A 121896-nucleotide genomic window follows, 5' to 3' on the forward strand; every position below is an offset into this window, starting at 1 on the left:
ATGATCTCACTTTCTCTGGTGGTACCTCAGGTGAAAGACAGGGCACATAACTTGGCTGTCAGATAAAGTGCCAAGAACAGCTTGAAGACCTTCACAGCACACTCACACACTATGAGAAATTATGCGAAGGTAATAGGTGTTGTACCACTTGGCAGAATAGCCACTAAAATTTATTATTGCCTTTTAAGTTCTCACTCTCCAGGAAAGGAGGCAGCTTCATGGTCCCAGAGTTAGCAATAAGACTAACATCTGGGCAGGCTGCAAATTAAAAGGTTTATCTCTCAGGTAAATGGCAGTAAACAAAACAGAAAAATTTCCATATGATTAGGTCTGGGGACTTACTTAAATTTATTTGGTGCAGAGTGAACAATGAAAGGGGATGATATTTCTGTGGCTCAAGCTAAAAAAGTTCAAATATTAATCTAATGAAAGAGATATGGCCCTATAGGTTGTAATGAGCTGCTTTAGTTAGCTGCTGGAGTCCACGTGATTATGGAACTCACACAGTATTGTTAAGTAGGGTTCTCCAGTGGTTTAACTCAGTAATAATGAAGGAATGATAATGTATTCCTTAGTTTAGGTAGTCTGTAACTCAAAGGTGGAATTGTAGATGGTAGTATTCCCATATCTCTTGTCCTATTAGATGATAGATGGTTTTGGAGATGTTGTTGAAGGAGCCTTTGCAAGCAGCTGCAGTGTATCATGTTGGTGGCAGACACTAAATTGTAGTTGGCAGTGTAAAAATTGGAAGTTTCATGTTGAGTGCCAATAATGTGATCTGATTTGTTTTGGAATGTGACAAGCTTCTTGTATGTTGTTGACACTGTACTCATCTGGACAAGGGTAAGTACTGGATCACACACTTGTGACTCGTGCTTTGCAGAGTCAGGAGGTGAATGACTCACCATAGAATTCCCAGTCTGTGACCTGCTCTTATAGCTCAGTAATTATACAGCTGGTACAATTAAAGTTTAATTATGACCCCTCAGAATGTTAATGATGAGGTTTCAGTGCCGGTAATGATACTGAGTATCAAGGGAAAATGTTGAAGATGGTCATGGCCTAGTATTTGCATGAATGATACATGCCACTAATTAAACCAAGCCTGAAAATAGTCCTGATCATGCTGCCTGCCAGGGCACACTACTTCATTATCAGACCACTTTGAAATGGAAATGGCACAAATAATCAACAGCAAACATTCCCACTTCTCACTCTATCTTGGAGGGAAGATCATGCATAGAACAGAGGCCACTATGCTAAGGTTCTCTTGCATCAATGTTCTGTGCTGAGATAATTGGCCTCCAGCAACTACAGGCATCTTCCTTTATGCTAAATGTGCTTCGCACCAGCAAAAAGATTTCTCCCTGATTCTCACAGGCTTCAATTTTCCCCTCAGTCTCCTTGATGTTTCAGTCAAATGATAACTTGATGCAAGGGTAAGTAATTTTCACATCAGCTCTAGAATTCACCTCTTGTATCCATGTTTGGACTAAAGCTGTGATGAAGTCTAGAGGCAGTGAACGTGGAGAAATCCAGATGGAGCACTGGTAACAAGGCATTGGTGAGTAACTGTGGTTTGATAATGCTGCCAATTACACCATCCTTCACTGTGGACAAATGACAGTAACTTACGGCTGTCAGTTCTCTGGTTTTATTCCAAATATAATTGCTTTTTTGGAAAATCTTCACTACTCTGCGTATCCAATGTGATGCAAATCAATGTGGCACATTGCAAAAGATCTCAAGAATTCAAGTGGCAGAGTCCCAAAACAACTACTATATTCTTTCAAATCAATACAAGACCATTGGGAAAAAGGGTTGACGATCTTAATTGGGTGTAGAGTTGGATGAACACAGCAGGCCAAGCAGCATCATAGGAGCTGGAAAACTGACGTTTCAGGCCTAGACTCTTCTTCAGAAATTTCTCCCTGAATGCAGAAATGGCAATTTCTGAAGAAGGATCTAGGCCTGAAACGTCAGCTTTCCTGCTCCTATGATGCTGCTTGGCCTGCTGTGTTCATCCAGCTCGACACCTTGTTATCTCAGATTCTCCAGCATCTGCAGTTCCTACTATCTCTGACAATCTTAATCACTGTATTCAAACAAAAGCAAAATACTGCAGATGCTGGTGATATAAAATAACAACAGAAAATACTTGAGAAACGCAACAGATCTGGCAGCATCTGTGGAGAGACAACCAGAAATATGTTTCATGTCTAAATGACTTGGTTCTGTAGAAAGTTCACAGGACTTGAAGTGTTAACTCCACAGATGCTGCCAGACCTGCTGAGTTTCTCCAATGTTTTTGGTTTTTATTTTAATCAATGTAGTGCATCAACGGATACTCAAGCAACATGAATCAATAAACAGTGCTGTTCACACACTGCCAAGCAGGTGTTCTGCCCAAAACAACTGATGAACATGACAGATTTAAAAGCTGATTTGATTTACACAAGTTAAAATTAATTTATTATTGCTTAGAAATGGTCAAAACTCCACATTAAAAAGAAATGTTGGTGAAAGGTGCAGAGCGCAACCTCTCTTGACGTACACTTTTTCATTGACTCTTATCTAAATTCACCTTTGGATCTACTTGAATCAATTAGTGCTATGGTTCTAGTTCCACAGACTCCACAGCTGCAAATTCAGATATATTCTCCATCTACAGCTATACCGAAGCAAAGTGCATTTTATGAATTAACTTACAGTACCACAATGTGAGCTTCCAGTAGAAACTTACACTCCTCCAACAACAAAACAAATACAAGTTCAGAACCAGGAGGCTGTGAACACTGATTGAAATTCCTGCACCCTTTGTGTACTGAACCCTAATATATATTAGGTATATATGTACGATATGCCAAACTAGCCTACTTTGGGCACCTGTTCCTTTGAAATTAAAATAGGAAGTTATTGTCCACTGTAACCAATACTTCACATATCCAGCAAAAGATGTCAGGAAAAGGGAGCTGGGAATAAGTCCAGAGACTGATTTTCCATCCAATTTTTGTTTTCTAGCAATGATGTCTGTTTTCCACGGTAACAGATTATGGTAATGCATTCCACCTTCCTCACAATCTGTTGGAAGAGTATAAGCTTACTTTATTGTGGTGAACATGCACCAACGTATCTGAGATGTTGGGAGGAAGTTCAAATGGAGATTATGGATTTAACCTCCACATATCTGAGCCCCTGGTATTGTGGACTTGGATTCCCAGTGGTCTATTAGTGATTTGTACACCTGTCTTTTAAAGTTGGTTTATTAATTTTCAAGAACCGTTTTCAATTTTGATTACTATTGCTAATAGATAATGGATTTTTTTATTACTTCTGAATGTGAACAGCGTGTAGTGTTTGTAAGAAAATAGTTGCATTCTCCCCCATTTATTGTCATTCAAATTAAAAAATGATGTTTTGTTGCTTTTGGTCAAACCTTGAAAAGCACCACATTAGATCTCCGTCTGAGATGGGAACCTGGTAGGATGTCTGCTTTGTTGGATGTCTGGTTTGGAATAATGTAGTGCATTCAGTAGCAGATTCAGTGGAGATTATCTGGTTCCCCACCGATCCTAATCCCAAAGTGTAAATGGGATATGTTAAATTGATTTGTGTTCTTGCCAAGTAAAGCAGGCAGTGAATTCAAAGTTGCCATGAAACTGCGCCAATTACTTTGCATTTCATGACAGACCTCGTACAAATCAAAAACTCTCCCAAAAGTTCTGTAACAAGCGTCAGCAATAATTAAAAAGTCTAAAAGGTGCTTATCATATTTTGGGAGAAAAAGGGCAAAAATAAAGGAGGTTCAACTGATGTAAATTTATATTCTAATGTAAATTTTAAGTTCAGTGTTAAAGAATAGAAAGTCAGTCCAAAGTCCCCTAGACCCGACAGTCTTTGTTTTAAACATCCTCTCCATTTTCTGCATCGCCACCTCCTTTGATAATCCGCTTCATCCCACGCTTTCCAGCCGGTCCCTTTGGCTTTGCAAAAGCTTGTTTAAAAGCGTGTTGTTTCGGGTGGACTTCCTCATAAAGGAAGTCTGGTGTTAGCTCTTCACCATTGTCTATTTCGATCTGAAAAAATACAATTTCAAAACAGCTATCTTATTCACAGATTTCTAAACCAGTTGAATTTTAAACATAGCAAAAAGTGTTCACAATAACATACACATCAAATCTGAAAATACTTTATGTTGACTATTCAGAGTGGTTTCCAAATAGTAGCCTGATCTTGATGTTGGATTCCATCACCCTTCCTGATACTTCACCATCATAAGAACTACTGACTTCCAGTTTTGTAACATAACTTTCTCGTCCATGGTCTAAGCCCATCTACCTGTGAACTCTGAAGTCTTTGTTATCTTTTGACTCTGATGTACCAGTGGTCTCCTGGCAGGCACATAATTTACTCTGCATAGACTTCAGCTCATCCAAAACTCTGCTTAGTGTATTCATCTCTGCAGCTGAACATTCTTGGCCTGTTGATCTTCAGTGACACCAGTTCCTCAGCACCTTAAAATTTTTATCTCTGTGTTTAAGTCATTCTACATCTTTGAGAGCTTTCTCGCTTCCATTAATTATACGGGCAGCCTGTCTCAATGACAATTAAGGAGGTAAGAATCCAGGTCAATGACTGCCTCCCCAAAGGTGGGTTCAGCACCCGGAAACAGTCCCAACTCCTTGCTTATTCTGGTAATCCAATAACTTGGCGAATGGTGTCTGCAGTTACACACGTCTGTGACTACCTTTTTGACGACTTTCAGCTGTAGCTGTTGTTCTGCCACATCCAATAGAGGTCCCTTACAACTGGAGTACAGCATACGATCTTTAATACCGCATTTGTACCCTGGCATGGAGTAGATAAACACTGTGGGAAGAGAAATAACAACAATTAGAAATAACAAACAAGTTGCAGATCTGCGAGAACTTGGAATTTTGTTCCGTCTTCTACTGTAATTTACTCACTGAACATGAGCAGTTCTATACAATCCTTTATATTCATTTGTGAGAGCTGTCAGGACAAAGCATAGTTGAAGCTATTTGTAACAGTGGGTGCGCAGGAGTAAAATGGATGAGGAAGATGAACAATTAAAGAAAGTTACATGTTCCAATTAAAGGATACAGCATCAAGAGGTACATTTACAGCCGTTTGACACGGAGTAATAGGTGGTAATTTGGTTGCATGTTTCAGCTAACTACACATTACTGAGCAGTGGATCTGGTAATTTATGGTCATCATTTGAACATTCTGATTATAGTAATTCATTGCAAGTCACTTTTTATTCAAATACATATAGTCCATACACATTGCTACCTATAATATTAAAGTTATGCCATTGTGTTAAAGACAGGCCTGGAATATTAACGCACTTGAATATATACAGGGTGAATTTGAATATAAGGGAAATCAGGAAAACAGCAATTAATATTTTTGTTTAAAAAAAACAGCAAGATTCCCTTCTGGTTAAATAGGTGACTTTAGTTTTTGGTGTTGTCCTGAGTCATCTAGACCAGGAAAGTCTGTGCTGAGATTGCAGATTACACATGGGTAAGACCTAGGATGGCCTCAGCATCTAGTAAGAGGAAAGGGGAAACTGGATTGGCTAACCACTGGAAGACCTGCTCAATAGCAATTACAAATAGTACAAGGCACAGACAGGCTGGTAGTGATGCCTCCCCATCCACCATGTTGAGTTGTTTGCCAACACAGATTACCTCAGTTTTTAGATGGCGAGCAGGCAGGCATTTTGGTTGAGCTGCTAAGATGAGAGGTTGGAAGTGAAGCAATAAAACATTTTTCAACTTACCAATTGATTCTAAGTAGTCCCCCTCATGTGAGTGCTTATAGAGAAAAAAATGATAGCGAGCAGCATTACTTGGAATTCTCTTTGGCAAGTCAAGGATGTCAGTGACATCTGTATGCACCAAGTTGATGGTTTCCTTCTCGGTATCTAGTTTCTGAAGGATGGAGAAGAAATAAATATTTTTGAAAAGTAAGCAGTTGCTTTAGCTAAACATATTATTTATAGCAGAATAGTTGCTTGCTCTTTTCTCAATATATTTTAAGCATTTGGAATGTAGTATCAGAAAAAGACAGGGCTAAGAAGAAGCCATTTAGTCCACTGGTGCCTCTTTGTAAGAACTATTCAGTTTGTCCTGCTCCACTTCTCTTTTTCTCCCCTTTTATATCAATCTGAGCAGTGAATACAGATAGTGAATTGAAAGAAGAGCAAGTCAATCAATATCAACCACAAAACTTTGATGAAGAGTCATCTAGACTCAAACTTTAAACTGCTCTCTCTCCACGGATGCTGCCCAACTCACTGTGATCTCTAGCATTTGTTGTTCTCATGTTATTACTCTTTTCCTTAATACTGGTTAGCTGTCTATCAGCTAGCAAGATGCAGCCTTCCAATGCTGAAATTAATTCAATTTATATTGAATGAAAAGGGAGTTACATACCAGTTGTATGTAATTTATCTTCTTCTCCTTGAGTAAGAGGAGAGCCGTAATGGCACTTTCCTGGATTGGAAATGCAATACCTTGCATTGTCTGGTGCTTACTTTGAACACTGATCTCAGTCTTTACCTGGAATGACAAAATATGAAATTAGTACATGACTATACTGGAAAAGAAGGGCATCTTCTTCGAGCACTGTATAACAAATAGTGTAACTGACCAAAGCATAACTATTTTACTAATAACATTGCTTTCACCAGGAACTTCTGATCACATTCTTTAAAGGAGGAAAATATGCTAAAGGAAATTACATGACTGAATTTTTACTGTAGAAACTGTATTTTAAATACAACTCTTGAACACTTTTTCCAGATTAAAGTGGTGCTAAAGTCTGTTCATAAAAAGAGGCTGCAGCAGGAAAAATCAACAGATTGTATTTGAGGGTTCTCAGTTCTGGAGAAGAGTCATATTGGACTCAGAAAGTTAATTCTTTCTTCAGAAATGCTGCCAGACTTGTTTAGTTTATTTTAGCACTTTATGTTTTTATTTAATATTAGAGGGACATTTAATGTAATTTATCTTCTTCTTTAATTAACAAAAGAGCCATAATGACATTTTTCTGGATCAGAAATGCAGTGCCTTACGTTGTTTGGTGCTAACTTTGGACACCTGCAATGACAAAAACCTCAAGGTTCACATATACAAGTCTTTGAAGGTCGCTGATCAAGTTGATAAGACTGGTAAAGAACCGTACAGGATTCTAAGTAAAGGCACAAGGTTTAAAAACAAAGAAATTATCAAAACCTTTATAAACTATTGGTTTGTCTCGGCTGGAGTATCGTGTCCAATTTTGGATACCTAAAGCTTTGGAATGGTGGCAATGCCTTTGAAGGGTTGCAGAAAGAGACTCACTAGATTAAACAAGGGATGAGGACTTCAATTATGTGGAGAAATTAAAAAAAGTGGGATTGTTCTCCTTAAAACTGGGTTTCTTCTCTTTAGAACAAAGAATGTTAAGAGAAAATTTGATAGATCTATTCATAATTGAGAAGCTTTGATATGGTAAATAAGAACAAACAGTTTTCACTGGCAATAGAATTGGTAAACAGATTTACATTCATCGCTAAGAAACCATAGACAAGATGGAAAAATATATTTTATGTGACAAATCACGATCTGGAATGCAGTGCCTGAAAAGGTGATGGCAAGAGACTCAATAGTAGCATTCAGAAAAAAGTTGGATATGTACTTGAAAGAGAAAATTTCAGGCAATAGCAAAAGAGCAGTGGAGTAAAGCAAACTGAATAGTTTTTACACAGATCTGGCATTGGCAGGATTCAGATGAATAGCCTTCTGTACCTTAAGATTCTATGAACTGTCTGTCTAAGGGCTCAACAAATCATTGTATTTCTGACAGCAACAGCCTAGTAATTTAGTAAGTTATTTATGCAGATTCCAGTTATGTTTGTGTTTGCTCGCAAATGCTCCAGCACTCTTGAGGATAAAGCAGCCAAAACACAAAATTACAAAGGATAATTTTTAGCATTTTGAGTTATGGAATTGCAGGTTGCTGAAATCCCAATTCAGACGATGATGTGGCTAGTAAACATAGTCTTTCATAGAAAAAAAATCCTATTTGTTAGGGAGGATAAAACGGAAGAAGAGGTGTAAAGAAAGTTATCAAATATTTCTACAAAGGGAAACAAACACCCAACAAAATGTAAGTATAGTCGGGTTATTATATGGATGCCTTCGATCAAGCCTACTGCATTCTTCTGCTGCAAGTACAGTAGATAATTATGAGAAATCAGAACAATGAACAACAACAAAAAATCACAAAAAATTATAAGTATTTATGTTCTATATTTTATGTGAAATACTAAATAGAAGCCAGAGGCAGCGACTGGGCAGGTTACATTTTAAGTAAGCAGGTAAGAAATTCCAAACACTAGTGATGAACTGAGCCCAGACCAACAGGGAGATAATTGGATAATCCCACTTCTCCACAGTACAGAGATTTTCCCATCATTTTAACTTTTCTTTTATTGAAGAGGATGGATTTGTGGAGATTTGTGCCTGTCCAAACCGGTCCGTAAATGACAGAGATAAATAAGCTCACCGTATCCAGTGAGACATTAGTAGAATATTTTTCTGCATTGTGGATGATTATATTTCTCTGCACAATTTTGACTGGATTTAAAACTCTACCTACTGCTAATGACAGTAATGACAGACAGGAGGAAATGTCTTAAGTTCAGAGCTATTCATGATGAATAAAATAAATAAAGTGATTAGAGAATATTTAAACTTAAAAATTAATCTTCAAAATATTTCTTCTGAATTTGAGGTGTAGTTACTTAGATATTTTCTTGCCAATCAACTGCAATTGATTTCTCAATGAACCGTATCTAATCATGATCCTTAATTGTTTAATATGAATGCCATTGTTCACAGGGTTCTTGTGGTGCATTGGGAGTGTCCCAACCTCCTCTGTGAATGGCTGAGATTTAAATTAAAGTATAGGATCAAAGTTACAAATGGTAGGAGGAAAGAGAAGCAAAATCAAGTTAATGCAGATGGGCAAAATCAGCCATGATTGATTTGTGAGACAGCTGTGGCTCAGTGGCTAGCTCTTGATTGCCTCTGAGTCACACACGTTCCCGACTCAAGTACAGCTCTAGGCTTGAGCACAGAAATCACAGCCTACACTCCAACATTGTGCTGAGGAAAGGTTGTCTTTCAGATTAGGCGCCATCTGCTTGTTTGGGCTATTGTAAAGGATTCCTTGGTGCTATTCTGACCCAGGTATCTTGGCCAATAATTTTCCCTCAAACAATATGCAAAAAGATTTATTTCACCCTTATCATTGTTTGTGAGAGTTGCTCATTGCAAATTGGGTTGCTGTGTTTCTCACACATCAAAGTAATCGCTTGGCTGTAAAACTTTTCAAGATAAAAAGTAATGTATAAAAATGCAAACTTCCTTTCTTTTGCTAGCAACAGATCACAATAGAAAATGAGAACTAGAATTTGGGAATTGGGAATATACAAGCTTGAGGTGAAGCATTTTGTGTCCAAGATGCTGCTTTTTGTGAATTTCCAGGAATTACCTTTGTTGCTTGAAGGTGCTGATGGGGAAACACTAATCTGACCCATTGAGAGTTTCAGATCCCAGAAAAGATGCTCTCTTTATCTCATTTTCTGAGCATGATAGTCTTCAAATGTACATTTAATGAAAGAATTGGTTGCAGTTCAAAGCAGCTTTCACAACCTCAAGATGTTCCAAAACATTTTAGAGTTATTGAGGTAGTTCTGAGGCTTAAAAGCTGTTATAGTGTATAAAATACTGATTAAATGTTGGTAATTAAGAAATTGTAACAATTGATGGAAATTATTTGAGGAATTTAATTGGTTGGATCTGTACAATGCTGGACACACTCCTTGCCCTCTCTAAATAGTATTCCATCCATTAAAGTCAAAATTCACACCCTTGTATGGATTTTGGAAGCAGTTATTTGACTCTATTTGCTAGTGCTGCAAACAGATATTTTACAATAAAATTTATTAGACTGGAAGAATTTGTTTGAGACCCTCTTGGTCTTGCAATGTTTAATATATCTTTGATCTCCATTTTTTTCTCCTTTTGTTCTTAACTGTTTCAGTTGGGACTCCAGTGTCGTGTGTGAAGTGTGGAGATCATTGGGCCTGTGGTGGTGGTGAAGAAGTAGTGTGTTTGTGTAGAGCCTTGACAAGATTTGACCCTCTGTGGTCAGATAGGTTGACATTAACTGGATGAACAGCAAATAACATACATGAGTGAAAACCGAGCTGTGGAGTCATAGAGTTCTACAGTATGGAAACAGACCCTTCAGTCCAACTTGTCCATGCTAGCTAGCTATCCTAAACTGATCCAGTCGCATTACCAGCATTTGGCTCATTTTGTCCTATTCATGTACCCATCCGGATGCCTTTTAAAATGTTGTAATTGTACCAGCTTCCACTGGCTCCTCCAGCAGCTTGATCCAAACATACACCACCCTTTGACTGAAAAGGTTGCCCCTCAGGTGCGTTTTATAAATCTTTCCCCTCTTACCTTAAACCTATGCCTGCTAATTTTTGACCCCCTTCCCTGGAGAAAACACCTAGGCTATTTACCCTATAATTTAATACACCTCTATAAGGTTACCCCTCATCGTCGGATGCTCCAGGAATAAAGCACCAGCCTCTCCCTACAGCTCAAGCCCTCAACATGAGTAAATACTTTAAGGGCAGGATGAAAATTCTACAGTTTATGGAAATTCTATCAATCATTCATGGCCAATCAATCCTTCAACTATCATTGCTGGATCAAAGTCCTGGAACTTCCTACCTAATACTACCGTGTCTGTACCATCACGAATAAAACTGTTGTGGTACAAGGTGATAGCTCTACTCCACTTTCTCAAGGGTAATTAGACATGAGCAACCACTATTGGCCTTGCCAACGGCATTTACATCCTGTAAAAGGCAACCTAAGGAAAAGCAGAACAGGGCAGATGCTGAAAACCTGAAATGAAAAACAGAAAATATTGGAAATGCTCAGCAGATCTGGCAGCATCTATGGAAAAAGAAATGAGAGTTTCAGGTTGTTAGATTTTCATCAGAACTCTGAAATATTAACCATTTCTTTCTCTCCACTGATGCTTGATCTGCTAAGTATTTCCAGCATTTTCTGTTTTTATGAGAAAAGGAAGCTACACTTGTTTGTAGAAAGACAACTGAAAACTAAAACTAAAAACGTTCTTCCTCTTCCAGTTTCTATTCTTCACAGCTAAGAGTACAGTGTGAACTGTTTACCAAACTTATTTGATTTCTTTTGATATATTTGTGGAAAGCTTAATAACAACTAAATTACTTAAAGTAGGTTTCTCAAAAAAGAATCCAAGGTGGCATTTCTTTTTAATGTAAGTTCGACTTGTAGACAACTCTGCATCTGTTGTGCAGAGAAAGAACAAAACTGATCTTAAAGGAAATAAGGGCAAATTTAAAAACAGTAAAAAATGGAGTTCCTGTTAAAAATATATAACTCAGTGGTGCCTTCCTGGTTGACTGCAACATTAGACTTGCTGTGCATCAATAGTTCTGAACATTTATGCCTCTACGGGTTCCCTCTCTGGTGCTACAAAAATTCCACGTAACACAGGTATTGTTTCTGTACAAACATTACATGCACAATTAAAACATTTAACTTGTGGTTATTTTTGTTTTGTTTACTTTGCATGACAAGAGGAGTGATCACTTAATGACCAGAGTATTAATGAGGGAATACCTTTGCTAACTCTCAACTTTTCCAATGTATTTCTATACTTCCAATATATTGCAGACCAATAATTGGGTTCCAGTGATGGAACACCTTGAATTTAAATTTATTCACAGTCTCACCCTTCCCTTTCTTAGTAAGCTCCTCCAGTCCCACAGCCCACTGAGATATCTGAACACATCTAAATTCTGACCTCTAGATAATCTTTGATTCTAATTCCTCCACTACTAGTGGCCACGCCTTTGGCTGTTTAGACCCTAAGCTCTGGAATTCCTTTAACGAATATCTCAAATTCTTATTCCTCTTCTTGTTATCTTTTTGAGCAAGCTTTTTGGCTATTGCCCCAATGTTGCCTTATATGGCTTGGTGTTAAATTTTACTTAATAATAACTTAACAAGCGTATTATCATGTTAAAGGTATTAAAGTGCAAGTTTTTGCTGAAGGAGATCTTTAAGAAAAATCATCTTTCTTAACACACATTGTTGAATACAATGGTATAGAATTAAGAGATGTTCCACTTTACTGATACATAGTTTAATAGATTTCAGTCCAATGTTGTAATTAGGGGTAAGCAAAGAATTCTGGTGAGGAGGGCAGCAGGATGAGACAAAGGACAAAATGAGAATTTCCACTAATTCCTTCTTATGGATTCCCTGAAATATTCTTGCGGGTCCCTACAGAGATGCAGATTTCTAGTTGACAAAATCTGACTGACACAGATTCAAGTGCTACTGAATTTACTTTGCCATTCTGAATTTGGCACTAATTATTCTAATCATAAGGGTAAGAAATACATTTTACTTTAAATTGCACATGCCATCTTGAACTGAGCTATTATATTCAACATCAAGCACCAAAATCTATCTGATCATATTGCTTTACTGCAGACTGTGTGGAATCGGTCATGTCATTACCATGTGATGTTACAGTTGAGTCCAAGCGTCACCTGTGATTTAATGAGTGTATCCTCCTCCATCTGAGTCAGTGGTCACTGGTTCAAATTCCACAAGCCAGTTGAGTACAAAACTCTTGGGCAACACTTCAGTGCAGTATTGAAGGAATGCTGCACTGTAGAAAGTTTCACCTTTTAGATGAGATGTTAAACCAAGTCCAGGTCCACCATAAGTGGCCATGACAGGCCCTATGGAACCACTTTGAAGAAGAGCATGGCAGTCATTCCTCAGTGTTCTGTTCAATATTTGTTCCTCAACTAAAGTCATTAAAACTGATACCTGGCCCTGATCACAACACTGCTTATGGGAGCTTGCTGTGCACCATTTGGCTGTCATATTCTCTACACTAAAACAGTGACTACACTTCAAAAATACTTTACTGGCTATATAGCTCTTTAGGATGTCCTTGACAATGTGAAGCGTTCTATATAAAATAAATTCTTATTTTTTGATCAGAGCATAGTATTTGCAGTGGCCTTGTAGTCTATTGCCTTAGTCTGGTATGGGTTTGTAAACTTCTGTGGATTACTGGTGAGGAAGAACAAATGAAGAGGCAGAAATTATGCAGAGGTACGCAGGCCATTTGACTGAGATGCAGGCAGAAAGTTATAAAGCGCTATTTAAGATTAAAGATATTTAATTTATAAGATGATATTCTCAACAATTACTGCCTGAAAGGCATTCACACAAGACATTCTTTCTTTCAAAAGGGAGATGCATAATGACCAGGAAATGATGGTTAAAGGGATAAATCAAACACAAACATCTTGCGGATTAGAGAGGGCTTTTGCGCTGCTGGAACTGTTGGTCGTGCTGTGAAGGGCAGGAAAATGTTATTTAAATGAGGGTAAGAAGACAGGGCTCTAACAAGGTGAAAAAAGACCTTGGTTATACCAGGAAGATTTTAAACAGGTGGATACCCTGAAATATTCTGCTTTCAAAAATCTGTTGAAATGCCATCTAGTTGGTGCTCAGTTCAGCTACTACACAGATTTTAGAGGTAGAGAAAAGTTAGACTATTCTGAGCGGGATAGGAAAGAATGCCCACCTATAAGTGGGTACACCGAATAGTTTAAGTTTTTCCATTTTACTGTATATGAAAAGTTAGCACTTACTGTTTTTGTAATTACATTTCTCTAAAAGATCAACTAAGTATGCATCATAATGGAATATATTCACATTATCCACTTAAATATACTATATTAAATTTCACAGTCAGCAAAGATGATGTCAAGAATGTATGACAGGAGATTTGGTCTGATAGCTTCAGATTACTTTTGAAGTAAAACACTAAAAAGAGTACATCTTTATTTTGGTCCCAAGCTAGTACATAGCATTTACTAGCTACGAGGCAACTCAGTTCTCTTTAATCACCAGCAGTGTTGTAGGTATTGAACAGATAAAGTAACAGAAACAAGTGTGAAGAACTTAAGCCCTACCATTGAGCTGGAAGAATCCTGAAGGCATGTGGAAAGGTAGAAAAATGCAGAAAAAAGTAAAAACATGATAGCAAAGTTTACAATAACAAGGCACTGGAAATGCAATGACTCTCATTGTTTGATCTACAGTAATTATTAGCAATCATTCATAGATTAAGCAACAATGGGTGCCTTATCGAGAGATTTGCCTATTGGTAATGACGTGGATCTGAATTGAGAAACTTCTCACAAGACATAAAGTCAAGGTGAACAAGATAATACATGACCACTTATGAAGATGGTACACATTTTGTTCGTCACAGATGCAATTTCTTCTCTTAGTACTATGATTCATCTGTTGACCTTTCCACAGGAGAATGACCAAACGTATATGACTGGATTTTACAATCTCAAATCAGATGTACTGCACCCAATCCCTAATTGTGTTTTGTCATAAAATAACGCGGTGATGATATTGTGTCTGCAGTATGATGACATCACGTCAGTCTCCCAAATTACAGAAGGCAAGTGGGTTCAGAAAGTTGGCAGTCCACTTGGTATTGTGAAGTCACTAATTAACATGCTATTAAGTTTGTTAACAACACAATTGTTTTCAATTTTTGTTGCCCACTTCATCTTATTGGGTGTTGGAATGTGAAAAAAAATTCGGAGTGTTTTACAGCAGTGATAAGAAGTTGTCAAAAGAGTGGAAAGAAAGACTTGCCACTGGGTCCATGATCAAATGTACTGGCAAATTCCACTGAGGGAACTGCCAACATCTGCTTTTTAAAAAAAGTAACACTTTTGTCTTTTTTGTACGTTCTATAAAAATAAGCTTGTTTCTGAGAGTTGGGGTCCTTATAATTTCAGTTCTGACAAAGTTCCAATTTGCAGCACTATCCCTTTGACGCATGCTGCCTTGACCTACAGTCCCCTTTGGGCTCAGAGCCACTTCTGCTTCTCTAATTGGCAGCCTTCCCACCAAAGTGTTGCCATTGGCATCCATGGCTGAGATAATGGGGCAGGGAGAGACTGGAGTCCTCCTTTTTTTTTCTGCCTCTATCACCATGCTGAAAAAAATAAAATCCAGTCCATACTGTCTACTGTCAAGAGAAACATACTTGACCAAATGTCAACTTTGTCTATGTTCTTTAAAGTGACTTTGCTTCAATGGGATCAGCTAAACTAGCATTTTCTATAAACGTCTCAATCAATTGAATTTGTTTATTTGAATCACTATAAGGGAATGCTGAGTAATGAAAATTAATTTCTGAAAATTCTGTTCCGACAGTCCCTAGTTGTTTTCACAGAAATCTTTTCATGCACAGTGATAAGGATACCTGAAAGTTGAGCATGGAAAGTAAGAATTGGCTCGTGTTATTTAAATGCTGAATAATCAGGATGCCTGGCAATAAAATGATGTTGCCTGCAGACATCTGAACCTTGCTGTCAGGTTGAAATGTGAGTTAGAAATCTGTATGATATAGGAAACTGTTACTCCTGTAATGTCTTTTATAGTGACCAATTACTGGTAGATAGTAGGCTTGCTGTCCACTGAAGAATGCTGGATAGGCTCTTGAAATTGGAAGAGTAAAGACAGGCTTTCCAACTTGAATAGATCAGTTATAAGAAAACAAAGGAAAAGAGAGGGCACTTAAAAATACAGGTGCACCACCTACAGCCTTTTCAATATTTTGTTAGGAATTGGAATGGCAGCTCGACAGCAGGACTATTGCTGCACCCAAGCATGCTGGGATGGGCTTCCATACTTAACTGCTTTGCTATCACCCACTTCCCCTAAATAACATACAATGGCGACATGCTGTGCGTAAACCCATAGCCCTTCCCTCTCCCCCACACTCGTCCTACATTTCTAGATTGCTGTGAAATTGGTCAGGGCTGGACAGAGAAGGAGTGGGGAAATAAGCATGCTGACTGAAGGGCTACTTTCAGCTTCTGCTCACCTCCTTTTCCAATCTTGCACAAACTCCTAATCTAGACAATGATGTGCAATTCTTTATACAGGCTAAGTAATGGGTCAGCAATGCTTCGCCATTAGATCTACACTTCTAGAATTTTAATTACATTCAACGTAACATTATTCAGTAAAAGAGAAGACAATGTTTGTTATGAAGAAGGGTCACCGGAGCTGAAATGTTAACTTTGATTTCTCTCCACAAATGCTGCCAAACCTGCTGGGATTTTTCAGCAATTTGTTTTTATTATTGAAGACAATGTTTGTAAAAAGAACAAAGAACAAAGAAAATTACAGCACAGGAACAGGCCCTTTGGCCTTCCAAGCCTGCACCGATCGAGATCCTCTGTCTAAACCTGTCATCTATTTTCTAAGGGTCTGTATCTCTTGTATTATGATAACTTCCTGTTCCTATATGTCTTCAGCAGAATTTACAAATTGGAAGTAAGAAAATAATTCTGAAACTCATGATAGTGACATCTGGTGGTAGAATGAGCACTGAAAGCATTTATATTTTATGTAACTTGTGCCTAACCCAAACAATTTGGATTCTTTCCGTGACAAATTGTGGTGTTAGCTTTTACCCAGATATTTGGATATTCAGCTCTAAAACTGTATCCCTCTCATTTTTTAGGGAACAAGAGCTCAATCTCAACCAATTTTATGTCTGGCCAAAAGAACGGCAGAAAAATTAGTTTACTTTTAATGTTGTTTATTCTCTGTATACAATTGTAGGCATGGCCAGGTCGAAAATGATTACAAGCTATATCCAAAGATACACGTTAAAATACATACAAACTTACACAGGTAACATTCCACATACATGTAACGAGGTTGAAGAGCGACAACATATTGCATGGATCAACACAACAGCTTGTACCATTCTGATGAATATTCCACAGAGAATTATTGCACACGTTAAAACATTCCTTTCAGGCATGATAAAATACGTATGAACTGATTGATAACCAGAAGGCCAATTTTCAAAATTCCATCTTCTTTGAAAACGTGCATGAAACAGTGTGACAATTTAAGTGGAATGGAATCAGTCAATGAATCTGAAAATCTAAAAAGGTGACAAGGAAGCATAAAATAGGTACAAGTCACAGACGTTTGCAGCTGTTTCAAAAGAAAATTACAAAATTGTTTTGCAATGTGACACTTCAAATTGCCACATGGTGCAAAGGAGGCCAATAAAAGCACTGTTGATAACAGAAATGAACATTTTGTTATTTGTGCAGTTATTTCTCGTTTACTTCCAGAAAAGCACAAAGCTGGGCTTTCAGAAATTATTTTTGAAGATGGAGCACTTGTTTGCCCATTACATTTTTTGGGGGAAAAGTTGCATTGTTTTTGTACTGAAAATTCAATCCAATCAAAAACATGTGCGAAGGTCACATTACAATAATTTTGTACGTTATACGTAGTCTTGTGACCATGCAATAGGACCGAAAATTGGCCTCATGATACATATTCGTTCAGCAACTACCTAGTCAATTTACAATGATTACTTATTCTTAATTGCACACAGACAATCACAGCAAAGGTGTGATAATTAAATCCAATTCAAACCAATCCAGGGGTGGGGCATAAAGTGAAAATGAAAAGGAATAAGTTAACACGATAGAACACTGTGATTTAAATATGTGAAGTTGTTAAATAAATACCGTCCAATTGTGCATCTGTGTTACAAATTACTGAGACAAACCGACTAGGTTCCATTCAGAGTCAGTGTTAGGTTCCCTAATCATAACTAGGGCTGCAATAAGGATACCCAGAAATTGCATTAGGATGAGGGCAGGCATAAGAGCCTGTCAGTTTCCTTTATTGATCACTACCCAATGGTCTACAAGTGTGGATGTTGGGTAAAGATAGGTCAGATGAGCCATATGTATTAAACGGCGTTTGAGTTTAATGGCATCAAATTAGAGCCATCTTTCGACAGCATCTTATTTACATAATATTTATTCTATTTATATTGGCTGCATTTTGTGCTGAACGTTCACGGGAAAGACTGGTTGTCTGCTCCCAGGTCTTAGCCATTGTACTTTTATGATGGGGATCCAAGGATATTCAAACCTTTCTAAAGAATTGCATTGATTGAGTTTTGTTACCAATTAAATTTTAAATACATGAAAATACAATTGCGTTAAAAACAATCTTTGCAACATATAAAGTAGCAGCCGAAACGCAACGACTGACAAACATGCAGGATTTACCAATACTGCAGTCAGGACAACCGTACAAAGCAAAATAAATTATAACACGAAAACCAAATCGATATATACAAACACACACCACAAACAAGACTTATTGCATTTTTGTCAAATAAATATGCACTCAATTGTTCGTTCTGGAACACTCAGATCCCTCTGCATCTCACAGCTCCGCAATGTACTATCATTTCAATAACATGATCAATTTTTTATTCTTCCTGCCAGATGGACATTTGCACGATTTCCCACATTATACTCAATTTGTATGATCTTTGCATACTCATTTAAGCTATCTACATCACTTTGTAGTCACCTCATGTCCTTTTCACAACTGACTTTGCAACTATCTCTGAATCGTCAGCAAATTTAACAACAATATTTTCCACCCTTTCTGTGCCATTTACATAAATTGTAAAAGTTTTGGTAACAGCAGTAATCCTTGTGGCATGCCTTTTGTTACACCTGACCAATCAAGAGACCCATTTGGGTCAGTTCCATTTCATGTTAGTTATCCAATCTTCTACACCATGAGCTTTAATTTTCCACGATAACCTTGATATGGCGTTTTATCGAGTGCCTTCTGGAAAGCTAAGTACAGTCCATTCACTGTCTCCCCTTTATCCAGAGTATGTTACTTCTTCAAAGAACTCCAATAAATTGGTTAAACATGATTTCCCTTTCACAAATCGTGTTGACTCTACCTGATTACCTTGTATTTTTTTTAAGTGCCCTACTATAAAAACTTCAATAACAGCTTCTAACATCTTCCCTATGACAGATGCTAAGTGTCATTCAGCTTATGGCTTTCAGTCTCCCCCTTACATTCATTATTTTCTAATCTGATGGAACCTTGCTCAAATGTAGGGAGCTTTCTAAAATTAGATCAACTATCTCAACAGCCATATCTTTTAAGGTCCTAGAATGAAGTCCATCAGAACCTAGGGATTTGTCAGCATTCAGTTCCAACAACTTTCTCAGTACCACTTTCCTGGTGATTATATATTTTGATTTTCTCTCTTGATTCCATTTCCTGGAATGTTACTTGTATCCTTTGTAATAAAGAGTGATGCAAAATACCAGCTCAATTCATCTGCCATATTTTCACTTTCCATTATTTATTTGGTAGACTCTCATTCTAGGAGCAACATCTACTTTTATTCAAAAATATCTAAAGCAGCTCCTATCTGTTCTTATTTTTCTAGCGAGCTTTCTCTCAAACTCTGATTTCCTCTGACTTTAGTCTTTTAGTCGTTATTTTCTGCTTTTATATTCTGTCCAGCTGTCTGATCTTTCACCAATCTTAGCACATTTTTATACCTTTTCTATTAGTTTGAAACTATTTTCGAATATTACAGGTAACCTATTATAGTGGGCAGTGGTCCCCCTAATTTTCTTACTGGCTTCATGGGCTTCTGAGGTCTTACACAGTAGGTTTCATGTCTGACTTCCAGTATCGTAGGTCAATGCTATGATTGGCAGTCGCTGTATGTGGAGCATTAGACAGCAGCACTCACAGATACATAGTTTAGAGGGAACAATGATGATGAGTCTTCCTCTTAGAATTTTCTTTCTCTCTGGAATGTATCTATTTTATGTATTAATATACACTTATTTGTCTGCACTGCACCTCCACCGAACTATCCCTTAATTTAATTTGACAGTTCTCACTACCTAGCTCTGCTTTTATGCCTTCATAATTTGGATCAACTCTTGTATAGCTTGCTGCTTGACTGGCTCCAGTATTCTCAGAAATTATCCCAAAAACATTCTATGAACTCCTCATCCAGGCTCTTTTGCTAATCTGATTTTCTAGCTTATGTTTAGATTGAAACTCCTCATAACTTCAGACAAGCTCCTATTATTGCTTATATTCCATCCTATTGTGTATTTACTTTTTAACAGCCTTTATATCACTCCTACAAGTATCTTTGTGCCTGTATCATTTCTCATCTCTATCCAAATCTCTTCTGCCCCCTAGTTTCTTGAATTTACTACATCCCACCCTATCCTGCAAATAGCATGATTAATTAATATAGCCACTCTACACCTTGTTTTATTTATTCATGGGATGCGGGCTGTTCCTTAATATCAGTACTTTCCTTTTTGTTTCTAGTGTTTGAATGAATTCCTGTGTCACAGTGCCACAGTTGTTCATTCACTCTACAGCCTTCACTCTCATCCAAAACAAAGAACATCAAATCTGTTGGATAACTGTAAAGGCTAAGGTTCCTGAATCCTTGCTCTCTAGGTTTCTTTACCTGGCTCAGCTACAGTCACACTTCACTTTCCCTGCCACTGATCAAATCAGAAGACCCCACCTTGAGGGGTGTGACAGCCTCCTGGCACAAAACATCCTGGTAACTCTCCCCCATCCTGAAGTGTCACAGCAAATGCAGTTACACTCCTAAGAGCTCCCAAACACAGCAGCGATACATCACCAGTCCTGCTGTCTTTAAGGTGCTTTAAATAACTGCTAATTTATTTCTTAATATTAAAAACATATATTACTCATCTTACCACTAGTACCTATTCTATTTTAGGAGTAGAAAATACCTTAACTATATATCAGACACACTAAACAGCCAGTTTGTTCCCTGTAGGAGAGTGAGAAACTTCAGGATGAAAAAGTTTTTTTTTATTCATTCATGGGATGAGGGCGTCACTGGCTTGGCAGCATTTATTGCCCATCCCTAATTGCCCAGAGAGTGGTTACGAGTCAACCACGTTGCTGTGGGTCTGGAGTCACACGTAGGCCAGGCCAGGTAAGGATGGCAGTTTCCTTCCCGAAAGGACATTAGAAAAAGCAAAGAAGCATCTTGTTTCCTTTTTCCCATAACTCCCGTGCTCACCCAACTCCCAGTATGTTTTTCTCAGTCGCACTGAGATGTCTGTATTTTTATATGTTCTGACGTAGCTTGGCCCAAGGTCCGGAAAAAGCTTGTTTAAACTAGTTTCCTTAATTAACTAACTTCAGTGATTCTCCAGAGCTTTAGACCATAAAAGCATAAGATATCAGAGCAGAAATAGGCCATTCAACCCATCAAGTCTGCTCCTCCATTCAATGAGATTGTGGCTGATCTGATGATGCTCAACTTCACCTTTCTGTCTCTTTCCTGTAACCCTTGATTATCTTACTGATTAAAAATCTACCTCAGCCTTGGAATTTAAAATTTGGCTTCAAATAGATTTTGACAAGTTGATAGAGTGGGCAAATCAGTGTGAAATGAAGTACAATGCAGAAAACTGTGAGGTGGTGCACTTTGGAAGGAAGAATACGGGCAGATAATATAACACAAAGGGTACAATTCTAAAACATGTGCAGTAGTATGCTACACCAGGAAGATCTGTTCAACTTCAAAGAATGCGCCTACCAAATTTAGACGAGACTGGGGCCTCAAAATAACAAGCGACTCTTTGCTATTGGAAGAGTGGGCCAGAACTTAAAATTGTCCCCTGTGGACAAACAGATTCCTGTAATATAGTCAATGATTGTGAATCTCAATACAGAGTACCATTCTTGGTGGATAGAGGTGTTGGGTTGAACAGATTCCAATGAGTTGTATATCTTCAATAAAACACAGGATAGAGGAGTGTTCTGAGACACTGGTGAGGATGACACGGTGTTGCAGAACACTATTCATACTTAAATCTACATGCATGCATTTCCTTATGTGACTAATCTGTGATCTCCATAGCATTATTAGGGTAAGTGCAGATTGGAGGTTACACAAGAGTATTGAACAAGTAATTCGAGTGCTCCCAATTATATAGAATTCTCACATTTCATTGACTCTTGGTGGAATGTTTATATTCCTGAACATTATAAAAATTGTGAAAATGTCTGTTTTAAAATTGTCGGCACCAATGTTCTTATTAATTCTCCTTTGCTGTGCACAGCTTGTTTCTCACACTGTGCAGCCTTCTTAAGATTGCTGCACAGTGAAGCCGCATGTGTATCTTAAAACGATTATTTGTATGAGGCTGTTTGGCCTGTGAACGACATATTTCCAAATGCTGCATGGTGTGCACCCTTGCAGCTTAAAGGCAAAGTTGATCGTGTCAATATCCATTGCAAAATCTAAAAACTCAACAGTTGTAATCGTGTGCTGCACCTGCTTAGATCATGTGAGCTCCAAGCTTTCACCTGAATTCATTAGGGAAGGATGATAATGACAGGGGTTTTTCTGGATATACAGCAAGCTCAATCCACAACTGGCACAAACGGCTTTGACATGCATGAAATTTTCAGTTCAAATACACTGCATGTTTCCTCACACAACCCAGCAGCAAGCTTACACAATGATTGCTGTATCAATGCGAGTGACTGCTGTAGCAATAACATTTACAAATCCACTTTTTTGTCTTATCATAATTGTTTTTGTGACGATTTAAATGTGTAATCTGCAATTGGAAATTAGGTATTATCATGTTGCACACTGCTTCAGCCTGTACTGAAATACAGATATGGCAAAGCATCTTCAAAGGCAATTTACTATGGTAACGCTGCCCCTTTAATTCTTCTGTTTCTCATGTCATCACATATGAAAGAAAGGTTGCATTGTACAGTACTCTGGTATAACCAATTCCATTCTTTATATAAAGTTCAAAGCTTAGTCAAGTCCACTTCAATAAGGCACAAATAAAGCAAATGAGGGAAAATGCTTCGGTACTTACCTGGATCACCTTATCCTGCAAAAGACAGCAAAGTCACCCACAGCTACAGAAATAGTTTTGTCACAATCAGGTTAACGTGTTTTTTAAAAGATAACCTTTTGTCTAGGAAGAGAGGTCTCCATTGTTCAAACCTCTTTGTAATAAATGTGAATCCAATTATCAATAAAAATTTCTTATATTGGCACCTGTAAATAGATGTTGTATGGATCCGAGCAACTGGTTGGTAATCAAATATCCAGAATCACAAGTAGTCATTTGGCCCATTGTGCATGACTGGGTGTACTATCTACTGTCTGGCTCCTGATCTTTTCCTCTGTCCCTACACACCATTTCTATCCAAATAATCATCTAATGAATCGGTCTCCGCCACATTTCCAGTTAGTGTATTTCATATCCTTACACACTTTTTTTTTCTTACATTAGCTTTGCTTTGTTTGCATCTCACTTTAAATGTCTCCCCTCTTGATCTTTTTTCTTTTACCAGTGGGAACAGCTTCTCTCTACTCTATCCAGCCTGCCCATGCTCCTGAAAAGCCCTTATCAAATCCCTGCTCAACCTTTCTCTCTCCAAGAAAATTCCCAATTCTTAAATCTATCCTCATGACTAAAGTTGCTCATCCTGGAACCATTCTTGTAAAACGCTTATGTTCTCTTCAATGCATTGACATCTTTCCTATAATGCGGCACCAACAACTGTACACAATGCTCCATGCTTGAATTTTGCTCAACCTAACAAAGCAAATAGTGCATGTGGGGTTTCCTTCTGCCTTGCTCTCAGCTTCAATTACCTAGTAATGATATGACTATTCCTGAACTCTAACCACAATACTTAGCTGAGTCTTCTGACTCCAGGGACTCTTCTGAATGTCTCCATCCCACTGACTAAATTGACTGTTCAGTAATCCTTGAACTGTTCTGAGTGACTGATTGAAAACCCCACAACAAGCCCTGCACTTGTTCCTAGGTGGTACTTAATGTTACAAGCATTTTAGAAAAATAAATTGTGGCAACCTTTTCAACTGTCTGTACCCTGAATGATACAGTAAGATGATATCCATCACAGATCAAGCAGAAACATGTGTTTTTACCTAGACTTGAATTATATGCAAGATCCTGTAACTAGTTCTTGATCCATGCAGAAATAAACAAAGAGCCATGTTCTTTCATACTACAAAAAACTGTTGAATAAAGCAACGGCAGGAAAATGCATGGCAATATGTACCTCATTAATCTTAATCTGCTTCAGCTCCTCCTCAGCTGCTGTAAGTGGCGCTGGTCCCAAACGAGACAGTACATGCTTCTGGTAGCCACTAAAACAGACATCTTCCTGTTGGAAGAAATGTATTGTGATTATCCATGTCAGAATATTAACAAACATAAAATCAAATTGTTACTATAACTTGACATTACCAGCAAGGTAAGTTCAGGCTAATTGCATTAATTTATTTTTGGAGCAAGACGTATGGTCATTAAGATAATGTGCATGGGCTAACATACAAATTAGCAGCAGAAAGCTCTCATTCATCCCCTTACGCCTGCTCCATTATTCAATAGTATCATGGATGATCTGTTTGTTTCAAATTCCACATTCCCATCTACCTCTATAACTTTTGATTCCCTTGCCCTACGAGAACCTACTTGCTCTGCCTTGAAAATATTCAATGACCCTACCTCCACCACCTACTCAGGCAGAAAGTTCCAAAGTTACACAACACTCCGGGAAAAAGATTTCCTAGTCTGTTGTAAAAGGGCAGCCCATAACAATTCAACTGTGCCAGCTGTGATCTGCATTTTGACTGGACAGATGTGTTAAGGTTGGACAAGGGTAACATAGAAGATGGATTTGTAGATTACATTGGGGCTGTTTCTTAGAGCAGCTTATTGACCAATATACCTGGGTGCAGACTATTTTAGGTTGGGTAATATTTAATAAGGCGTTATTAATAAGAGATCTTGTAGTCAAGGCTCACTGGCAATGGGTAGCTGGGGTGTAAGTGATCACAACGTGGCCGAAATTTAACATCTGTTTGAGGGAGAGCAACTCGCTTCTCAAGCCAATGCAATAAAACAAAGAACTGCAGATGCTAAACAACAACAACAGAAATTGCTGGAGAAACTCAGCTGGTCTAGCAGCATCTGTGGAGCTAAAGCAGAATTAACAAAAGATCACTAGACTTAAAATATTAACTCTGCTTTGCTCAGATGCTGTCAGACCTGCTGAGTTTCTCTGGCAATTTCTGTTTTTGTCACAAACCAGTGTGCTCAACATAAATAAACACAATTACAAAGATATGAAGAAAGAGCTGTCTGAAGTAAGCTGGGCAAACAGATTAAAGGCAGTGGATGAGCAGTGGCAGATATTTAAGCAGATATTTTACAGCGTTCAGCAAAATATATTCCAGTCAAAAGGAAGGACTCAATGCGAAGGATGAACTACTCATGGTTACAAAAAGCTTGTAATGTAGAGTTTTCAATCAAAAACTAAGATGCAGAAAATAGCAGAAACTAGATGTAGGCCTGAGGATTAGGATTTTTTTTAGGAACCTATAGTGGGTGACACAAATGCTAATAAAGAATGAGAAAATTGATTATGAATGTCCTTGGAGATAGCAAGAACTGCAGACGCTGGAGTAAGAGACATCACAAGTGTGGAGCTGAAGGAACACAGCAAGCCAGGCAGCATCAGATGAGCAGTAAAGTTGACGTTTTGGGTCAGGACCCTTCTTCTGAAATGGGTCTGAAGAAGGGTCTTGACCCGAAACGTCAACTTTCCTACCCCTCTGATGCTGCATGGCCTGCTGTGTTCCTCCAGCTCCATACTGTGTTGTCTATGAATGTCTTTTATTCTGCTTCTCCATTCAATAAAATTATGGCAGAAGTGTCAAAATACTTTTTTCCCTTTAGTTGCACAGTTGAAAAGGTTATAATACTACTAGCAGAGAAAAGACTATACATTAAAGGGGAAGAGTTTTACAAGGACTGAAGAATTGAGGAATGTAATGGGTAAAACAATAGGAATGAGGCCAAAATAACAGGATGGAGATTAAATTGCTGGGGTCAGATAGTTTCTATTTGAGTGTATAAAAGAAGTGCATAAAAAAAGTTGATGTTTTGGGTCAGGACCCTTCTTCAAAAATGGGTCTGAAGAAGGGTCCCGACCCAAAACATCAACGTTCCTATTCATCTGATGCTGCCTGGCCTGCTGTGTTAGTCCAACTACACACTGTGTTATCACTGACTCCAGAATTGACAGATCATACTGTCTTATCCATGGGGAGAAGAGAAGCTAACATTTCAAATCGAGATGGCTCTTCATCAGAGCTGACATGAAGTGTAGAAGAGGTAGCATCTATGCAATAGTTTTGGTGGAGTTGGGGTGGGGGGGAGTTGGAGAATGCTGGGGGAGAAAGGATGTTAATAGTTCAGATTAAGTGATCAGAATGTGAGAATGACAGAACAACAGTGTGACTAACTGCCAGACTGGAAGGAACAGACAGTCCCACTAGGGTGAGGTGGGGAGAAAGGACATGGCGACAGAGAATGTAACAAGTAAAGCTAAAAGAAAGGGAAGGAATGGATAATAAAATGTGAGGCTGGATGAACACAGCAGGCCAAGCAGCATCTCAGGAGCACAAAAGCTGACGTTTCGGGCCTAGACCCTTCATCAGAGAGGGGGATGGGGGGAGGGAACTGGAATAAATAGGGAGAGAGGGGGAGGCGGACCGAAGATGGAGAGTAAAGAAGATAGGTGGAGAAGGTGTGGGTGGGGAGGTAGGGAGGGGATAGGTCAGTCCAGGGAAGACGGACAGGTCAAGGAGGTGGGATGAGGTTAGTAGGTAGCTGGGGGTGCGGCTTGGGGTGGGAGGAAGGGATGGGTGAGAGGAAGAACCGGTTAGGTAGGCAGAGACAGGTTGGACTGGTTTTGGGATGCAGTGGGTGGGGGGGAAGAGCTGGGCTGGTTGTGTGGTGCAGTGGGGGGAGGGGATGAACTGGGCTGGTTTAGGGATGCAGTGGGGGAAGGGGAGATTTTGAAACTGGTGAAGTCCACATTGATGCCATATGGCTGCAGGGTTCCCAGGCGGAATATGAGTTGCTGTTCCTGCAACCTTCGGGTGGCATCATTGTGGCAGTGCAGGAGGCCCATGATGGACATGTCATCAAGAGAATGGGAGGGGGAGTGGAAATGGTTTGCGACTGGGAGGTGCAGTTGTTTGTTGCGAACTGAGCGGAGGTGTTCTGCAAAGCGGTCCCCAAGCCTCCGCTTGGTTTCCCCAATGTAGAGGAAGCCACACCGGGTACAGCGGATGCAGTATACCACATTGGCAGATGTGCAGGTGAACCTCTGCTTAATGTGGAATGTCATCTTGGGGCCTGGGATGGGGGTGAGGGAGGAGGTGTGGGGACAAGTGTAGCATTTCCTGCGGTTGCAGGGGAAGGTGCCGGGTGTGGTGGGGTTGGAGGGCAGTGTGGAGCGAACAAGGGAGTCACGGAGAGAGTGGTCTCTCCGGAAAGCAGACAGGGGTGGGGATGGAAAAATGTCTTGGGTGGTGGGGTCGGATTGTAAATGGCGGAAGTGTCGGAGGATAATGCGTTGTATCCGGAGGTTGGTAGGGTGGTGTGTGAGAACGAGGGGGATCCTCTTGGGGCGGTTGTGGCGGGGGCGGGGTGTGAGGGATGTGTCGCGGGAAATGCGGGAGACGCGGTCAAGGGCGTTCTCAATCACCGTGGGGGGGAAGTTGCGGTCCTTGAAGAACTTGGACATCTGGGATGTGCGGGAGTGGAATGTCTTATCCTGGGAGCAGATGCGGCGGAGGCGGAGGAATTGGGAATAGGGGATGGAATTTTTGCAGGAGGGTGGGTGGGAGGAGGTGTATTCTAGGTAGCTGTGGGAGTCGGTGGGCTTGAAATGGACATCAGTTACAAGCTGGTTGCCTGAGATGGAGACTGAGAGGTCCAGGAAGGTGAGGGATGTGCTGGAGATGGCCCAGGTGAACTGAAGGTTGGGGTGGAAGGTGTTGGTGAAGTGGATGAACTGTTCGAGCTCCTCTGGGGAGCAAGAGGCGGCGCCGATACAGTCATCAATGTACCGGAGGAAGAGGTGGGGTTTGGGGCCTGTGTAGGTGCGGAAGATGGACTGTTCATAATGCATTCATAATGGTAAAGCTCAACAAAACAGAATTTGTTTGCTAACCAATCAGCACATTTCTTCATGCAGTAAAAATGGTCATTCCTTCTGAAAGGAAGGAATGGAAGTAGGTTCACAATTTGAAGATGTTGAACTTAATATTGTGTCCATAAGGTTATAAAGTTTGAGATAAGACAAATTGGTTAAAGAGCAACAAACAGCAAAAGGCAATTTAAGGAGGCAGCATGAGGCAGTTAATTGGGCATGAGAATGGTAGGTGAGAGTGTGAACTAAATAGAGATGTAGGAAATGAGTAAATTAGTAAAAGCATTTAGGAATTCAGATCAATATGTACATAGCTCATTAATACTAAAAGTGATCAGAAAAATAAATGAAATGCCGTGTTTGATCAGAAAACATTTGATAAATTCATAGTCTATTTAAAATGTGAACGTTGGATTCTTTTGGATTTGTCAATGCATTGTGCCTTTTGCAACTTAGCAAAAGCTCCAGAACAACTATTTCCTTCTGCAGTCCCCGTGACAATGCCTTGGCCAATCAGAATTAACTTGCCTGTTTGGAATTTAAACAAAGGTTAGGGGTTAACTGTTCCCTGATGCATTCATAATGGTAAAGCTCAACAAAACAGAATTTGTTTGCTAACCAATCAGCACATTTCTTCATGCAGTAAAAATGGTCATTCCTTCTGAAATTTGGTATTCTTACAAATCTGTCCTCTGAAAGATGAAAAGCTTCAACATGTCCCTTTTTACTTAGCAATACTCTTTTGGAATATTGATTTTAGTCTTAAAGTGCTAAGCTGTCCTGGAAAATATAGAATTCACAGTCTAAATCCTGGATAAAGGGTTGAGTAAATGCAGATCTTATTTCATAGACTTGAGAAATTTAAAAAGAATGAAACATTAACTCTCCTTCTCTCTTCACACAAGTGTGGTCTGACCTTTTGAAATATTTCCAGTATTTTCTGTTTTGTTTAAGAGTAAAAGTTTAAAATAACTGATGGAAATTGACAGATTGTTAGCGAACGACACTTGTTTCTATAAATAAGATACAGAATAAGGGAATATAACTTTAGAATAAGATAATTAAAAGCAAATCCCAGGAAAGAAAACAGAGTCATAGAGATATACAGCATGGCAACAGACCTTGTGGTCCAACTCATCCAAGGTGACCAGATATCCTAAACTAATCTAGTTCCATTTGCCAGCATTTGGCCCGTATCTCTCTAAACCCTTCCAATTCAAATACCCATCCTGATGGCTTATAAATGTTGTAATCATACCAGCCTCTACCAGTTCCTCTGGCAGCTCATTCCATACATACACCACCCTCTGCATGAAAAATTTGCCCCTTAGGTCTCTTTTATATCTTTTTCATCTCATCTTAAATATATGCTCTCTGGTTTTGGGCTCCACCAAATTATCCACGCCCCTCATGCTTTTATAACCTTCTATAAGATCACCCTTCAGCCTCCAACACTCCAGGGAAAATAACCCCAGCCTATTCAGCCTCTCTCTATTGTTCAAACCCTCCAATGCTGGCAACATCCTCGTAAATCTTTTCTGAACCCTTTCTGGTTTCACAACATATATCCTGTAGGAGGGAGACCAGAATTGCATGCAATGTCCTGTACAGCTGCAACATGACCTCCCAACTCCTATACTCGATGCACTGACCAATAAAGGCAAGCATACCAAATGCCTTCTTAACTATCCTACCTACTTGCCACTCCACATTTAAAGAACTATGAACCATTTTTGTTTATTTAAATAGACTTATGGAGATCAGTTAGACTTGTATTTTTTAAAAAATTGACATGTAAAGTGCAAAATTATTAGATCATATCTTGCTGTTCTGATGCAAAATTCACCACTAAAGATTAAGTATCATGGTACCTTCATTGTTCCAAACAACTCATCTTTAATGTGTCCTCCACCAAACTCCTTTTTCACAGTGGCTCGTGTTGCTGCATATAGCATCTTCTGTCTGACCTGTGTAAAACAAAAAGGGTTAGAGTATATATACAACATGAAAAAGGAATCAGGGAATGCAGATTTTCTTAGTGGAAGTTAATTATTTTAAGTGAAAAGTTGAAACTCTCCTCCTTACAAAAACAAATTAGCAAGCTGAACAATTGACAATCATGAAGACTTTTATGCATTGCTGCCATCATAGGATCCCTACAGTGTGGAGGCTGATCATTTAGCCCATCAAGTCCACACTGAGCCTGCAAAGGGTATCCAACACAAACACGACCACCTACATTATCCCTGTAATCCTGCATTCCCCACGGCTATTCCACTCAGCCAACACATGCCCGGATGCTATGGGGCAATGTACCACGGCCATTCCATCTATCCTGCATATCTTTGGAGCACCTGGAGGAAAGCCATGCAGGCAGGCGGGAATACGCAAACTCTGTACAGACAGTTGCCAAGGGTGGAATCAAACCTGGGTCCCTGGTGCTGGGAGGCCTTATTTCTTATGGTATGACCTTCATTAGGAATTCTTATCATTAGATAAGAATTCCGAATATATCAAACTAAAACTTACTATCTTTATTGGTTTTGTTTATTTTTTGCCAAACAAGTCTTTTGGAGAGAAGTTACAAATTGGACAGGTCTTACTGGACTTAACATACATCAAATTAAATTACACAGTTCAAACATAAATAGTCATAATCTCTGTATAAATAAACTGATGATCAAGGAACCTCAACAGAAAACTGAGTTCTGTAGCTTCCACTTGGCTAACTACATGTCATTAGCGATCTAACTTTGAGTACATCCACAGACAAACATATTTTTTACTGTAGAAAGAGAGGACATTACATGGAAGAATGTTAATAATACCTCTATTTTATCTCAACAATTAAATAATACAAGGCACACTCTGTCTACATCACTGACCAAATGAGTACAAATCTTGTTCTGCCCAGTGGGATCATGGCTGATCTGCGACCTGAATTTTGACACAGATGAACTTTGACTTATATTCATTTCTTAACAAAAATCTATCAACTTTAGACTTAAAGTCAATAATTGATTATCAAGTGCTGTTTGCAGAAGATAGTTTCAAACCCCTAACATCTGTGTGTACAGATACTTCTTAATTTCACTCCTTAAATGCATAACTCTAATTATTAGATGACTAAAAACAAAAGTCAGGAAAAAATCTTCAGTTATTACAAATTTTAAATAGCCAAAGGGAGATTGATTGTGAAGAACGAATTTGTATGCAACGCACTGCACTAAAAGTTTCACAAAAAACGTACAAACGCAAAGGATGACATCTTGCTGTTTTTGGTGTGATACTGATTTATTAAAAACAAAATATCAAGGTACACCCATGTCCTAATCCTAGGTTCCCCAAATAGCAGAAATAGTTTATCTCCATCGACCTTGTGTTTTCCACTTCCCAATATTTTTGCATCGTGCCTTTATATGAATTTTAGAATGACCTAAAATCCATATTTTAAAAAGTTGTGTTAGTACAAAACCAAACACAGATGTTTCTGAATCTAAAACAGTCCACTCTTGGACCATTTGTAGTTTATGATATCATTCACTTGGATGCATGTTATAAACCATGCTTCTAGGATCCACTATCCATTTCCTTTTCAATTGTCTCCCTGGACTTGTCCTTCTCAAGGCTGTTGTATCTGTGATACTATGAAATAGACATTGATTCTTTGGCAATGTGATTGTATTAAGTGTATTGAGTAAAGGACCTTGGGGCCTTTACAATGATCCCAATGCTATCTCAGGCAATCACACAAGCCAGCTTGCAATGTAAGTCACTGAACAGCAATCAGATCAACAGATCTTTTCCACTCAGCCCTTTTCTGGATTGTATAAGTCAGCGTCATATCCGAAGTACAGTTAACTATTGTGCTACTGGACTGCATAGTAGAAACAATTTTATATCACAATTTAGTGTAGGTAAGGAAACCTTTACTTTCCAGTTAGAATCAACTACTTATGTCACATGATGCCACAACAGCACTGCTAAACAAAATATAAAACGCAACCACATATACTAATATTAGTTAATCAAAGAGATAAAATTTTGATGTCTTAAAGGAGATAGAGATACAGGAACAGAAAGGTTTAGTGAGGAAATTCCAGGGCTTAGAGCCAAGGTAGCTGAAAGTACAATCACGAATAACAAAAATAAATTAACAAAATACAAAATTCCCCATAGTGAGTTAAAATTTTTGCTATAATTTAAAGGCACAAAGTTGATTTCAAAAAACAATGCTCTTTTCAAGGGTAAATAACACCATATATTATTACGGCATGCAATTTTTATCTGCACATATTGTATTTATGGGCATACAAAGCTACAAGGCAATGGACCAACTATTGGAAAGTGGGATATCCAAGTTACATGGCTTTTTTTGACATAATGGGCTAAAAGGCCTTTTTCAATGTTGTAGAATTAGAATTAGCTTTACTGTCGCACATTACTGATATGAGTACAATGAAAAGTTTACATTGACACTTACAGCGCCGTCTTGGGTACAAAAGTAGAAAATCATAGGAATAAATAAGAAAAGTAAAGAAACATAAAGTTCAGAATAAGAGTCCTTTCAATCCAATCTGCACCACGTAGCCTCCAGACCACAGTGAGTCTTGTCTCCAGGCGGTGTTGGACTTCACCTTGAGGCTCTCAAGGCCAGGAGTCTGCTCTGACTTAACTTGAGGCTGGGAATCTGTGCTGAGGCCAGAAGTCCATGATGACTTCACTTGAGACTCAAGAACAGGAGGTAAGAAGACAGAAGAGTAAAAAACAACTTGAAAAGAGGAATAATAGAAAAGAAATGGATGGAGCAGATGAGCTCTGGCTGCGGAATTCTACTCGGGCAATTTGTGACTGTTGCACTGCATTTTAATCATGTAGCATGGGTTTGCAGTGCTAAAAGAAACATGACACACCAAACGGAAATGCTAATACCCTTTCCAACAATATTCTGTACGAGTGCCAGACCTACATCAGAGGGACAATTTAACTGCAATTGTCTTTTACTCCAAACTTTGGTTGTTGCGACCTGTTGACAAGCCTTGTCTGCAGGTGGCAGCAGTTAGTCATTAAAAGGCGGACAATACTTGTTCCTTTCCAGGATTACTGCCAGTGCTTTGTGTTTCAGCTCTGGCCATATTGGCCCAGTGCAAGAATGCAGAATTATAGCCATGATTTTCTTATATGGTGATTTCTGATTTCAGCCATGGAGTGAGTAAATGTTAATATCAGGAGGCCCAGGGATTTAGAATATTAACCCTGGTAACTGGTAACGGTGAAAAATATATTTCAAAAATATTTCAGCATTGCTTTTTTCAAGCCCTCGTTCATAAAGTGAATGCCTTAAACAGTTTTAAAGAAAAGTGCTATTTGACCTTGGTTAAACCAAAAAGAAAAATTGTTATCAGATAATCAATGAACTCAATCTATAATATAACAACTGTGTACACCTCTCATGTCACAAGGTTTCTTGCAAGACAATTTTCCACGATGACTATATTTCTTCAAAGTCCTTATTTGAAACAATTAACATTGTTGGGGCGAGGTCTCATTAAGAGGAAACAGATTGAGAATCACTGTGCATTAGAGCTGAAAGTTATGCTTTCATTGATGCTTTTAAAAGCTTAGAATCAGCAGAATTCACTTTCCAATCCAACAGGCTTTAAAACAAAACTCAGCAGATTTTATTGTCAGAGATAACAAAGTGTAGAGCTGGATGAACACGGCAGGCCAAGCAGCAACTTAGGAGCACAAACTTGTTGACCATCTGAAGAGCATTCCACCCAGATCCACTCCCACCCCCCAACTTATCCTTCTGCCCTGCATTTCCCATGGCTAATCTGCCTACACTATGGGAAATTTAGCATGACCAATCCATCTAACCTGCACATCTTTGGACTGTGGGAGGAAAATGGAGAACCCGGAGGAAACCCACACAGACACTGGGAGGATGTGCAAACTTCACTCAGACAGTCACCTGAGGGTGGAATCGAATCTGGGTTCCTGGCACTCTGAGGCTGCGTGCTAACCACTGAGCCAGTATATCTACCTCTTTCCACCATGTCGTAACAGAAGCATTTGACAACTTTGGGTCTGTACTCAATTGGGTCAGAATGTTAAGGGGGGATGTCGCTGAAGCTTATGCAAAACTGAGAGGCCTGGATAGAGTGGAATTGGAGAAGATGTTTCCACTAGTATGAGAAGTTAGGGCACAAGGACAAAGCCTCAGAGTGAAGGCCTTCAGGAACTGAGATGAGGAGGAATTTCATCAGCCAGAGCATGGTGAATCTGTGGAGCTCGTGGCCGCAGAAGGCTATGAAGGCCAATTCATTGAGTATCTTTAAGACAGAGACAGATAGGTCCTTGATTAGTAAGGAGATCAAGGGTTATGGTGAGAAAGCAGAAGAATGGGGTTGAGAAGCATATCAGCTATGATCGAATAGCAAAGCAGACTCCTTAGGCCAAATGGTCTAACTGTGCTCCCATATCTATGGTCTTATAATCTGTAACTGCTCATGTGATGATAACAAAAACTCCATGTCCCAGCAACCAAAAAAGAATCGTTGTTTATTGCTATGCTGCTCTTGGACTGCTGTTACTGTGAATGTATTCTTAATATGCCCAAACTTCTCCCTGTTTTTCAATGCATCCTCTCTTTTGTCTCCTGCAGATACTAGTGCCATTTGCTCAGTCTCTATGGCTAAGACAGCAATCCTGCAAGACATCAGCTCTTCCACCTCTGAGGAAGGAGCCATAGAACCCTCAGTGGATGCACTAGCAAGGCTAACTCCTGCACTCTCTGCCAGCTCAGATACTAACACCCTGCTGGGTATTTTTGCCTATGGCAGTTGGGATCATATACTTGCAGCTGGCTGAGGAAGAAACACCTCAGGTTTCTGGCACTCGGAGGACTGCTGGAGACCAGGCACCTGCTCAGTTCCCTGGTGCTGGCAATTCAGAACTTCACTGAAATGCACAAGCAGGCACAGGAGCTGCAGGGAGGTTTGTTGGAAGCAATGGGCAATCTGACTCAGGTTGGAGAACTCCTACCCGCTGTTTACAACCTGCTCCCTTGTTGCAAACAATTGGCTGCTTTCATGGACAGACTGGCAACTTAAGATTCCACCGTGTACTTTAATTTACTGGAGACTTGTGGCCAGTTGGATATACATGTTCATAATATTTCTGGTGCAAATTTTTAAAGAGAAAAAAGATCACATTTGTAACTTAGAAGTTTAATTCACCATGAAAATGTCTATTATTTAAACATGTCCAAGAGTACAGGAACAAAGGATTGATCAAACATTATGTAAAGTGTGCGAATCTCAGTTTCACTGCTACAGAGGGATTATTGAGAGCAGGCCAAGTGATTCCCACTGAGCAAAGGAAAATATGAATCAGTCTGCTCCTTGCACAGTATCAACTCCTCGTGTAGTATCAGGAGAGTCATGGGAGCAGCCTGCCTTCTGTCCTCTCCATCTCACAAAATTCAAACTGGGATAAAAGGAGGAGAACATAAGGATTACATTCTGTGGCTCAGGGTAATGTCCAAAACAAAGCATTTTTCTTAACCGCATTTATTGATATCGAGGATTTGAATGAAAACAAACCCCTTGTTGGGAAATATGTTTCCTCTACTACTTCATTTTCTACTGTCTTTAGACACTTGTCTTTTGTTAAATTGCAATATGTTAAATATAGATCATCTGAGAGCTTACATTTATTTTCTCAGCAGAAAAGAGGCATTGGTTAGTCTCGAGCAACTTCCTGCTCCATCCATCAAGCATAACTGGAAGTTAACAGATAAGGGCCTACAATGTTGCTGATATTTATTTGATATGCAGTGTTTCTCCTGTGGACTTCACACTGTAGTTCAAACAACTTCTTTTGAGGAACAGGCGCGGCCATTACTTTCAGAGAACAACTGATTATACGGTTCAAGAAAAGCAATTAAAAATAAATGCACAGTCATTCCTGAAATTTAAGGCAAATTGCCCGGAACATGTGAAGCAGAAAACAAAAACTGAAATCTGTAGTCAGCAAGTATAAGGAAGCATGGCTTGATATTTTTACATTTAACTTTTTAAAAAAAAGTTATGACCCTGTATATCTGTACATATATACCATTGAGAGTTTAAATTGAAGATTTGCTTTGTGAGGTATTATTGCAAATGTTCTCCATGCCAAAAGACAGCAAGCCAGTCAACCTTCTGACAGTGACACAAGCAATTTACATTATAATCTGGGAAGTTGTGCTATAAAGCAAGTCATGTTGCCCTTCTGGCTGAGTGCGATTGACAGAGTCGCTTCTCTGGTCTGTACATTCTAAGCCATCTCAAAGTGGTAATGAACAAACAGTCGACTTGCGGCGTTGATTTGGGTTTGGAAATTGTGTGTTTTGCTTAATACGGACAGATTGTAGTGAAGACAGCACTGTACACATTCCAGCAGGCCAATCACCAGCATGGTCCAGTCCCACTCCTGTGTTCCTTCTTGGGTTCTCTGCATAAACAGGGCAAAAAGGCTGACTTAACTGTTATAACACAGTGTGAAGCTGGATGAACACAACAGGCCAAGCAGCATCAGAGGTGCAGGAAAGCTTGACGTTTTGGGTCAGGACCCTTGCTCAGAAATTCTGAGCAAGGGTCCCAAGCCGAAACATCAAGCTTTCCTGCTCATCTGATGCTGCTTGGCCTGTTGTGTTCATCCAGCTTCACACCGTGTTATCTCAGATTCTCCAGCATCGGCAGTTCCTACTATCACTTAACTGTCACCCCACTTTCAACATTTACTCGCTTCACCAGGGATTGGTAGCAGTAGTGTGCACTATTTACAGGGCTATTTGGGCACCATCTTACGAATCCTTGACCTCCGTAACAGGGCAGCAGTTAGGGAATACCACTGTCCCCTCCAAGCCACACATCATCCTGACTTGAAACTTTCTCGCTGTTCCTTCATTGTTGCTAGATCATAAATCCTGGGACTCTTTTCCTTATAGGACTGTGAGTGTTCCTACACCACACAGGCTGCAGCAGTTCAAGAAGGCGGTTCAACATCACCTCTTACGGTCACTTAGGAAAGGGCAATAAATTCTGTATTAACCAGCCGTCTCAAATCCCATGAATGAGTTATAGAAAGGACACCCAACCTGAATTAAAATCTAACATGCTGTTTCTTTTGGGATGGTTGGTGGGTGAGTGTGTACTTTACACATAGCATATAAATTTACTTGTTTCAGATGTCGAGGTGGCATCTTTTAGTTGGTGATAAAAAATGAACTTTAATAATTGAGGTGTGCAGTATCTTTTACTATGTAACTGCACTCACTTCCAATAAGGGCCAAGTGTATTCATGGATCAAAAATACTCCCTGAGCCACAGCTTAGCTGCACAAGACATGATTTAGATTTCTTGTGTCGTTGAGGTAGTCAAAAATTATTGAGAAAATGCAGGCCTATACCCTGCTTGGCATATATTTTCAACTTTCATGATCAATTTCAGAAAGCAGAAATAAAAACAAACTATTCAAAGCACAAGATAACAAAATGTGAGGCTGGATGAACACAGCAGGCCAAGCAGCATCTCAGGAGCACAAAAGCTGACGTTTTGGGCCTAGACCCTTCATCAGAGAGGGGGATGCGGAGACAGTTCTGAAATAAACAGGGAGAGAGGGGGAGGCAGACCAAAGATGGATAGAGGAGAAGATAGGTGGAGAGGAGAGTATAGGATTACAAGAGAGTTGCAGTGGGAGAGAGATTCCCTGAGGTCGGTCCGGAGGGAGGAGGGTAACTTCTTCAGGCTAGGCATCCCTGGTGCACAGGTTTCTTGTAAATTTTCAAACTGGCTCATATTCTAAAATAGCAAATGGTCTGCTTCAAAAACTTTGAAGTAGAATCCCTCTGTTGGTTAGTTGACACCAGAAAGGTGCTTCATTGGTTGCTGTGTAATTCCTTTCAATGTAGTTTTTAATACTAAAAACAAACAGATACAAATAAAGGGTCAATGATCATAGGTGGACTGCTGATGTGTCTTCATTGCTTTTTATAATGAACTTGTTAGTATTCTTAACATTATTTGTGTTAAATAAAAATCGTGCACAACTTACTGGGGAATGATCAGGTGACCAGGAAATGAAGAGCCATTCATAGCCCTGTGCGTTCTGGCTATCGAGGCGATAAAGGATATAGCATGGCTGCATGTCCTCCAGCAGGGGAAGGATGAAATTGTCGTAGTCTCTCTCCCATGCCTGTGATGGCTCCTTGTACATCCCCAACACTAACTGCTCTAGAAGAGAATTAAACACATAGTTAATTTCACATTTCAAAATGTAATTTTTTTTAGTTTGCACCAGTATTAATAGCAGGGTGGGGAGAACTATGACCCAACAATTCCTAGTTTACATTTTCTTTTAATATAAATTGCAGGCACAGGTGAGTAGCATAGAAGTGCTCAGGATGCTGTTACTGTGACATGATACAGATATCTTTAACAACTTAAATATAGATGTTTTCTTTAACAGTGAGAGCTACCAAAGTGTTAAATGATAAAATAAGAAAGGCATCTGTAATATCGCAGTCACAAATCAAGTAGTGAGCAGGAAGGAGCACTTCTTGACAGGGTAGGTGTAAATCTAGAGCCATTTGCCTCACTGTCACTGGTGATAGAAGTCTGGCAGATGATGCACAGCTGGGTTATCAAGCAACCTCTGATGTAAAATAAAGTGCATAAACAAGGGACACAACCTTTAAGCAGAGCTATCAAATAGTGGACCTGCGAATACTTTACACTGACTTCATTAGCCCTAAATGGAAACTGTTTGAAGGCCTAGATTTTCTTGTCCTGATTACAAAAATCAGCAACAAAAGATATGTTCTTGCATGCAAGGAACTGTAATCCTATGTTCAGGTAAGAAGGTAGTGGGTCCTAAAACAAAATACTCACTTTAAGAATGGTGGACTACACTATAATTAACTCGTCTTTCAGACCAAACACGTTTAAAATTTAGTCTTACAAAGTTTCAGTCATGACAATTAATTAATTGGTCAGCTTTAGTTTCAAAGGGAGTGAAGTATAAAAACTGAGATGTCTCACTAAAAAGTATAAAAGTGTAAAAGGCACTAGTCAGTCTACGTCTGGAATACGTAGAATACGTGGAATACTGGCTATGATCCCCTGGCATTGCAGACAGTCTAAAGGAAGTTCACTAGATTGATCCTGGGTAAAGAGGGATTTTCTTATGAGAAAGTTGAGTAGGTTGGATCTGTAATCTTTGGAAGTTAGAAGAATGAGGGGAGACCTTATTGAAACAAACATGATTCTTTTGTTGGGGGTGGGAGGATGCTTGACAGTGTAGATGCTGAGAGCTTGTTTCACCTAAGACCAGAGGGCATAGTCTCAGAATAAGGGGTCATCCATGTAAGATAGAGATAAGGAGAAATTTCTTTCAGAGGACAGTCAATCTGTGAAATTCTTTACATCAGAGAATGATTGGACCATTAAGGGTAAAGGGAAAAGGTTGGAAAGAGGAACTGAGGATTATCTGCCATGATCTCATTGAATATTGGAGTAGACTTCTGAATGGTCTACCTCTGCTCTTATGTCTTTTTGGTTTTGATTAATGAAATTATAAAAGGGACACCACGGAGGATTTCTTCCTAAAGAAAACTTCACATCCGCACTCCAGATAATCATGGGTTATTTAAATTCAAACATCAGGCTAGTTTTCAGGAAGAGTTAATGTCTTTTTATACAGGCCACATCAAGTCATGGCTGTGTCAACTAAATCTTAAATTTATGAATCATCTGTGATGTAGTAAGACATTAAATCCACTTCACAAGAGCATAATCAGATAAAAATTAACAAAGCCATGTAATGAGCTATCAGAAGAGTGGGAGGTGGGAATGGGGGTGAGGATGAAGACATCAAAAACTCGGTCAAAGGGCAGTCAGAAAGGAGGAAGGGAAGACAGAAGGTTTAAGGAAGAAATTCTAGACTGCAGAGGTGAAGTAGCTGCATGTATGTCTGTCAATACTGAGCAATCAGGGATGTATGAAAAAGTCTGAATTAGAGGAGTGCAGACATCTTAAGAGGGTTCTGGGAGGTTACACAGATATTGAGGCTTGAGGTCTTGGAGTTTAAAGGATGACAGTTTTAAATTGATATGTTGCCAGTTTCAGTCAACAAGTCCGTTTCACAATGAGCTCGGATAGTAATTGTATTTTTTTTAGTATTAATCTAATTCTATTTTAGAGCAAGGGCAACCTTATGTCTAGATGAGGCTTTGAAGATGCTGAAAAACATAGTGGTACCTAGATTACATTGTCCCATCTAACCAGTTGTTATGTTGCAACTGTCTATAATGTGATGTCCATAATGTCAAGTGACAAGTAATTTGCATTCAATTAAATTGATGATAGCATGTATCAGTGACCATACAAACAAGATTCTATTCAGGAATTCTAAACACTGTATAATAGATTACACATAAATACTTCTGCATCAACTAGTTTCATTTGTTGGAATATTTATGCAGAGAACTGTATTGGTTGTACTCAAACTTGGTGCATTGTTTGAACACCAATTTAAAATAGGATTGAATAACAACAAAAAAAAATGGCGTTTGGTCTTGGTCTTCTTTGCCTCAAAACAGGTAAGGTAAAGTTCTGGTTCTATTTCAGTAACTAAAATTTCTTACTTTAAATCAAGCTGTTCTAAGAATGGAATGGACAATAGCAGAGCGGCAGTGCATGCATTTGCCTGTAATGACCAGAAAAATGAATTCTGAAAGCAGAAGTCAGGACAGGGAGAAGAAAGTTCCAGGAGTTACAAATAATTTTGTCAATTGGGCAGATATCTGCAGGTCAGTGAGTCACCAATAGGCAGACCCTTGTTGCTACAGGGAAGTGACCAAATGTCAAAATTTACCATGCCGTTAATTAATTTGTCTTGATCTTTTGATCTGAAATATTCATTGCATGGGCAAATTGGAAAATATTAGTCTTTATCAAACTTGGTAATGCCACAGCAGAGATTTTCAGAAAGTCTCAAGAGGAAGAGAGTCAGCCCAGTGGTGAAAGTTGGTTGATTGGGTCCAGTGCAGATGGTGGCAAGGCAGTGGAGGAGGAATGGCGGCACAGGCATTCTTGATGATGAACTGGCTCAGGACGGATGCACTCTCTTCAAGGTATATTTTTTTCTTATTCTTCAAACTATTCAAAATGGTGTTAGATCATGGCTTCAGTGGGAAAGTATTTTACTGTTTTACTCACTGTAAAATACATGTGACAAATAATCATTCATTCATACTGATTTTTATCTTCATTCATGGGACGTGGGCATCATTGGCTTACTCAGCATTTTTTTGGCCTATCCTTCACTGTCTTTGAACTGAGTGGCTTACTTGGCCATTTCATTGGGCGTTAAAAATCAACCATATTGTTGTGGATCTGGAGACCCATATTGTCCATAGCAAGCAAGGAAAATATATTTGTTACCCTAAAGGACATTAGTGAAACAAATGGGTTTTTATGCCAATTGACAATGGTCAAATGGACATCATTGGTCTAGCTTTTGATGCCATATTTTAAAATAAATTCAAATTTTACTATCTGTCATAGTGGGATTTGAACCAATGTCACCAAAACATTAGCCTAGGTCCCTGGAATACTAATCCATGAGATTCCACTACACCACCATCTCCCTGCTAAATTATTGTTTCACTAATATTTGCAAATATATGCAGTTTACAATACTTTTCATACATTGGCAAAGATCTTTATTGTTTGGCATGTCAGTTCTACGAAAGAGAAGCAAATTGGATGGCTAAAACTTAATCGATTAGAAAAGAGATTTATCCATATTGTACAGTTAAGCCCCAGCTCCACATCAGAAATTACAGGAGATTTGAAACAGATTATCAGAGATATACTGTAATCATTCCATTTGTGCAATGCTGCATGAAAACACTATCTTGACAGCCTCTAAATTAAAGCTACGGCATGAATCTTTCATCCTCATATTTACCTAAAGTGTGAAGGAAAAAAACAGCATCACCTTCAGCTTACATTTCATCCTCAAGGGATTTTGTTTTAAAAACAGTGTTGGCAATGTCAACAAACAAATTCATTCACATGACACCACTCCACGTTACTATCTTCCATGTGGTAGAGGTGATGTATTTTAGATGCTATTGAAGGAGGCTTGATGAGTTGCTGCAATGCATTTTGCTGCCCCGATTGATGGTCTTAGAGGGAGTGTATGTGTAAGATGGTGGACAGGTTGCTAATCATGCAGGATATTATGCCCAGGATAAGCCTCTTGAGTGTTTTTGGACCTTATCCAGATATATTAAGTTACGCCTTATAATTGGTGCACAGGCTCTGAATACCAGCAGGTGAACTACTTGCATTAAAATTTCCAGTTGCTGACATATTCTTGTGGCCACACATTTACAGATATTTTCTCATTAACCTAATCAATAACATTACCACACACCTCTGAAGCAGCTAGGATTTGAACCCAGGCCTGCTGGTTTAGAGATAGAAAAACTAACATTGCACCACAAGAACCTTATCACAATATAGTTGACCCAGTTAAAATTTCTGGTCAGTGGTAACATTCAGGATATTGATGGTGGGGAATTTAGCAATGGTAATGCTGTTGAACGATGAGGAGAGATGGTTAGATTTACTTTTGTTGGAGATGTTCTTTAATACCATGTAAGTGCCAGACAACATTAATCGTCATGAACATTTGCAAAAAAAATTCCAATTTTTGAACAAATTTCTTTTTCATTTATGATCCACCTATTTTTCTGGCTAAGAGCTGTCCCAAGCTAAGGGGAGACGGTGGAACAGTCGTAATGTCACTGGGCAATAAATCTAGAAACCCTGTTGTAGCAAAATGGGTTCAAATCCAACCATGGCACGTGGTGAAATTTGAGTTCAATATAAATAAGAACTGGCCTAACTATGACTATGAAATTACTGTCAATGGTGATAAAATCCCATCCAGTTTACAAATACCCTTTAGGGAAGATCAGTCTTCCTTATTGGGTCTGGCCTTCATGTGATCCTAGTCTCTTAAATTGCCCTCTGCCCAACTAGGAACTGATAATAAATGCTGGTCTAGTCTGTGATGGAGGCATCACTTGAACTAATGAAAAATGCTGTTAGTACAACTGTATACCTAGTTGTTAGATGGTTTGCTGGAGCCTATCAGGCTAATCTGTTTCCACATTTTGTTCCTCTTTCTGTTTTGGAATAAGTCGAAGCCTTCAGTCAATAACATACCTCACCAGGACAGGATAGACATAAGAACACAAGAACTAGGAGCAACAATAGGCAGTTCAGCCCCTTGAGCCTGTTCTGCTGTTTGATCGTGGTTGATCTCATCTTGGCTTCAACTCTACTTTCCTCCCTGCTTTCCATAACCCTTAAACCCATTATTAATTAAAAATGGTCTATCTTCTCCATTTACTCAATGTCCCTGCATCCAGTGCACTCTAGGGTAATGAATTCCACAGATTCACGACCCTTTGAGACAAGTAATTTCTTTTCATTTCTGTTTTAATTCTGCTACCCCTTATCATAAAACTATGACCTCTCATTTTAGATTGCCCTACATGAGGGAACGTCCTTTCTATGTCTACTTTGTCAATCCTCTTTAGCATCTTATATACCTAATTACGCATCTTCTCACTCTAAATTCCAAAGACTATAGGCTTAACCCGCTCAATCTCTCCACTCAAGATGTATCTCTGGACTTAGCCCTTATCTCTGGAATCAATCTACTGAACCTTGTCTGAACCACCTCCAATATAACTACACCCCTCCTCAAGCAAGGGGTCTAAAATTTTCCACAATACTCCATGTGCTGTCTCACTAATGCCTTGCACATTTGAAGCAATACCTTCCCACCTTTATACTTTGTATGTAGAACTCCATTTATTAAAGTGGCACTTGGAAGTGTTAATGTGCCATAGTGTTGCTCCAAAGCTAACATACAACTTGACATGTCCCCTGACATGATTCAGAAGGAATTTGGTTGCAAACCCACGTCAAACTGATTTCCTGAGGGTAGTATGACTCCTTATATTTAGCCTTCTTAATCACCTTGTTTCATTTAACTATACATGTTACATTGTAGGGGACAATTTTCCTGATTTTATTTCAGTTGCACAATTCTAATAATATTTATTTTACCCACACACTGAAAATTGTAAAGAATTCAATGACTAAAATGTTGAACATTTCACATTATATTCCTATTTCCCCTATGTAGAAGCTCATGAATTTTTGTCACTGTTGCCTCAGTTTTATTTCCTCAGGACATTGCTAATATTACTGTGTTCAGTCAAGGCTGATATTACAGCACCGTGTTTTGTCAAGGATGAAGGATGATTATGCTACATGGTGGCACATTTTTCCAGTTTCCAAAGACTACATACTTTTCCTCAAAGTCAAGTATTGTAGAAACACAGGTTTGTTTTCTTTTGAAGATTCATTGTACTAACAGGAGAATATTTACAACACAATCTAATTCAGAACATTACAGGCAAGGAATTGGACTGTAACAAAATAAACTATCACTGACTACATTTAATACATATTTAACTTTTTTCAACATAAAAGATAGAAGCTTTGACTGGTACGATGCAACTTTGACTATGGTTAAACTGAAAAACTGCTGTTGCAGAAATTATCAAAGAAGAGCTTAACACGTTTGTATGAAATTCCTCTGTTTGCTACTCTACTACAAGAAAACCTACTCAAACTAATGCCAGCTAATGCTGTATTATATAATTTTGGTGTAAGAAATGGCTCTACAATTTCAATTGTCTTTGAATAGTTATTGGATTTTGTTTTATTATTCTGAACTATCACTTTTATGGTGGTGGCACTTATAGAAGCATAGAATGATTGTAGAAGAGGAGGCGGCCATATGACCCAGTAAATCCATGGCTTTTGTGCTGTCCATGCAGTGGTATATTGCAAGAGAATGGCGATATTATCTTTATATATTTTAAGGCAATTTATATCACTCACTAGGACATCCAAGAGGAGTATGCGCTCTTTCTCTTATAAACCTAATGCATGTATTTTGCCCTCAGTTAAACAGATTGTAACTCTACATACCAAAGTTTAGAAGGAAGAGAAGTGATCACATTGAGACACATAGAGGCTTCACAGGGAAAATGCTGAGAAAATGTTTTCCTGTATGGGAGAGTCTAGGACCAGAGGGCATTGCATCAGAATATAGATTTAGATTGAGATGAGAAGGAATTTCTTCTGTCAGGGTTTTGAGAGCCTTTGAAACTCCTTGCCACAGGGTGGAATGCTTGTGAATATTTAAGGCTGAGATAGATTCTTGATTAGTTCGAGAGTCAAGGCTTACGGGGAAAGGTGGGAAAGAGTATTATGAGGAATAGCGGGTCAGCCATGATTCGACTGAATGGCAGAGTAGGCTGAATATATATATATATATCCTCCTGTTCCTATTTCTTATGGTCTTATGGACAACACCATCGATATCCTGGGTGTGTTCTGTTTCCCTGTGGTTGAACAGTGGTCTACAGTTGAGAAGGATGTGCTCCCGGGAATCCTCAACAATGGGTCTGGAGTCCATGAAGTTCTATGGTATCAGATCAAACACAGGCCAGGACACCTCCTGCTGATTACCACCTACTGCCACCTCTTGGCTGATGAATTGGTACTCTTCAATGTTGAAAACGACTTCAAGAATGCATTGAGGATGGTAAGGGCACAGAATATATTCTGGGTGGAGGATTTCAAGATCCACAACTAAGCGTGGCTAGGTAGCACCACTACTGACAAAATCGATTGTATCCTAAAGGGCATAGCTGCTAGACTGGGTCTGTTGCAGATGATGAGGAAACAAGAAGAGGTAAAAACATTATTGATCTTATCCTCATCAATCTGCCCGGCACATATGCATCAGTATCAGTAAGAGTGACCAATACACAATCCTTATGAAATCAAAGTCCCACCTTCACACTGAGAATACCCTCAACTGTATTGTGTGACATTATCACCATGCTAAATGGGATAGACTTCAAATGGATCTAGCAATTCAAGACTGAGAATCTAACGAGGCACAAGCAGCAGCAGAATTGTATCCATTGCAAATGACAACCTCATAGCCTGGGATATCCCCTACTTTACCATTATCATCAAGCTACGGGATCAATCCTGGTTCAACAACGATTGCAGGAGACCGTGTAAGGAGCTGCACCCAGCATACCTAAAAATGAGATGTCAACTTGGTGAAGCTACAGGACTAAATAGGGGAGGCGATGGCTATTAAATAAAAACCAAAAGAACTGGGGATGCTGTAAATCAGGAACAAAAACAAAGTTGCTGGAAAAGCTCAGCATGTCTGGCAGAATCTGTGAAGGAGAAAAAAGAATTAACGTTTCTGGTCTGGTGACCCTTCCTCCGTTCTGAGGAGCTTTGTTTTTGAGGCGATGCCCATTAGTATTTTTGCTATACTATTAATCCAGAGACCTAGGTATACCCCAGGTTCAAATCCTGCCACAGCAGATGGTGGAATTTGAATTCAATAAAAAAGTCTGGAATTAAGAGTCTAATGGTGACCATTGCCTATTGTCAGAAAAACCCATCTGGTTCACTAATGTTCTTTTGAGAGGGAAACTCATCCTTACTTGCTCTGGCCTACATGTGAATCCTGACCCAGAGCTGACTCTTAAACTGCCCTCTGGGTAATTTAGAATGGGCAATAAATGCTGGCCATGTAATAATAAAATAATTTCAAAACCAATGGATTTGATTTAAGGTCTGCAATCCTGCCATTTTCAGCCATGAATGATGGTGGCCAATTAAACAACCTCCTGAAAAGGATGTTACACAACATCATCAATGATGTCATCAATGTTAAGATTGATCAAAAACTGATATAGAACAGCCATATAAAGCCAAATAACCAAAATCTAGGAATCCCGCAAAAAGCCTGACACCATCCAGGACACACATAATCACTCCCTTCACCAATGACGCTCAGTAGCTGCAATGTGTATAATCTGCAAGGTACACTGCAGAAATTCACCACAGCTCCTTAGGGAGCACATTCTGAACACACTGCCAATACCATCTACAAGGATAAGTGAGCAGACTCACTGGAGCACCCTGCAAGACACTCAACATGCTGTCTTGGAAGTATATGCTGGTGTAGATCAGTGAAAATCCTGGGCATCTGTTCCTAATGGATTTGTACATTGACCTACTCAAAATAAACTGCAGTGGTTCAAAAAGGCAACTCACCACCATCTTCTCAAGCACAGCAAAGGAAGGGCATTAATGTTGGTGCAACAGAGTTGCTCACATCCACTTATAACGATTTTAAAAATCTATCTCTGGAACCATTCTCCTAAATCTCTTCTGCACCGTCTCAAAGAACATCACACATCCGTCCTAAAGTGTAGTGACCAAAGCAAGATGCAATAGTCCAGTTAGGAATTAACAGGATCTTTGAACAGATTTGGTTCAACTTCTCTGATTCATACTCATGCTTATGAAGCCCTAGATTTCAACTTCTACACCCATCCTGCTTTGGAATCAGGAATGTTTTTATTCACTTCCTTCAGAAATTTGGATGGAAACCTATGCTTTTAGATGTTCCTGGCACACTGCAGACCTCTGACGTCTGTGCACAGCAGCAACTTTCAGGACCAGAACTCAATGCATTTACATGCTGATTGGCATGCACAGACCCCGTGAGCAGCTTTGCAGCCAAGCAGCTTAGAAGGAACATTGACAGAAACCTTTTGGCCCTGGGGATTTGTCACTCTTTAGTGTTGTTATTTTTTTCATTTCTCTTCTTTTTGGATATGTTAATGTTAGTGAATTATTGTCCTTGACTCAGTATTTCCTGGAAGTCGGCTGACACTTCTCTCAGTTGTGAATAATTAAGCAAAATAATTATTCAACATATAGGTGATGTACTTACTGCCACTGAAACCTGATACTGTGAACACTATCTCCACATTGTTCCTCACCATCTATTGCTTTCCTAATATAATTATGAAAGTTGTGTCACTTTTGTTACCTTTAGGTTGCATGGGATGCTCCCTTTTTGTAGCTTTTACTATCTGATTGCCGACTTTATTGTTCTTTATATGTTTCCCATTCATTGGGATCTGTGCCATTGGCATTTATGTATACTTTTGCTTTAAGTTGTAAATTGTCTGTTACCTCTTCTGTCAGTCACCAGTTTTAATTGCCAAGTAAAACTGATGCCCTGGTATATACCAGTTTTGTATCACATTATATAAATTCTTTTTTGAACACCTCTCACTGATCCTCCGTCATTTTATCTGTTAAAGATTTGCTGAGTCAACAAAAACTAGGCTTACAACTTTCCACTGTGAGCTCTATTTTAAAACAGCTCTCAGAGAGGACAGAAATGTAATGCACAACAAAGTTTAATGTGTTGTGCAATCTCACAAATAAACTCGATATGAACAGTAACTCAGGCTACACTCCCAACATTCTAACAAGATTCGCACAACTAACACAGCAGCAATGATGTCTTGCTCCACTTACACAGGGTCTATTTCTGGTCTTCTCATCTGAGGAAGGATATCCTTGTTATCGAGGAGGCAGCGAAGGTTTACCAGACTGATTCCTTGGATGGTGAGACTGACATATGAGGAAAGGTTGAATTGGTTAGAAATATATTCACTGGAATTCAGAAGAATGGCAGTGTATCTCATAGAAACCTATAAATTTCTAAGAGGACCAGACAGGGTAAATGCAAGAAGGTGCATGGTGGCTGAGTTCAGAACGAGGGGTCAGAGTCCAAGTTACAGAGTAAACTATTTAGGACTGAGATGAGGAGACATGTCGTCATTCAGACAGTTGTGAGCCTATGAGTTCACAACCACAGAAAACAGTCACAGCCAAAACATTGCATAATTTTAATAAGAATTAGGATATAGCACTTGTAGCTAAAGGAATCAAAGGATATGGGGAGAAAACAGTACCAGCTATTGAGTTGGATGAGTGGCTGTGATCATGATGATTGTTGAGCAGGCTTGAAGGGCCAAATGGCCTATTTCTGCTCCTATTTTCTCCAGCTGTAATCAAAAAGATGGTTTACCTAGAATTGTGATCTAAACTTCAGGACTGTCTTAATACTTTCAGGAAGTATGCATGCATGTCCATGTGTTTTCTGCATCAGTGTCTTCAGTAAATGATTGTAAATTAATAAAGAAAAATATTAAAGAGAAACAATTGAAGCAAAACAAAATCATAACAAAGATTTATGATTTTATTCTGCTGGTTGAAAGCCAACAGTCTTGTCGATAAACAACTTCTGACTTGGATGGTTGGAAGTGGGATCTATGAAGTCATGCTTTGAGGTCCTGTTTTGGCAGTGAAGTTAGAACCCAGTGTCCTCAAAATTACTTCAAGGAAATTTTATTTACTGAAGCGAGTGGTGGTAGAAGGAAAATATTCTGCCTGGAAGTCAGTGGTGAGTGGAGTTCCACAGGGCTCTGTCCTTGGGCCTCTACTGTTTGTAATTTTTATTAATGACTTGGACGAGGGAATTGAAGGATGGGACAGCAAGTTTGCAGACGACACAAAGGTCGGAGGTGTCGTTGACAGTGTAGAGGGCTGTTGTAGGCTGCAGCGGGACATTGACAGGATGCAGAGATGGGCTGAGAGGTGGCAGATGGAGTTCAACCTGGATAAATGCGAGGTGATGCATTTTGGAAGGTCGAATTTGAAAGCTGAGTACAGGATTAAGGATAGGATTCTTGGCAGCGTGGAGGAACAGAGGGATCTTGGTGTGCAGATACATAGATCCCTTAAAATGGCCACCCAAGTGGACAGGGTTGTTAAGAAAGCATATGGTGTTTTGGCTTTCATTAACAGGGGGATTGAGTTTAAGAGTCGTGAGATCTTGTTGCAGCTCTATAAAACTTTGGTTAGACCGCACTTGGAATACTGCGTCCAGTTCTGGGCGCCCTATTATAGGAAAGATGTGGATGCTTTGGAGAGGGTTCAGAGGAGGTTTACCAGGATGCTGCCTGGACTGGAGGGCTTATCTTATGAAGAGAGGTTGACTGAGCTCGGTCTCTTTTCATTGGAGAAAAGGAGGAGGAGAGGGGACCTAATTGAGGTATACAAGATAATGAGAGGCATAGATAGAGTTGATAGCCAGAGACTATTTCCCAGGGCAGAAATGGCTAGCACGAGGGGTCATAGTTTTAAGCTGGTTGGTGGAAAGTATAGAGGGGATGTCAGAGGCAGGTTCTTTACGCAGAGAGTTGTGAGAGCATGGAATGCGTTGCCAGCAGCAGTTGTGGAAGCAAGGTCATTGGGGTCATTTAAGAGACTGCTGGACATGTATATGGTCACAGAAATTTGAGGGTGCATACATGAGGATCAATGGTCGGCACAACAGTGTGGGCTGAAGGGCCTGTTCTGCGCTGTACTGTTCTATGTTCTATGAAATCAATTTGTTAAGTAGTTTTCTGGGTTATTTGAAAACAACAAACAAGAGTTTTGAATCAAACCTAACTAGTGCATCTTTTGAAGGTAAAATTGATTAAATACAGCAATGGGAAGATAATGGGACAGTTATGTTAGTTTCGTATTACTCAAACAGTTGAGGCAGATTTCATGATACCAACACTTTTCTTCTGTGTTGTAAACTTCCATGGTTCAGTCACTGAGTTTTAAAGAGCTTTTTGGAAGTTACTATCAGTGATTTGAAGCTAAGTTAAAGCATACACGTTATTTCAAAAGATCATTTAGATTGATTTCAACATAATGATGCAATCACTGCTATAACCTGACATGTGGCTGAAAATGATTTCCTCAATACAGGGATTAGTACAGAACCACAGTGACGGACAATCTCTGACATATGGGCTGGAACATTACTCATATTAGTGCTTGAGTTATCAGATGCTGCAGCAAATCTCTTCTTCACTGCTTCTTCACTGTTGATCAAGGACAGTATTACAGTTGCAGAAAGGATGTTTGGGGACTCGTCAACTGAGGTAGTATGGGCTGAGGTTAGAAAAAGGAAAGGAGAGGTCACCCTGTTGGGAGTTTCCTATAGGCCTCTGAATAGTTCCAGAGATGTAGAGGAAAGGATAGCAAAGATGATTCTCGATAGGAGTGAGAGAGACAGGGTAGTTGTCTTGGGGACCTTCAACTTTCCAAATATTGACTGGGAACACTATAGTTCGAGTACTATAGATGGGTCAGTTTTTGTCCAGTGTGTGCAGGAGGGCTTCCTGACACAGTATGTAGATAGGCCAACAAGGGGCGAAGTCACATTAGATTTGGTACTGGGTAATGAACCTGGCCAGGTGTTAGATTTGGAAGCAGGTGAGCACTTTGGTGATTGCGATCACAATTCTGTTATGTTTACTTCAGTGATGGAAAGGGATAAGTGTACACCACTGGGCAAGAGTTATAGCTGGGGGAAAGGCAATTACGTTGAGATTAGGCAAGATTTAGGGAGCATAGGATGGGGAAGGAAACTGCAGGGGATTTGCACATTAGAAATGTGGAGCTTATTGAAGGAAAAGCTCCTGTGTGTCCGAGATAAGTATGTACCTGTCAGGCAGGGAGGAAGCTGTAGAGCGCGGGAGCTGTGGTTTACGAAGGAAGTGGAATCTCTGGTCAAGAGGAAGAAGAAGGCTTATATTAGGATGAGATGTGAAGGCTCAGTTAGGGCCCTTGAGGGCTATGACGTAGCCAGGAAAGACCTAAAGAGAGAGCTCAGAAGAGCCAGGGGGAGACATGAGAAGTTGTTGGTGGATAGGATCAGGGTAAACCCTACGGCTTTCTATAGGTATTTAACAAATAAAAGGATGATGAAAGTAAGATTAGGGCCAATCAAGGATAGTAGTGGGAAGTTGTGTTTGGAGTCAGATGAGATAGGGGAAGCACTAAATGAATTTTTTCAACAGTATTCACTCTAGAAAACGCCAATGTTGTCGAGGAGAATACTGAGATACAGGCTACTAGACTAGGTGGGATTGAGGTTCACAAGGAAGAGGTATTAGAAATCCTACAGAGGGTGAAGATAGACAAGTCCCCTGGGCTGGATGGGATTTATCCTAGGATCCTCTGGGAAGCCAGGGAGGAGATTGCCGAGCCTTTGGCATTGATCTTTAACTTGTCATTGTCTACAGGAATAGTGCCAGATGACTGGAGGACAGCAAATGTGGTTCCCCTGTACAAGAAGGGGAGTAGAAACAATCCTGGTAATTATAGACCAGTGAGCCTTACCTCAGTTGTTGGTAGTGTTGGAAAAGGTGAGAAGTGATGGGATTTATAATCATCTAGAAAAGAATAAATTGATTAGGGATAGTCAACACGGTTTTGTGAAGGGAAGGTTGTGCCTCACAAATCTTATTGAGTTCTTTGAGAAGATGATCAAACAGGTACATGAGAGTAAACCGGTTGATGTGGTGTATATGGATTTCAGCAAGGCGTTCGATAAGGTTCCCCACAGTAGACTATTGTACAAAATGCAGAGGGATGGGATTGTGGGAGATATAGCAGTTTGGATCGGAAACTGGCTTGCTGAAAGAAGACAGAGGGTGGTAGTTGATGGGAAATGTTCATCCTGGAGACAAGTTACTAGTGGTGTACCGCAAGGGTCGGTGTTGGGTTCACTGCTGTTTGTCATTTTTATAAATGACCTGGATGAGGGCGTAGAAGGATGGGTTAGTAAATTTACAGACGACACTAAGGTCGGTGGAGTTGTGGATAATGACGAAGGATGCTGTAGGTTGCAGAGGGACATAGATAAGCTACAGAGCTGGGCTGAGAAGTGGCAAATGGAGTTTAATGCAGACAAGTGTGAGGTGATGCACTTTGGTAGGAGTAACTGGAAGGCAAAGTACTGGGCTAATGGTATGATTTTTAGTAGTGTAGATGAGCAGAGAGATCTCGGTGTCAATGTACACAGATCCTTGAAAGTTGCCACCCAGGTTGACAGGCCTGTTAAGAAGGCACACAGTGTTTCAGCTTTTATTAATAGAGGGATCGAGTTCCGGAACCAAGAGGTTATGGTGAAGCTGTACAAAACTCTGGTGCGGCCGCACTTGGAGTATTGTGTATAGTTCTGGTCACCACATTATAAGAAGGATGTGGAAGCTTTGGAAAGGGTGCAGAGGAGATTTACCAGGATGTTGCCTGGTATGGAGGGAAGATCTTACGAGGAAAGGCTGAGGGACTTGAGGCTGTTTTCACTAGAGAGAAGAAGGTTGAGAGGTGACTTAATTGAAACATATAAAATAATCAGAGGGTTAGATAGGGTGGATAGGGAGAGCCTTTTTCCTAGGATGGTGACGGCGAGCACGAGGGGGCATAGCTTTAAATTGAGGGGTGAAAGATATAGGGCAGATGTCAGAGATAGTTTCTTTACTCAGACAGTAGTAAGGGAATGGAACGCTTTGCCTGCAACGGTAGTAGATTCGCCAACTTTAGGTACATTTAAGTCATCATTGGATAAGCATATGGATGTACATGGAATAGTGTAGGTTAGATGGGCTTGAGCTCGGTATGACAGGTCGGCACAACATTGAGGGCCAAAGGGCCAGTACTGTGCTGTAATGTTCTATGTTAAACAAGACACTGCTGCGTACACCCAAGCATTAAGACAACAAATAAATAATTCCATAGGTTAAGCAACACAGGGCTGACTGATACAAACTCAATTGTCAACTCAAACAATTTTCACTTTAAGTTGTAGTCCCAGAAATCAACTTCTTTCTACAGGTGACAGGATTTTGTATTCGAGTCCTGGCCCGGATGTCAGGAACAAATAGATGTTCCAACTCCACAGTGGAAACGAAGTAGTCATGTGACAGTGATTTTCCGTGAACTGGCCACAGTGACCAGAAAGCAAGCTAGCTTTTCAATTAAGGATAGCAAGATAGCAGTGGTCTCTCAAAGCTCGGGGACCAAGAGGAGAGCCTTGTGTATGCAATGTGGTTGATTCTTAACTGCCCTCTGGGCAATTTGGGATGGGCAGTAAAGGCTAACTAGCCAGTGATGCCCTCATCCTGTGAATAATAAGAAAAGGAATGCTGGAGTTTCAGCCTGCTATTGCAAGTAAGGTGGACATCATTAGGTCAGCCCTCATGAAATTTTGAGAAATCCAAATAAAAAAATGACCACTGCTGCTGGACTTTGCCTGTGATCACGTAGTTGGGTAAAGCATGCCTGAAGCACTGCCATTTATTGTTTCCCTCTCAGCAGCTTGCTTTTTCCCAAGTCCATTTGGGACCTAGGGTAAGTGGGAAATTCCAGTCTGCTGCTTATAATTGGCCTTAGAGTTACTTTAATTGGCTGGTCAGACAGGTAGCCCTTCCATGTCTCTGTGGAAGAGTTTGTGTGGCAGGATGCAGGTATCACAAATTCAGTGACATGAAATTATGCATATGGCTGCCTTCACTCTCCTTCCTCCTCTCACCCACTTGTATCAGGTTGGAACCATAGCCATAGAACTGGATCAAGGTGTGAGTATGCCTCATATCGCAGCATAAATTTCAGGGGGCGCGCCTGCCTCTACTCGATCAACTCAACCAGCATTAATTTTTCTGGTGCCTTTACTTTGATTAGTATCAGGTGAGAATCTGTCCATCTACAAGAGGTGGCGCCATTTCATGGAGCGCTGACTCAGCACCACACCTGGAGCAGTGGCCATTGCTGGTTATGGAAGGAGAACCATAAATGCTCACCCAGGATCTCACTGGAGGCAGGTTGGCAGGCCCTAATGAGGGGGATAGAGGTCATTTTGGACAGAGCAAGAGGAGTGTAGTGTGGAGATGGAGAATCAAAACTTTGGAGTGGGAGGCATTTGACTGTTCAGGAGCCTGGGAAAGGAGCACCTCACCCTTTCTGTGACCAGCAGCCTGCAGGGACACTTATTGGTTACAGGCCTCTTCTACTGCTAAACTGTAGTGGTACTGGGGATGAGGCTCTTACCTGGGCACTTTTTAAATAAAAAACATCATTCAAGGGAAGTGAAAGCGTGTTTTACTGGCCAAGTCTGTATTAATTGCCCATTCCTAATTGCCCAGATGGCAACTAAATATCAAACACATTGCTGTTGGTGGATTCACACATAGATCAGACCAGGTAATGTCCTTCTGTAGAGGACATCAGTGAACTGTTTTAGATTTTTATTACAATTGCTAGTGATAAAATGCATACAAATAGGATAGTTTTCCCTTAATACCAGATTTTTACTGAATTCAAATTTCACCATCTGCCATAGTGGGATTTGTACAGTCATAGAGTAAATTAAACCCATGTCCTCAGAACATTAGTCTAGTGTCATTATCACTATGCTGCTGCCTTCTGCATTTAAGGGTTTTAACTGGCCAATGGACAGGTGGCCATGGTGCACAACCCCTGCTGTTCATTAAATTTTGACATTTGTCTACGGCATACAATTGTTACAAATGAAAGTTCATTTGCAATATTCTAACATGCACGTGTTCTTGCTGAGAAATTCCATGTGCTGTGGATATTTTGATGCATTTTTTAAATGGGTAGAAATGTGGCTTTTATAGAGTCAGAGAGCTTACAACATGGAAAGAGACCCTTTGATCCAACTTGTCTATGCCAACCAGATACCCTAAATTAAACTAGTCCCATTTGCCAGTATTTGGCCCATATCCGTCTAAACCCTTTCTGTTCATGCAGCCTCCACCACTTCCTCTGGCAGCTCATTCCATACACACACCATCCTCTGCATGAAAAAGTTGTCCTTTAGGTCCATCTTAAATCTTTCCCCTCTCACCTTAAATGTATGCCCTCTAAATTGGGATTCCCTTGCCCTGAGAAAGAGACTTTGGCTATTCACCCTATGCTAAACTGAGTTACTCTTGAAAGTTACCCGCTACATAGATAGGTAAAGGATCCTTGGTGGAATGCTGATATCTAGGGTGGAAGAGTTTCTGGATCTTGTACAAATCTTGATTTTCAGAAATAGTTTTGATCCCTCAACAACTGTCCAATAAACAGCCACTAAAGCTATGAATTAGTCTTTTTTTGAAGAGATCATTATATAAATGATGCAACTGATGAATTTTGTTAAAAGGAGAAAGGAAGGTGGGGGGCCTGGCTGGGGGTAGTCTCAAGTATTTTGCTCGTAAAGTGCACCTGTCTTTAAGGAAAGGACACAGTGTTGAGAAATAATAGAAATTAAACCAAGTGATTCAAGGAGACTGTGCAAAACTCCAAATCTCTCATATCTCTGTCTCTTCAAGCAGCATCTGCCCCACTGATCTGAAGATCATGTATTGGACTTATCAGTTATCTTAAAATTTATCAATCTCCAAATTTGAGGGACTGCCTGAGACAAACATTACTTAGCAGAGCTTTAAGGAAGCTGGCAAAAGAACCACACAGCAGATTAAGTGATTTTCTTAATGCAGCAAGTTTTATGATCTGGAATTCTGTGCCTGAACTGTGGTGAAAACAGATCCAATGAAAACATGCAAAAAAAAACTAGATAAGTACTTGAAATTAAAATTGCATAGTTAAAGGGAAAGAATAGGGGAGTGGGAATAATTTCAAAAAGTTGGCAAAGATATGACGGCCGAATGACCACTTACTTTGGTTAAGATTCTGTCAGTGTCTAGCCAATTTGAGGCATCTTATAAAGTTTGTGAAAACCCATGGATTTTTATTATGTCTGCTCTGTTATGAATCCCCTCTGATGATATGATGGCATCTGTGTATATCCAGAGGGAGATGCCCGCATCCTACGAGTGAATTAAAACAAAAGTCACAACTCATATCTTGGTCTGACATTATAGAAAACCCAGCAACAAAATGTATGTTATTTGAACTCATGATTGGTAAATATCAGGTCAAAGGTGAGACCTGATGAAAGGAGAATAATTTGTAATTCATTAAATCTTTACATCACAATTTTAAGTTTTCATATTGTTGGGTTATCTTCAACTGGATATACATCAAGCTATCTCTCCATGTGCATTCAACGAGAGAATCATTCAAACATCTCCATTTGGGCTGGGAATGGTGATGTTGCTAAATGCATCCATTGGTTTACATGTCAAAGCATGACAAATTGCATAACCGCAGTACTGGATTGAAATCAAAGCAGATTCACAATGATACTTGCCTAGAAAAGTCAAGGATATTTCAATTATTAGATATGCAACTATGATCTGGATTAGTAACAAATTTATATCTTTTCCTTCAGGAATGAAAAGCCTCACAACTACCTAGTCAAATCTCACATGTGGTTCAAGAGATGAATATATAGCAAAATTAGATACTTGAAACAGCAATATGATAGTAGGGAAGATGTTATGGTCCATTATAAAAGATTTATTAGCATTGTACTTGGAAAACAGTGACAGGACTGGCCAGAATTATCATGGATTTACTAAAGGGAAATCACACTTGACAAATCTATTGGTACCTTTTGAGGCTGTAACTAGTGGAGTTGATAACAGGAAACAAGTGAATGTGGTTTATTTGGGAATTCAGAAGGCTTTGATAAAGTCACACCTGAGATTAGCATGTAAAATTGAAGTGCATGGCATTTGGGATAGCGTACCGATATTGATAGAGACTGGTTGGCAGACACAAGACAAAGGTTAGGAATAAACATTTTCTATGTGGCAGTCAGAGACTAGTACAAGGGTCAATGCTTGAACCCGAGGTATTCACAAAACATATTAATGATTTAGATGAGGGAACTAAATGTAATGTCACCAAGTTTGCAGACAACAAAAAGTTTTATGGAAGGGTGAACGTTTGAGGAGAAGGCTGACATGCTTTACCTTCACTGTGTCCTTTCCTTGAAGGCAGGCATGCTGATTTAGACAAGGTGAATGAGTGAGCAGATGAATTATAATGTGGATAAGGTTATCCATTTGGTAGCACAAACAGGAAGGCAGATTATTATACGGACAGGTTGGAAAAGGGGGAGGTGCAACAAGACTGGAGTGTCCTTGTATGCCCATCATTGAAAGTAAGCAGCAGATGCAGCAGGCTGTGAAGAAAGCAAATGATATGCTGGCCCTCATTGCAAGAGGATTCAAGGACAGAAGAATGAGGAAGGAATCTCATAGAAATCTATAAAATTCTAATAGGGCTGTACACTGTAAATGCAGGAAAGATGTTGCTGATGACTTGGGAATCCAGGACGAGGGGTCACAGTCTCAGGATACTGGGTAGGCAATTTAAGATTGAGATAAGGAAAAATTTCTTCATCCAGAGAATGGTGAGCCTGTGGAACTTCCTGCCACTGAAAGTGGTTGAGGCCAAAACATTGAATGCTTTCAAGAAGGAGTTGGATATAGATCTTAGGGGCAAAGGGATCAAAGGTGTGGGGAGAAAGCAGGAACAGGCCATTGAATTGGATAATTAGCCATGGTCATATTGAATGGCAGAGGAGGTTTGAAGGGCTGAATGATTTACTCCTGCTATTACTTCCTCTGTTTCTAAGCAACCTGTTACTGTGAGGCAGATTAAAAATTACAATAACACATCACTACATTTGACAAACAGAAAATAATTTTAAATAGGGACTATTTAAAAATGTACATAAACTGGCTGAATAAACAGCAGAGTAAAAGTCCTTCCCCATTCAGATTTACAACACTGTCATTTTGCAAGAAGCCATTTAATCAGCAACAGATTATTGGGTACACCACAAGCTGCATGTTCACCTCCATGCCACTCTCCATCGTGACTTGGAAATATATTGCCATTTCTTCATTGTTGCTGGATCAAAATCCTGGAGTACCCTAAGGGTACTGTGAGTCTTCCTACAGCAAATGGACTGTAGATGTAGTTAAATGTAGTTCAAGAAGGCAACTCAGAACCATCTTCTCAAGGGCAACTAAAGATAGGCAAAAAATGTTGGCTTAGCCAGCAATGCTCATATCCTACGAACGAATTAAGTAAAAAGTAATTTATTGCTAGCGGTCCCAATATAATTTAAATGATTTAAAATGAGCTGTTCTGACTGTGGAACCATTCAATAATGAAACAAAAAAAAATGTAATTTCTATTTGCAAATGTTTTGTGAAATAAAATTGACTTTTTTTTGTTATGGATTTGAAAGTGTGTCAAATAAATTTGTTTTAAAGTTCAAATGTATGACTGCCCAGGTCTCTAAAGAGTGATTATAAAACCTTGACTTTTAAGGACAGTGATAGTTCTTGCTCAAGATAAAAAAAACCTTGTGAATACACCATGACATGAATTCAAATACATGGAGCAGTCCCAAGAGAACATTTCGTAAAATGTTAAGTTCTTATCCCAAAGGCTTTCAAGAAAATAGCAGTATCAATGTTCAGTCAAAGCCCAGGCAATCTCGTAACTATTTGATTCTAGCCTCTTACCTAGCAGTAGCTACAGGTTAGCAGAGGTGTAGATGAGAACAGATGAATGATCATATGGGGTAAGAAGATCCAAAGTGATTTTAATGCATACTGCCAAGCCCCACATCCTCTCTTTTGCTGGATCAGCAAGTTGGTTAAGAATTAGTTTACACAAGGTCAAGATTACTACGGTTACATTTTTGTACTAGCATCTGAAAATGTTTATGTAGTTGCTATCATATCCTTGAGTGCACAGAAGCTAACTGCATTCCACAATTCTTGAGTTTTTTAAACTTTATTAGCCAAGTTATTTTTAGTCTCTGATTGCTTTGATGTAAAGCTATTAAGATTCAGGGACTAATTCTGTTCTGCCTACGCACCACTTACATTTCAACAAAATGACGACCAGAGAAATAATTTAGATTAACTCATGCACAGCATAAGGTTTTCATGTTCCAAATGCACATGCATGATCTAACAAACTCTGCATTTCAAGTCCAAGAGTCCTTGAAACTCTGGCCTTCTCAGCACATAATAAAGATTTCAATGCACTGATATCATCTCACCACATCAATGCGCTAGACATATATCTTAAATTAATTCTATCGAACAACTCCATGTCATTATTTGTATAACTCTGGAATCCCCTGAGCTTTAATATGAAACTGTAATAATGTTGTTCTATTGTACTATAAGAGCAGGTCAGTGGCTGAAAATTCTACGGCCAGTAATTCACTTTACTTTTTATTCCTCTAAGCCTGGCTTTATCCCACAATTCACAAGTCAGGAACATTTTCATTACTCTCTACTGCCTGAAAGGCAGCAGTCTCCAACAAGCTAAAGTCTATCAGTGATAATGGGAACTGCAGATGCTGGAGAATCCAAGATAACAAAGTGAGAAGCTGGATGAACACAGCAGGCCAAGCAGCATCTCAGGAGCACAAAAGCTGATGTTTCGGGCCTAGACCCTTTGTTATCTTAAGCTAAAGTCTAAATATCCTCCGATGACATTCAATGCCAATACCATTGCTGAATCCTCCACTATCAACATTTTTGGTGTTACCATTGACCAGAAACTGAACTGGATGGTTAATCTAAATGCTGTGGCTACAAGGCAACAAATACATGGGAACACCACCACCTCCAGGTTTCTCTCCTAGCCATTCACCAAGCTGACTTCTGGTCAGATACTACCATTCCTTCAGTGTTGTTAGGTCAAAATCCTGAAACTCTTTCCTTTATAGTATTTTGGGTGTACTTACTCCAAATGGACTGCAGCATCTCAAAAAAGCAATATGCCACTAATTTCTCAAGGTCAATATGGGATAGGCATTAAATGCTGGTTTAGCCAAAGGCCACATCCCACGAATGAATAAACAATGCAAGTTGCTTGACACTATTTAAGACAAAGCAACCTGTTTGACTGGCAACCACTACTTTGAATATTCATTCCCATCACCACTGGTGCATAGCACATATCATCTATAAGATACATTACAGCAAGTGCCAAATTCTGTTCAAGTGCATTTCTAAACTCATGACCTCTATCATTTACACAGGAACATTACCACCTGCAAATTTCACTCCAATTCAAACATCATCCTGATTCGGAAGAATATTGCTGTTCCTTCAATTGTTCAATTCCATTTTCAAAACAGCCAATAAATAGGCTCCTATCACCTTTTCAGGCACAGATCTCCAGATGACAACAAGTTTCTGGAAAAGAAAATTCATCAAGTTACTTCTGGTTCTTTCTACCAATTACCTTAAATCTATATCAACCAACCTTTTTCCAATGGGATAAATTTCATCTTATTTACTCTATCAGTACTGTTATAATTCCAACACATGGTGACACTGGACAACACAAATCCATGGCTTGATATACCACAAAGTTTGATATTATAAATTTGGTTATTGTGTTGGTCAGTCACTGGACACTATCACACAAAGCCACCAATGTACCTTTAACATAAGAATGCAAGTTATTACACAGCTGAAAAAAGCAATAGACAATTTAGAAATCTCTTAACATAAACAGCAAACAGGAAGATTCAATCCTTCTCCATTCAACATCCGTTACAGACATGCCAGTGAAGTATCACTTTTATCTTTATAGTAAAGTTTTTTACTCAACTGGCTTCAAGCACATTCTCCAGGTGCAACTCTCACCGTGTCTCCTGCAGGCCTATAAATGCAGACGAACTTACAATTTCCAGGTCTCCTTGGGCTGCTGAAACAGATTAAGACTTCATTTCAGCTTTGAAAGGCTGGAGACTTCTTTCTAGCTCTGATGGCGAGGAGGTTTCTTTCTGTAACTGCCTGGGGACTTCTATTAACTAAGCTTTCTCAGCCTGGTGATTTATACAAACTAAAAACTGCCCTTTTGCTGATGACGTGTCTTCTTCTGAATTCAACCTTCTAGTGGTCACTAACCACCTATTCTCTTGGTCATAAAAGTTCAACTTTGTAAATGCTTCATCAAGTAACTAGGCAGATAGCTTGCTAGTCTGAGCTCTGTCAAAATTATGACTTTCGGACCTCAAAGAAAACATTTCACCTTTGCAGAACTACAAATAAAAACCCACTTATCTCTGCTATGAATCCAAATTCCTAAATTATATTAGAGATAATGGGAACTGCAGATGCTGGAGAATTCCAAGATAATAAAATGTGAGGCTGGATGAACACAGCAGGCCAAGCAGCATCTCAGGAGCACAAAAGCTGACGTTTCGGGCCTAGACCCTTCATCAGAGAGGGGGATGGGGAGAGGGAACTGGAATAAATAGGGAGAGAGGGGGAGGCGGACCGAAGATGGAGAGTAAAGAAGATAGGTGGAGAGAGTATAGGTGGGGAGGTAGGGAGGGGATAGGTCAGTCCAGGGAAGGCGGACAGGTCAAGGAGGTGGGATGAGGTTAGTAGGTAGCTGGAGGTGCGGCTTGGGGTGGGAGGAAGGGATGGGTGAGAGGAAGAACCGGTTAGGGAGGCAGAGACAGGTTGGACTGGTTTTGGGATGCAGTGGGGGGAGGGGACGAATTGGGCTGGTTTAGGGATGCAGTAGGGGAAGGGGAGATTTTGAAACTGGTGAAGTCCACATTGATACCATTGGGCTGCAGGGTTCCCAGGCGGAATATGAGTTGCTGTTCCTGCAAACTTCGGGTGGCATCATTGTGGCAGTGCAGGAGGCCCATGATGGACATGTCATCTAGAGAATGGGAGGGGGAGTGGAAATGGTTTGCGACTGGGAGGTGCAGTTGTTTGTTGCGAACTGAGCGGAGGTGTTCTGCAAAGCGGTCCCCAAGCCTCCGCTTGGTTTCCCCAATGTAGAGGAAGCCGCACCGGGTACAGTGGATGCAGTATACCACATTGGCAGATGTGCAGGTGAACCTCTGCTTAATGTGGAATGTCATCTTGGGGCCTGGGATAGGGGTGAGGGAGGAGGTGTGGGGACAAGTGTAGCATTTCCTGCGGTTGCAGGGGAAGGTGCCGGGTGTGGTGGGGTTGGAGGGCAGAGTGGAGCAAACAAGGGAGTCACGGAGAGAGTGGTCTCTCCGGAAAGCAGACCTCTCATCCACTCCAACCTCTCCCCCGCAGAACGGGCAGCCCTCCGCTCCCTCCGCTCCAACCCCAACCTCACCATCAAACCCGCAGACAAGGGTGGCGCAGTGGTAGTATGGCGCACTGACCTCTACGTCGCCAAGGCCAGACGCCAACTCTCCGACACCACCTCCTACCGCCTCCTCGATCATGACCCCACACCCGAGCACCAAACCATCATCTCCAACACCATTCACGACCTCATCACCTCAGGGGACCTCCCACCCACAGCCTCCAACCTCATTGTTCCCCAACCCCGCACGGCCCATTTCTATCTCCTTCCCAAAATCCACAAACCTGCCTGCCCTGGTCGACCCATCGTCTCAGCCTGCTCCTGCCCCACCGAACTCATCTCCACCTATCTGGACTCCATTTTCTCCCCTTTGGTCCAGGAACTCCCCACCTACGTCCGTGACACCACCCACGCCCTCCACCTCCTCCAGGACTTCCAATTCCCTGGCCCCCAACACCTCATATTCACCATGGACGTCCAGTCCCTATACACCTGCATTCCGCATGGAGATGGCCTCAAGGCCCTCCGCTTCTTCCTGTCCCGCAGGCCCGACCAGTCCCCCTCCACCGACACTCTCATCCGCCTAGCTGAACTCGTCCTCACACTCAACAACTTCTCTTTTGACTCCTCCCACTTCCTACAGACTAAGGGGGTGGCCATGGGCACCCGCATGGGCCCCAGCTATGCCTGCCTCTTTGTAGGTTACATGGAAAAGTCCCTCTTCCGCACCTACTCAGGCCCCAAACCCCACCTCTTCCTCCGGTACATTGATGACTGTATCGGCGCCGCCTCTTGCTCCCCAGAGGAGCTCGAACAGTTCATCCACTTCACCAACACCTTCCACCCCAACCTTCAGTTCACCTGGGCCATCTCCAGCACATCCCTCACCTTCCTGGACCTCTCAGTCTCCATCTCAGGCAACCAGCTTGTAACTGATGTCCATTTCAAGCCCACCGACTCCCACAGCTACCTAGAATACACCTCCTCCGACCCACCCTCCTGCAAAAATTCCATCCCCTATTCCCAATTCCTCCGCCTCCGCCGCATCTGCTCCCACGATAAGACATTCCACTCCCGCACATCCCAGATGTCCAAGTTCTTTAAGGACCGCAACTTTCCCCCCACAGTGATCGAGAACGCCCTTGACCGCGTCTCCCGTATTTCCCGCAACACATCCCTCACACCCCGCCCCCGCCACAACCGTCCTAAGAGGATCCCCCTCGTTCTCACACACCACCCTACCAACCTCCGGATACAACGCATCATCCTCCGACACTTCCGCCATTTACAATCCGACCCCACCACCCAAGACATTTTTCCATCCCCTCCCCTGTCTGCTTTCCGGAGAGACCACTCTCTCCGTGACTCCCTTGTTCGCTCCACACTGCCCTCCAACCCCACCACACCCGGCACCTTCCCCTGCAACCGCAGGAAATGCTACACTTGTCCCCACACCTCCTCCCTCACCCCTATCCCAGGCCCCAAGATGACATTCCACATTAAGCAGAGGTTCACCTGCACATCTGTCAATGTGGTATACTGCATCCACTGTACCCGGTGCGGCTTCCTCTACATTGGGGAAACCAAGCGGAGGCTTGGGGACCGCTTTGCAGAACACCTCCGCTCAGTTCGCAACAAACAACTGCACCTCCCAGTCGCAAACCATTTCCACTCCCCCTCCCATTCTCTAGATGACATGTCCATCATGAGCCTCCTGCACTGCCACAATGATGCCACCCGAAGGTTGCAGGAACAGCAACTCATATTCCGCTTGGGAACCCTGCAGCCATATGGTATCAATGTGGACTTCACCAGTTTCAAAATCTCCCCTTCCCCTACTGCATCCCTAAACCAGCCCAGTTCGTCCCCTCCCCCCACTGCACCACACAACCAGCCCAGCTCTTCCCCCCCACCCACTGCATCCCAAAACCAGTCCAACCTGTCTCTGCCTCCCTAACCGGTTCTTCCTCTCACCCATCCCTTCCTCCCACCCCAAGCCGCACCTCCAGCTACCTACTAACCTCATCCCACCTCCTTGACCTGTCCGTCTTCCCTGGACTGACCTATCCCCTCCCTACCTCCCCACCTATACTCTCTCCACCTATCTTCTTTACTCTCCATCTTTGGTCCGCCTCCCCCTCTCTCCCTATTTATTCCAGTTCCCTCTCCCCATCCCCCTCTCTGATGAAGGGTCTAGGCCCAAAACGTCAGCTTTTGTGCTCCTGAGATGCTGCTTGGCCTGCTGTGTTCATCCAGCCTCACATTTTATTATCCTAAATTATATTATAAGCTTCCAACACAATGTGCATGATTTTGAATACAGCATTCAAACCTCAAAGAAACTGAGATAACAAAGTGTGGAGCTGGATGAGCACAGCAGGCCAAGCAGCATCTGTGGAGCACAAAAGTTGACGTTTCAGGCCTAGACCCTTCATCCTATGGCGGAAGTACTAGAGGATGATGCATTGTATCTGGAAGTTGGTGGGGTGAAGGAAATGTCAGCTTTTGTGCTCCTAAGACGCTGCTTGGCCTGCTGTGCTCATCCAGCTCCACACTTTGTTATCTCAGATTCTCCAGCATCTGCAGTTCCCATTATCTCTCTTAAAGAAACTGACATTTCTCAAACTATTCATGGCTCAAATTTAACTTTTGGTGCTATGGACCTTGGAATGCTAAAAGGCTTAGGATTGTTATTCATCGCTAGACTCAAATTAACATTTCAGTCAATTACCTCTCATTTTCAGCTCCAACTTCAACATATTTCACACTTACGACCTTTACTAGTAATGCATAATAGAGAGAAAACTGAGTTATAAGTGCTCGCTCTCTTTGAACAAGACGAGTGTCTATAAACAAGACTGGCTATGAGGTCATGGGCTTAAACTGATGCAAACGGTCCAATTTAAACAAGCCTGTGTAATGCATGCTTAAAACTGGGTATCAAGTCATGGGCTTAAACTGATATAAATTGTCCAATTTCAATCCACAGTTGTTAATGTCTGTGAGCTAATGTAATATGAGGCATGGAAGTAGATTGAATATGAGATATCTAAATCTGAGAGATCAGAATTGACTGTAGTAAATTTGACCTTCAGAATTAATGTATCAAAAAGAAACGTAACCAGTACCTTCTCTAAACTAATATTTTCACCTTAGGTTTATCCAACAGTAGTTTATAATATACTTATAATAATGGGTACAGTCAACATCTAAAGTTTTGATTGGATGATTAAATTGAATCTGAATTAGAAAGGATTTAAACATGAGGATAGGCCAGCTTTAAAACATGTAAGATACAATAACAGAAGTTGCTGGAAAAGCTCAGCAGGTCTGGCAAAACTGAGGAAGGGTCACTAGGGCCGAAATGTTAGCTCTGATTTCTCTTCACAAATGCTGCCAGACCTGCTCAGCTTTTCCAGCAACTTGTGTTTGTTTTTGATTTACAGCATCCGCTGTTCTTTTGGATTTTATTCAGTATAAGTATGTAAGGATCATTTCATATATGCAGCAAAATTTATTGTTGTCCTAATATGACAAATAGGAGATTTTATTGGATTTTTAAAATCATAGGTTATTTCTTAACTTCAACAAAGGTAACTGGTCACTTTTAATTCATTTTACTCCAACTGCACAACTAAGTGGTTATACAATCAACAACAGAGACACTGAGGCTGCTGTTCTTGTATAATCGATTTTTAAGAGGGCAAACTTGCTAACATAATCACAAAAGTTTGTGATTTCAAATAAACCTGTTGGACTATAATCTGGTGTCATGTGACTTCTGACTTTGGTCTGCGTGATTGAGGGCTCCGACTGAACTTTAATTTGAACATGAGGTATATCTTTTTAAAGTCAAAAGATTTGGAAACAAGGTCTGAAAGTTTAATGGATTCAGAGTAGATACAAAATGGAGTTGAACTGGGAAGGATTAAATTGGGAACAAAAGTTCAACATATCATCAATGGCATGTGTTGAATCTGAACTGGCATTAAAAAAAATCTCTGTAGCTACTTTAACTTCAATACCAATTCAGATGCATGACAAATTCCACATTGCACACTATAAATCCCTCCCTATTTGTGCACTAACATCATCCTGTGTAATGCCCTGGCAGCTGCTGTCTTGGTGCAAAAATAATCATACGCCCCAATGTGAATCTTGTCCATACTCCATTACCAAAACGATAGTATGTGCAGCTTCCCTAGTACAACCATGCAGTCTAATGAGAGAAGGTACACTAATGATTGACATGAATGTGTTATGCAGAGTTTTGATAACGTTGCAGGGTCCCAGGATAAGTGTGCAACAAAACACTTAACTCCTTAAGAATTTATAGGAGCCATTCTGAAACATGAGCAATAGTTAACATAATAATTGTGCCTTAAATAATTCTGCTCATTAACTTAAAAACTGCACAGGCTATGAAGGAAGGTTTTCTTGATTGGAGAAATGTTTAAAAACTACAGACAAGATTTTTAGATGATGGCCTTTGTTTAGGAGTGCTAAGAAATGTAACAACCTTTCATTAGAACAATGGCTCTATACCATGTCATTACTCTGCTTAATAATGCTTTTCGTCAGCAGTCTCAAGAGTTACTAATTGTACAGTAAGTGTAGGAATCAAATTGATAGTATAGACTGTGCTCCTGAGATGATGCTTGGTCTGCTGTGTTCATCCAGCTTCACACTTTATTATCTTGGATTCTCCAGCATCTGCAGTTCCCATTATCACTGATAGTATAGGCAATCTGGTTTGTAATATAATTTCAATGGTTCAGGCAAAAGTAAATCATTGTTTCATCTTTTTGTTGCAATTAATTCGGATGATCCCTGGAATGGTAGGTTTAACGTACGATGAACAGCTAAGTATCCTGGGATTGTATTCATTAGAGTTTAGAAGGTTGAGGGGAGATCTAATAGAAACTTACAAGATAATGTGTGGCTTAGAAAGGGTGGACGCTGGGAAGTTGTTTCCGTTAGGCGGGGAGACTAGGGCCCGTGGGCACAGCCTTAGAATTAGAGGGGGTAAACTTAAAACGGAAACGAGGAGACATTTCTTCAGCCAGAGAGTGGTGGGCTTGTGGAATTCATTGCCACGGAGTGCAGTGGAGGCCGGGATGTTAGATGCCTTCAAGGCAGAGATCGATAAATTCTTGATCTCACAAGGAATCAAGGGCTACGGGGAGAGTGTAGAAAAGTGGAGTTGAAATGCCCATCAGCCATGATTTAAATGGCGGAGTGGACTTGATGGGCCGAATGGCTATGTCTTATGGTCTTAATTTAGTGAACCTGCTGACTATGTAAAGCAATAATGGTTACTTAGTTTAAGCTTACGAAAGATTTCTCTGATTCAGCTTTCAGGGTGGTACGTATTTATAATCAATCCTTCCTCAACAAATGCACTTGACTTTCTATGTCCTTTTGAAAGGAATGTTGATCAATAGCTCATTGACAATAAAGTTCGATTTTTTTTACAAACACCCCTTTGCACATTTTAAAGGTTGGACACAATGGGTGAAAATTTTGTTAACATTGTTTTCGCAGACTGTGAGGTGCATATCCTTGCTACGCAAGTTAAATTAAAAATATCACCATGCTCATATATACAACAGTAAACAATTTAAATAAAATACAGTTCAGTTAAGAAACAAAGTGAATGCATGGAAAATGACAGACGGTATCTTTTCTAAAGAAAACTCATTGACGTCTTTGATAACAAAGTGTGGAGCTGGATGAACACAGCAGGCCAAGCAGCATCTCAGGAGCACAAAAGCTGACGTTTTGGGCCTAGACCCTTCATCAGAGAGGGGGATGAGGAGAGGGTTTTGGAATAAATAGGTAGAGAAGGGGAGGGGGACCGAAGATGGAGAGAAAAGAAGATAGGTGGAGAGGAGAGTATAGGTGGGGAGGTAGGGAGGGGATAGGTCAGTTCAGGGAAGACGGGCAGGTCAAGGAGGCGGGATGAGGTTAGTCGGTAGGAAATGGAGGTGCGGCTTGAGGTGGGAGGTGGGGATAGGTGAGAGGAAAAACAGGTTAGGGAGGTGGGGGCGAGCTGGGCTGGTTTTGGGATGCAGTGGGGGAAGGGGAGACTTTGGAGCTTGTGAAGTCCCCACCTCTTCCTCTGTTACATTGATGACTGTATCGGCGCCACCTCTTGCTCCCCAGAGGAGCTCAAACAGTTCATCCACTTCACCAACACCTTCCACCCCAACCTCAAGTTCACCTGGGCTATCTCCAGCACATCCCTCACCTTACTGGGCCTCTCAGTCTCCATCTCAGGCAACCAGCTAGAAACTGATGTTCATTTCAAGCCCAACGACTCCCACAGCTACCTAGAATACACCTCCTCCCACCCTGCATTTCTCCTCCTGCAGAAATTCCATCCCCTATTCCCAATTCCTCCGCCTCCGCGCATCTGTTCCCAGGATGAGGCATTCCGCTCCCGCACATCCCAGATGTCCACGTTCTTCAAGGACCGCAACTTTCCCCCCACAGTGGTCGAGAACGCCCTTGACCGCATCTCCCGCATTTCCCACAACACAGCCTGCACACCCCGCCCCTGCCACAACCGCCCAAAGAGGATCCCCCTCGTTCTCACACACCACCCCACCAACCTCCGGATACAACGCATCATCCTCCGACACTTGCGCCATCTATAATCCGACCCCACCACCCAAGACATTTTTCCATCCCCACCCTTGTCTGCCTTCCGGAGAGACCACTCTCTCCGTGACTCTCTTGTCCGCTCCACACTCCCCTCCAACCCACCACACCCGGCACCTTCCCCTGCAACCGCAGGAAGTGCTACACTTGCCCCCACACCTCCTCCCTCACCCCTATCCCAGGCCCCAAGATGACTTTCCATATTAAGCAGATGTTCACCTGCACATCTGTCAATGTGGTATAGTGTATCCACTGTACCCAGTGTGGCTTCCTCTACATTGGAGAAACCAAGCGGAGGCTTGGGGACTGCTTTGCACAACACCTCTGCTCGGTTCTCAATAAACAACTGCATCTCCCAGTCGCGAACCATTTTAACTCCCCCTCCCATCCTTCAGATGACATGTCCATCATGGGCCTCCTGTAGTGGCACAATGATGCCACCCAAAGGTTGCAGGAACAGCAACTCATACCGCTTGGGAACGCTGCAGCCCAATGGTATGACTGTGGACTTCACAAGCTTCAAAATCTCCCCTTCCCCCACTGCATCCCAAAACCAGCCCAACTCGTCCCCTCTACCCACTGCATCCCAAAACCAGCCCAGCTTGTCTCCGCCTCCCTAACCTGTTCTTCCTCTCACCTATCCCCTCCTCCCACCTCAAGCCGCACCTCCATTTTCTACCTACTAACCTCATCCCGTCTCCTTGACCTGTCCCCTCCCTACCTCCCCACCTATACTCTCCTCTCCACCTATCTTCTTTTCTCTCCATCTTCGGTCCCCCTCCCCTTCTCTCCCTATTTATTCCAGAACCTTCTCCCCATCCCCATCTCTGATGAAGGGTCTAGGCCCGAAACGTCAGCTTTTGTGCTCCTGAGATGCTGCTTGGCCTGCTGTGTTTATCTAGCTCCACACTTTGTTATCTTGGATTCTCCAACATCTGCAGTTCCCATTATCATTGACGTCTTTGCCTGTACTACGATTATCTGCGATGTAAAGTATCAACATCATTCTCTACACTGAGAACTTACTCTTTCCTGCACGTGACAGGGAAAAAAACGTTACAGGTAATGTTCTCAGAGATAATGGGAACTGCAGACGCTGGAGAATCCGAGGTAACAAAGTGTGGAGCTGGATGAACACAGCAGGCCAAGCAGCATCTTCGGGGCACAAAAGCTGCAGTTTCGGGCCTAGAACCTTCATCAGAAAAGGGGGAGGGGGAGAGCGTTCTGAAATAAATGGGGGGAGAGAGGGGGAGGCGGATGGAAGATGGATAGAGGAGAAGATAGGTGGAGAGGAGACAGACAAGTTAAAGAGGTGGGGATGGAGCCAGTTGAGGTGAGTGTAGGTGGGGAGGTAGGGAGGGGATTGGTCAGTCTGGGGAGGATGGACAGGTCAAGGGGGCGGGATGAGGTTAGTGGATAGGGAATGAAGGTGCGGCTTGAGGTGGGAGGATGGGATAGGTGAGAGGAAGAACAGGTTAGAGAAGCAGGGACGAGCTGGGCTGGTTTTGGGATGCAGTAGGGGGAGGGGAGATTTTGAAGCCTCGTTCTTCAAGGACTGCAACTTCTCCCCTACAGTGGTCGAGAATGCCCTCAACCGTGTCTCCCACATTTCCCACAACTCATCCCTCACACTCCGTCCCCGCAATAACCGCCAAAAGAGAATCCACCACGTCCTCACATACCACCCCACCAACCTCCGGATTCAACACATCATCCTCCGACACCTCTGCCATTTGCAATCCAACCCCATCACCAAAGACATTTCTCCATCCTCACCCTTATCTGCATTCCAGAGGGACCGCTCTCTCTGGGACTCCCTTGTTCGCTCCATACTCCCCTCCAACCCCACCACAGCTGTCACTTTTCCCTGCAACTGCAGGAAGTGCTACACTTGCCCCTTACCTCCTCCCTCACCCCCATCCCAGGTCCCAAGAAGACTTTCCACATCAAGCAGATGTTCACCTGCACATCTGCTAATGTGGTATACTGCATCCGCTGTACCCATTGTGGCCTCCTCTACATCGGGGAAACCAAGCGGAGGTTTGGGGACTGCTTTGCAGAACACCTACGCTCGGTTCACAATAAACAACTGCAACTCCCAGTCGCCAGCCATTTCAACTACTCCTCCCATGCCTTCGGTGACATGTCCATCCTGAGCCTCCTGCAGTGCCATAACGATGCCACCCGAAAGTTGCAGGAACAGCAACTCATATTCCGCTTGGGAACACTGCAAGCTTCAAAATCTCCCCTCCCCCCACTGCATCCCAAAATCAGCCCAGGTCATCCCCTCCTCCCTAACCTGTTCTTTCTCTCACCTATCCCCTCTCCTGTCCGTACTCCCAGACTGACCTATCCCTTCCTTTGCTCCACACCTACACTAACCTCTACTGGCTCCATCCCCACCCCTTTAACTTGCCTGTTTCCTCTCCACCTATCTTCTCCTCTATCCATTGTTGATCCGCCTCCCCCTCTCTCCCTATTTATTTCAGAACACTCTGCCCCTCCCCCTTTTCTGATGAAGGGTCTAGGCCTGAAACATCAGCTTTTGTGCTCCTAAGATGCTGCTTGGCCTGCTGTGTTCATCCAGCTCCACACTTTGTTATCGCAGGTTATGTTCCAACTTTTCAGTAAAGGTTTTAACAGCTTGCATTGCAATTTGCTATTCTACATATAGTTGATAGACTTCGAAGCAACATCATTTAGTTCTGTCTGTTTTAGTTTTGCAGGACTGTATTTGTTATTAGATTGATGCTTGATGCTCAGTCAATTTGATTCATCGTAATCATTCTCAGTCCTGGAGTCCACAGCTTGTTGTTTAGTCCTACTCTGGAACGTGATATCATAATACAGGTGTAGTCATTAATCTGGTGACGAGGGAGGCTGCATTGTTACCGATACCACCTCCAATCTAGAGTGCCTCCCCATCTGAAAACATGCTGTGAACAATTCCATGGCACTTTTTCTAAGGTGCCTTGGCCAACATTCATCTGTCAACTATCATAACCATAACCTAATTACGCTGTTCATTTACCTCATTTGAACCTGGATGTGCATCCAAAACAGTAATTCATCGACTGTAACACACTTTGGGACTTATTGAGGACATAAAACATTCTAGTCAGATGCATGTATTTCATACATAATTACGATTATTAGAAAGCTTGCTGACAATAACTTATATCAAGCTTTAAAATACATATTGAGCTACATCTACCTTAAGTTCCAGTATACTTCCTAAAGAGAACTTTCAAGGCACCCGACAGATTTCTAGGAAGTGATGCGGAAGTTGCTTCACATAGACAGGGATTTTGTAACCAAATTCAATGAGATTGCATAATATAAAGAATACTTGACTGGATTGCTGAAAAGCCACCAGTTTGTGCAATGTAAATTCATTGTGTGAAGCACTCAGAGGAACTAAACATAATTTCTTTTCTGGATACACAATTGGCTTGGTGGTAGGAAGCAGGCTGTAACAGTGGAAGGATGCTTGTCGGCCTAGAGGCCTGTGACTAGTGACGTGCCTCAGATGTCGGTGCCGGGCCCATTTCTGTTTGTTATCTACATCAATGATTTGGATGAGAATGCGCAAGGCACAATTAGTAAGTTTGCGCATGACACTAAAATAGGCAGTACCATGGACAGTGAGGAAGATTATCAGAAATTGCAGCAGGATCTTGATCAGCTGGGAAAGTGTGCTGAGAAACGGCAAATGAAGTTTAATATAGATAAGTGTGATGTTTTGCATTTTGGAAAATCAAATCAAGGTAGGAGTTTCATGGTGAATGGTGGGGCCTTACAGGGTGTAGTGAAACAGAACGACCTTGGAGCTCAGGTGCATGGTTCTCTGAAAGTGGAGTCACAGGTAGACAGGGCAGTGAAGAAGTCTTTTGGCACATTGGCCTTTATTAGTTAGGCATTGGGTATAGAAGATAACAAAGCATGAAGCTGGATGAGCACAGCAGGCCAAGCAGCATCTCAGGAGCACAAAAGCTGACGTTTCGGGCCTAGACCCTTCATCAGAGAGTCCAAAACATCAGCTTTTGTGCTCCTGAGATGCTGCTTGGCCTGCTGTGTTCTTCCAGCTTCACACTTTGTTATCTTGGATTCTCCAGCATCTGCAGTTCCCATTATCTCTCTCTCATTGACTACAGAAGTTGGGAAGCCACGTTGCAGTTGTACAGGACATTGGTGAAGCTACACAACCCCCTTCTGTCCTGCATCATTCTACAATTCTATCAGATTAGTCCGCTGGACTACGGCAACAAATTTTAAAGGGCTCTCGTGGTACAGTGGTAATGTCTCTAACTCTGGGGCAGCAGGCCCCAGTTCAATTTTCACTTGCTGTAGAGATGTGACAAAGCATCTCTGAACAAGTTGATTAGAAAATACCAATAATTCTATCAGGTTGCTCGTGCATCAATCACAATTGTTTTTTTAAAAGCCACTGACTTTGCAAGAAAAACTAACCGATCTCACGTTCATCTCCTTGTTTTGAGACTGGGCATGTTCGCAGCACTACACCATAACCAAACGTCAAAGTGAATTCTGTTTCACAGTCGTACATTTAGATAGGCCATGTTTCAAAATTATAGCAAGTATATTTCACTTGATAACAACAGTTTGTTTGGGAAAGCTGTTGTCAGTTTGTTGGAGGTATGAGCATTAAACTCAATCTCCAAAAAAGGCATCTCTAAGATTCATAGATTATCACAGGTGTCATGAATGTGTACACAATTCAAATAACTGAACCACCAGGCCTTTGTCAGTAGGTGCTATGATTGCTCAACTGTGTTCAGAGAAAAGCACATGGGATCCTTCATTTTACTAAGTAAAGGCATAAGATACAAAAGCAAGAGAGTTATGTTAAACACTCATAACCATAGAATTTTGCGCTCAACCGAGTAATTGTGCTGAATTCTGAGCATCAGACTTTAGGCAAGATGTTAAGGTCTTAAAGTGTATGTAGACAGGATATCAAGGCCGAGAGAACGCATTCAATGGAGAACCTGCCAAAGTCAGTATTGTTCTCTTTTGAGCAGAGACTAAAGACTATTAGTGAAATTTTAATTTCTGATCAGACAAGAAAGACAGAATTAAAACTTTGAACACCATAACTGTTCTGTAGAAGGGTCACCGGACCTGAAACATTAACTCTGATTTTTCTTCACAGATGCAGCCAAACCTGGTGAGCTTTCCCAACTACTTCTGTTTTTGTTCTTGATTTACAGCATTAACAGTTCTTTTGGTTTTTGATGTTACCTCTGACATTGATTGCATTTTTTTTTAATTACACCCATTCCTGGAACAGATTGTTCAAAGTAAGCAGGCTGTTCTCATCAGAACTTGTTTAAATCAGATACCGCTGGAATCATGCCCTACTTACAAGTAATGCAGAAACTGTTGAATTAGCAAGTCACCAATAAACTGACTTTGAAATTTTGAAATCAGCTGAGCTGTGATCCTTAATGTGCAGCCAGCCGTCACATACATCTTCCAAACTAAAGTGAACAGATATAAAGGAAACCAACCTTTTGCTGCATTTCATTTTACCCAACTTTGACATGGTGTCAGCTGCTTATACACAGTAATATTTTCCAATGCTTTTTGTTTGGCAAATGACCAAGACACATAGCCTCAACAAACTAATGTCATTGGAGTGGGACCAAGAGCTTTGCAAATTCTGGCATCAGAAGCCAGTACAAGCAAGGTAAAACCTTTCAAAAACATGGTTATATAGAGTTATATGTAATTTATACAGTTGAATTTAGAATCTAGTATTACGAAGAAATTGTAGAATAGATCAGGATTTTAACAAATCACAAATAAAACAGTCAATTTACAAAATACATCACAATGGGCAAGAGCAGAAAAACAGGAACAAAAGCAGAAAAATAACAATTTGTAATCCTATCGGAGTAATTGTAGTCTACTTCCAGCTTCCTGCTTTGCTGCTGGCATTACTGAAATTCTGTACTGCTCAGATCATAGGGGCATCTTGTAGAATAAGCATCACTTGGACGGAATAAAATCAGGTGTGCATCTTCATCCCCTTTTCTGTACTGTTCCTCCTATTTATTATAAGTTAAAACACGGACATTGATGATAGCTTTCATGTTTATGGATGTAGGAATGGATCAACTGATAATATCAACCAGTTTGGACAAAATAATCTCCTGGAATAGCTCATTTCTGAGGTGGCAGCCCTCATACTCAGTGAAATGTAATAATTATTTATTATGAATATTATAAATTAGAAAGGGAAGAAAAATGCTGGTGGTCAGTATAATAAAATTTTAATACTGGGTACTTAAGTAGAATTAACACCAATCAAATATTCGGGTCTTAATGCTGCTGCTTCTCATATATTCTTGAACAGGAGAATAATCCATTTCACAGACATAGCCATAATGTTGCTATTCAGGTGAGATGTGTGAGGAATTTATTCTCTTAAACATATTGAAGAGGAGGAGTAGCCCATATGGTGCCTCAAACCTGCTTTGCTATTCAAAACGATAATGGTTGATCTGGTCTTAGCCTCAGCTCCTTTCCTGCATGAGAATTTTGTGTTCTGTGAGAGAGCCGTTCATATCCCTCGTTATGGAATTCTGCAGCCTCTCTCAACTGAAATAATATTTTGTTTTCTACTCCTCTCACCAAAGAAGATAATCTCTTTGAGTGCAGCAGTGTTCCCTGCCTGCTTGCAAGGGTGGTCAATGAGTGCACTTTAAAGAGTCATTACACGTCTTACTGTCAGAGGATTAGCTAAAATTTTTCAAATAGTCTCCAATGGGTCCTCTTGTAGCGCCGTAGTAGTGTCCTTACCCCTGACCAAGAGACTCAGGTCCAAGTCCCACTTGCTCCAGAGTTACGTAATAATACCTCTGCACTAGGTTGATTAGAAAAATAGTTCAATTAGCCCCCAGGCCACAAACACTTGGGATCGGGTTGTTTCAAATGATATGTGTTCACAGCTTCCCAGAACCTGCTTCAACAGCATTTATAACAGAGGTAGAGGACACATGTATCTAAAACAAGCCAACTAGTACATGTAGGGTGCAAATGCATTTCTTCAAATATTTCCCTTTTCATAGGAAAATGTTGTATGCACTTTCATTTGCAGTTACCAGTATGAAAGATCCTCCATAAACATTGTCACAAAAGAAAATAAATCAACAGTTTTCTAACTCGGGTTAGTTCCACTTTTGTCAGTCTCTTATCATGCATTGCACACGTGATCTTTAAATCACACGAGTCTCCTAATGATATGAATGTGTTGTTGTTGTTGTTAGCAGTTCATCTGGTCTCTGCTTGTTCCTGGTATCAAGTTCCTTCTCCCAGGGAGTGCTATTCCGGTAATGATTGTAGTTTCTATAGTAACTGTTGTTACTGATCAATTTCTGTTACTGCTGAAGGGTGGACCTTTGGAACTGACGGTTCTGCTGTATTGTGTAGGTGGTAAGATCACATCTTCTCGATCAGCTGCCTGCAGTGGAGGCAAAGCTTCAGTAATTGTGCACGGACATCCACTGTTATAAAATATCTGGTTGTTCACACTCACTACATACAATTAAGTTAACAATTCTGAATGTAGATCTCACATTGCCACATGCATTAACTCTTGTGGAGAGCATTCAGAGTTTGCAATTTGACTGACTCTCCAATGTTCAACACTGGCAAAGGCTTGGCAGCTTTATCAAAGTGAAATGTGGCTTCCTGTTGTTTTAGTTTCATTTTGTCACTAATATCTGATAGAACTTCCGGCTTCAGTAGTTTTATTTTAATAATTGGAAGAGTAGTTTGAGTGTGGCGTGAAATTAGTCTTTGGACTGGACTACTTTCCATGCTTTTTGAAGGTGTATTTCTTTATTCAAAGATGGTTTTATACAGGTCTGGCTGGATTTTCCCAATTTCTTTATCATCCTTTTGGCAATTTGTATTGCCTCAGCCTCTCTATTGGTGTCTGGGAACTATGGAGATTGTGCTTATGTTAAATTTCTGAATCCTTTTCAAGCAGCTGATTTCTTCGCCAGTGGATGTGGACCAGTCTCATTCATCACAAGGTCTGCAATGTAGGAATGACTTTCAGATATTCTTCAATTTCACTGGTAGTGAACTCCCAGTAGTGAGAATAGTGACAAGATAATTAATTCCTGTGAGAGTGAAGAGGTCAGTTCCAAGCTTCATCCACAGTTTGCCTGAGAATGTCATGTGTCACAAACAGCTCTTTAATCTGCTTAGCTTGGTATTCGTTTCAAGCACTACATTGGCTGACATGGTCCTTAATTAAGTTGTCAATGATTGCACTGGAGCACCTCCCTTGCCTTCTTCAGACTAGACTCAATTCTTTGATAGCTTCCAAGGATGTGCTTCAGTGTTTCTTTTTTCATCCTTTTAAAGCCATTACCCTTATTTTCTTTGTACAAGATGCCATTTTTGCCTGTTACTTCACCTCTGTATGCACAAGATACTCTTACAGCAGGTGTGTCTTTGATGTGTTCAAGCCATTTTTTCAATCACTACTTTCTGCTGCATTTGGAAAGTTGCATCCTTTACTGTGGTCCATTTGATTCAATATTTCTGCAGAGTTGATGACATCCACAGCAATGAGCTGTTGCTTCTCATTCAATCCAGGAGATTTCAAACTCTCTCTTAGCATCTTCCACTTTCTTCAAAGGGAGTGCTGCTCTTGATAGCATGTCTGCAAAGACACCTGTTTCTCTTGCTCGTACTTATAGAATCCCTAACACTGTAGAAGCAAGCCATTCAGTTCAACAAGTCCACACCGGATCTCTGACGAGTATCACCCCCACACCCTATCTTTGCAACCTTGCATTTACCATGGCTAATCCAACTAATCTGCACATTTTTGGACTGTGGGAGGAAACCAGAGCACCCGGAGGAAACTCACACATATAGAGAGAATGTGCAAACTCCACACACAGTTGTCCGAGGCCGGAACCAACCCTGGTCCCTGGCACTGAGGCAGTAGTGTTAACCACTGAGCCACTGTGCTGTATTTCATATGTAAATGAAGTAACGTTCTTTGCAAATTGAGAAAAATGCTTTGAACTGGCTTGTAATCAGGCTACATTGTCACCTTGTCTCTCCTAAACAGATACTGATTAAAATGCTCACAGACAATGATAACTGTAAGGCACCCTTTCTCTACCAGAGTGCAACATCTTTCAGTTTGCATTAATACCCTGGATGCAAATGCAACTTGATATTCTTGTTGCAAGTCTTCCAAGTCCTGTCTCACTGGCATCACCGTGCAAGTGGACTTGACATTATAGCTTATAGCACCTCAGCACTACTGCCGTCATCACTATCTATTCCATTATAATGGAAGTTGCTTCTTGTTCTTGCCCTCATACCACTGCATGTATACTACCGAGCAATGAGTTAGAGTAAAAGGTTCTAATGACAAATTAGCCAATAGCCATGGCAAATGGTTCATGAATCCAACTAATTGTTGCACTGCTTTCACATCTGTTGGATTCAGCACCTCTGCTATAGCCTTGACAGGATCTATGTGAGATAGCAAGAGCTGCAGATGTTGGAGTCAGAGATAGACACCACAACCATAGATATATTTCCCTCCCACCTTGATCTGCCTTTCTTAGGGACCACAGTCTCCACGACTCCCTCGTCCACTCCACACTCCCCACTAACCCCACCACCCGGCACCTTTCCCTGCTACTGCAGGAAGTGCTACACCTGCCCGTACACCTCCCCCCTCTCCTCCATTTAAGGCACAAAACAAACCTTTCACATTAGGCAGGCGTTCACTTGCACATCCGTCAACTTGGTCTACTGCATCCTCTGCTTCCGACGTGGCCTCCTCTACATTGGTGAGACCAAGCGGAGGCTTGAAGATTGTTTAGTAGAGGATCTGTGCTCTGTTCGTGACAAACTACTACACCTTCTGGTCGCGAACCATTTTAACTCCTCCTCCCACTTCCACTCTCTGGGTGACATGTCTATCTTGGGCCTCCTCTAGTATCACAATGACACCACCTGCAAATTGGTAGAGCAGTACCTCATATTCCACCTCAGGAACCTAAGCACAATGGCCTAAACATGGATTTCACCAGTTTTCAAATTTCCGCTCAGCTGGCCTCATCCCATGTCCAACATACCTGCCTCCTTGACATGACACAACCTGTCCATCTTCTCTCCCACCTATCCGCCCCAATCACCTAACTGAACAATCTCCTCCACTTCCTACTTGCACTCGCCTATCACCATCCCACCTACCTTCCCCACCCCTCCTCTCTCTATTTATTTCTGAGCTCCTTTCTCCCTCCCTATTTCTGAAGAAGCGTCCCAATCTGAAACGTCAACTTTCCTGCTCCTCTGATAATGTCTGGCCTGCTGTGTTCTTCTACCTCCACACTGTGTTATCTCAGGATACATGTGAAGTCCTTCTATTTCAGTACATAACCTACCTTCAGGCATCTTCAACTGAATCTTTTTCTTGTTCAGTTTCAGGTAAGCTCTTGCATTAAGTTCTGATTATGATTTGTAATGGCTTCTTCCAATATGTCTTCACATCCATATACTAGCAGATCATTTACAATAGCTTCCACTTTGGAAGGGTCATTGCCCCAGACTATGTACAGTGATACTCTTCTGGTGTGTCGGAAATACCAACAGCATGTTTAACTTTCTGAATGGCATCCAGAATGCAGTTAGAAAACTGATGCTTTTATCCAATTTCACTTGGCAATAACAATTCCTTGCATCAGGGATAAGAAAAGCCTTTGCCTTTGCAAGTTGTAGCAATACTTTTTCAAATGACTGGCATTTCTCCAGTAGCCATCTTTCTTGGATCGTTTTCTTGCTGTATAGAATGTGCTTGCATGTAAAGTGATTAAGTTTCTTGCAGTAAGAGCCCTCCTTCCCCGACGTTGAGCATGCTTAATTTTCTCTTCTATGATGTGTTCAACAATATTTGTATTCTGTCATTTGGCATTGCTAATTTTACTGGCCTTTCTGCAAACATTTTTCCTCTTTCCCAGTCTGTCATTCTCATTCAATCTGTGATGTCTCTTGGCATTGGGCACAAGTGATCTTGTGTCCCATTAATCCGATCTAGCTAATGATTAACAACCTCAGTCTTCCAGCACATGCTGTCAGTCTTCCAGAGAGTAGGCTTCCTCTCTCTCAACAGAAGTGCTCACATTGCAGGATCTTTGATGCCTAAGACAATCCTATCTCTGGTGAGGTCATCTTTCAGTTGTCCAAATACATAGGATTCAGCTAGCTGTATCAGGGCAGTCACATTCTGGCCAATAACTTTCCTCTCACCTTGAACTCTGATGTTGAACAATATCCTTCATAAGTGATATGGGGGTTCAAAACATGTATTTGGAATGTACAAAATCTCTCTTACCTGGCTTTTCTGCTCCTCAAATGAGTCGTGGCTGTTTAACAACTGGTAGCACTCTTTTGACAGCCCAGACAGCAACGTTTTAACTCTTATGTGCTTAGGTTTCTTAATTAATTTGGTTGCTATTTTACACTTTTGCTGCTGTGTGTGGGGAGGAAGAATCCAATTCTACCTCATATCTCCTTTCATTTCTTCAGCAGTATGGAGTAGATGATGCACAGCCATTTTGACTTATCCAGTAATTGAAAGTCATCTTTTCTTTTAAACTTCTTTGCTGTTTGATTCCGTAGCTCCCTTAAAGCTATGAAAAACCACATATATTCAACTGTCTATTTTGGAGGAGATCTGTAGCTCGGGTTGTGGGTGTTGAAGTTGGTTGGCTCGCTGAGCTGGTTTGTTGTTCCGATGACGTTTCGTTATCACACTGGGTAACATCATCAGTGCAGCCACCAATGAAGCATCGGTGTGTCTTCACACCTGGTTTTGCAACTCTGGAGTCCGTTGAGCTGGATTGCCTCACTTCCAGTTTTTCTTCGTAGTGGAGTGTATATGGGGTCAAGTTCTATGTGTTTATTGAGGGCTTTCTTTGTGGAGTACCAGGCTTCTAGGAATTCCCGTGCCTGTCGTTGCTTAGCTTGTCCCACGATTTTGGTGTTGTCCCAGTCGAATTGGTGATTCTCCTTATCCATGTGGATTGAGATGAGTGAGTTTTCGTCGTGTCTCTTTGTAGCCAGTTCATGTTCGTGTACCCTTGTTGTTAGTTTCCTTCCTGTTTGTCCAATGTAGTGTTTCTCTCAGTCTCTGCAGGGGATCTTTTGGATGACATTGGTCCTGTCCATGGTAACGAGTGGGTCTTTAGTTCAGGTGAACAGTTGTCGTAGGGTTGATGTGGGCTTGTGTATCACTCGGATGCCCAGCGGTCACAGGAGTCTTGTGGTTAGTTCCGATGTGTTCCTGATGTAGGGTAGTGTGATGAGTGTGTCAGAGTGTGTAGTATCTTCCTGATATTTCTGTAGGCATCTTCTGACCCAGTTTTTGGGATATCCATCATTCTTGAAAACCTGCAAGAGGTATTCTTCTTCCTCTTGGCGTAGTTCTGAGTTGTTGCAGTGTGTTGTTGCCCATTCAAATAGTGTTCGCACTCAGCTTCATTTGTTTGTGTTGGAGGAGGTGTTGAACAAACAGCTCCCATTCCTGGACGTCATGGTAGATCGCAAGACAAATGGGGAACTCCAAAAGAAAGTACACAGGAAAGCCACACACATGGACCAGGTACTGAACTTCAACAGTAACTATCCCAACACAGACAAATGAAGCTGCGTGCGAACACTATTTAAATGGACAACAACACACTGCAGCAACACAAGAGGAAGAAAAATATCTCTTGCAGGTTTTCAAGTATAATGGATATCCAAAAAGCTGGGTTAAAAGTTGCCTGCACGAACAACATCAGGAAGATACTACACGCCCCGACACACTCTTCACACTGCCCTACATCGGGAACGCATCGGAACTAACCACAAGACTCCTATGACCACTGGGCATCACGGTGGCACACAAGCCCACGTCAACCCTACGATAACTGCTCACCTGAACTAAAGACCCACTCGTTACCATGGACAGGACCAATGTCATCCATAAGATCCCCTGCAGAGACTGAGAGAAACACTACATTGGACAAACAGGAAGGAAACTAACAACGAGGGTACACGAACATGAACTGGCTACAAAGAGAAATGACGAAAACTCACTCATCTCAATCCACATGGATAAGGAGAACCATCAATTTAACTGGGACAACAATAAAATCCTGGGACAAGCTAAGCAGAGACAGGCACGGGAATTCCTAGAAGCCTGGAACTCCACGAAGAAAGCCCTCAATAAACACATAGAACTCAACCCCATATACACCCCACTATGAAGGAAAAGCGGAAGTGAGGCAATCCAGTATTCAACCGTTGCACTCTAACATTATTTTGTGCATGGCATGTGTTTAATGGCTTCCCAGACAAAGGCATTTACAGCTGAGATACAGACCACATAGTAAGCATACTCAGCTAGTATACTAATGGTCCAACTGCCTTTCTCTCAAGCTTGGTCAGCTGCTAGACCCAGCGTACTGGCGGCAGACTGGAGGAACTGGCACTTTGAGATAATCCCAACCTGCCAGACATTAGCAGCACCAGTAGAATGCCACATGTCGTAGATCCCCTTATGAGATCCACTGGTAATTGCTGATTTTTTTATTTGAAAGTCTAAATAGTTGAAGAATGATTAGCTCAATCTCAAGGCCTCTCATTGCCTGAGAAGGCAGATCTCTGCTTCTTCAGTACTAGAAGGTGTTGCATGGCCCTTTAGATTCAAGAGCTACCTACTGTCCTTAATTGGACATCAAGCCAGTTCTCTGACCATTAATTAACTGGCCAGTTTAGGAAATTATTCAGAACAGCTTTCCAATATTCACTTGTTCCAGCCTGCTTTCCTACCTATCTTTGTAGAGCCAGCAATGTAATTCATTTAGATAGTAAATAGTTGAGACCCTAACACTGTTTTCTGTTCATTAGCCAACACTCTGTCCAGGCTAACACAATACCTCCAAAAGCATGGGCTCTTCTCCTGTCCAGTAGCCTTTTTTTTGAGGCATCTTTTCACATGCCTCACCTTTTGGATATCCAATTGCAATTGTCTATTAGTTCCCTTTATATCTACCTTAATGGTTACATCTTCAAATAACTTGAATAAATTTGTCAGATAAAATTTCCCTTTCATTAAATGACATTGGCTCTACTCAACTGCATGGTGATTTTCTAAATGCCCTGCTACTATTTCCTTAATAGTAGATTCCAGCATTTTCACATTAGGCCAACTGACCTATAGACTTCCAGATTTCTCTCCCTTCCTTTCTTGAGTAGAATATCACATTTGTGATACAACAGAGGGCAATCAATTCAGTCCTTGGGATCGAATTGAATGAAATATCAAAAACTGCATTCATATAGTGCTTTCTTTACAGAATCGCAGAGTTGTTACAATGCAGGAGGTGGTAATGTGGCCCATCAAGTCTGCATGAGCTCTCTGAATGAACAATTCGTATAATGCAATTCTCTCATCTTCCTTCTGAAGAAGAGTCACTGGACTTGAAGTGCTACCTCTGTTTTCCCTTCAAGATGCTGCCAGACCTGATGAGTACCTTCAGCAATTTCTGTTTTATGTTTTTTCCTCCCATAATCCTGTGCTTTCTTCATTTTCAGATAACACTCTAATTTCCTTTTGTATTTTTGTCTCCGGAGCTACTACACATTCCAGCAGTGTAGTGAGGTCTGAACCACTTATAGTACAAACATTTTCTTTTGAACAACTCTGTTGCTTCTTTTGTCAATTGTTTTAAATCTGCATCCTCTCAGTCTCGGACTCCTCTTGACTTTGAACACCTATGAGATCTCCTATTAGCCTCCACTTTTCCAAAGATGATAGCTCCTATTTCCTTAACCAAGCTTCATAACTGAAACTCCTTATTCCTGAAACCACATTTGTGATTTTTCTTTCTGCACCTTTAGGGCAGTGCCCAATTAAAATATTTCCAGGTGCTTCACAGAAATACTAACCAACCAAATTTGACAAACAATTCACATGCAGAGATGTTAAGGCAAGGATCAAAAGGTGTTTTAAAAAAGCATCTTAAAGAAAGGGAAAGAGGTACGGAGATTTAGGGACAAAATTCCAGGTCTCAAGGCCACACTGCTGAAGGTACTGTTGCCTATCAGGGAGCAATCAAAATCAAGGATATGCACTAGGCAAGGATTGGAGTGCACAGATAATCCAGATGCTATGGGTCTAAAGTTTCAGCACTAAGGATGAGGACACAGATACATTTGAAAACAGGAATGAGAACTTTAAAATCAAGGCCATGAGCCAAGTGGGCAACTATGGTAGTGAACAGGACTTGATACAAGTTAGGGTGTGGGCAGCAAAGTTCTGTATGACAAAAATTTGGCCGAGAGAGCACTGGAATAGTTAAGTGGCAACAAACATGGATAAGCTGTAATAGTAGGTAAGATAGTGATAACATGGTGAAAGTAGGTAGGCTTCATAACGCAGAAGACACAAAAGCTTGCAAATGGTCTTCTCATTGTTTGATAGTTATCAGGAAGGGGAGGAAGTCAATGGTTAGAAAGAGATTATAGGGAGGACCATTCACTCCATCCTATATTAAATTGGAGAAAATTTATCTTCATATGCTATTAATTGTCAGACAAATAGCATGACAAATCAGAGGCAATGGTGGTGTCAAGAGAAGTAGTGATTATGTCATGAATATACATGTGGAATTCAACATATTTTTGAATCATTTTGTCTAAAGCCTCATGTAAATGAAAAAAAATGGGTTATGAATAGAAACTCCTGAAGAATGTCAAAAGAGAAGCCGTTGCAAATGATTCTTTACTTACAACTAGATTTAAATGGAAGCAAGTGGGAATAATTCCACCGAGCTGAGCAAAGGCGAGCAACATTGAAGGAAGCTTGTTCTATCAATTGCATCAAATTCTGTAGAAAGGTCAGGAAACAGGCTGAGGGATAGATCACCATCATCCCGGGATGTCATTTGTATTTGATCAGTTCAGTAGTATGGTGGGAAGAAACTTTATTGGAGAGGTTCAAACATGACTACTTTTTAAAAATCCATGATCATCCATCTTTCCCACAAGACTGCAACTGAAAAACTGAATTTCACAATTAAAAGCCTGAGACTATTATTTAGAATTACTCAGCTATTTACTTTCCAGGTTTTTAAAAACTCAAAGAACTTTATGGGTGGAATATTCTGCTTTACAGCCAAAGTTAAACAATGGGTGGAGAAGTAAGCATCACTTCCAGAGACGCAGTTTGGCTTTTCTCACGCAATTTTCAGCTTATTACATATGCAAGCATGAAGAACATGGTAAATTTTGTGGCTGCTGGGCAGTAAGTTAACAACTTCTTCCCTTAAGGGGTCATTAATTCTGGTGCTGTATTGAAAAGGGTAGCCAGGCAGCATTCATTCTCTGGAAGCCAGGAGAATCACTCAGACTTCTGCAGTGAGGAGCTAAATATTCTGGTCCTTCTATCTTCTGTTCAATATGACTTCCAACCACGGCATGACTTCTTTATAATGCCCAGTACAATCACGTGTCCCTCCCTTGGTCAGCCTCCATGTCCTGCGCAACTTAGATCACAGCGGCTTGAAGGCATGGCATTGGTTAATGTAATCCAAAGAAGACAAAGTAGCAGCAACTCATTCCAAAGTCCAGCAAGGACAGTATTGCATCTGCTGTGTGCCTCTTAAATGCAGACATGAATCTGGAGGCATGTACTGATTTCTTGTGGAGAAATTATTTGGGAAGGGGAATTTAATCCTGGCTAACTGGCCTTTCCCGATGTTGGGGATCTGATTTTTGCCTTCTCAGATTCCAGGGTCTGTACACAGTTCAAGTTTGTATATTTGACAGTGCAAGCAAGCAATTTTGAATCCCTGCCCGAACTGTTGTGATTGCTACCAGAACTGACACTTACGTGGCATGGAAGAAAGATGCCATTAAAACCTGGAACAGGTTATATAGAGGTCTAATTTTCCATCCTGCAAGACAAATATTTTATATTTCTCATTTGATCATTACACTCAGTGCAACTAACAAAATACAGACTCACTTTACATTAATATATTGTGGTTTATGTTAACAAATGCATTTTTTTGATTATGGGCTTGTAGATGAGCATAGTTTAATGTGGTGCTGTTAGATGTGGGTAAATGCATATCTTAGTGATGCAACATACATATAAATAAAAGCAAATTATTGTAGATGTTGGAAATCTGAAATAAAAACAGAAGGTAGTGGAAAATTCAGCAGATCGAGCAGCTTCTGCGAAGAAAGAAACAGTTAATGAGTTCATAACCAAGTAGCAATTTAGCAATGTGATTTATTTCACTGGATAGTTCCTGAATATTGAGTGCAAACTTTCATTCTTAGGGACACAACATACTTATGTTTTATATGCTTAAGGTATCTGAGAGTCACTAGTTTGGCCAACATTTATTTTCCATTCTTAACTGCCCTGGAGAAAATGAGGTGTCTGATGAGACATCTTCTTGAACTGCTGCAGGCCTTAGGGCGCAGGGATACTCACAGTGTGCTGTTAGGGAATTTCAGTATTCTGACCAAGTGCCAATGATGAAACAGTGATATAGGTTCAAGTCAGGCTGACATGATTTGAAAGAGAATCTCTGGGAGCTGGTATTCCCAACTTACTCAGGTCTGAAGACCTTATAATGTCAGTTGACTATGGCAAGATTTCAGGGTCCTAAAGATTGGACAAGACAGTCCCAGAGTTTAATCAAATAGGATCATCCATCACAGGGCTTTGTATTCTAGGGTTACATGAAGCAGGTTGGCACATATACCAATCCTCCAGTAACACAACTACCCTTCTAGATTACAATTGTGAATAACACTGGCTGTCAATCATTAACAGTGCCTGGGTGTATTGTTGACTTGCGTGGCTGAGCTACTGGATGACTTGAGTTTGCTTTACAGTACAGGGTTGACTTGGCTTTGAATTGTCATCAGAGTCTATCATCTTGAAGTTATCGGAGAAAGAAATTTACAGTAAATGACGGTAATTTCAGCACTACGGAGAATTAAATGAGAAGGAGAATTGATTGGTACTCACAAGAAAAAAAGACAAAGTTGAAAGGAATGAGCCATGCTTCCATCATCCTGCAGGTGACGTTTGAGCTGTAACAACTTATTACAACTATCATAACTGAACTAGTATCAAAATTATCCACCCCAAAGATCAACACAGGAGGATTGAACAAAATACACAAATGATTAAAAAAAGCTGTAAATAAAATGTTTAACCAGGTTTTTAATCAAATAAGGAATAATTAGGGAGGACTGAGGCGTGTATGTTTGATTGCCACTACACGATGAGATCAAATTAGACTGCTACAGCCATTGAAATGGGATAAACCAATACTAACCTGAGATAAAAATAATATAAGATAACATGATGTAGAGCTGCATGAACACAGCAGGCCAAGCAGCATCAGAGGAGCAGGAAAGCTGATATTTTGGGACCCTTCTTCAGAAATGGGGGAGGGGGAAGGGGATTCTGAAATAAATAGGGAGAGAGGAGGAGGCAGGCAGAAAATGGATAAAGGAGAAGATAGGTGGAGAGGAGACAGACAGATCTAAGAGGCAGGGTTGGAGCCAGTAAAGGTGAATGTAGATGGGGAGTTGAGGAGGGGATAGGTCGGTCCAGGGAGGATGGACAGGTCAGGGAGGTGGGATGAGGTTAGTGGGTAGGAGATGGGAGGTGGGGCTTGAGGTGGGAGGAATGGTTAGGGAGGCGGGAACGAGCTGGGCTGGTTTTGGGATGTGGCTGGGGAGGGGAGATTTTGAAACTTGTAAAGTCCACATTGATACCTTTGGGCTGCAGGGTTCCCAAGCGAAATACGAGATGCCGATCCTGCAGCTTTCGGGTATCATCATTGTGGCAATGCAGAAGGCCCAGGATGGACACGTTGTCCAAGGAGTGGGAGAGGAAGTTGAAATGGTTCGTGACTGGGAGGTGAAGTTGTTTGATGTGAACTGAGTGTAGGTGTTCTGCAAAGCCAGTCCCCAAGCCTCCGCTTGGATTCCCCGATGTAGAGGAGGCCACAATGGGAACAGCGGATATGATATACCACATTAACAGATACGTAGGTGAACATCTGCTTGATGTGGAAGATCTTCATAGGGCCTGGGATGGGGTTGAGGGGGGAGGTGTAGGGGCAGGTGTAGCACTTGCTCCAGTTGCAGGGAGAAGTGCCGGGGGTGGTGGGGCTGGAGGGAAGTGTGGAGTGGACAAGGGAGTCACGGAGAGAGTGGTCCCTCTGGAAAGCAAATAAGGGTGGGGAGGGAAAAATGTCTTTGGTAGTGGGGTCAGATTGCAGATGGCGGAAGTGTTGGAGGATCATGCACTGGATTTGGAGGTTGGTGGGGTGGTACGTGAGGATGAGCGGGATTCTGTTTTGGTCATTATTGCGGGTAAGGGGGGTGAAGGATGAGTTGCGGCAAATGCAAGAGACATGGTCTAGAGCATTTTCGACCACATTGGAGGGGAAGTTGCAGTCCTTGAAAAATGAGGACATCTGGGATGTCTGGGAGTGGAATGCCTCATCCTGGGAGCAGATGCGGCGGAGGCAAAGGAATTGGGAATAGGGGAATGGCCTTTTTGCAGGAAGGTGGGTGAGAGGAGGTGTATTTTAGGTAGCTGTGGGAGTTGGTAGGCTTGAAATGGATATCGGTTTCCAGGTGGATGCCAGAGATGGAGACAGAGGTCCAGGAAGGAGAGAGAGGTATCAGAAATGATCCGGGTGAACTTAAGGTTGCGGTGGAAGGAGGTAGTGAGGTAGATGATCTCTTCGAACTCCTCGTGGGAGCACGAGTTGGCGCTGATACAGACATCGTTAGTGAAGTGGATGAAGACAGACAGGTCAAAGAGGCGGGAGTGGAGCTAGTAAAGGTGAGTGTAGGTGGGGAGTTAAGGGTTGGGAATGAGTCAGTCCAGGGAGGATGGACAGGACAAGGGGGCAGGATGAGGTTGGTAGGTAGGAGATGGGGGTGGGGCTTGAAGTGGGAGGAAGGACAGGTTAGGGAGGCGGGGACAAGCTGGGCTGTTTTTGGGATGCGGTCGGGCAAGGGGAGATTTTAAAGCTTGTCAAGTCCACATTGATACGATTGGGCTGTAGGGTTCCTGCAACCTTCGGGTGGCATTGTTGTGGCACTGCAGGAGGCCCAGGATGGGCATGTTGTCTAAGGAGTGGGAGGGGGAGTTGAAATGGTTCACGACTGAGAGGTGCAGTTGTTTGTTGCGAACTGAGCACAGGTGCTCCACAAAGCAGTCCCCTAGAAGCCTTTCCTGTTCAACTTTTACTCGTTAACTGTACCTACACATTTCTGTTGGTCTGAATAAACCTTATTTGAATAGCTTACAACATATTAAACCGTTCTTTAAAAAAGGTGACCAATGCTGAATATATCTCTCCAGATAGGGTCTCACCAATATGCTGCATAACTGAAGCATTACATCCCTACAGTTGTATTCAATTCTTATTGCAATAAATATTAATATTCTGCTAGTTTCCTAATTAATGGCTGTATCTGCATATTAGCTTTCTGCTTTTCAAGCACGAGGACACCCAGTTCCCTGTGGCCTCGAAGGTCTGCTTTAGATAATATGCTTCTTTTTATTCTCCCTGCCAAAACAGACAATTTCACATTCTCTCACATTGTACTCCAATTTTCCACATCCTTGCTCAGTCGCTTGAAATATCAATATTTTTGAAGCCTCTTTATGATCTTGTAATAACTTACTTTACTATCTATCTTTGTGTCATCAGCAAATTTAGCAACCTTATCTTGCATCCCTTCATCCAAATTATTTATATAAACTGTAAACAACTGAATTTTCAGCACTGGTTCCTGTAGCATGCCACACATTAAATCTTGCAAATTCATCTCAGTCTTCAATAGCTGAGACCCGATGTTTTAAGACAGGTAACAAGACTTCAGATGGTAAGGACATGCCATTTCTTAGCTGATGGGTAATTGGAGAATTAATAGCAGCTTCTGTAAGTTTGGCAAAATGAAATTCTAAATGCAAATATTACAATTGAATGCACAAGATGCTCTCCTCCTGGAAACATCTCTGGAAAGAAGCAAATTCTATATAAAGTCAGACAACAGTATCCAAATGTACATCATCTATGTACATGGTAATCTGTAACTGCAATTTTATCCACGGCTTTCGTGTGCATTGTGTAATATTTTCTTTTATATCAGTAGCATGTTTTCATTCTTTGCAGAAACTCATGATGTTGCTCTGAGTCCAATTCAACCAAACCCATCAGCTGCATGCACTATTTTAAGCATAGCCTGCAGCTGTCATCACTTTTAGAGAAAATGATAAGTCCCATCATGTCGCTCAAGTCAACTGACATCACAACATGTTTAGTAACCCAACCCACCCTCCTGACTTTGAGTTGCTTCATAAAACTATTTCACCATGCAAAAACAAATTCTCATCAGAGTACAAAATGATCTTAATCTATATTTTCCAGCATACTGCTGACATTAACAGGAAAATATCTTGTGAAATTTAGCTGTGCAACAACTGTCCAGGTTATTGATTATGGAGTAAGGCATATTGGACTGTGATTTCCTCCTACCTCGTCTCTCCTATTTTGGACTTCTCTTTGGTATTTTATAGTCCTGGAAGTGATAACAGACTGATGAACTGGTAGACAGATATGTCAATGCCACTCTACTAATCAGGAGATGGGAATCACAATGAGTTATACCTTAATATTCCCCCACGTTTAAAAGAGGTTGGGGGTGGTGGTTAATGGCAAGTCGCTTGACCCGATGATGCACATGAGTGTTTGGGGAATTGCAAATCCAAATCCTAACTCTCCGTGGACACTACATCAGTAAACGTGTCACGCCATTTGGTACATCTTTTTAAAGGAAAGACAGCATGATATTTCCCCTGCAAAATGTTAACAAACAAAATTTGACCTTCATATACATGATATTTCATGATCGATCATCCTAACAAGGGATGCCAAAATGCCAGATATTAATTTACCTTATCAGTTAAAGAATGCATTCACATCTACGAACCGAATTTTCAGTCACTATAACTCCTATTGTTATCAAATGTCACAAAACCCATCAAAAACCCGAGAATGGAATGCCATATGGAAGCATCACAATGTTTAAAGATTAAGACCTTTTAAGAAGTCTGATGTAACATTGAAAAATAAATAATACTTTTTGTATTCATCGTGCTGTGGGTGTCAGATCAAGTTTAGTATGCTTTGGAAAAATTTTGGACGTACTATTCATTTTGCACCATATCCAACAATATGTCTTTACTGTCAGACTAGCATTCCCTCTTGCAGCTACATACGATTCTCCCTCCCATGTCAGTTGTCTGAAATAAGACTGAAAATATGTTCCTATTCGTAGCCTAATTATGGCATTTTTATCAAGGGTGTTGCAACTTACAGTGGGCATGAGTGATGGTGCTCAAACATATTTAATGCAAAACACAGGATCAGAGAGATAGTTGACTTTTTAACTCCAAATGTTTGTATGAACACAGGTCCTCCCTTTCAAACGGTTATATTTTACGATTTTCATTATCTCACCTAATCAGGGATGAAACATCACAGGCTAATTTCACACAAAGGTATCCAATAGGTTGAATGCATTTTGAGAGGGAAAACTTACGGAAACTGTGCCACCAGCCAGCCAGTCAGAAAGGCCCAGAAAAACTATCCATAACCTGAGAGTTTTTATGAGTGGAATACACACCTCTAATAAGTAATTAACAAGCGGCACCCTTTTCAAAAAAAAACTTCAACGTTGCTCTTAAATAAAACTCAGTCAGAAGGATACTAATGTTGTAATAATTATGGCAAGAAGGTCGATACAGCAGCATTTTAAAACTTCAACATAAGTCCAAGTTTTTGCTGTTCTTCACATACAATATCCCAATCTGTGTTCCTTTCCAAGAAGAGCACAAACATTCTTATTTTTAATTAGAGGTGAATATAGTATAGTAAATGCATAAAAAGGCGAAACTCACCATCTTTGATTATAACCTTCATAATGCGAATAGATCCATTGCGGGCCTTTGCAAAGAAGTCCTTCAGTTCCCTGGTAGCTAGGAGAACCAGAAACATGTTGATTAAACAAAATCCCACAAACTACTCCTTCCAGCAAAACGTGACAACCAATTTAAGCTTTTCAGAGACTATTTTGCCACGTCAAGCTGTGTTGTGGAAACTGAAGTACACAGTAGAGCACTGATGTTCTGTAAGACTCCAGTATTAGATACAGAGTGTGTGCATGTGATCAGGAGAACCTGATACACCGTGGGTGAACATAATCCCCAAATTTAGCTGGGAATGGCAAGGCCAATGGAAGAGCTCAAGAGATCACACATAACATATATAATTTACATAGCCGTACAGCATGCAGCTCACTCAGTCTATGGTCTTTTATTCAACTAAATTAATATAAACACAGCAAACCTATTTCTTCAGCTGTACCAACTCTAACAACCCATGCCAAATGTAACAATTTGCATTTAAATAGCACCTTCTGTGGAGAAAAATATTTCCATGATGTTTCACAGAGGGATAATGAGATGAAAATTGACACCGAGACAAACGGATACAATGGGAAATGCAAAAAGCTTAATCAAGGAGGTGTCTTTACAGGTAAGTTTGTAAATAAAGGAAAAGGAAGCAATGAGTCAGTTTTAGGGAGGGATTTTCAAAACCTAAACCCAGATTACATGAGGAATGGCCCTTAATGATCAAAAGAAGTTTTGGAATACACAATAGGTCAGAGTTAAAGGCATGCAAAACTCTTAAAAGGGGTATGGGACTGAAAACAATAATAAAAGTTGAGAGATTGGGACACAAGTGATCTGAACATGGGGATGAATGTTTCAAATTAAGGGACTGTGAATCAATACAGGTCTGCAAGCATATCAAGGCTGAATAGGACATGGTGTAGGTTATGATATGGTCAGCAAAGTCTTGGATGAGTTGAAGTTATTGGATGTCGGAAGATTTGAAACTGACAGAGTGCATTGGATAATTTAAACTACGTTTTGAAACAGGAATGTGAACATGCAGAAGCAAAATACTATACATGCTGGAAAGCTGAAATAAAAATAAAAGATACTTGAAAACTACATTAGATAAATCTGTTTCTTTCCACAGATAAGTGGAACATAAGTCCAAGTCATCAGAGCACCTTCTGTCAGTTTTTAATAAAGGTATCAATCTGAAACACAACCTTGTTTCTCTACACAAATGTTGTTTGACCTGCTGAGTTTTTCCAGCATTTTCTGTTCTTATTTTGTCATCTCTAACACTAATTGACACTTTATTTGTCCTCTTTCCAAGATGTCTTGGAAGTTTTGACTGAATTTCCACTTACTGATATATGGATAGAAATATGTATTGATTACTTTTCTAGCCATGAACATAAGAAATTGGAGCAGAAGACTAAAACTCCTGTCATTCAATATAATTATGCTCAACTTTGGGTTTCAACTCCTCTTCCCACCTGGCCCCTATTTCCCTTGATTCTGTGAGAGAACAAAATCCATCCATTTACATATCGAGTCTCTCTGATCATGAACATTTACATGTTCCATGCTTAAAATGAAAACAAAAAACAGAAGCAACACATAGATGGTCAGAGATAATGGGAAATGCAGATGCTGGAGAATCCAAGATAACAAAGTGTGGGGCTGGATGAACACAGCAGGCCAAGCAGCATCTTAGGAACGCAAAAGATGATGTTTCGGGCCTAGACCCTTCATCAGAAAAGGGGGATGGGGAGAGGATTCAGAAATAAATAGGGAGAGAGGGGGAGGCAGACTGAAGATAGTTAGAGGAGAAGACAGGTGCAGAGGAGAGTATGGGTGGGGAGGTAGGGAGGGGATAGGTCAGTCTGGGGAGGACGGACAGGTCAAGGGGGCAGGATAAGTTTAGTAGTTAGGAAATGGAGGTGTGGCCTGAGGTGGGAGGATGAGATAGGTGAGAGGAAGAACAGGTTAGGCAGGCGGGGACGAGCAGGGCTGGTTTTGGGATGCAGTGAGGGGAGGGAAGATTTTGAAGCTGGTGAAATCCACATTGATACCATTGGGCTGCAGGGTTCCCAAGCGGAATATGAGTTGCTGTTCCTGCAACCTACGGGTGGCATCATTATGGCACTGCAGGAGGCCCAGAATGGGCATGTCATCTAAGGAACAGGAGGGGTGTTGAAATGGTTCGCGACTGTGAGGTGCAGTTGTTTATTGCGAACTGAGCGTGGGTGTTCTACAAAGCGGTCCCCAAACCTCCGCTTGGCACTCTCTCCGCGACTCTCTTGTTCGCTCCACACTCCCCTCCAACCCCACCACACCCGGCACTTTCCCCTGCAACCGCAGGAAGTGATACACCTGCCCCCACACTACCTCCCTCACCCCCCATCCCAGGGCCCAAGATGACCTTCCACATCAAGCAGATGTTCACAAGCACATCCGCCAATGTGGTATACTTCATCCGCTGCAATCCAGAAGCATCATTCAAACTCTGCCCATCATCCCCATGCACCCCTGGAATTGTTTGACACCAAGGGAAAAAAGAGGCATCATGCCATTATGATGCCTCCCAAGAAGTTCAGAAGGCTGCCTGGGAGACTAGGGAATGCAACAAAATGTGTATCTTTGAATGACAAATTGTCTGTTTAATGAGGTCCCTCATGGATACCACAAACTGTCCTAGAGATGATGGGAATAAGGAAGGCTGATGTGCATCAGCTTTTGTGTTCTTAAGATGCTGCTTGGCCTGCTGTGTTCATCCAGCCCCACACTTTGTTATCTTGGATTCTCCAGCATCTGCATTTCCCATTATGTCTGACCATCTATGTGTTGCTTCTGTTTTTTGTTTTCATTTTAAGCATGGAACTTGTAAATGTTCATGATCAGAGAGACTCGGTATGTAAATGGATGGATTTCGTTCTCTCACAGAATCAAGGGAAATAGGGGCCAGGTGGGAAGAGGAGTTGAAACCCAAAGTTGAGCATAATTATATTGAATGACAGGATTTTTAGTCTTCTGCTCCAATTTCTTATGTTCATGGCCAGAAAAGTAATCAATCTGTCACCCACAAACCAGTCCTAGAGATGATGGGAATAAGGAAGGAAACAGTGAAAATTAAAGGAACCAGGGAATAATGCTTAATAAAAAAAGTTCATTGGATAGTGGGTGCACACCAACAGAAATTGTTGCCTGTAGTAACAATTGAGCTGGTCATTGAGGGACTGAAATCTCTTCCTGTTCAGGGATCTGGCTAGATGATACAATGGAATTCCGAGAGCTACGTTTTTGTGTTCAGTAGTTCCTTGTATCTAAATGAACCCAGCAGGCCCTTGACCCCCTTGCCTTTGGCACTCTGATTGTCTATTCTGCCTTACAGTTTTCTTCCTCTATTCCTCAAGATACTTCTAGTGCCCCAACAAACAAACCCTTAATTTCCTCTCTGATGAAGGGTCTAGGCCCGAAACGTCAGCTTTTGTGCTCTTGAGATGCTGCTTGGCCTGCTGTGTTCATCCAGCCTCACACTTTGTTATCTTGGATTCTCCAGCATCTACAGTTCCCATTATCTCTGACCTTAATTTCCATTTCCTTCTATTCCAAACAACAAGCATGACTGCATATGACTGAGCCTTCTCATGACCTGATAAACCCAATCAGCCTTCATTCTTACTCAAAGTGTTTTCACATGATTTTGAAGGATCCTCCATGCTTTCCCAGTCCCTCAAGCAGCACCTCCACATCATTCACCCAAACCTCTAGTTGCCAGCTGACCACATCCTTTACAGTTTCATCTCTCCTTGCCTCCACCAGCTTCAGCGCAGTGTCATGCATGTTTCTTCCCTTCAGAACTAGTCACCTTTCAGAATCTCCATGATAGCCTGATCCATTTCGCAGTTACCCCTTCACTTTTCTACAAATGATTTCTATGCAATGCAGAAAAAAGCAAAATCTGTCATTTTGTGTTATCCCTTTTCACTGACCAAGGTTCTGAACAGTCCCATCAGGTGAACAGAGATTTATTTGCACCACTTTCAATTTTATGTACAATATTCGTAGTTGTCTGCTTAACATGAGAGGTCAGATCAAATGCACTGGATAAATGTTTTACAGAACAACTCTACTTAACCAACACTGAGCTTTGACTCACTTTTTAATCTTATTTCTTTTCTTTGTTCCCAACTCATACCTTTCTGCCCTTGGTCAGCTGCAGTGTTCAATGAAAATCAATATAAGGTCATGGAACACTACCTCGTGTTGCGAATTAGTCCCTCAGTCTTCTGGACTCAACACCGCATTCAGCAATTTCTTTACTTTGCTTTTGAACTACAGCTATTGAGATCCTTGCATTTACATGTCCAAAAGACACATCTATTGTTTTTTAACTTGTTCTATTACCTTTTTCTTTGTTCTTGAATCATGAAACCTTTTGTCATTTAATCTCATCTTTCCATCACTCCATCTAAGACCTCCCCCTTTGTTCTTCGACCCCCTTTCACATGTTCAAAGCCCGTCACATTTTGGTTAGCAAGAAAGTTTTATGCTCTATTTTGGAAGATGACAATATAAGTCCTTGAAGTATCATAGAGAGATAGTAAGAACTGCTGATGCTAGAAATAACAGAGATAACACAGTGTAGAGCTGGAGGAACACAGCAGGCCAGGCAGCATCAGAGGAGCAGGAAAATTGTTGTTTCGGGTCAGAAGAAGGGCCCCTACCCAAAATGTCAGCTTTTCTGCTCCTCTGATGCTGCCTGGCCTGCTGTGTTCCTCCAGCTCCAGACTGTGTTATCTCTGAATCCAGCAGCAGCAGTTCTTATTAACCCCAAATGTAATGTGCATGCACTGCTGCATTCACAGGAGACAGTTGCCACCAATTTTCAGAGCACAGCTCCTTCATCAGTTAAAGTGACACTTCACTTAATGAAGGAGCAGCACTCCCAAAGCTTGATTTCAAATAAACCTGCTGGACTATGACCCAATGTTGTGTGACATCTGACCTTATCCAGCCAGCTGAAAACCGGCCCCTCTACATCACAGGGAATATCGGTTTACGTTTAAGATGGAAAGGAAATGCGAGAGACGGTTCTTTTTCCACTGAGGACGCTAAGTGCCTGGAATGCACTGTCAGGATAGCAACATGTAAGCGGCATCTTGACAAATACATCAATAGGCAGAGAATACAGGGATATGGACTGTGCAGAGGTGAGAGGTTTTTGGTTTAGAAAAACATCATATGTCAGCAAAGACTTGGTGGGCAGAAGGACTGCTCCTGTGATGTGCTGTTCTTTGCTTTTCTTTGTTCAAACTTGGGTTATTATTGCTAGAGTATCGGAGGCTGACGGGCCATCTGATTGCAGTGCACAAAATTATCAAAGGCATGGGGGATAGGGTAGATAGTCAGACTCTTTTCCATTGGGTGGAAATGTCAAATATAAGGGACATAGGATTAAGGTCATGGGAAAAGTTTAAAAGAGATGTGCGAGGAAAGTTTCTGCTTTACTCAGAGTGCCGAGAGAGGTGGAAGCAAATACATTAGCCAAGTTTATGAGGCATTTGACATGAACAGGCAGGGATTAGAAGGATACAGACCATATGCAAGCAGATGAGATTAAATTAGAATGGCACCATTGTTGGCACAGACATGGGCCAAACGGCCTGTACTTGTGCTGTACTATACTGATTTATATGTTCTCTGACCTGTTGGGATAGGAAAACTTTTACCTTTTATACAAAACATCATATATACAAAATATTTTGTTTTTTTGTTGTGCAAGTGTGTATAGTTTTTTGGAAAAAGGGGATAAAATTGTAAATCCAGATTACAGTTTAGACGTTAACCGGTGTCAGTCACTTGATTTCAAGAACGAGTTTTGTTTCATAATGAATAGGTTACGGTTTATTAAAGAAGGCTGGTCAAAGTGCATTTTATTCTGGATAATGATATAAAAGGTGATCAAAGCCATTTTGGTGAATAAATACTAATGATGTGACTGCTGGATTAGTGGGTCTTCACTACCAGCATATTGCTCGTCACCATCATAACAAATCTAAATAAGGGAAATATACAACTCCAAGGTCACAGAATGTAGTTTACACTATGCAAGGCAAAAAATGAGGCCAGGATTAAAGTGCTTGAATTTTGGAATCATTGCATGGAGAAAAGCAACATTAAAATAACTCCAAGCCTACACAAATTGAATGACCATTGGGTCAAACTTAAAGACAGCCTTAAATGTGACACCAAGCAATATACAATGTACAGATGTACAGAAGTGCTTTCTGCCCGTGGATAATAAAGAGCTGGATTCACTATGCTTTCTCTAATTTTCCTGCCGTGTCATGAGACTGGCAAATCATAAAAGGGCATGAGAACTTCCTTGATATAGCCACCAACGGCATGTTCAAGATCAAGTTCCAACGAAAGCAGATTTTTAGGGTCCAAATGTAAGCAAATAATCCTCAGCTGTAAGATGGAGCTACTAAGGCTTTGATGCTGTTCACTACGATGTACCTCTGTGAAAAAGAATTTTTATTGATCACAGAAATTGAACCCCTTTCTCCAAACTTCATGCTTCATCTTCACAGTAATAGTAAATAACAAGTAGATATTATATCAGCAATAAATATTGGGCTATATTAACGATAAAGTTATTCCTTGGGTAAACATCCGGTCATAGCTTGATTTATTTTAGGATATTATAAACTGGTTATGCTACAGCATTCATTCATTAACTGGGTGTGCTTATATTGTTTGTATTTGAACCATGGGACAAATCTAGACTAATGTGAATTAAACAATAAAAGGGCACACATTACTGACCCAAAATTCTGGAACTGTAAGGACTTTGGACAATAGAATAGAAATTAGTTCACCGTTATCCAAGCTTGCCAGGGAATAGAAGGCACTTGTCAACCTCCTTCTCTGTGAGCATTTTTTGGATGCCTCCGAAGGCTCTTAATTAATCTGATTTAGTCAACAGTGGGACTAAGATCTGCAGAACAACACATTCATACAATAGGCATCTGATTAGCTCATTTATTTCTAATACTGTCACAACCTCTGCATCCACAAACTCTTCAAGGCATTAATGTATCATTTCTTAATATGGAATATAGCAGATTATGATTATTCGTAACCCAGGAGAGTGACATTTGGAGCACTTGTGAACTGCAGACGCCTTATTATCTCCATAAGGCCATATGTTGTAGGAGCAGAACTAGGCCATTTGGCCCATCGAGTCCATTGTGTAATTTGATTTCTTAATTCCATTCTCCTGTCTTCTCCCTGTAACCCTTGATCCCTTACCAATTAAGAACCCATCTAACTCTGTCTCAAATACAATCAATGACTTGGCCTCCACAGCCCTCTGCAGCAATGAGTTCCACAGAATAACCACTCTCTGGCTGACGAAAATCCTCTTCATCTCAGTTTCAAAAGGTCATCCCTTCATTCTGAGACTGTGCCCTCAGATCCTAGTCTCTTCTACCAGTGGAAACATCTATCCCACATCCACTCTATCTAGGCCTCGCAGTATTCTGTAAGTTTCAGTCAGATTTCCACCTCTTCCTTCTAAACTCCACTGAGTGCAGACCTAGAATCCTCAACCACTTCTCATATGGCAAGCCCTTCATCCTGGGATCATTCTTATAAACTTCTTCTGAAGACCTCCAATGCCAGCACATTCTGCCTTAGATTTGGGGCCCAAAGCTGCTCACAATATTACTTTAGTCCTCTTGAAATGAATGCCAACATTGTATTTGTCTTCCCTACTGTCGACAGAACCTGAATGTTAACCTGAACAGAATCCTGAACAAGAACTGTCAAGTCTCTTTGTGCTTCTGATTTCCGAAACCTTTCCCTCCTCAGAAAAATAGTCTACGCCTCTTTTCTTCCTCCCAAAATGCATAACCTCACACTTCACCACAGTGAATTTGGTCTGCCCACTTTCCTAGCCCATTCAAGTGCTCTTACAGTCTCCCTGCTTCCTCAACATTTCCTGTCCCTCCACCTATCGTTCTGTCATCTGCAACAATGTCTTCAGTTTCTTCAGCCACATCATTTTTAATGGAATTTCCAACATCAAAATTCTTAGTTTGAAAATTTCACCAGTCTGGAATTCAGAGAAGCTGCTGCATTGGCAGCTTTAAATGCATAATACAACTCTCCTCCCACAATTGTGGAGTGGCAGCTATTGCAAATGAACTTCCACAAAGCAAATATCCAGTATCAATCCCTACTTGTAATATTGTTTTCGTTCAAATGTTTCATTACCATGCTAGGTGACATCACGAGTGCAGCCTCCGATGAAGCGATGTTATTCTACTCCGCTTGGGATTTGTACTTCTAGTCTGTTATGGTGAATAGTGTCATTTCCGGTTTTGATCTGCATGGGTTTGTATATGGGGTCCAATTCTATATGCTTGTTGATTGCATCACAGGTGGAGAACCATGCCTCTAGGAATTCCTATGTGTCTATGTTTGGCTTGGTCTACTATGGTTACCTTGTCCCAGTTAAGCTGATAGCCTTCATTGTCAGGAACAATATAACCATTGTAGCCCAAGTCAAACATAGACATGCACAGGAATTTCTGGAGGCATTGTTCTCCACCCATAATGCAATCAACAAACATACAGAATTGGACTCAAATACAATCCCTTACAGATCAAAACTGGAAATGACACTACTCACTGTAACCGACCAGACAGTATAAATTCCAAGCGGAGTAGAATAACAGCGCTTCATCGGACACTCCATTCATGATGTCACCTAGCATGGTAATGAAACATCTGAAACAGAACAAGCCAGCTCGGCCAACAAGTCAATAACCTCACCCACAACCCGAGCTACAGGTCTTTTGCCAAAACTTTTGTGGACCATATGCTTACCTTACAAAGCTTTGAAAATTATACCATACATTCCAAGAGCTTATTTATAGCACAAACAGGCAAAGTTTTTTTTCTGTCAACTGTTACATGTAGAGTGGGCTTGTTTTCACTGCAGGTTGCAAGAGGCTTGACAATAATCGCTTCACTTCATGCAGTGTTATTTACCCCATCATGTCACAGTTTTGAATTGGAGACCAACCTTCTGTGATATAAACTTCAAAACTTTAATAACTGCTCATAGATTGAAAAAAAATCAACAAAAGATAAACTTACATATGGAAAGCAGCAGCAATAACTGTTTAGAGTAAACTATTAAATGACAAGGACAAACCTATATGGGAATTGAGAGTAATCAGCCCTATCTGGCGAAAAGAGGGAAATGAGATTATATAAACAAAATAATGTTTTTTGACGCCTGCTTGATATACTGGATGCTTTATTGCCAAGAAGGACAAGAATTGCCCTGCAAAAGAATTTAAAGAATTAATCACAGGAAAGGTATGTCTTCAAGCTGAAAGTTAAGGCCCAATGTGCAAGGAACAAATAAGCTACTTCTGATAAGAAGGCAAACTGCAGTCTTGCAGTTATTTGGATGAAAGGGCATTTTAAAAAAAATCATCATACATAACCTGGAGGATGAAAATCTGTATAAGGAATCGAACACTAGAACTCCACCTTTAGCAGAACTTCAAAGTACAACACTGTACAAGGATCAAGCCCCTGGACACTTCCAGAGACAGATACTTCTGGTTGAAATCCTGACCAGGTTCCACAATTAATTGGGTAAGAGCTAAGGTGAGTTGTGAGACTTAACTTGCTTACTTTTAGGGGTCTTATTTTGGTTGTTACATGCAATAAAGTTCAAATCATTGTTTCAGTACTTGATTGTGAAGTTTCTTAATAAGTAGCCAAATTAAAGGTAACTTGTGGTGATTTACCCATGATATTTTCTTTTTGGATCATCTGTATACCTTACCCAAAGTTATATACCCAGCAAATGGTGTACATATATTTAAGAGAGTTGACAAAAGTATCAGGGCAGTTGAGAGTGTTGTTATATAAATACAAGTTTGTAATTGATGGGCTAAGACATGGCCAAAACAAATTAAATTCTGGCTTTCAATACGGAATTGGATAAATAATTAAAAAGATAAAGCTGGGAAAGGTAGGGGACTCATAGGATACATTTTATAATGGGTGTAAGCAAGCACAATGGACCGAATCAACTCTTCAGTGCGGAATTATTTCACTATTCGACATGACACTGCAACTTGAACTGAAACAAAGGTCCACAACTGGATAATTTTTGTTATTTCTTTTAAGGTTAATTTTCTTTCCCTTTGTGAATCCTCTTTGAAAGTTGTTGCGAACCCTGATGAAAACTGAGTGAGTGCAAGAGCAGCTGTAATAACTTTGACAGGGCTCTGCAGCAACCATTGCTGCCTCACAGCTTATCATCCCATCATTTCAGATTGTTTCAGGTCTAAAATACCCACTTTCAAAAGCCCTGTGTTATAGGATCTCATGGATTCTTTATCACAGGGAGCATTTCAATTTCTCTTCTATAAGCATCAAAGTTTTGTGAGAAATATGTGGCCTGCTATGACCAAAAGAAGAATATATTCAAGTGTACACACGGACAATATGATTATATTGAACAATAAGTCATACAGTCATATAGCATGGAAACGAACCCTTTGGTTCAACTCGTCCATGCCAATCAAGTTTCCCAAAACAAAACTAGTCCCACTTGCCTGTGCTTGGCTCATATACGTCTAAACCTTTCCTATTCATGCACCTATGCAAATGTCTTTTAAATGTTGTAACTATAGCTGCATCTGCCACTTCCTATGGCAGTTCATTATACCTACAAACCACCCTCTGTGTGAAACGTTGCCCCTCAGGTTCCTTTTAGATCTTTCTCCCCTCTCCTTAAAAATATGCGCCCTAGTTTTGAACTCCCTCACCTCTAGGGAAAAGACTTTTGCTATTCACCTTAGCTATTCCCCTAAAGGTTTTATAAACCTCTGTATGGTCACCACTCAACTTTCTATGGTCCAGTGATAAAGGTTCCAGCCAATCCAGTCTCTCCTTATAACTCAAGCCCTCCAGCCCTGGCAACATCCACGTAAGTCTTTTCTCCAATTTAATAATATCCTTTCTATAGTAGGGCAACCAGAACTGTATATAGTACTCAAAAAATGGCCTCAATGTCCTGTACGACCTCAACATGACGTCCCAACTCCTATATTCAATGGTCTGAGGAATGAAGGTCAGTGGTTAACGGTCAGGGTTAGGGCTTCTTAACCATTCTGTCAGATAGGGTCTATTTGCAAAACCACAACATTCTACTTTAGGGCGTGAAGAGCCCAAAAGGCTTTCTGATCACCTCATAGTGTGTCATGATACATTAAAGATGACATAGTCTTCCCTTAAATGAATGAATCTACAAAGGACTGGATCATGTTTGAAGAAAACAGATATATTACCACCTGAAAAACAGATATTCTAAAGCAGCTGCATTAATACTGCAGGGTACCAAACTGCTCAATAATAATCTCTCTAAGCCACACAGCCAAGTAGTAACATCAATTGCCAACACAAGTTGCTCCTTTTAAATTGCTGCATATGTTACCATCATACACTCATAAAGATATAGAGCGCAGAAGCAGACTCTTTGGTCCAACTTGTCTGCGCTGACCAAATATCCTATATAAATCTAGCCCCATTTGCCAGCATTTGGCCCATAACCCTCTAAACTCTTGCTATTCATAGAGCCATCCAAATGCCTTTTAAATGTTGTAATTGTACCAGCCTCCACCACTTCCTCTGGTAGCTATTTCCAGACACATATCATCCACTGTGTGACAAGGTTGCCCCAAAAGTCCTTTTATATCTTCTCCCTTTTACCTTAAACATATGCCCTCTAGTTTTGGACTCCACCATCCCAGAGAAAAGGCCTTGCTTATTTACCATATCCATGCCCCTCATGATTTTATAAACCTCTATAAGGTCACCCCTCAGCCTCCGATGCTCCAGGAAAAATAGCCCCAGCCTATTCAACCTCTCCCTATAGCTCAAACCCTCCAACTCTGGCAATATCCTTGCAAATCTTTTCCAAACCCTTTCTATATTCACAACGTCCTTCCTATAGCAGGGAGACCAGAATTACATGCAATACATCAAAAGTGCCTAAACCAATGTCCTGTATAGCCGCAACATGATCTCCTAACTCCTGTACTCAATGCACTGACCAATAAAGGCAAGCATACCAAATGCCTTCCTCATGATGCTATCCACCAGAGACTCCACTTTCAAGGAACTATGAACCTGTACTCCAAGGTCGCTTTGTTGAACAGTACTCCTCAGGGCCTCACCATTAAGTGTATAAATCCTGCCCTGATTTGCCTTTCCAAAAATGCAACACCTCAAATTTATCTAAATTAAACTCCATCTGCCATTCCTTGGCCCACTGGCCCATCTGATCAAGATCCTGTTGTACTCTGAGGTAGCCTTTTTCGCTGTCCACTACACCTTCAATTTTGGTGTCATCTGCAATTTTACTAATCATATCTCCTATGTTGTGTAGGTGACTAAGCTGAACTGCTGTTTACAAACTCAAGATAATACCATAGGTCAAATTGTAGAATTAGAATTACAATTAGATTTTATTGTCACATATACTCAAGTATAGGAATACATGAGTACAATGAAAAGTGTACAAGTCTGAGCAATGTGGGCTACGGTAAAACTTGTAGAAGAATCAGGTGAGAAGTTTGGTAAGGCCTATCTTAACATAGAGACCTTTCTTCTGCACCATTTAGGCATTTGCTGAGTGGCAAGGCAAGTTTCTCACTAGGCATCGGTGAGTTTCCAATTAAGGGGGATTATCTCTTGTTAAATATCTTACTAACATCTCAAGTCATCTCATTAATATTCAGCTTCCTATCTTATCAAACATGCCAAACAAGCTGGATATTGAGAATTCTCCATGTGGAAGTCAGAGTGAATACCTGGCAACTTCAACTCACCGCTCGCTCTGAAGGACTTCCATGTTAGGCATCGCATACCAACATCTCACAGCATACTCCATGTCCACTGGCCACATACACCCTATGTCCACAGACATTGGTTTCTGACATATGTAAGCTACAAAAACCCTCACGACACATCTCCAGTCCACTTACGTGACAGCTCTGCACTGCAGTGATGTAATAGCTGTGAGGCTGCAGTAAGGGCACTTTGCACAAAGGGTTATCCACTCAGCTCATGGATTGGTCAGGTTTCACCTCCAAGCTCTTTGGGTACTGTCATGGTGTGCACTCAATCTGAGCCCACTGTGATGCTCACAGCATCCCTTACTGCCTTGCAATTTGCTCCATCAGCTAGAGATACCAGGCTCACATTATTTGTCTTGCCTTGCCATATACAGGCAGGAAACTTATCATAGTTGTTGGAAAACCTCATGCAAGTCAAAGACGATAGCTATGATCAGTGGGTCCTTGCACAGTTAGTCCAGGGTAGCATCCGATACCTGTCCAGGGATCGGAGATGGTGTTCAGTTGGTCAGTCAGGATGCTCTCTGAATGAAGGATTAGGAGCCAAATGTTGGGAAGCTCACCACCTGTTTTGCATCTTTGTGCCCTATTGTAGTCTGTTCTACTCTCAGAAAGTGTCAGAGGCATCCATTACAGAATATGAAAATGGTGGCACAAGTGTTACTTTTGGCACAGGTGTAGAAATATTCCACATGAGTGAGTAGGCAGTTCAGAGGGCATCCAGGTGTTTGAGTGGGTGAAGGCAATTGGGAAATATGTTGCAGGCAATATTAAGAGTGATACAGCACAATCCTTGGTGGGAGGTGGGTACAGTAGCAGTTAATATGAGGTAACAGAGACACTTATGCTGATGGAATGAATAAAGTTCACTGTACTTCTTCCTACAGTGTTGGCATTTCTCCAGACATCTGATACTGCAATCTTTATCACGGTTGAATGATCTGATGCTATGGCCTCCATAGCTGGTCTTAGGGAATACGATGCCCTACGCTAGCAACACCAGGTCAACCAGCATTCTTCCTGCACAGCAGGGTACCAATTTACTCACTTGCCATGTCTGGATCAAATGACAGGAATTGTACCAGGCAGCTCTAGACTGACAGATACATAACATGTTTTTAAAGTTGGCATAGGTGCAAGGTGTACCAGTTCACTGGCAGATTATTCTGGGTCTACTGTTCCGGGAACAGTGCATAGTAAGACAGGACTAGAACTGGACGAGAAGGAAAGCAGTGGAGTGCGCAGGAAGTTAATGAGGTAAATTTTGTAAGATATGACAAGAAATCTCACTAGGTCTTGCAGTGAGAATCTCTCCAAAAAATAACTTTATATAACTTGCGCTTACCCAAAAATCAGCCCCATGTCTCTAACATCTTACAAAATTTTCAAACTTTGTACAGTCAAACTACAGTTTTACTTGTAACATCAATCCATATTCTGTGGAATTGCGCATTAATCTAGTGTAGAGTTCATGTAAAGGAAGGTTCCATTTTTGAGGGAGGGGTTGGCGGTACAATTGGAGCAGGGTACTTAATCATAATTAATTTCACATTTAAACACAAGAAATCCTGTCCCTGTGCAGTCCTATTAAATGTTTGCCATTAATGTGAATATGTAATTATTGTGTGAAGGTTTAATTACACTGTAACAAGTTTACGGGCGGTCCCACTATAAATAAGGATTTAAAATTGAAGAAGTTGACATAAAATGTAACTGTTTAGGACCCAAGTTTGAACCGTTAACATATAAAAATTTCTAACTTTGCTGTCTTATCTCAGCCTCACCTCTAGCTTTTCTTTTAGAGTAAGTTTCCTGTTTTATCTGTTTTTGAACTAGTTTCAGCTATTGGAAACTATTTTTTAACTATTACAACTACTAATTTTTGATTTATATTTAAGAAATCATTTCAAGAAAATCACGAAATTTTCTATGACAACATTCAAAATTCGATCTACTGTACACACATTAAAGGAACAGAAGTAACGATTTATGCAATCACAAAATAATATAAATTCAGCATGTTTAAAATATAGCTGCATAGTTTTCTTCATTCACTTCCTCTGCCCTCCCACATTGAGCCTCTGACTAATGAGAGCCAGAATATGTCTTGAACATGTGGCAATGCTCCTCTTGTAACTGGACACTGGGAGGGGTCACTTTCTTTTGCTTCTTTTGAATACTTTGACCTTTCCCTCCCTCTAACTATACAGTCAAGATGAAAAAAATACACTTAATATTTGTGTGCATTTATCAACAAAATGAACGGCTCAGTTCTGGAGGAAACGCTCATGGACCCTACAGCACCTGCTCTATAACTGCGAATACTGTGTACTTGATAACACAATGAGAACTTGCAATCTGCAACTTAAACGCTATCTCTTCAAGTTTCAAAAGTGAGCTGTGTCTATTTAAATTGTATTTTACCAGAACAGTGGAAAAATAAATGCCTCAATAGAACAGTATATTGATTGTGCCAAGCAACTGAGCCAACAGCACAAAATTTTTTTTGAACATATGAGTATACTCCTTTACAGCTGCACTCAATTGGAAAAATGAGAACCGTAACAAATATGCAGTCCCGTAAAAAACATAAAGATATACACAGAATTGGGTTATTGTTCTGTAATGTACTCATTATGTTACATTGTACCTTCAGGGAAAAACATTGTGGTAGCTGTAGAGTGTTGTAATCTTATCAATAACATTTCATCACAGCAGCATAGGATACGCTTTCTGATTAATGCATTCATTGCACATTACAGGACAAACTACAGCAACTATGGTACTTCCACATATTACAATAATGGCTACATGGTATGCCATTAGATTTGAAGCGTTTTGAGTGTTCCAAGGATATAACAAGTGTTTTGCAAAATGTTAATTCCTCGGGTAAAGAGAAAACTGTGGCTTATGAAATTCTTACAGCTGCAGAAGGAGGAAAGGTGCGTTAACTCCTTATAGTTAGAATTCTTAAAACTTATCTGTTCATTTGAAGGATGGGCTTTACTGCAAAGCAAACATTTATTGCCTTAGTGTTGCTGGGAAGGCAGTGAGCTGAGACTGAAGGTCTCCAGGATGTAGGTGAAAGATTTAGCAGAGGGTGGAAAATACTTCAGAAAGGGAGGGGCAGCGGACAGAAATTCTGGACCTCATAGAAACCAATGGGTTTAAAAAAAAACAAATAAAAACAAAATACTGTGGATGCTACCATTCTGAAGCAGACATACAAAATTCTTGAGAAATTCAGCAGGTCTGACAGCATCTATGGAGAGAGAAACAGAGTTAATGTTTCCAGTCTGGTACGACTACTTTATTTCAGACTTGAACGTGGGCCTTTGGTACCGGTACTTAGGAACAATACCAGCATGCTACACTTCTATGTACAACCTTCCCATGTAAATAGATTGAACTAGTACCCTTCGAGTCAACAATATAGTCAGACATTTCAAACTTTTGGAATGGAGAGAAGGGTTTCAGCAATAAAGGCAATAATAACACATATATTTATTGGCCTGTTGAATAGACTACTCGGCTGTGTTCCTTTTTAGTATATTCTTCGTATATCAATTGGCAATACACAGGCCTATGTGCAGTTTGCTGCCTTTCTACATTCAGTGCATTTTCAAGCTACATCTTCCTGAGATTATCCTGACTATTGCCAAACATAAAACGGGGCAGCATGGTGTTTCAGTGGTTAGCACTGCTGACTCACAGCACCAAGGGTTCGATACCAGCCTTGGGTGATCATCTGCGTGGAGTTGCAGGTTCTCCCCATGTTAGCATGGGTTTCCGCTACGTGCTCTGGTTTCCTCCTGCAGTCCAAAGATGTGCAGGTTGGATGGTCATGGTAAATGCAGGATTATGGTGATGAGGTAAGGGGCTCGGTCTGGGTGGGATGCTCTTCGGATGGTTGGTGCAGACTCAATGGGATTCTGCACTGTAGGGATTCTATGATGCGGAGTACCAGTCACCAGCAGAAACCAACTTAAAATGATAAAACAAAGTTAATTTAATCCATCTTAAAACACCCTGAAATCTTCCCACTATATTGTTTGTTAAATGATGCCATAGTTATTGGGCAAAATCATATGCGTCTGAGTGATGTGGGTTATGCTGAGATCTGTGGCAGAAGAGGATGGAAGGTGAGGACCACCTTGATATCAGGAGCTTTTTGCTGCATCTTTTATGCTTTTACCAACTGCATGTTTCTCATTCGGCAGTGGAAAGTTGCCAATTAGGAGGAATTATAGCTTATTAATAGTATATTGAGGCTACAACTCATTTGATTCGTATTCAACTTCCTTATCTTACCAAATGTGCCAAACAAGTTCACTGTTAAAAATTCAAAGTGCAAGTTATTGTGGGTACCCAGCAACTGCCTCCACATTACTCAGCACCAAACAGCATCTTAGCGCATGATAGGTGGCCACAGGCTGTATGCACCCCTCATCAACAGACAGTAGCACCCGACACTTGCCAATTCCGCATGACTGTCATAGTTCCTTTCCAATCCACCTGTAGGTTGCTTAGGAAGTACAGACTAGCATGGCAGGGCGCACTGGGAACTAGCATTTAATGTTTGCTACAAGGACACTTTACATCCAGACTGGCACCAGTTCACAGACTAAAAACCATATATCAGGGCTGTTCGATCGCTGTCTTGGTGTTTGCTCACTTTGTACCTACCAGCATGCTCAAATGTATCCATACCTTGCCTCGCCATGTTATTCTATGCCATTTCAGCTAGAGCACATTTATTTCACCAGATGACCATGTTGGCGACTGGGTGCAGACTACTCCTCCATCTAGACAAAATGGCGGGGGCAGGGAGGGTACAGGAGATAGTAACTCAAGTGGTGAAGCTATCAGAAGGTCCCAGTACTGTCAGTCACAGGCACCTTCAAGGGACTTAAGTCAAAGCAGTTTTCCCAATTAGGATTGTAGGGTGAACATCAGTAGTCAAAAGAATCACATATACTCAATTACGGAACTGCAAATACAGCAGTCAGGGGTCTGGTCAGTCCTGCCTAAAGGCTACTCATTGAAGTTGGTCGGAGACAGTATATTGAGGAGAGTTTGGTAAGAAGTGGTGAGAAATCACACCAGACATCACAGTGAGAATCCTTCCAAAAACTCAACGCAATTCACATTTAGCCAAAAAAAAGTTAAGATTCAACCATGGAATGTTTATCACTCTCTAAGTGAAGAATTTCATTACATCTGTCCCTAAATGATCTTTTACTAGTTTGAACCTGAGTCACCTTTTCTGTTTAAATTGAAAGTAGTACTTCACATTAACAGTTTTTATACTCTTTTTCCTTAAACTAAAAACCAAAAGAACTGCGGATGCTATAAATTAGGAACAAAAACAAAGTTGCTGGAAAAGCTCAGCAGGTCTGGCAGCATCTGTGGAGGAGAAAACAGATTAACGTTTTGGGTCCGGTGACCCTTCCTCAGAACTTCCTCAGAGTTTTGGAGAAGGGTCACTGGACCTGAAACATTAACTCTGTTTTCTACTTCACAGATGCTGCCAGACCTGCTGAGCTTTTCCAGCAACTTTGTTTTTGATTTATTTTCCCTTAAACTGTTGGTTTCTGTTGTAATCTTTAATATGTCCGGGTCTATTCACCAAAAAGCAAAAGACATTCAATCAATAAAAATGGAACTGAGAAGAACCATGAAGCTGGTCCCTAGCTTCAAGCATCTAACTTATGAAGAAACTTAGCCCATGTAGAAAACAGTAGCATGTCCTCATTTCAATTGAAATTATGTGGCAAAACTCAGGAACAACCAACAACGCAACTGTAGTTTGCTTTTTATTGACAAGAAAACTATATATATCAGGAAGCTTCATAAGCTAAGCAAATGGATGTGATGACTGCAAAATGGTGTACTTGGCTCAGTTTTCATTTGCTCTCCTTTAAGATAGCCGTGATGCATGCTGTAAAAGTAAACAGCAAGTCTATAGTGCAAATTTAATTGTCATGTACAAATTAATTTTACAGATTGCACGGCTCTAACAATGCTGTCAGGAGTAAGAGTAGGCAAGCATTATAAAATACACAAAATCCAGTACTGCTTGATTGAACAATTAAATGATTAATTCCAGTCAAGTAAATTTTACAGCTCCTTTGAGAAATCCTGACAGTTAATTAAAATTATTCACATATAATTTCATTATATGTTTGCCTTACCGCCAAACTGCACCTGGCTGGTAAAATTTGAAACAGGGCAACAATTTTGGGGGTGGCCGGAGAATATAACACCTAAGTTTTTATATAGAGCTCTGGGAGATCAGTGAGGTGCTATTATTTACTCACTAGATTTTTAACATAAAGCAAGCAGAGGGCTGGCTGTTCTTTATACAAGTTAATAATTAAGCAGAGACCACAGTGGGGAGAGATGATTCGTGGGGAGAGATGATTCTCCTTCCTGGATCACATTCTGAGAATGAAATTATTTCCATGGCATCTTTACGTTCAATGCACTTTTTCACTGTGAGAGCCTTGAAGACATAGTTAAATGAAAAAATACATACAATACCCTCTCCATACACTCATAAGACGCTTACTAAATCAAAATACTAAAACTTCTGATGAAACAAAATTCTTTAGGTTCCCCCCAGAAGCGCCAGAGAGTCACCTTTTCTCAGTGGGTACAAAGGCTATAAAACCTTGCTGGAAACATGTCTGACATTTTGGTTCAGAGATAGTGGAACTGCAGCTGCTGGAGAAACTGAGATAACAAGGTGTAGAGCTGGATGAACACAGTAGGCCAAGCAGCATCAGAGGAGCAGGAAAGCTGATGTTTCGGGCCTAGACCATTCTTCAGGCCCGAAACGTCAGCTTTTGTGCTCCTGGGATGCTGCTTGGCCTGCTGTGTTCATCCAGCCTCACATTTTATTATCTTGGATTCTCCAGCATCTGCAGTGCCCATTATCACTCTCTTCAATATTGTCAGTTGTGTTGACAGTTACTAAAAAAAATAACAGAGTAGCATAGAACACTAACAGGCCCTTGGATGTTGTATCGAACATAACACCGAATTAAACTAATTCCTTCTGCCTGCCCTTGGTCCACATCCCTCTATTCTTTGCATATTCATGTTTATCTAAAAGTCTCTTAAATGCCCCTATCTTATCTGCCTCCACCACCACCCCTGGCAGTGTATTCCAGACTCCTACCACTCTTTGTGTAAAATACTTGCCCTTCACATCTCCTTTAAAATTTCCCCCTCTTACCTTAAATGCATGCCCACTAGTTTTAGACATTTCCACTCTGGGAATAACATTCTGACAGTCAACCCTATCTATGCATCTCATAATTTTATCTACTTCTATCAAATCTCCCCTCAGGCTCCACCTATCCAGAGAAAACAATCCAATTTTTTTCCTAGCCTCTGCTTATAGCTCCTACCTTCTAATTCAGACAGCATCCTTGTAAGCCTCTTCTGCACACTGTCCAAAGCCTCCATATCCTTCCTGTAATGTGGTGACCAGAACTGAACGCAATACTGTAACTGTGGCCTAACCAAAATCGTATAAAGCTACAACGTGACATCCTGACTTTTGTACTCAGGACCCTGATCAATAAAAGCAAGCATGCTGCACACCTTCGTTTCCACCATATCTACGTGCATGGGCACTTTCAGGCAGCTATGGACTTGAACCCCAAGATCCCTCTATACATCAATGCTGTTCAGTGTCCTGCCATTAACTGCAAACTTTTCTTTAACATTTGATCTCTCAAAGAGCAGCACCTCACACATACCCAAATTAAACTCCATCTGCCACTTCTCCAACCATATCTGCAATTGATCTACATCCTGCTGCATCCTTTGACAACCTTCTGCAATATCCACAACTCCAACGATCTTTGCATAGTCTGCAAACTTACAAACCCATCTACCTACATTTTCATCTAAGTCATTTATACATGTCACAAACAGCAGAGGTCCCAGTACGGATCCCTGCAGAACGCCACTAACCACAGACCACCAGCCTGGAAAAGCATCCTTACACCACTACCCTCTGCCTTCTATGGGCAAGCCAATTTTGAATCCACATGGCCAAGTCACCATGGATCCCATGCATCTTAATCTTCTGGATGAGCCTACATGAGGGACCTTGTCAAAAGCCTTACTAAAATCCATGTAGACAACATCCACTGCTCTACTGTCATAGGTCACCTTAGTCACCTCCTTAAAAAATTAAATCAAGTCAGTAAGGCATGACCAACCCTGCACAAAGCCATGCTGACTGTTCCTAACTAGAGATAGGTCATGTTTTTCCAAATGAATGTAAATCCTATCCCTATGAATTCTCTCCAATAGCTTCCCAACCACCAATCTGAGCCTCACCGGTCTAAAGGTTTCCTGGATTATCCCAATTCCCTTTTTGAACAGAGGAGCAACATTAGCTACTTGCCAGTTGTCCAGGACCCTCCAGTGGCTAATAAGGATATCAAAATCTTGGTCAAGGCCCCCGCAATCTCCTCTTTTGCCTCTCTCAATAATCTGGAGTAGATACTCTTGGGCCCAGGGGACTTATCCACCTTAATGCTCTTCAAGAGACCTAACACCACTTATTTTTTGATCTCAAAATGCTTTAGCAATTTAGCATGTTCCACACAAATCTCACTATCCTCCACATCCTTCTCCTGGGGAAGAATACTGAAACAAAGTACTCACTTAGGATCGCCCCCACATCCTCTGTCTCTAAGCACAAGTTCCCTCCTGTATCCTCGAGTGGTCCTACCTTCTCCCTAGTTATGTCTTTTTTTAGTGTATGTATAGAGTGCCTTGGGATTCTCTATAACCCTACTTGGCAAGGCCATTTCATGACCCCTTCTTTCCTGCTTTCTTTACATTCCTCACAAGCCCTGTCCATTTTTAGCTTCCTAAACCTTACGTATGTTTTGTTTTTCCTTTTGACTTAAGTCACAACCTCCCTTGTTATCCAAGTGTCTCTTACCTTGACATCCTTGTTCTTCCTCCTTACTGGAACTACTAACACAATTTAGGCAAAACTAATGCAGCTTACAAATGTGAAGAACACTTGATTTTTTGACTTGGATCTTGATAGGCATCTGGTCTCCATAATGAGTTCAACAACTTAGAACTTCTGCCTCCATTTTGTTTTATGAGCTTTTAATTTTGCTGGTTTACTTTTTCTTATCTTCAATTTAATCCCTTGCTTTGCATTTAACTGTTGCCCTACAGTCATTCATACCTCACTTTGACACATCTTTTATTTCTTTGTCCTCTACCACAAAATCTTTAGGTGTTTAATTTCACCTGTCCTCCATCTATTCACAGTTATTTCCTTTTATTCTTTGTTGCCTCCTACTCACTTTCACTTGTTCAAATCTACTTACCATTGGGAGAAAAATATGCGGAGATAGAGTCTGCAAGGATAACTAGGGTTAAGTGAGTACCAAAATTTGGCAGATGGAGCATACAGATAATGTGAACTTGTCCACTTTGTGAAGAATGGCAAGTTGTACATACTATTTAAATAGAGAGGCATTGCAAAATTTGGTATTTTGGTATTTTAAAATACTGGGATCTAAGCATCTTTTGCATGAATTACACACTTAGTATGCAGGAACAGCAAGTGATTTAGGAAGGCAGATGGAATATTCTTGCTTATTATAAGGTAAATGGAATATAAAGGAAGGGAAGTTTAACTGCAGCTTTACAGGGTGAGACCACATCTGGAGTGCTGCGTACAGTTTTGATCTAAAAAAAATTAACTGATTCACAACATGTTCAGCTGTTTATTTGACACATTCTTGGGATGAAAGTGTTATCACACAAAGAAACATTAAACCTATACTCATTGCAGGTCAGAAGAATGAGAGATATTAAAATATACAAGATCTTGAAGGGTCTGCAGAGCATGGATTCCAGTAGGATATTTTCCTCTGTGAGGAGACCATAGCTAGGTAACGAAGTTTGGGAACAAATAGAGTCCTTCTTAAGACAAAGATGAGGAGAACTTTATGTTCTCTGAGGGTTGTCTGAATGTGGAATTTTCTTCACCAGTAGATAACAGAGGCTATCAAGTCTAAAGTGGATCATTTTTTTGATGGAGATGGGAGTTAAGGATTATTGGGGAGCCGGGGGGGGTGCGGTTAGGAGGGCAGACAGGAAATAGAGCTCAGACCATGACAATATCAACCATGATCTATTGAATGATGGTGCAGGCCAGAAGGGCCAAATAACCCCTTCCTACCCCTGTGTTCCTATGAAACATTAATTCCATTCCTCTACATGGAAGCTGCTGAGTATTTAAATGCTGTCAGTTTTTATTTTAAGCAAACCAACATCCTTTTTAACATTTTAAATTCAGCAAAAGTGGGCAATTTCCAAAGCAATTCTGCCATAAGTTCTAGCTCAGGTATTATCTTCCCTCCCGTTCATTTCTAATCGCATTAACCTTCAAGTGAAAGTCAGCTTTATTTCGCTGAATTAAATGAGATGATGCTGTGTTTTAATCTGAATTGCATCATACGTATTACTGTTGATTGTTTTGATGAATCATTATTTACTTTCCAGCACTATTGCACAATCCAACTCATGGGATAATCTACTGAAAAACAAAACTTGAACCCTTCAGAACAGTTTATCATATAGTTAGACTTAAAGATCAGTGATAAAAGCAGTTCTGTCAAATTTCTGTTGGAAGAGTCAAAAAGATCATACGGCATTAATCCCCTAACCCCACCATCATAAAAATGTACATACTATCTCATCATAACTCATGCACTTCAAGGCAAATTGACAGCATCACTAAATCGAACTGCACCCTTGTATTATTCATGGATGATGCACACCTTATTCATTATTAAGTGCAGCATGTAGCACAATCTTTTGCTGAAAGTTCCTCTCAACAGGAAATAGCAAAGAAAATGTGATCGTTGCTCATCACTCTGCTGGTGACTGACACTGCTAGAAGCAAAGTGAGTTCTCTTGGTTAATTAATATTTTAACTGGAGGCCCAACTGCGTTGTGGGCAGGTAACACAATGCTCAGTCATGAATATTTATTCAAAGTCTACCTGATGAGTACAGTCAAACAGCACCCACCTGACACCCTACCTCTTTTACAATCAATCACACCCTTCACGATGGAATCAGAGTTCAAACAATTGGGTAACATGAGCTTGGGACATACATAAGAAGGGATCGATTTCAATCCTTACACAATATGACAGCAGGCCACATGACTATATTCACACCATTACTGACAAAACAACAACATCTTAGCAATGTAATACAAACCTATTGGAGTTAATATGATGATATCATTGCCTTCCATTGTCAGTTGAGAGGGATCATCATTTGTTATTGAAGACGTCTTAAGATTTTGGTGGACAACTCAACAGGAAGATGTCAAATAATGGACAAAAACAAAGTTGCTGGAAAAGGTGAGAAGGTCTGGCAGCATCTGTGAAGGAGAAAACAGAGTTAACGTTTCGGGTCCGGTGACCCTTCCTCCAAACTGAGGCTCTGAGGAAGGGTCACCAGACCCAAAACGTTAACTCTGTTTTCTCCTTCACAGATGCTGCCAGACCTGTGAGCTTTTCCAGCAACTGTGTTTTTGTTCTTGATTTACAGCATCCACAGCTCTTTTGGTTTTTATGTAGATGTCAAAAGATACTTTAGAGAACTGCAGTTAGTGGGGAGAAAATGCAATGCGTACTAAAAATACTGGATACAACTGAGTACTTAAAAATTAAAAACAGTAAAACATTAGCATTTGCTTATCTTAGTCTATCTGCTTCTGTCCTTATTCATGATAGAAACATGGAAAATAGGAGGGGTAAAGGCCATTGAGCCCTTTGAGCCTGCTCCACCATTCAATACAATCATGGCTGATTAAACAACTCATTACCCTGTTCCTGCTGTCAACCCATATCCTGTGATCCCTTTAGCCCTGAGTATCATATCTAACTCCTTGAAAACAATGAATCAGTCTGGTGAATCAGTGACATGGCTGCTTCAGGCCATAGGCAGGAGATCACTTTTGTGCATACATTTCTCCCCACACCTGCCACCCCGGAAAGTTTTTCCTATATTATTTCTTTCCTTGAAACCTCCCATGCAACAATCTGCATTCAGAGGGTAACCAAGAATTTGCCTAAGCAGGTGTTGAAAGTAAAAAACAGTTCAACAGGAATCTGCTTGGGCATTTGAAGGAAATAAACTTGCAAGGTCATGTGGTTGGTGAACTGGACCAACTAGATTTCTTCATGGAACGCCTGCATGGAGTAACTGGTTTACTTTTTACCACAAATGATTCTATGACAGGTAATATGATTTCTGATCACAGTTAATGATAGTCTAGCGATTTTGGTGGGTGGCTGTGAATAGCTACAAAGACAACTTCCACAATCCCCTTCCCTCCTAGTTCCGAATCTCTATCTTGCTATTTGATACCTCATCACTGCATTGGTAAAGAAAACTGGTGGAACTCACAATATATAGGAAAACTACCAAACCAAATCATTCTAAAGGAGACACAACTAAAACTGCAGTCAAAGGCACAAAGACTCCAAACTGTCTTTAACTCAAAATGTAATGTTTTGAACTTCCACTTATTGGCAATGCACCATCAGAATGTAGTCTACTATAATTTTTAAAGTAAATTCTACATGAACAAATTCATGACTGTTGCCACAAGTTATTCGACAGATTGAAGCTTAATTTATATTGAGACATGTTTATATTGCAGCATGTACATGTGGTCCATGTGTAGATCTGGAGTAAACAACAGCTTCCAATGATCATGGGATATAGAAAGTTTATAAAATGTGAAACTTTGATACTAAATAGCACAAATTACAATAGGGTCTATTTGATTTTAAGAAACTGTTTGCAACTTCACAAAAACAAGCTTAACACACCGAGGGAATACTGTGTATTAACAGAACATCATGCGTTCCTTGAACCTTGTTGCCATTACACAGAAGACTTAAGAACAGCACATTCAATCTAATAGATATATAACAATGTTTCATTCTACAAAAGCTTCCTCTAACTCTTCTTTGACCTTCGGAATTATCATCTAGATTTTCCTCCATCAGAATTATTTTACTTCCCTTAAATGTACTTACAGCAGGGCCCATTTGATTTTAAGAAACTGTTTGCAACTTCATAAAAATGACCTTAACTCACTTTGGGAATATTGTGTATTAACAAGGCATCAATTGCTCCTTAAACTTTGTTGCCATTACACAGAATACATGAAAAAAACAGAGCAATCAATCCAATAGATATATGAAAGTGTTACATTCTACCAAAGCTTCTTCCAACTCCTCTTTACCTTATCAACATTATCATGTACGATTTTCCTTCGTCACGATTATCTAAGTTCGCTTAAATGCCTGTTATTTGCCTCAAACCCACTCTGATGGATAACAGAAAACACACACATAAATCTGAAGATTTTCTTGTGTTCCAAATCCTGATGTTTATAAACCCACCCCTTAACCTGAACTCTGTCATTCCAACAAGGGGAAAGATGGAAAGCCATATTTTTATGCCTTGCAGATATCTGATGTTCATTTTCAGTACTTTCATTGTTTATTTATTAAAGGAGAATACTTGTGGCATAACTGCTGTAGAATAAAGGCCATTGATGCTGCTTTTGGTGTCATGTTGTGTTAACATTTCCCCAATAAACTACGACCTGAAGGGATTTAATTTTCCATCAAAATGGAGACACGGAGCAAACTGCAAACAGACAAAAGAGTGATCTGACATTAAAAGAATATTACATAAAATAGGCTGCATATTTTGTCCCATTTTTGCATTTTAAGCCTCTTGCAAAGACAGAAGATGGCAAAATGAGACTTAAAGCCCACGTCCCTAAACCCTGCACCCACATTAAAGCCGCACAGATTATGATGGACACATAGAAGGGCCAATCAGCATGCGCCCCGCTGCCCGACAGTCCTTGTACACCAATTATCACGGGCCAGGGCTGGACTTCCGGCTCCAGCTTAAGGGTCTGAGGCGCCGGGTTTCCCAGCAACAGAAACAGAGAAACGAACCGGTCACTATTCAAACCAAATAGAGTCCGAGCATCCCGCTAACCGTTGTAAGAAATAGAGCATCGCCGAAATTAATGGTTAATTGGATGCTCTTACCGGGTATCCCTGTCTGATGCGACATTGTTAACGCGCTGCTTTGGACGATGATTTTTCAGAGAAAGAGACGTTGAGAGTAACGGGCCGCCCACAGGAGGCCGGCCGGTTGCGTAGGGGGCGTGGCTAGATTCGGGGCGGGGACACGCACATGGGCGGACCCAATTTCGGGCGGTTTTACAGAGGAGGGCGGGGCACGTCAGGGGCGAAATCAGAGATAATGGGAACTGCAGATTCCAAGATAATAAAATGTGAGGCTGGATGAACACAGCAGGCCAAGCAGCATCTCAGGAGCACAAAAGCTGACGTTTCGGGCCTAGACCCTTCATCAGAGAGGGGGATGGGGAGAGGGAACTGACCGAAGATGGAGAGTAAAGAAGATAGGTGGAGAGGGTGTAGGTGGGGAGGTAGGGAGGGGATAGGTCAGTCCAGGGAAGACGGACAGGTCAAGGAGGTGGGATGAGGTTGGTAGGTAGCTGGGGGTGCGGCTTGGGGTGGGAGGAAGGGATGGGTGAGAGGAAGAACCGGTTAGGGAGGCAGAGACAGGTTGGACTGGTTTTGGGATGCAGTGGGTGGGGGGGAAGAGCTGGGCTGGTTGTGTGGTGCAGTGGGGGGAGGGGATGAACTGGGCTGGTTTAGGGATGCAGTGGGGGAAGGGGAGATTTTGAAACTGGTGAAGTCCACATTGCAGCCATATGGCTGCAGGGTTCCCAGGCGGAATATGAGTTGCTGTTCCTGCAACCTTCGGGTGGCATCATTGTGGCAGTGCAGGAGGCCCATGATGGACATGTCATCAAGAGAATGGGAGGGGGAGTGGAAATGGTTCGCGACTGGGAGGTGCAGTTGTTTGTTGCGAACTGAGCGGAGGTGTTCTGCAAAGCGGTCCCCAAGCCTCCGCTTGGTTTCCCCAATGTAGAGAAATCAGCCTCAATGGGCGGGGATACCTTAGGGGGCGGAGTCACGTTTGAAGCCGAACAACTCTGCTGCAGCGCCCTCGCACGTTCACGTACAACCTCGCCTCACATTATACGCAAGCAGCGCGACATCTACCGGTCATATTACGGACACAACCCTCAGCCCGGCAGCTCGAGATTAACTCCAAACCTCACCTCCACAGAGTGCAACCCCTAACACTCACAGTGAGATCAACACTAACACCAACAGAGACATCACCCTCAACACCCACAGAGAGTTCAACTCCAACACGCACAGAGAGATCAACTCCAACACCCACAGAGATTAAGCTCAATATCCACTAGAAATCAACCTCCACACCCAGAGAGATCAAGTCCAATGTCCACAGGGAGATCAAATCCTTGTCTCTACAAGGAGATCAACTCCAATGCCTGCAGTGAGATCAAGTCAAGCCTCCGCCGAGAAATCAACCCCAATCCCCAAAGGGAGATTAACTTCAAGCCCAACAATGAAACAGGTGCAGAAAAATTTACCAGGTCTGGCAGCATCTGCAGAAAGAAAGACCATGACCATAAGACATAGGAGTGGAAGTAAGGCCATTCGGCCCCTCAAGTCCTCTCCGCCATTTAAATCATGGCTGATGGGCATTTCAACACCACTTCCCTGCACTCTCCCCGTAGCCCTTGATTCCTTTTGAGATCAAGAATTTGTCGATCTCTGCCTTGAAGGCATCCAACGTCCCGGCCTCCACTGCACTCTGCGGCAATGAATTCCACAAGCCCACCACTCTCTGGCTGAAGAAATGTCGTCTCATTTCAGTTTTAAATTTACCCCCTCTAATTTTAAGGCTGTGCCCACAGGTCCTAGTCTCCCCGCCTAACGGAAACAATTTTCTAGCGTTCACCCCTTCTAAACCATACATTATCTTGTAAGTTTCTATTAGATGTCCCCTCAACCTTCTAAACTCTAATGAGTACAATCCCAG

The 121896-nt window shown here is 41.0% G+C and overlaps 1 protein-coding gene across 4 annotated transcripts; it reads right to left on the minus strand.

Annotated features, from left to right (window-relative positions):
* Positions 1-2444: 2444 nt before the first annotated feature.
* On the minus strand, positions 2445-120135 carry LOC125460291 (twinfilin-2). 4 transcript variants are annotated; one of them, XM_048547602.2, is made up of 11 exons: positions 120000-120135; positions 92889-92966; positions 38268-38446; positions 30038-30133; positions 24219-24323; positions 22997-23011; positions 14153-14170; positions 6465-6590; positions 5810-5960; positions 4748-4869; positions 2445-4076 (listed from the first exon to the last, which is right to left on the minus strand). In XM_048547602.2, the coding sequence occupies exons 1-11, from the start codon at positions 120022-120024 to the stop codon at positions 3903-3905; spliced, it is 1089 nt and encodes a 362-aa protein (XP_048403559.2). In that variant the 5' UTR covers positions 120025-120135; the 3' UTR covers positions 2445-3902. The 4 variants fall into 4 exon arrangements, with proteins under 4 accessions (XP_048403559.2, XP_048403560.2, XP_059505750.1 ...); XM_048547603.2 differs by lacking the exon at positions 22997-23011; XM_059649767.1 differs by lacking the exon at positions 14153-14170.
* Positions 120136-121896: the final 1761 nt, after the last annotated feature.

This window comes from Stegostoma tigrinum, chromosome 11 (assembly GCF_030684315.1).
Source record: "Stegostoma tigrinum isolate sSteTig4 chromosome 11, sSteTig4.hap1, whole genome shotgun sequence".
Classification (NCBI taxonomy): domain Eukaryota; kingdom Metazoa; phylum Chordata; class Chondrichthyes; order Orectolobiformes; family Stegostomatidae; genus Stegostoma; species Stegostoma tigrinum.

Bases quoted from the DNA above. Each gene is read 5' to 3' on its own strand.
- LOC125460291 (XM_048547602.2), bottom strand. From the start codon at position 120,024: ATGTCGCATCAGACAGGGATACCCG. The intron at 4,870-5,809 runs GTAAGTTGAAAA...CTCTTCCCACAG, and splicing joins GGACTACTTAGAATCAATTG to TGTTTATCTACTCCATGCCA. The intron at 4,077-4,747 runs GTAGTCACAGAC...GTATTTTTTCAG, and splicing joins AGCTGAAAGTCGTCAAAAAG to ATCGAAATAGACAATGGTGA.